Source organism: Oryctolagus cuniculus, chromosome 12, assembly GCF_051225735.1.
Source record: "Oryctolagus cuniculus isolate XC-2025 breed Fujian yellow rabbit chromosome 12, ASM5122573v1, whole genome shotgun sequence".
Classification (NCBI taxonomy): Eukaryota; Metazoa; Chordata; class Mammalia; order Lagomorpha; family Leporidae; genus Oryctolagus; species Oryctolagus cuniculus.
The window spans coordinates 91,976,162-92,108,482 of NC_142878.1; the positions used below are offsets into that span (position 1 = coordinate 91,976,162).

The window sequence follows — 132,321 nt, forward strand, 5'->3', positions numbered from 1 at the left end:
ACTCTGCTTTTGTGGGTACATTATCAGAGAACTGGATCGAAAGTGGAACAGCCAGAACTCTAACCAGTGCTCAGATATGGGATGCCAGGGTCACAGTGGCGGCATATCGCACTGCACCACGGTGTCAGCTCTTCTCGCACCTTCTTTACCATAAGCCCAGGACTCTTCACTTCATCTCTCTGAGTTAACTTATTATGAACCCTGCCATGGCCACGCATGGCCGGCCTAGGAGAACAGTGTCTTTCAGTGGGTAGAACATTTTCTTCTCATCTATTCTCCGAAAATCGGAGTGGAAAATATATATAGATTCCATTACAGCTTAGGTAACAGGCAAGGTGTTCATGCCTCTGTAGTGTCCAGGCTGCCACCAGGAATGTAGTTGATACTTGATAAAGAATTGGAATTTTTTGTTTTCTTTTTATGAATCGTTAGAATTTAAATCTTTTCCAAAGTCAAAGCCGCATAAACAATTCTCTAAGGTTGCTTTGATGCTTTGATGTTTCCTGCTTGGAGTTTCCCTTTCTCCATTTTCACAGCACCAAAATACATTTATTTCTTTAAAAAAAAAAGATTTATTTTATTTATTTGAAAGACAGAGTTACAGAGAAAGGTAGAGACAGAGAGAGAGGTCTTCCATCCTCTGGTTCACTCCCCAGATGGCTGCAACAGCCGGAGCTGCACCGATCTGAAGCCAGGAGCCAGGAGCTTCTTCCAGGTCTCCCACGTGAGTGCAGGGGCCCAAGAACTTGGGCCATCTTTTACTGCCTTCCCAGGCTATCTCAGAGAGCTGGATCAGAAGAGGAGCAGCCAAGACTAGAACTGGCACCCATTATGGGATGCCGGCGCTTCAGGCCAGAACTTTAACCCGCTGCGCCTTGGCGCTGGCCCCCAAAACACATTTATTTCTAATTGACCAATAAGATAAATGAGAGACAAGGACACAGGGTGGAGCCTGAGAAAAGAGCTGGGCTTTGGAGGAAAGTTGTAAAGCAGAAAACTTTTCATTGACCCGGCTACCACCTCTTGGTCAGTGACATGGCCCAGTCCTGTGTTGGACACGGAATCCAGAGACAAGGTGAAGATGGCCCTTCCTGTTGAGGGCCCTGTGGGATGGAGGAGAAGATACACAGCATAACCAGTGCTGGAAGAGAGCCTGCGTCAAGTACTGTGCCAACACAGAGGAAGCCGCGACGGGCACTGCCTGGGAGACCTGGCCACTTCACAGACATGACATTTAGCCTGGAATCGGAGAGAGGACAGGACAAGCTGTGCGGCAGACGGTGGGGTGAAAAACAGTCCTAAGCACGGGCAAGCACAGAGACATGAAAAGGGCGTGACATGTCTTGAGACAGGTGGACACCCGTTTAGCGTCGGGGGTGGGTGTAGGTGTGGGCAGACACACAGAGAAAGAGGCTGGGAAAGCGAGTCGAGGTCAGTTGTAGGGGAGTGTCGGTAGCATCCCTAGTACCTCCTTTCTGAGAGCTTCACTTTATCTTTACTTCCGGGACCCTGCTCTCTGCCTCTCGACAATTAGGACCTACTTGCAAAGTGTCTGAAATCAGTCACTAATGCTGTAGTGTAAATGAGATTATTTTTAGCCTATAAGCCAATATGCTGGTTCATTAGAGGATATGTTTTTGGAAAAAAAATCAGAAATTTTATTTCAACTTAGAAAACAAAAGCTTAGAGGTGAGGGTTTGGCCTAGAAGTTAAGACACCAATAGGACCTGGCACTGTGGCTCACTTGGTTAATCCTCCGCCTGAGGTGCTGGCATCCCATATGGGCGCCGGGTTCTAGTCCCAGTTGCTCCTCTTCCAGTCCAGCTCTCTGCTGTGGCCCGGAAGGCAGTGGAGGATGGCCCAAGTGCTTGGGCCCTGCACCCGCATGGGAGACCAGGAGGAAGCTCCTGGTTCCTGGCTTTGGATCAGCACAGCGCCAGCTGTAGCGGCCATTTCGGGGGGTGAACCAATGGAAGGAAGACCTTTCTCTCTGTCTCTCTCTCTGTCTGTAACTCTACCTGTTAAATAAATAAATAAATAAAAATCTAAAAAAAAAAGACACTAATAAAGAGGTCCACATCGCACATCAGAGTGCCTAAACTCAATTCCTAACTCCACCTGTGGATTCCAGTTTCCTGCGAGTGAAGACCTGGGAAGGCAGCAGGTGATGGCTTAGGTAGTGGGTCCCTGCCACCCACGTGGGAGATCCAGAGTGAGTTTCCAGCTCCTGGCTCTAGCACTGGGCCCATCTCAGGCCAATGTACACATTTGGAAAGTGAACCAGTGAATGGGGCTCTCTGCCTTATAAATAAACTATTAAAAGCAATGACTATATATATATATATATATATGAAAGCCTCTGTCTCTCTTGCTTTGAAGAAAGCTGTCCAAATCCTTCCCATAGCTGATGAAATCCAAGCCCAGAGGGACAGTCTTGTGGGGAAACATCTCCCACTCTGTGGCAGAGACAGAATCCTGGGCTGAGCTAACCATTTGTCCAACTCGGTATGTCTGTGCCATCCCTGGTCATTTTGAGCTCCCGTGGTCTCTGGGTGAGAGTTTAATTATCCCAAAAGCTGCTAACTACTTCTCCCAATAAAATACAGCACATCCCATAATGATCCACTCATTATGATCCACAGCACTCCGATCCTTCACATGCAGCAGGCCAGCGTCCTGGGCCTGGGGAAGAGTGTAAATGTTAACAGCCTCATCACTCATTGCCTATAAAAACCCACATGAGTGTCTAAGTTACAGGCGATGTCCCGTGCCTATGGCCAGAGCAATCATTCCAGCTCCTGCTGGCTGGATGAAAGGAGTGTTGATTCTCTGCGTGAGAACGTGTGAGCCGCAGAGCTGGTTAGAGAAAGGCAGACCTTACTGGCACACGGGCACAGTTCATCTGCAGCGCTGCCCCAGGGAGGAGGCCATTCCCTTGGGACGATCGGCTGCCATCCCCTGTGGATTGGTGGCAGGTGCTGGCTGGCCTTCTGACTCATCAGTGCCTGTTCCCATTTTTCACCCGTTGCCATCCTTGGTGTCTGCCTGAGCTGGTATTCGAAGGCAACTGGCCAATCATCAGATTCTGTTCTTGCTGACTTTTCTAGGTTACTCCTGCCATCTTTCACCACCTGCCCCCAAGGAAGGCTTCCTGGCTCTTGCCTCTACTTCCTGATCTCCCGCTGTGCTGATCGGCTTTGCTCCATGCCTTGCTGTCCTCTGACTGTGGGTTGCCAAGGCCACTTTGTCCTTTTCCTATTATACGGGTACAACTTTGCCCAATCCCATCTCCAGCACTGTCGTCCCAAAGGACTGACATTGAGTCAGCCAGGCTGAGGCAACCACGTCTGCTCCTCTGATGTGGTCCCTGGGCCCCACAATATATAATCTTGTCTTGATCTCCTGTGTCCAAGCCTCTGTCTGTGCCATAGTCCAAGCCTCTGGGTCCACATCGTATCCTTTTTCTTGACTATTTTTCAAATGGTCCAGTTGGTTCCTGTGCTCCCAGTGGCTGGAGTCCAGTGCCAGCCTCAGTCCTTGTATCCCAACACTCCCTAATGCCCTGCTCAGGGACAGTTGGGATGTGGCTGCCAATACCACCTTAAAGACCTTGTCTTCTAGTCTGGGCTCTGACCCCTCCCTGTCCTTCTCATCACTGGACACTGCATTTTGTTACCCTGTGGCCTTCCTGCCATCTGTTGCATGGCCTGACCCCAAACCTGCTGTATTGCATCATACATGCAGGGTAGGTCAACCTCTGACATAAGCAACCCCAGACCTCAGTAGCTTTAACACACAACAAACTTATTTCTCACATCAGTTCAAGTGCTCAACAGCCTACTACAAGGTGATCTGGACACACCCCTTCCATCCAGCGGCCTCTCCTTCTTCCAGCAGATTGAAATCCTTAACTGGCTCCTCTGTACCCAGTGGTTGAAGGAGGCAAGACAGCAAAGGAAAGGACTGGCCAAGAAGTGGTGTTCATCGCTTCTGCTCTCATCACTGGCTACAACGTAGAAAAGGAAACCTTTCTGAGGGCCGGGAGGAGTTGAAAGGCCTGGTGTACAAGCAGCTCATCTCTGCCGCACAGTGGAAGGATCTGTCTCCTCCCGATCCGGGGCATCTCCCTCCCCCCACCTGGGTGACCAGCTGTCCAGTGTCTGCAAAGGCCAGGACTCCTGAGAAGGGGCCTCAGAAGTGACAGGGGATGTAGACCAGGGCTTTTGCCTTCCTGCTCCTCGATTGGAAGGTGGATCCCAGAAGGGAAGGCCCTTAGGGGACAACCTCAAGCCCTACATAATCTTGGCAAATCGGGCTCTTTTTGACAAGCAACAGACTTCCATTCCTTCCAAGAAGTATTCGGTTTTCCCCTCCCGGGGACTTGTTCAGAGAAGAGATACTCAAGTGATAGGCACTTTACAAATATCTAGTTGGAGTGGGATAAAATGGCATGAGGAAAAATTTAGACAAAACAATGTAGATCACCATGGAAACCATCTTTAGAACACACGGGGGAAAAGGAATCATTGTTAGCACGGTTCACATTTTGCAGAGATAGCCAATCACCAGATCCAATTTTAGACCCTTCAATCACTCTGCCTTCAGGGTGCTGTGGTTGGCATGGTCACAGAGCATGGGCTGATGTTCAGGAAGCCCTGCTCTTACCCATCTAATAATCTTTAATGAAGATAATGCTTCAATTAAGGCAACTTACCATTTCCCCACCGGTTAATTTGAAATCAGTGAAAGGTCAAGTTACCATTAACACTGAGTTTACTAAGTTATTCCAGAAGTATGTTTAATTCTGGCAGCACAGGCTCATAAAATCACACAGATTTTGCTGAAATCTGCACAGGAAAACTAGGCATGGAAAGAGAAAGCCATTATTCATTACTCAAAAGCAGTTTTCCTTAGACGTTTCGGTCCTAACACAGGTGACAAAGTCTACAGGTGTGCATGACTACTGGTCAATAGTAATGATTCAGTGCGACTGTTTAAACAGAACCAATGGGGGTTGCTAATGAGCTGTGGGTTCCAGAGGCTTCTAAGACGTTCTCTGCTAGTCTCAGAGGGCTCCATCCCGGCCATTCGTCATGTTCCCAGCCTTCCTGGGGAAAAGCTGGATGTCTTCCATGGTTGGCAAAGCCATAGTCTGATCTTGTAGTTCCCAAATCACAGGTTATGAACTCTGCACCCTAAAGACTTCTGGAAAATCCATTTGCTCACTGTTTTCTATTTTCCCTGCCCATGGTCTTCCTAACACAGTTGTCCCTTTGTATTCACAGGAGATTGGTTCCAGTACTGTTCATATGTAACTAACGCTCATCCTCCTACAGCCTCTAAGTCAGGTCTAGGTTGCTTATAATATCTAATACAACATGAATGTTATGTAAATAGTTGTTATTCTGTATTGCTTAGGGAATAAGAACAACCTTTCTTTCTTTTCTCTTCCTTTCCTCCTTCCTCCCTCCCTCCCTTCCTTTCATTTCCCCCACATGTATTTGTTGAACACATCCTATGGGGGCTAGGCATTCTCTCAGGTCACCCTAGTATTTCTTTCGTGTGTCTCTTTCCCTTCTCTGTCACTTTTCTTCTTTCTACTACAGGGATTAGATTTCCTCCTGCCCTCCTTCTCTCTATGACCTCAAAAAACTGTTCTCAAGAAAGCACAGCTATCAGGTGTTTGCACCTTAGTGGGAATATCAGTTTCGCTGTGTTCCTTTTCCTAGAAAAGTTAGCGTTTGACATTTACTCTTTCGTCATTATATCCAGTGACTCGCCAGTCAAAAAATGTAGACATCAGGTTTGCAAGCAGGGGAGATATTCTCAAAGCCTTGGAGTCACACCATCTGTTGATCCCCTGCTTGGAATACACATGGAATTTGTTCTTTCTTAGGCTGCTTTTTGTGTGTGTGCTTGTTCAAAACAGAATGGAGTTGATCAGTCTCAGAAAAACAATGTTAATGTTGCTGTTAGGATGAGGTCCCAAACCTTTTCCCTAGCACATAAAGAACCTGCGTACTCCTGGCCCCTACCTACCTGTTAGACTCCTTCTGTCTCCTTGGAGGAAATCCACACTGGAATTTTGTCACATCTCTGTTCGGAAATAGCATCTCATCTAAGCATCCTGAGTGTTCTGCTCACCAACCCCTCCACCACGTCAACTCCCAGTCCTGCGTCAGGCCCCATCTTAAATCTTTCTTCCTCTGGAAAGTCTTCCCTGACTCCCTGATACCCAGTGGGACTGGGATTGGGCCCCTGATACATGATCTTATAGCACCCAGTGATTTTTTAAAAAGGTTTATTTATTTACATGAGAGTCAGAGCTACAGAGAGAGAGTGAGAGATCAATATTCCATCTGCTGGTTCACCCGCACCCCCAAATGGCTACAAAAACCAGTACAGGGCCAGGCTGAAGCCAGGATTCAGGAGCTTTAGCTGGATCTCCCACGCAGGGGCAGGGGCAGGGGCCCAGGGACTTGGGCCGACTCCACTGCTTTCCCAGGTGCACCAGCAGGTCGCTGGATGGGAAGTGGAGCAGCCAGGACTCATTGATCCAGTATCCATACCGGATGCTGACGTTGCAGGCAGTGGCTTGACCCGCTAAGCCACAAAGCTGACCCCAGAACCCAGTAATTTCCATAGCAACTATCGGTAGCTTCCTTCAAACAGTCTACCTCACTGACTTTATTCTTCACAGAGCTTGTATCCGTAATATGTAACAAACGTCTATCAGAGCTCTGGGCTCGCAGCAAATACTTGTGGAAAGTATACATGGTTGGTGAGAGACAGAGAGAGGTCTGCCATCCTCTGGTTCACTCCCCAGATGGCTGCAATGGCCAAGGCTGTGCTGGGCTGAAGTCATAAGCCAGGAGCTTTATCCAGATCTCCCACGTGGGTGCAGGGGCCCAGGGACTTGGGCCATCCTCTGCTGCTTTCCCAGGTGTGTTAGCAGGGAACTGGATCAGAAATAGGGCAGCTGGGACTCAAACTGATGCTGATATGGAATGCCAGCTATAGGCTGCAGCTTAACCTGCTGCTCCCCAGAGCCGGCCCCTACATAACCAATCTTAACTGTTATGTCTCTAAGCAAAACTTCATCATGAGTTTCCTTACTATTTGGTAACAGAACACTGCTTAGTTTGCCCTACTGAGTGGTCACCTACCATCTTGGGAAGAATTTGCCCTTGGGTTCTTCCCTCATTGTCTTATATCTGGGATATCCCCCACTTCATTCCAACCTGTGAGATCACACTGCAAACATCGGTCTGACCAGGTCACTCTGCTGTGCAAAAGCCCCTGGAGCCAGTGTTGCTGTGTGGCAGGTAAAGCCGCCGGCTGCTTCTCAGACATCCCATGTAGGTACCAGTTCGAGTCCTGGCTCCACTTCTCATCCAGCTGCTTGCTAATGGCCTGAAAAAACAGTGGAAGATGGTCCAAGTTCTTGGGCCCCTGCACCCACGTGGGAGACCTAGAAGAAGCTCCTGGCTCCTGGCTTCAGCCTTGCTCAGTGCTGGCTGTTGTGGCCATCTAGGGAGTGAATCAGTGGGTGAAAGATTCTTTCTCTCTCTTTGTCTCTTGCTGTCTATTTCTGTAACTCTGACTTTCAAAATAAATATTTTAAAAAAATGTTCAATAAGAAACAATTTTCTGATGGATTGCTCCCAGCAACAAGATGAAGCTCAGACTCTGCCTGGCCTTCAAGGCCTTCTGTAATCTGACCCTCACCAGCATTTCTGCACGAACTTCCTGTCCCAGGTGACTTGCTTGTTCCAACGGCTGTTTTTATGCAGGGCCTTTGAGCTGTGGTTTCCATTAGTTCTTCCATCCAAAAGCAGCCCCCTTGCTTCTGTCGAGCAAACTTCTCCATTCCTGGAGAAGTCTGCTCTTGTTTCACTTTCTCTATCCACCAGGGTTCGGATTGTTTCAGTTGCAACAGATGAGACCAACACCAGACAGAGTTAAGTGAAAAACAGAACTTGCTGCAAGCAAGGAGCTGTCTTTTTCTGCGTTGGATGGCTCCCTCCTGCCACCCCCTAAAGGAAGACAGGGATACCTCTGCTTCCAGCAAGAGTATCTCTGTTTCCCTTGGGGGAACCTACCAACTCATGCTCCATTTGTGCAGTTCTGTGAGGTGCGCTCCACCTATGGTTCCAGGAGAAGCTGTTTTATTTCCCCTGCCCTGGGAAGTCCCCTCGCCACCTGCTCCCTTTCCCTCTCTGCTTCTGGCGAGAACTGTGACGTAAGCTTTGCATGCTTCCAGAGCCTTCCACTGGACAGCTGTACGGTATGTGTTTGTTGGTTAAATCTGATGGAGAAGGGATGAGGGAAGGTGGAGGACTCAGCTCTCTGGATCTTGTGGTCCAAAGACTTCATTTTTGTCCTCGTTGGAAAGGAAAGGCAGGATCAACACATCTGGCTTATGATCACTGGAATCATGGAGGTGCAAACATCTCTGTACTATATTTCCTTAACTGTAACTTATTAGCCAGTCGACTTATAATTATTCGACTCTTTGTATGCATGAGCCATCGAAGTGGTTCTGATCTACGTAAAATGAAGCTAGACAGACAGCGTACATAAATTGGCTAACTGGTCTTCTTTCATGTGAGTTTTCCCCCCTTCTAATTTAATAGAAAAATTGTTCTCTTGCTGAATCTTAATTTACACTGTGAAGACTTCAGTGATACGGCATGGTATTGAGAGAGAATTTCAATCTTCCTGCTGTCAAACACACCTTGTTCTCATATGGATGCTTAAGGTTGACAAGATGTCAATTTGACTTTGACAGGGCCCCTATAGATGGAATTTCCAGCTTTTATTCTTGGCAAATATGGACGGGTAAGAGGGTGTTTGAGTCTCCCCAGTGCTTGCTTTCAGGGAAGCATGCGCTTGCTTTCAAGCTGGATGGAAGTAGGCTGTTTGTGAAGGATTCCCAGTTTCGGGGAAGGAAAGGTTTCCCTACAGCTCAAGACCTTTCTGACCTCCAAATGCTCCCCAGTTGTTCTCTCCAATTCCTGTGATACTCTTTTTTTAAAGATTTATTCATTTACTTGAATATCAGAGTTACACACAGAGAGAGAAGGAGAGGCAGAGAGAGAAAAAGAGAGAGAAAAAGAGAGAGAGAGAGGTCTTCCATCTGCTGGTTCACTCCCCAGATGGCTGCAATGGTTGGAGCTGCACCGATCCAAAGCCAGGAGCCAGGAGCTTCTTCTGGGTCTTCCACACAGGTACAGGGCCTCAAGGACTTGGGCCATCTTCCACTGCTTTCCCAGGCCACAGCAGAGAGCTGGATTGGAAGTGAAGCAGCCAGGACTAGAACCGGCGCCCATATGGGATGCTGGCATTGCAGGCGACAGCTTTATCTGCTACACCACAGCACTGGCCCTATGATGCTTTTAAGAGTCTTAAAGGCACTGAAGTCTTTGTTTCCCCCAAGAAATGGTTTCTTTCTTTTTCTTCCTTCCTTCCTTGCTTCCTTTCTTTTTTGAAAGATTTATTCATTTACATGAGAGACAGAGTCACAGACAGAGAGTGGGAGATACAGAGAGAGAAGTCTTCCATTTGCTGGTTCACTGCTCAAATGGCCACAATGCCTGGACCTGAGCTGATCCCAAGCCAAGAGCTTCCTCCAGGTCTCCCAAGTAGATACAGGGGCCCAAGAACTTGGGCCATCTTCCACTGCTTTCCCAGGCTATCAGCAGAGAGCTGGATTGGAAGAGCAGCAGCCAGGACATGAACAGGCTCCCATATGGGATGCCAGTGCCACAGATGGAGTCTTAACCCACTGCACCACAGCGGCAGCCCCAAGAAATCATTTCTTCTTCCTTATTTTAATGCAGTGCCACTTGAATTTTAGATGTGGCAAGTCATGGCCACAAATCCATTGTTGTTCATTCTTTGGGTAAAGCTAGTGCCCGTGATTAGTAGGCTATGAGTTTTTAGATTATTGTCCGGAAGTAGAGGTGGACAGAACACTCTTATATTATCTATCTAGTGCTGCACAAAAATGATCCCAGAATGTAGTAGCCTCCAGCAGTAGCATTGTATTATCTCAGAGTTTCTGTGTGGAATCTGGGAGAGGCACAGCTGAGTGGTTCGGACACAGAGTTGTCCATGAGATTACATCCAGGGGTTGGCCTGTGGCTGCAGTCATCGGAGGGTAAAGTAGGCTGGGCTGGGGATTCCAGGATGATTCATTCACAGAGGTGCTGGCTGTAGCTGCTTGCCGTGTGGACCTCTGCTTCAAGACTCTTACAGCATGGCTACTGGATGCCTCTGAAAGACAGGACCAAAGAAAGAGATGGAGCGAGAATTTGCAATGACCCATATCACCTGGTCTCGGAAGCCACATACGGTCACTTTTGCCATACCCCGTTTGCCAGGAGCACGTCACGAGCCCATACACGGGGGGGAAGGGAAGTCAGCTCCAGCTCTTGAGAAGAAGAGGTATATCAAACAGTCTTGGACATATCTCAACCCCTACAAGTCTCTATATTTTCCCTCTCCGTGGTTGGCTATTTGCCAACAAAGAAACCAAAGTCAGGGGTTCCATCTGGGGCACACGCGTGGACGGATAAATCCTGGGGTGATTCATACAGAATTTCAGGCAGGTGGTGAAAAGAGGCGCTTCTCTAAAACTCTAAAAGGATGGAGCAGAACCGGATTTCTTCTTCCAGCTTCACCTACAACAGTGTCTCTGTGCCCTTGTGACTATGCGGGACCAGGAGGTAGCTTTTCCCAGAGCGTCATTGGGGCTGCCTTCTGAGCTGGAAGAGAACACTTTGGTTGTCCTCACCTAGACAAATGGGTCAGAACGCAGGCAGCAGATGGTAAGGCCTAAGTAGGAAGCTGGCTGGTTCTGTTCTGCTGCCGGTTGGCAAACACCAGTCACAGATGGTGACAATAAGGCTATGAGTAGACCCCAGTTCTCAGATCAAGCAAGCGCCAAAGTTGCATGCTAAAAATCAGCTGCAGCTCCCTTGAGAGATGTGCGGGGTCCCCCAGGTCTCCAAGGCAGGGACCGTGGTCATTCTGGGCCCCGCGTGGCTCTAAGTGTGTGCCACGTGGAGAGGTGCGCTTGGCACTGGATGGAGAGGTTGTGGGAACAAAGCATGACTGTCAGGCCACGGAGTGACACACTGCGCCATCAAGACAGATGGCGAGAGCAGTGCCCGTCTGTGGTGGCTCACTGCCTTTTCAGCACTCCTGCTGCCCGTGTGCCCTTCCAACGGGCCTCTTCCAGAACATGTTTGCAGAGGATTCTTATTTAGAAGTCAAACCTAAGCGTTCCAAGCTTTCTTCCAGGCTGACAGCATTTCATGGTTTTCTGTTTTCTCGTATTTAGAGAGATCCAGGTTTCCGACACACTCATTACTACAGGAATCATGGAACAGCAGGGTTTGTGAAACTGGTAGTTGGAGAGAGGATTCCACACAAGGGTACAGAGTGAGGAACAGAGTTTTCTTGCCAGCCCATTGCTGCTATTGAAACAGCAGCGTGAAAGCAGAGTGGATAAGACACACGGAAAACACATCTGAGATATAAAGAAATCTACAAGTCATGACTCCACTAAGAGACTCAGGAACTCTACAACAGCTACCATTTTTTTTAAGGATTTTTTAATGTATTTGAAAGGCAGAGTGACAGAGAAAGAAGGAAAGACACACAGAGAAAGAAATCTTCCCTCTCCTGGTTTACTCCCCAAATGGTCACGACGACTGTCATATGGCTTACAGGGGCCCAACCACTTAGGCCATCTTCTGCTGCTTTCCCAGGTACATTTGCAGGGAGTTGGATTGGAAGAGGAGCAGCTATGACTTGAACCGATGCTCAGATATGGGATGCTGGCAGCTTACCCTGCTGCGTCACATGCAGACCCCAGCTACCATCTTTAGATGGAGGCGAGAGAGGCTTCCTGTAAGGGGCTCTGCCCTGGTGCTCCTGCAGCTGCACTCATACCCTGAGTCCATTACGGCAAGGAATGAGCACTCCCAGAGCTGACCACCGCCCTTCAGACCTCATCCTACGCGTGCAGGAGCCATCATTCCCTGCGCAAATGGCTCCGAGCCCCCTTCCAGGACCTATGTGGGCTTGCTTCGGCATCAGATCCTGAGGCATGCACCCCTGGTCCTGTGAAATGGCCAAGAAATGACTGTTTTGGAGGGGAAGTAGGAATGGAGCTTAGACATGTGTCCGTAGGACGCGGGTAGCTTTCAGTGTGGGGCTGACTTGGTTATGGGAAGCAAGGCGGGGAGACTTCTCTGTGTGGGGCCCAGCACAGAGTTCTCTGAGCTGTTCTTGCAGAGAACTCTGAGAAACCCTAGATTCTAAACTCAAAGTTAGGGGCCAGCATTGTGGCATAGCAGCTTAAGCCACTGTCTGCAGGGCCGGCAACCCATAAGGGCGCTGGTTCAAGTCCCGGCTGCTGCACTTCCAATCCAGCTCCCTGCTAATGCACCTGGCAAGGCAGCAGTAGATGGCCCAAGTATTTGGGCCCCTGCATCCATGTGGGAGAACTGGAAAAAGGTCCTGGCTTCTGGCTTCAGCTTGGCCCAGACCCGGCTCTTGCAACCATTTGGGGAGTGAACCAGAGGATGGAAGATCTCTCTCTCTCTCTCTCTGTCTCTCCCTCTCTGTCTCTGTAACTCTGCTTTTCAAATAAATAAAAATAATAAATCTTAAAAAATAAAATAAAATCAAACCTGGTATCCCAAGTGGTCATCAGAGTATATTTGTCAAGGTGAAATGATATACATTTTGCTAGCTTGTTTTGTAACTTACATGCTTAGACACTTGGTATGTGGACCTCATGTGTAACCCTCTCGGGGACCCTATACATGAGACAGTTGGTCCTGACTCCCCATTTAATACAGAATCAAGTCCACTTGACCTGGCTAGTTTGTAAGGTCTTTTCCTTTTTGGTTCCTCTGTAATCTCACCTTCTTCTGTGAGTCTTCTGTCTTCCAGACTGGTCAACCTACAGCTGGCCTCACTCCAAGTCCCCTTCTCTGTGCTCAGATTCCCGTTATTTTTCTCTTCTGGTTTTTTTGTTTGCTTGTTTTGTATTTTCTTAGAGCAGAGAGAGAGAGAGAGAGAGATCTCCCTTCCACCGGCTTACTCCCCAAATGGTCTTCATGGCCAGAGATGGCCTAGGCTTGAGCCAGGAGCCTAGAGTTCCTTTTGGGTTTCCCATGTGGGTGGAAGATACTGGAGATCCAATATGGGGTGCTGGCATCGCGGGTGGCAGTTTAGCCAGCTGTGCCACAACACCAGCCCCTATCTTTCTCCCCTAAAAGCCTCTGTGCCTGCCTTGGATTTATAAGGGCTGGCCTATTGTTTTACTACCAGCTCAAGCCTCACAGCCACAGCCAATGTCTCCTCCCTCTGGATTCTTCTAACAGCTTTTGTCTGAGCCACTTACTGGCACTCAAAGTGTGCAACCATGTGTGGCCATTTTTCTTATTAAGCACAAGGTGTGGCTACAAGATAAGGAGACATCAATATGCAACACTTATCAAACCAGGAAAGCAGGCTGAAAAAAAGTCTGAAGAGTAGCTAGAGAATCCAGATGTCCTTAGGTGGGGTGGGGGTGGGATGGTCAGCATTGCCGATAGGCTGCAGACTGGTCCTTGGGGAAAGTGCCCCCCACACAGACCACCCTTCCATTGGGAAAGAACTCTTTTGTTAGCAGCGAGAGGGCAGATTGGTGGAAAAACAAGACGAGCAAGCGGAGACGACAAATACTCTGTTTCTCGGGGAGTATGTTTTGGGGGGGTCTCAGAGGCAGGCTGGTTTTGCTCTGTTCAGAGGGTGGGGTAGGTTGTGTTTGTGAGACAGAAGAGTTAGAGCCGGCCAGAGAAAGCTGATGAAACAAAGTCTGGGCATGGCCGCCATCCAGTGCACAGGTGCAAGGGTTAACCTTGGCGAGGAGAAAGGGGGCTTTTTGCCATGAACAGGGAGTAAGGAGGTGGGTGAGGGCTGCAGGAGAGGCATAATAATAGACTGCTGTCATTACAGAGAGGGCGGGAAAGCCAGACTTTCTGGGGCAAGTCCAGATTCTGTCTATTTAAATATCACAGTCTTCATTCATTCCTTTCGCCTTTATTCCGTGCCCTGCGCGCGCCAAACGCTCCTGAGCACTGGGTCCTACCAAGATGGGACTTTGCATGGGATCCGGGAATTTGCTATGCCGTGGACTCCAGCGACATTTACTTTTGACTGGAGCCGGACGGCTTTTCGGTATGAGAAATACACGCACGCATCAGAAGAGAGTCCTTTGTCAGACCAGATGTCCTGGGCTGGGGTTGGGAAAACATGGGCTTCTTAACAATGGCGCCCTGTTTGAGGTGGAGAGAGAGAGGCCGAGATGAGGGAGAGGGAGGGGCTGCGCTGAACCCCGGCTTCTCCGACACCGACGCTGGGAGGAGCCCCCGGGCCCCGCAGGACGCGCTGTAACCAGGGGCAACAGCGCCTCAGTCCGCAAAGGTGAGGCCCCCGGCTTCTCCCCGAACCCAGGTGTCCCTACGGCGGCCGAGCAGGAGCCGGCGCGAGCCAAGCCACGTCATCCAAGCTACCTTGCGGCGCTCGCCCACGGCCTTCCACTACTTCAGGTCACTTCTACCTTTGCCCGTAGTTTATTGATGGAGGGCGGGGAAGGGGCGGAACGAATCACCTTTCCTCTTTTGCGATTGGTTACAGTCGGCCTCGAGTCCCGCCCCCCGCGCCGCCGCCAACAGGCCGCCAGGGCCGTCACTCCCGCAGCCGCCGCGGCCGCCCCTCGCGCGGCCCCGCCCCCTCGCCGTGGCTGGGATCTCGCGGGAAGAGCGGCGGGCACGGCGGTGGCTCGGGCTGCCGGCTGCGCGCGCGGAGCGGTAGGGTTCTCCTCACACAGGCGCTTCCTCGCGAAGGGGTTGGAGCTGCGGCGCCGCAGGCCTGGGCCGCCGCTTCTCTGCCTCAGGGCTCCCCGGTCCGCTCGCCCTCCGACGCTGCCCAGGTGAGGAAACCCGCGGCGCGTCTCTGCGGAGAAGCGGTCGGGGAGCAGCCAGCCAGGCGGGCTCCGGACGGGGGCGGCTCCGGGGACTGCGCGGCGCTGTCTGGTGGGCGCGAAGCTTGGCGGAGCTCGGGAGTGCGGGGGGCGAGGAGGCGGTGCGGTGGGAGCCGGGTGCTGGCGCCGAAGGGCAGTGTAGCGGCCACCAGGGCGGTTTACTGGGGCTCTTGAGGTTCTTCCGGCATCGAGTGTGGGTGGGTGGGTGGCGGCAAAGAGGGTCCCGGGTCTTCGGAGTCGAGGAAGATTGATGGGGTTTTGAGGTTCCTTGTGCTGGTGTAGCCGGATTCCGGAACAAGGGGTCCATTTTTCGGGGTCCCGGGCTGTTTGAGGTGGGGGGCAGAAGAGGCAGTTTAGCAAGGTCCCGTGTCCCTGGGGGTGGGGTGGGGGACAGATCAGAGGGGTCCCTGGCGTCCTTTGAGCCGGGGTGGGCGTCCGTTTCGCATTCCTGGGCTGAGGAAGCGGTGTATCCGGGTTCCGGGGACAGACCAGGGGTGAGAGTGCGAGGTGCGGGGTCTGCGCGGGCAGGGGCCGCCTAGGTGGGCTGCTGGTGCTGGGGGTCTTTCCCGGGTGTCTGCTCTGCCCAGAGGGGGGCGTAACTCGGCCCGGTCTCCCGTGTTTGGCGGGGCGAGTTAGCGGGCTCCCGGGCGGCCACTGGAGGTGGGTGACGGCTCAGCGGGGCGCTGGGCGGGCTGGGGCGGGAAGGGGCGCTCGCATCAGGGCATCCTGGAACGGCTTGGGCCGGTCTCGTTCTGTCTGGAAGGGCTTCCTTTAGTGCTCGCTTGGAGGGTCTATCCGTGTTGTTGCCTAGTTGGAGGAACAGTGGGTTTGTTCTGCAGTTTTCTCTGCCCCGGGATCCCTGTGGGGGCGCGCTGGGCTCGCTGGGCTCGCTGGAGCGCCGGGGACTGGAGGGTGGCGGCGCCAGAGGTGGGCACCTGGGTCTGTAGGTTGTTTAGGGAGGCGGTGTCCGCGGGGTGCGCGTGGGTCCAGCTCCTCTGCAGCTGGGGGTGGGGACAGTGCGTGGTTCTGACTTCGCTTCCTGGGTGGTCTGCTTTGCCGATACCGCATTGTGAGCCCTGCCGTGAAGTCTTCTTGTCTGAGTGTTAAACAGACTCAGGTGTGCTCTGGCTTGATCGCTGTCCTTGGAAAAGCACTTGTCCAGAGGAATGGCCCCAAGTTCAGCCTCTTAAAAAGACAGAACGTGCTGGAATTTGGAGTCCCAGCGGCAGAACTCTGCAGAAGCACCGTTTGCGACCTGTAGGGGTGGTTGATAGAGCTCCGTAGGGAATCCTGCTGGACAGAGTCGGTGTGGTGTGTCGGTGGCGAGTCTTAAGAGTTCTTGGGGACTAGCGAAGACGGAGGTGGAATTTCACAAAATGGCCTGTATGTATCTGTGGTTTTGAAACACCGCGTGGACCAGGAAGTGTGTGCTGTGTGTGGCTGACAGTTCTTCGGGTTAGGTAGCTACTGTGTCACAGAGGCCTGTAAGTGAATCTGGGTAAACACCAATCGGAGTATACTAAAGCAGAGAATTTTGCCTGCCTCAGGCTTTTGTGTGTGTGTGAGACGGTTTTTCTTAATCTTTTTTTTAATGACTTTTGTTTTTAGAGGTTAGGGATAATGTACTTTCTGAATGTTGCAGACGTTTTAAGAAGCAAGGGAATAGCGGATCAGTATTTAACTCTGTGACTTGTGTGTAAGTTTTCAGTGTTATTATGCAAACCAAGATACCTGATTGGCTCCCACAGCTTTCAAAATTGATCAGTTGTGCAGGTAATTTGGTCAGGACCTCTAAACCCTAAGTAGATCTCCCCACCCGGGCTATTTTTAAGAGAAAGACGGAAAATAAGCAGATTTCAGAGTTGTGTGGTTTTTTTTTTTTTTTTTTTTTAAGAAAACAGCTTTAAGGGCCGACGCTGTGGCGTAGTAGGCTAAATCTCTGCCTACAGCACTGGGATCCCACATGGGCGCCGTTTCTAGTTCTGGCTGATCCTCTTCCAATCCAGCTCTCTAGTATGGCTTGGGAAAGCAGCGGAAGATGGCTCAAGTGGTTGGGCCCCTGCACCCGCATGGGAGACCTGGAAGAAGCTCCTGGCTCCTGGCTTTGGATCAGCTCAGCTCCGGCTGTTGTGGTCATTTGGAAAGTGAACTCGCAGATGAAAGACCGTTCTGTCTCTCCCTCTCTGTCTATAACTGTGCCTCTCAAATAGATGATTAAATAAAATCTTTAAAAAGAAACAGCTTTCTTGATTTTTAATAAGTGTAAACTGATCAAGCAACAAGTATCTGTCTGTTAGGTGTCTGAACCCTGGAGGGATGGTGATTCCAGCTCATACATCCAGAGGGGCAGGAAGGCAATGATGAAATGGGATAAGTACATAAAAAATTGTGATTCCACTTAGGAAGAAGTACCCAGGGTGCGTGGAGTTTAGCACTCTTGTTGTAGAATCCCTGAATGATAGTATCTTTGAAATTTGTCATGATAGCTAGAAACCAAGTGAGATAGTGCTCTACCTTCCAAATTATTGAGAAAGATTAAATTATGATCGGTAGAGTTTGGGTGTTGAATGTCTTTGGACTCTGAGGATGCTTGTGTTGTATAAGCATAAAACAGTATGTAAGGATCCACATCTACCTTGTTTGTGTTGGTGGATTCTTCAGGCAGGCGTCGCCGAGGAGCAGAAGAGAGCTGTTCATGCTTCCGTGTTCCCTCAGTCTGCTTCTGTGAGCCGAAGTGACGTGGCTGTAAGTTGGAGAAGTCCAGAGCTGACATTTTGGGCACCGTGCAAATTTGTGAAGTGTATAATATTAATAAGGCTTTTTGCCAATGTTGCTGCTTCTACCTGTGTGTACTCATGACGGGAAAAGGATATTTCAAGTATCTAAAAATTATAAGGACATGAGGTGAGGTGGGAAGCACAACAGAATAAGGAAGTAGACATGAGTAAATCTTATAACATGTTAAGGATGGGGGATATTTAATTATGTAGAGATAAATTAACCTTACAAACTTGTTTTTCAAGTTTGTTTCCTGAGTTTGAGAAAAGAAGTTTTCAGACTTTTAAGAGAAATATGAAGTGTGTGTTTTGTGGTGGAGGAGTAGGCATTCTTATTGCGGCACAGACTTCAGGAAAAGATTTTTTTTTGTCAAACATATTCACATCTAATAGATATGTTTTTCTTGTGAGGCATATGAACCATAAAACTGGTTTTATAGTTTCATTATTACACTGCTGAAAATGACAGTACCAAAGTGTCCTTGAATTATTATTCAGAATTCTAGAATCATAAATGTGATATACTAAAGCAATTTCTAGAAAGGAAGTCGTAAGACACAGATTCCAGTCTTCATTGTGCTATTAACAGTGTGACCTTGAATAATCCCTTAGTTGCTCAGAGTCTCAGTTTCCATATATACAGTGAATATAAAACTAAAGCAAGACATGCCCCTGTCAGTAATCAATACAAGCTCCAGTTCCCAGGTTTGTGCTGCACTGATTTTTATGTTGCAGACTGGCAATATCGTATGTAGAAAAGGGAGGGGATAGATACCATGAGAGGGGCTGGTTCTCAGGGTTTACCTGAGTAGTTCTATGTAACTTTTATGTATCATACCTAATTTTAGATACATGGGAAATATTTAATTCCAGAACGTACATTTATGAAGGTAAATGGTGTCCCTTGGACAGGTTAGCTTTGTCTGTTAAAGCATTATTGTTTATTTTTTATCCCTGGTTCTGTCCTAGAGTGTCTGTGTGATAACAGCATGTCCTTGTTGGACTCTGGATTTGATGAGGTTTCTAGTGCTTGTCTCTAGACTGTTTAGTTCATCCTTACGCTACTGCAAAGGTGATTTTTCTGTGTGTGTTTTTTTTTTTTTTTTAAGATTTATTTATTGTACTTGAAAGAGTTACACAGAGAGATGAAAGAGAGGCAGAGAGAGAGAGACAGAAGTCTTCTATCTGCTGGTTCACTCCCCAATTGGCTGAACAGCTAGAACTACGCCATTCTGAACCGAGGAGCCAGGAGCTTGTTCCGGGTCTCGCACGCAGGTGCAGGGGCCCAAGAACTTGGGCCATCTTCCATTGCTTTCCCAGGGCATAGCAGAGAGCTGGATTGGAAATGAAGCAGCCAGTTCTGGAACCGGCGCCCATATGGGATGCCGGTGCCACAGGCAGCAGCTTTACCTGCTGTGCCATAGCGCTGGCCCCTAAAGGTGCTTTTTCTAAAATGGAAACCCATTGGTTTCTTTCTTAAAACTCATTCTTCTTTACCTCACTCTGTGTCATTACAAGGTCTTTCATCATCTGGCTCATGCATTTCCTCACTGTGAATCTCAAGCCCCAGTTGTCCTGATGAAAGCAGTTTACACAGTGAGCCTCGCTGCTCTGAGTGCCTTTCCTTCCCTTGTCTTGCTGGCAGAGTCTACGGGTTCTTCAAGATACATCCTACACCATCTGCTTTTTAGCTGTTCTGTGTCCAGGGTTTTCACTCACCGCGTCCTGTTCATCCGTTTACTCATGTTGATTATGCATGTCTCCCCTCTTGGGCTCAAAGTCAAGTTTGTGTCTTACAACTTTCTGAATCTCGATTGCTTGCTTATGTGTAGTTGGCTCTCATTGCATGTTGGAGCTCTCAGTACCGAGGTTAATGTCTTTTAATGTCCAAGATGAATTAAACTCCTATCTCAGTCCTGTCCTATTTTCCTAAAAATTATGGAGTTGCTAAATTATCTTACTCTTGCCCCTTTGACTGCAAACTGATACTGCAGTTCTTAAGAAATGAGACACCTTACACTCTAGGAGTTAAGGGTTGCTCTGCTAAACATGCAGAAGTCTTACAAAATTTTGAGGCAGCCACTGATCCTCGTCTCTAAAGTTGTCAGGAGAGATAGAAACTAACTTAGGAATTGTAAGTCTTAGGCATCAGTGATTTGGTAGTTATTTTATGTGGATTGCTTTTTACTTGGGAAAGGATACTTGTAATGTGTTCAGGTTTTTATATTGGTTTAATAATTGCTTTATATACATTGCCTTTAATTTTCAAAGCAAATACTGAAGACTTCATACTTTGCTCAAGGTCATTGTTTATTGTGATGCAGCCCGAGTCCACATGTAGGCCTGATGGACTCCAGGTTCCTGGCTGTTTCCTAAAACACTGCTATCTGAATATGGCTGCTTATTCACTGTGAAAATTGTTAACAGACATTTTAATTTATTTTATAAATTGAAGGCATAGATTGTAAGGTTTATCTAACCCTTGCAGTTCTCCTGAAAGAGTGTAGAGTGGAGAATTTGAGACCGATTGGACTGTAGAGACCGTTTAGTCCAGTGCCTTCACGTGGCGTACGAGGAGAATGAAGGCATGAGAGTTGGTGAGACGCTTGCTAGAGATCGCACAACTAGCTGTCTGTGATACTTGCTTTGTTAAGCTGCTTGTGAACATCGGTGTTATAAAACTACTGTTAGAATGGAAAACTAGATGCCTGCTTTTACCCCCTAGGGGGAAAATAAAATACCTAGAGTAGCTTTTTGGAAAAGTGGTGTTGAGGATCCGAGAGTCTTAAGGATGTGGCTTAAAGAGTTTCCTGACAGTGGATGACACATGGAAACACTTGGTGCCTGAGTCACATGGTCCCCTAAGCTTTTTTTTCCCTTTCTGTTTCTTTTTTTCTTTTTATCTGAACAGTTTATTGATCATATGTTTGCTGAGTTACCATTAGCTTTACGTGTAATCATTTAAGTGCCAGCCATGGGTCAACTAATACGAATGGAGAGATTATCTATCTGTTTGTCTATAAAGTGAATGCCATGAGTGAGCCATGTAGTAGCTCAAAAGATTAGATAAGGGTAGAATGGGCTAGTAGTTACAGACGTTTGCATGTGGAACAGGTTCAACTTAAGTTTACCTTTTCTTTCTTTTTTTTTTTTTTTTTGACAGGCAGAGTGGACAGTGAGAGAGAGACAGAGAGAAAGGTCTTCCTTTGCCGTTGGTTCACCCTCCAATGGCCGCCGCAGCCGGCGCACCGCGCTGATCCGATGGCAGGAGCCAGGTACTTATCCTGGTCTCCCATGGGGTGCAGGGACCAAGCACTTGGGCCATCCTCCACTGCACTCCCTGGCCACAGCAGAGAGCTGGCCTGGAAGAGGGGCAACCGGGACAGGATCCGGTGCCCCAACCGGGACTAGAACCTGGTGTGCCGGTGCCGCAAGGCGGAGGATTAGCCTAGTGAGCCGCGGCGCTGGCCTTAAGTTTACCTTTAAATGAAGAATTGGAGTGGTGTGGGAGGTGGAAAAAAACCAGGGAAAAGAACTCTTCCCAACCCCTCCCCCCTTTAATCTCACTCTTGCTCACTTCCTTTCAGCAACAGTGTTTGGCAGGGCCTGGAACATGTTTTTCCAGATATCCAATGTCTCTCTCTCTCACTTCCTTCAGGTCTTAATTCAAGTATCACCTTTCTTTGAAGTCTGCACTGGCCTCCTTGTTTAAATTACCTTTTCCCTTCTGTGTACCCTGCATCCCTCTTGCTTGCTTTGTTTCTTTGTGTTTTTTTTTTGTTGTTGTTGTTTTGTTAATTTTTGTACTTTTCATTATCCAACACACTCTTTATTTTTATTGTCTTTCTACCCCTTCTAAAAAACAAGATCCTGTGAGGCATGGGTTTTACCTATTTTATTTAATGCTATATCCCTAGCACCCGGTACCTTTTATAAAGTAGCTACTCACATTTTTGTTGGATGAATAAAACAATGGACCTTTAAAGCAGGAACTTAAAGACCATCTGATCTACCCTTATCTTTTTTTTCTTTCCTTTCGAGCAGGCACAGAGTCAAAGAAACTCTCCATGGTGTTTGGTTTTTGTTTTGTTTTTTTCTTTTTCTTACTAGACCTTTCAAAACTAGTATACAGTAAAGTGTACCAATTGTAAGTGACTGGCTCAGTGAGTTTTACATGTGGACACAAGGACCATCGGGCAGCTCAGGAGTTGGAGCATGTCCAGTACCTTAGAAGCTGCCCTCATGCACTGTTCAGCCAGCACTTCCCCTAGGGAGCCACTTCCCTGATTCCCATTACTACAGACTACTTGTGCTTATTCCTCAACTACATATCAAGGGAATCAAATGATTTTTTTATGTCTTGTTTTCTTGGTACAGCATGAACTCTCTGAGAGTCACCCATGTGTTTTGATTAGAAGTACCTTATCCTTTTTCATTGCTATATATTATTCCATTGCTTGACTATGCCATTGTCTCCTCCTATTGATGTACATTTGTGTTGTTTCCAGTTCTCAGCTCTTTAAAAACAAAGCTGCATGAACAATTTTATATATTTTTTTGGTGGACATAAAAACTTGTTGACTAAATAACTAGGAGTTAAATTCATTTAAATATCCATTAACCTACCCACCCACTCATCCGTCCACATATACTACACACACATATACTATGACCTGAGCTGCAGGAGCTGTGTCCGCGTCAGTAGGCTGACGCTAAGGTACCTGGAACAAGTGTCCTGGAGTATCATCAACAGGGTCTTCTCCCCACTTGTTCGGATGGTGGTCCACCTAGAGGGACCTAATTTACAGGTTTGAAAGAAGAGGCCAGTTCCCCACTAGAACTTTCTAGAAAGGTTATGCTAATACTGAGTATTAATTTTAAAAACCTTTCTAATTTGATAGGCAAAAGACCTTACTTTGTATTTCTTTGATTATAAATGAAGTTGAGTGTTGTAAGTAGTTATAGAAACAATTAAATGTTAAAGTATTTATAAGAAACAATTACAAAGAGATCAAGAAACTCCACAAAAACAAAACAAACAACCCACTTAAGAGATGGGCCAAGGACCTCAATAGACATTTTTCAAAAGAGGAAATCCAGATGGCCAACAGGCACATGAAAAAATGTTCAAGGTCACTAGCAATCAGGGAAATGCAAATCAAAACCACAATGAGGTTTCACCTCACCCCGGTTAGATTGGCTCACATACAGAAATCTACCAACAATAGATGCTAGTGAGGATGTTGGGAAAAAGGGACACTAACCTACTGTTGGTGGGAATGCAAACTGGTCAAGCCACTATGGAAGTCAGTCTGGAGATTCCTCAGAAGCCTGAATATAACCCTACCGTTCGACCCAGCCATCCCACTCCTTGGAATTTACCCAAAGGAATTTAAATTGGCAAACAAAAAAGCGGTCTGCACCCTAATGTTTATTGCAGCACAATTCACAATAGCCAAGACCTGGAACCAACCTAAATGCCCATCAACGGTAGACTGGATAAAGAAATTATGGGATATGTACTCTTTAGAATACTATACCGCAGTAAGAAACAACGAAATCCAGTCATTTGCAACAAAATGGAAGAATCTGGAACACATCATGCTGAGTGAAATAAGCCAGTCCCAAAGGGACAAATACCATATATTCTCCCTGATCGGTGACAACTGACTGAACACCAAAAAGGAAACCTGTTGAAGTGAAATCCACACTATGAGAAACGGTGACTTGATCAGCATAGCCCTGACTGTTAATGAACAACTTAATACATTATCCCTCTTAGTAGTTTTTTAATCTGTTCTACTTAATATGACTGGTTTAATTCTGTAATTATCACACAGTTATTCTTAAGTGTTGAAATTTAACTGAAATGTGATCCCTGTTAAACATAAGAGTGGGAATAAGAGAGGGAAGAGATGTACAATTTGGGACATGCTCAAGCTGACTTGCCCCAAATGGTAGAGTTAGAAACATACCAGGGGACTCCAATTTAATCCCATCAAGGTGGCATGTACCAATGCCATCTCACTAGTCCAAGTGATCAATTTCAGTACACAATTGATCATAATGAAAGGACTAAGAGTCAAAGGGAGCACATAAACAAGTCTAGTACCTGCTAATACTAACTGATAGAATAAATAAAGGGGAGAGTGATCCAACATAGGAAGCGAGATACTCAGCAGACTCATAGAATGGCGGATGTCCTAAACAGCACTCTGGCCTCAGAGTCAGCCCTAAAGGCATTCCGATCTGGCTGAAAAGCCCATGAGAGTATTTCAGGCATGGAAAGCCAAGACACTCTGGCAAAAAAAAAAAAAAAAAACCTAAATGAAAGATCTCTGTGAGTGAGATCCCAGTGGAAAGAACAGGTCTTCAAAGAAGGAGGTACCTTTCTCTGAAGGGAAGAGAGAACCTCCACTTTGACTATGACCTTGTCTAAACAAGATAAGAGTCGGAGAACTCAAAAGGCTTCCATAGCCTTGGAAACTCATGACTGGTGCATAGGGAGATTACTGATGCCATAAACAGGAGTGTCAATTTGTAAAGTCAACAACAGGAGTCACTGTGCACTTACTCCTCATGTAGGATCTCTGTCCTTAATGTGCTGTACATTGAGGCGTAATGCTATAACGAGTACTCAAACAGTATATTTCACTTTGTGTTTCTATGGGAGTGCAAACTGTTGAAATCTTTACTTAATGTATACTAAACTGATCTTCTGTTAAAAAAAAAAAAAGAAGAAATTAGCAATTCCCAACTTGACTCTCACTGGGATTAAACATGACAATAGGTCTGATCTGATTTCATCATCATTTAAAAAATCATCTATTATTTTTCACTTTATGTTTCTGTGTGGGAGCAAACTGTTGAAATCTTTACTTAATGTATGCTAAACTGATCTTCTGTATATAAAGAGAATCGAAAATGAATCCTCATGTGAATGGAAGGGGAGAGGGAGTGGGAAAGGGGAGGGTTGTGGGTGGGAGGGACGTTATGGGGGGGAAGCCATTGTAATCCATAAGCTGTACTTTGGAAATTTATATTCATTAAATAAAAGTTAAAAAAAAAAGGTGAAAAAAAAAAAAAAGAAACAATTTTTAAAAGAATGTCTCATGGGCCGGCTCTGCGGCTCACTAGGCTAATCCTCCGCCTTGCGGCACCGGCACACCGGGTTCTAGTCCCGGTCGGGGCACCGGATCCTGTCCCGGTTGCCCCTCTTCCAGGCCAGCTCTCTGCTGTGGCCAGGGAGTGCAGTGGAGGATGGCCCAAGTCCTTGGGCCCTGCACCCCATGGGAGACCAGGAGAAGCACCTGGCTCCTGCCTTTGGATCAGCGCAGTGCGCCGGCTGCAGTGCGCCAGCCGCGGCGGCCATTTGAGGGTGAACCAACGGCAAAATGGAAGACCTTTCTTTCTCTCTGTCTCTCTCTCTCTCACTGTCCACTCTGCCTGTTAAAAAAAAAAATGTCTCATGTATTCTTATAAAGTAAAAGATTTTAACAACTTAATGTTATTCTGATCTTTTCTTTGAATAAATTAATTGAAGGTATTACAAAGGCATACAAAATTCAAAGACCCAAACAGTTATCCCAGATACAACCACTACTATCAATTTCTTTTACTTTTTAAAATATTTATTTAATTGTTTGAAAGAATTACAGAGAGAGAGAGGGAGAAATAGAAAGAGAGAGATCTTTCATGCTGGTTCACTCCCCAAATGGCCGCAATGGCCAGGGCTGGACCAGACTGAAGCCTGGAACTTCATCTGGGTCTCCCATGTGGATGCAGGGGCCCAAGTGGTTGGGTCATCTTCCACTGCTTTCCCAGGTGCGTTAGCAGGAAGCTGAATCAGAAGTAGAGCAGCCAGGACTCGAACCTGCACCCGCATGGGGTGCTAGCACTGCAGATGGCGACTTAACTTGCTATGCCACAGCACTGGCCCCAGTAAATTTCTTATATATACTTCTTTTTTTTTTAATTTTATTTATTTATTTATTTTTATTTGACAGGTAGAGTTATAGACAGAGAGAGAGACAGAAAGAAAGGTCTTCCATCCATTGGTTCACTCCCCAAATGGCTGCTATGGCCAGCACTGTGCTGATTCGAAGTCAGGAGCCAGGTGCTTCTCCTGGTCTCCCATGGGGTGCAGGGCCCAAGCACTTGGGCCATTCTCCACTGCCCTCCCGAGCCACAGCAGAGAGCTGGACTGGAAGAGGAGCAACCGGGAATAGAACCCGGCGCCCATAGGGGATGCTGGCACCGCAGGTGGAGGATCAGCCAAGTGAGCCACAGCGCCGGCCCCCTTATATATACTTCTACAGATACTGTAGGTCATGTGTATACAGTCATCCCTTAGAGCCTAGGGAACTGAGTCCAGTACCCCCTGCAGATACTAAACTCTGTCCCTTATATAAAATGGCCTAGTGTTTGCATATAACCTACATACATCTTTTTGTATGCTTTAAATCATCTCATATTACTTATGATATAAAGTAAATGAGTGTAAGTAGTTATACTATATTTTTAAGGGAATAATGACAAGAATAAATGTCCATACTTCCATCAGTACAGGTTTTTTTTCCCCCTGAATATTTTCAGTCTGAGATTCGTTGAATATGTGTGTGCAGCACCAACAGATATGGAGAGCTGACTGTATGTATATGCATGTGTGCAAGCTTGTGCTAGAAGAGAAGAGTTATGGAGAGCATTCACTAAAATACTGTCTGAGTTAGATGTGGCGTTGTGTACTGTGCTGTGTACCAAAAACTAGAAGGAGTCTAAAAATGATTAGTATCTGGCTACTGGCCCAGAAGGAAGAAAAGCAGGGTCTGGTGGCTTTTGGCAGTAATTTTCTATAAGACAAGTGGCCTTAGCTCTTTTTATTATTAGATCAATTCTTTGACAATAGCACTTCTGTTTATAGTACTGATTCTGCAGTAAGGAAAGCCAAGTTTTAAAAAATTAGACAGTTGATACCTGAAAGTTTTTAAAAATGCAAAAACTGTTTGGAAGGTATGTTGGAAAACATTTAGGGAAAAATATTTTAGGATTTCATTGCTTGGCAGTTTCAGTTTTAATAGAATTTTCATGACTTTGTTGCTTAACAGTGAAAGTCTGAATTTGAAAAAATTACAAATAAAATTTATCATTTTCTTAAACTCTTATTTGCCTAACTAAAAATTAACCAGCCTTAGTATAAGTGTATTTTCAAAATATATATTTTAAAAGATTTTATGCTAATAGTATAGCAGTAATTTGTCTCATACATCGGAGGTCTTTTTGAGCTTGACTTGAATAAGTGGTTTAAGTAGTAAGAGTCAGGGGCTTTAATTAGATTCTACAGAGCTCTGATAGTTTAGGGAAAAGATATTTGCTTTTTGGATAGATTCTTTTTAAGGCCATTATTTCCAAAAATGAAATTTTGAGATGATTATTATTTACTGAATAGAAGTCATTGTGTGGCCCAGGATAAATAGGGGTATTATAAGAGATCTTATTTACTGAGTTCATGTCTGCTCTTTGAGATAATTTTTTTTTTAAGGATTTATTTATTTATTTGAAAGGCAGAGTTATAGAGAGGCAGAGGCAGAGAGGGAAGTCTTCCATCCGCTGGTTCACTTCCCAAATAGCTGTAATGGCTGGAGCTGGACGGATCTAAAGCTAGGAGCCAGGAGCTTCTTCTGGGTCTCCCATATGGGCATGCCGGTTCAAAACCAGGCTGCTCTACTTCTATTTTATTTTTTTTTATTTTTATTTTTTTTTTTATTTATTTTTTTTTTTTTTGACAGGCAGAGTGGACAGTGAGAGAGAGAGACAGAGAGAAAGGTCTTCCTTTGCCGTTGGTTCACCCTCCAATGGCCGCCGCGGCCAGCGCGCTGCGGCCGGCACACCGCGCTGATCCGATGGCAGGAGCCAGGAGCCAGGTGCTTTTCCTGGTCTCCCATGGGGTGCAGGGCCCAAGCACCTGGGTCATCCTCCACTGCACTCCCTGGCCACAGCAGAGGGCTGGCCTGGAAGAGGGGCAACCGGGACAGAATCCGGCGCCCCGACCGGGACTAGAACCCGGTGTGCCGGCGCCGCTAGGCGGAGGATTAGCCTAGTGAGCCGCGGCGCCGGCCGCTGCTCTACTTCTGATCCAGCTCCTTGCTAATACTCCTGGGAAAGTAGTGGAGGATGGCCCAAGTGCTTGAGCCCCTGCGCCCATGTGGGAGATTCAGAAGAAGCTCCTGGCTGCTGGCTTTTGCATGACACAGACCTGGCCCTTGCTGCCATTTGGGAAGTGAACCTGTTGATGGAAGATGTCTCTTTCTCTTTCTCTCTCTCTGTTCCTCCTTCCCTCTACTTCTCCCTCTCCCCCTCTCCTTTGCTCTCTATAACTCTACCTTTCAAATAGTAAATAATATTTTAAAAAGATTCTGTCAGTGGAAATAGATCCTAATGATTTTCTTAAGAGAATTCCAGTGTACCATTTATTAATTCCTTCACCTAGCTTCCCTTAAGTGTTAACAGCTTATATAATCATAGTGTATCTGTCAAAACTAAGATATTCATCCTGAGTTTTGTTTTTTAGAAGATTTTATTTATTTATTTATTTGAAAGGCAGAGTTACAGAGAGGGAGAGACAGAAATCTTCAAGCTGCTGGTTTACTCCAGATATGGCTGCAATGGCCGGAGCTGGGCATTCCAAATCCAGGAGCTTCCTCCAGGTCTCCCACATGGGTGCAGGGGCCCAAGCATTTGGCTGTCCTCTGCTGCTTTCCCAGGTACACCAGCAGGGAACTAGATTGAAATTGGAGCATCTGGGACCTGAGCCACGCGCAATATGGGATTCTGGCTCCTGAAGTGGCAGTTTTACGTGGTACACCACAGTGATGGCCTTTCATCCTGATTTTTTTTTTAAAGATATTTATTTGAATGGCAGAGATACAGATAGCAAAGGCAGAGAAAGAGAGATGTCTTCCATCTACTGCTTGACTCCCTAGATGACCGCAATGGCCAGAGCTGCACCGATCGTAAGCCAAGAGCCAGGAGCCTCCTCCAGGAGGTCTCCCACGCAGGTGCAGGGGTCCAAGGACTTGGGCCATCCTCCACTGCTCTCCCAGGCCACAGCAGAGAGCTGGATTGGAAGTGGAGCAGCCGGGACTTAAACCTGAACTGGTGCCCTTATGGGATGCTAGCACTGCAGGCGGTGCTTTACCCACTGCACCACAGTGCCAGCCCCTCATCCTGATTTTTTAAGAAGGGACTTCAACAAACCCTTTTCTGAACACCTACTGTGTACCTTTATACATCATGTATAAGGTGTGTTTTAGCTACTGAAGTATGGTGTTGGATAACAAGTAAAGTTTGGAGATAATAGTAGACTGCTAAACTTGACATCATTCCTTGAGTGAATCCTCAAACAGTATTGAGCACAAGTCTTACTGGTTCTTATTTAAAAAGGCACTGATCCATAGGAGCCAGCAAGGGTTCAGAAGGAACAAGTCATTATACTGGGCTTCACTTCTTTACTTCGAGCGAAAGTAAACGGATAGTATCTCAGATGCGTACTCTGGCCATAATACATATCTAGGATTATAGTTATATTTAGTGGATGTTTGATTATGTGCTAGACCCTAGGTTAAATGCTTTACTTCGGTTGTCTCATTTAGCTCACATTATACAGGGGGAGGAAAAGGAGCCTCAAGGCTATACACATAGCATTTGTCAGCTTCTTATGATATAGGTAGATAGATTTGTAATTGATTCAAAGGCTGTCTCCAAAGCTTGATGATTAATGGAGTGATATTAAACTGCAGTATATTCTTAATGATGTGCCTCAAGATGCTATGTTCCCCTCTGTCCTATTTAGGATTTTTATCAGTGACTGTCAATATAGTCAGGAAGTGCTAAGTGTTTTTACAAAATCAAGATCCTTACCTACCTCTACTTCTTTATTTTTAATAATTAGAACATAGTTATATTTAAGAAAATATGTGTTATAAAAATTTCATATTTGATATGTAGAAAAAAAAGCCCTGTGATGGAATGTTTTTTAAAGTCTACACAAATGCAGGGTGGGAAATTTGGAGAGCTAGCCGCAGTTAGGTGTTGTTAGGTTGTGTGGTTGTTTTTTTCTTTGTTGTTTTAGGCAGAGGTGTGTCCCTGACTGAGGGTATCCCCTTTTTTAGTGTGAAATTGGTCAGTCTGTGGCTTGGTTTATTAAACTGCCCGAAAGGTGAGTGATAACTCACTTAAGCTTCATTTTTTTTTTTTAAAGATTATTTATTGAAAGTCAGAGTTGGAGGGAGGGAGAGGGACAGAGAGAGAGTTCTCTGGTTCACTCCCTAGATAGCTGCAATGGGCAGAGCTGTGCCGATTTCAAGCCAGGAACATGGAGCTTCTTCTGGGTCTCCCACATGGATGCAGGGGCCCAAGCACTTGGGCCATCTTCCATTGCTTTCCCAGGCCACAGCAGAGAGCTGGATCCGAAGTGAAGCAACTAGGACTCAAACCAGCACCCATATGGGATGCTGGCACTGTAGGTGGCGGCTTTACCCACTGTGTCACAGCGCCAGCCCCATCCAGCTCCTAATTCCACTTTCCTTCCAGCAGGTTCCTCTCCAACACTGTTTTTTCCCTTTTAAAGTTTGGCATATTAGCACTATATTATAGCCTGTTGTGAATTATTTATTGTTTTACAATATGTTAGTTTTCTTCTAAATTAACAAGATTGTAAGCCTCTGAGGACTCCTTCACTGGGACTTGAAAAGTATTTAAAATTTAGAGACTCGGTGGTTAAATGTCAGCTAGTTGCATAAAGTAAAGCCTACGTAGAACTTCCATGTGTTTGTTTTTACTTTTATCTCCAGTGTACTTTGTGTTTTGTCATCATCCAATATATTTAAGATTAACATTTAATAGCAGTAATTCCATTTAGATCTAGAGAATAAGAGAAATAATTTTATTCATCCTGGCATTCTTAATACTCCCATCTCTGAATTTCCCTTTCGTTGTGTTTCTCTGCATATGCTGATTGCTTTTTCATTATCCCTCAAAGGTGGCGGATCCTTAAAAATGTTTATTTTGAATGAAATTTCTCATAAGAAATAAAATCAGGAGATAACTTTCCAAGAAATGTACTTGCTGTGCCACTGGTATACTTTTCACTTTGTCACATTATATAAATACAGACAACTTTAGTGAAAAAGTATATTTTAAAATGTTTATTTGAGAAATCTATCTGATGTCTAATGAACCATAGATGAAATTGGTTCACAGACACCAGCTGCATTTTCTGTGTTCTCCATACAAAGTCTTTTTCATTCCCACTGGGTGTTTCAGACTTAGTTTGTCTTCAAGTCAGACTGCTATTAACGTATTTTGTTTTGATTGGCTTTCACACAAGGGAAGTGTGGGCTCCCGTCGGAGATCTGATCGCCTTCAGTGAAACTAATGACTTGTATTATGTTGCCAGGCTTCCGTTGCTTCTTCTCTAGGGGGCCTCTGCTATGTAAATTGCTATTTTCTAGTTATTTTACTTAATTTTTTAAAAAATAATATTTCTGAAGACATTTAGGAACTGTTGAATAGAAAAACCTATGACAACTAGGGAGAAGGATATATGTGGCTGGGAAACCTTACATTGAACTGAGTCATGTAATATGTTTACTTCCTCATTTTTATTATTTTTTAATGTTTGTTTTATTGTTTAAGTGAGAGAGAGAGCTCTCATCTACTAGTTCAGTCCCCAAATGCTTACCTTGTCTGGGGCTGGGCTGAGCCAAAGCCAGGAGCCATGAATCAGTCCAGGTCTCCCATGTGGGTAGTAAGGACCAAACCACCTGAACTATGACCTCCTACCTCCCAGGGTGCACTTTAGCAGGAAACTGGAATTGGGAATGGGAGCCTCTGAAGTTGGATCTGGCTGCTCCAGCGTGGGATACTGAATACCTGTGCAACTTGATCAGGTTTAAAAGCTAAATTTCCATTATATATAAATCTCTCAAATATGTACTAATGAAAAGTGAGTAATTCAAAGTCACTAGTGCTGGGTGTGAGTATTTTTGTATTTGTATCGTCACTTATAGTGTTGTAACCCAAAGGGGCTTACATACTTGTGTGATCTGGTTTCAGTAAAGCCCCCACCCCCGCGCTCCCCCCTCTTCCGCCAACTCCTATATGGTACTTCAACATTTAATGTAAGTATAAACTAATATTTTCTTACAACTTTATGTACAAGTTTATAACTTTAACTTATCAAGTCAATCTGTGACATTGAGGGTGGACTCTTAAATTGTCTTTATCTTTAGCATATTTTATTGCTTACTGTTTTATTTCCAGCATTTAACAGTGTTTGATACATAGCAGATTCCAAATGTATCTTAGTGATGTTAATGAATGAATTAATGAGTGAGAACTGCTGCCTGAAGTGCCAGCATCCCATGTGGGTGCTGGTTCTAGTCCCAGCTACTCCACTTCTTAAATATTTTATTTATTTATTTGAGAGGTAGAGTTACAGATGGTGAGAGGGAGAGACAGAGAGAAAGGTCTTCTGTCCGTTGGTTCACTCCCTAAATGACTGCAGCAGCCGGAGCTGAGCCGATCTGAAGCCAGGAGCCAGGAGTTTCTTCCTGGTCTCCCATGTGGGTGCAGGGGCCCAAGGACTTGGGTCATCCTCCACTGCTTTCCCAGGCCACAGCAGAGAGCTAGATTGGAAGAGGAGCAGCTGGGATTAGAACTGGCACCCATATGGGATGCTGGCGCTGTAGGCAGGAGGATTAACCTACTGTGCCACGGTGCTGGCCCCTGTTCCACTTCTGATCCAGCTCCCTGCAATGGCCTGGGAAAGCAGTGGAAGATGGCCTAAGTCCTTGGGCCTCTGCACCCACGTGGGAGACCTGGAAGAAGGTCCTGGCTCCTGGCTCCTGACTTTGGATCGGCGCAGCTCCGGCCATTGCAGCCATTTGGGGATTGAACAGGTGGGTGGAAGACCTCTCTGTCTGTCTGTAACTCTTTCAAATAAATAAATAAATCTTAACAACAGGAGTCACTGTGCACTTACTCCTCATGTAGGATCTCTGTCCTTAATGTGCTGTACATTGAGACTTAATGCTATAACGAGTACTCAAACAGTATATTTCGCTTTGTGTTTCTATGGGGGTGCAAACTGTTGAAATCTTTACTTAATGTATACTAAACTGATTTCATCATCATTTAAAAAATCATCTATTATTTTTCACTTTATGTTTCTGTGTGGGAGCAAACTGTTGAAATCTTTACTTAATGTATGCTAAACTGATCTTCTGTATATAAAGAGAATCGAAAATGAATCCTCATGTGAATGGAAGGGGAGAGGGAGTGGGAAAGGGGAGGGTTGTGGGTGGGAGGGACGTTATGGGGGGGAAGCCATTGTAATCCATAAGCCATACTTTGGAAATTTATATTCATTAAATAAAAATTAAAAAAAAAAAAGAAAAAAATCTTAAAAAAAAAAATGAATGAATGAGGCCATTGTGATCTACCCAGAAATTTGAAAATGAATATTGGACAATGATTTTAGTCTTTCAGCCTCTTCATTAAACATCTCCATTTTATTTTGATTATACAGTGTTTACCACAACTGGAAATTTTTTTTTTTGCTGGTTCTTGAGCCTAAGTTTTGACAGAATGCTCCTTATCAAATTGAATTAAAACTTTTTAAAAAAAGAAGTATAAAATGTTTTTTTAAAAGTTGAGTCAATAGCATTTCACATTTGCTTTATTCCTTTATGATAAATATGAATGAGTTCAAACAGGAAGCATTACTGTTGGTTGATAATTTCTAAACCAGTAGTGCAATAGGTCACTTGTCAATTGAGGGCACTTGTTTTTTTAAAATAGTCACACTAAGGTATAGTTGATATACAATAAATCATACATATTTCAGGGCCAGCACTGTGGCACAGCGGGTTATACCATCCCATATGGGTGCTGGTTCAAATCCCAGCTGCTCCACTTCCTATCTAGCTCCCTTCTAAGGTACCTGGGAAAGCAGCAGGTGATGGCCCAAATATTTGGGCCCCTGTACCCACTTAGGAGACCCAGAAGAAGCTCCTGACTTCAGGTTGGTCCAGCTCTGGCTGTTGCAGCCATTTGGGGAGTGAACCAGCGGATGGGAGATCTCTGTCTCTGACCCTCCCTTGCTGTCTCTATAGCTCTGCCTTTCAAATAAATAAATCTTTAAAAAAAGTACAAAAAATTGAACATATTTCAAGTGCAATCTAAGTTTTGACATACATATATCCCTTTTTCTTTGCTGAGTACTAATATTTCAGTTTTGGGTATACCAAAATTTGTTAATCATTCACTTGTGGATGAACATTTGGGTTATTTACAGTTGTATTTACAAATGAAGCTGCTGTGAACATTAGTGTGTTCATTACTACGTGTGAACATTAGTATGTCCATTACTGTGGATGTATATTTCATTTCTGTTGGGTAAATACTTAGGATTGGAATAGCTGATCACATGGCTGATCTATTATTTTTTCAGAAAGGCTAATTGTCTTAATACAGAAAGAGAACAGGGCTGGTGTTATAGTGTAGTGAGTAAAGCCGTAGCCTATGATGCTGGCATTCCGTATAGTCTCTGGTTCATGTGCTGGATGCTCCTCTTCTGATGCAGCTCCCTGCTGATGTGCTGGGAAAAGCAGCAGAAGATGGCCTGAGCACTTGGGCCTCTGCACCCACTTGGAAGACCCAGATGAAGCTCCTGGCCGGGGCCTTGGCTCAGCCCTGGCCATTGTGACCATCTTGGGAGTTAACCTGTAGATAGATGGAAGATATCTCTCTCTATGTAACTCTACCTTTCAAATAAATAAAAAATAAATCTTTTAAAAATAAAAACTTTTGTTGAAGAGAAAAGAAGAAAAATGGGTGGTAGCTTGAGGGAGATATTTAAGATTTTTGGTTTCTTGTATTTAAGTTTTAGATAGGAAAATTAATGTTTATGAGAGGCTGAGAAAGATAAAATAGGGAGAATTTGATGGAGCAGAGTTAAGATGTAATGGTAGTTAATAGGGATCTAGTGTATAAGTATAAAGGCAGAGATTTGCATGGAGCAGAAGTAGTTTTAGTAATGAAAGAGAAATCAACATATGGGTACAGATGTAGTTGATAAATAGATATGGTTGTGAGAGCTTGTGGAAATTCTGTTCTTAACTGCTTTCATTTTCTCAGTAAAATGGAAAACAAGATCAGCAGATGAACTGAGGATGTGTGGCGCGGGGGCACAGCTGTTTAGGCCTCCACCTGTGGCACCAGCATCCCATATGGGTGACAGTTCAAGTCCTGGCTGCTTCACTTCTGATCCAGCCCCCTGTTAATGCACCTAGGAAAGCAGAGGATGGCCCAAGTGCTTGGGCCCCTGCACCCATGTGGGAGACCCAGATGAAGCTCTTGGCTTCTGCCTGGACAAGCCCTGTTTGTAGTAGCCATCTGTGGAGTGAACCTGCAGATGGAAGATCCCTCTTTCTCTGCCTCTCCCTTTCTTGCTGTAATTCTGTCTTTCAAATAAATAAATAAATCTTTAAAAAAGAAGAAAATGAGGATTGGAGGAAAAATGATAGAAGTTTGCAATATGGAAAATATGAAGTAGTCATGTAGGAAAGTAGCAGAGTAAATAAACCAGGAAAATAGGGTATAATTGTTAGGCAGTGTTAGGGACTCATTTGAGGTTCTTGATCTTGATCTTTAAAAGAGATATCAGACATCGTGTGTGTATATCTGTCCAGCTGCATTCACCTGTGCATTTACGTGTATTTTGTAGCCAGAAAACTCAGTAGCTACCAATATGAGTCAAGCGAGAAGGAAGACAAGAAGTTTAGGGTGTACGAAATTGAACATGAATTTGGGTAAGGTGGGGATCAGGAGCATGTAAAGGTGAATGAAAATGAGAAGGTGGTACAGTTAACAGACTGCAGATCTGATGGTTGAAGGATTGCTGGAGTTAGGATATTAGAGGGAATGATGCAGAGTGGGATGCTGGAAGTAGTGTTGGGGATGCGTTGATTAAGAAGGTGTGAGGTTTGGTTCTGGGAGCGTGTGTCTCAAATGGGGTTAGGGTAGGATCATTGGAAGAGAGGACACCAAGGGTCTGGGAAGACTGTGTGGATGCTGAGGCTCACAAGATTGTGACAGTAATGGTGGAGATGGTATAAGGAGCAAGCAGTTAAACTTTCCAGAAATAGAGTGCAGAGCTTGCTAACTGTAGTAAGAAGAGGAATAGGGTGATTGTGGGCTGCTGATGAGAGGTTCCCAGCTGAATGTTTTTAGGAAGGGTGACAAATAATGGTGTGGAGTGGGCACAGAGGAGCAAAGAGGATCCCCATCCCACCACCAAGCCTTGACATGTGAGAATTGGAGTGAAGACATGAAACATTTGGGAAAGCCTCAGCGGAAGGCGAGGAGAGAGCCAAGCTGTGGTTAGGGCATGAATTACTTTACTCAGTAGAGCAGATACAAGGAAGGCTGTAAACAAAGGTATAGAAAATAATCATTGGTGTTGGAGAGGAGCAAAAACTATCCTGCAGCTTTGAATGTGAAGTTTATCTCTGTTTGATGTCTTGATAGCTTTATCCCTTTTAGTATCACAGAATTTGAAGGCATTCACTGTATTTCAGCATCTAGAAATTTTTCCTAAAAGCGAATGTCAGCCCCAAAATTGAAATCAGTTGGACATGATAATGTTTTCCAGGAGTGATCCTGAACCATTAATAATGATTTTGTTACAGTTCTCCAGTAACTCCCCTAGTTTATTTGTAGCTCTGAGTTCTCTCTCATGAGCCCTGCCTCCCAGCAAGTTTTTCAGGAATAACCAAATCAGAGAATAATAGTAATTATAAAAAGGAAGCATAGAGTTCCATTTCTTTTCCAAAGTTTCTTCACTACTTTGCTTTAAATTATTTACTAATAACAGTAACAGTGTTCTGAGAAATTTTTAATACCAAGAAGGGCATTTTGATTTATATGTGGGTTTTGTAGTCTATCAGCTAGGTGTATTGTCTCGTTAATACCTAAGTTAGGCCTGTTTCAGCTTTAATAATACAGAATCTCAACCAAGCAGCCTTACATGATGAGGAAATTTATTAGCTTAGGATAACTGGAAGTCAAGAGGAAAAGTAGACTTCAAAATCAGTCAGTACTTGTATGAATATACCCAAGGAGTCAGATTCTTTTCATTGTTCCTCTCTGCTTTCTGTTATGCTGGCTTTCCACCAGGATTCTCTGTAGTTGTAAGATGGTTGCCAGGAGGACACCATATATTACATAAAGATGGAAGTCTAGCTTCCTCCTAACAGAAAGGGCAGCCTTAACCAGAAGCCCCAGCAAGCCTCTCCTCACTTCAGACTTGCATGATTCCTCCTCATTTCTCAGTCTCTGGCGGTGAAGATAGGCTCACTCTTGAGCTAATGTCAGTTCTCCAAGTTGCTGCCACTCTGGGTCATGGAATGTATATTGGAGAAGGCAGTCACACTGTGTACTATAATGGCTGCCTTGGTATGTTCTAGTGTTTTGAGGGATTTTTTTTACCCATTATTTTTCTGTTATATTTTCATAAATATATATCAAATATCCTTAGTCATATTTTATTGATTTAATTGTCCTGTTCTGAGCTTTCTATCATGTAAAGCAATGCAGCAGTTATTGAAAGCATTCCTTTCTGTAAAAATGTTGGCGTAGTGAAAAGATTGCAGCTAGTTGGCAAATTTGAATTTGTATCTCCTTGTAACCAGCAATTCTTAACCTTTCACCCCCAAATAATTGACTTAGCTGCCATTTACAGATAGGCCTCAGGGATTTGATTTCTATCTCCTTTCTCTCTGTCCAAGTTGCCTGAGGCACTGTGGTGAACTGGAAGTGAGCTGGGTTGTGATGAAGTTCTAATTCATCCTTTCTCTGCTGCCTCCTGGTGTTATCTCTGGCAACTCACTTGGCCCTCAGACTTTGCTGATTGCTCTGTGAGCTGGAGAGAGCTCCTCTTCACTGTTGTTTCTATTGGAGTCAAATAAGCTGACAAGAAACAAATTTGCAATACATAGAGTGACAGGTGCTTTTAAATTGCCTTAATTATGATGCTAATGAAAGGATAGGCTGTTAAAGGGAGGGGACCTGTGTAACCTTGGAGACTGGCTCTGAAAAAGAAGTAATGTTGGATTCTAATATGGAAAGTGTATCCCTGGGCTTGTGGGGGCCAGTATCCCATATGGGCGCTGGTTCTAGTCCCAGCTGCCCCTCTTCCAATCCAGCTCTCTGCTTTGGCCTGGGAAAGCAGTAGAAGATGGCCCAAGTCCTTGGACCCCTGCACCCACATGGGAGACATGGAAGAAGCACCTGGCTCCTGGCTTAAGATTGCTGCAGCTCTTGCTGTTGTGGCTATCTGGGGAGTGAACCAATGGAAGGAAGACTTTCTCTCTGTCTCTCCCTCTCACTGCTGTAACTCTACCTCTCAAATAAATACATAAAAAAATCTTACAAAAAAAAAAGTGTATCCCCAGAAGATTAGGATGTGTGCAGCTTTTTTGAACTTAGAAGCTTAATGAATAAAAAAGGAAACTTTATCATATGTCAGCTATTTGAATTTTTAAGTGTTCTGCAGAGTTTTTTTTTTTTTTTTTTAAGATTTATTTATGGGGCCAGCACTGTGGCCTAGTGGGTAAAGCCACTGCCTGCAATGCCAGCATCCCATATGGCCACCAGTTTGAGTCCTGGCTGCTCCATTTCCAATCCAGCTCTCAGCTATGGTGTAGGAAAGCAGTAGAAGATGGCCCAAGTCCTTGGGCCCCTGCACCCATGTGGGAGACTTTGAAGAAGCTCCTGGCTTCGGATCAGCGCAGCTCTAGCCGTTGTGACCAACCAGCAGATGGAAGACCTCTCTCTGTCTCTCTGTCTCTGTCTCTTTCTCTCTCTCTCTCTGCCTCTCCCTCTCTCTGTGTATAACTCAGACTTTCAAATAAATATATAAATCATTTTATAAAATATATAAATCTTTGATAAAAAGATTTATATATTTACTTGAAAGTTAGAGTTGCAGAGAAAGAGAAAAGTTTTCCATCCCCTGGTTCACTCCCCACATGGCTGCAACGGCCAGCGCTGGGCTGATCTGAAGTCAGGAGCCAGAAGTTTCTTCTGGGTCTCCCACGCCAGTACGGGGGCCCAAGGCTTTGGGCCATCATCCACTGCTTTCCCAGGCCACAGCAGAGAGCTGGATCAGAAGTGGAGCAGCCAGAACTCAGATGGAACTGGCACCTATATGGGATGCCAGCTTTGCAGGCAGCGGCTTTATCTGCTTCACCACAGCCCCAGCCCCTGCAAAATTTATTTTTATTTGATTTCTTATTTTTGTTCTTTTTTTATTTTTTGGTTAAAGCTGTTTTGAAAATATTTGTCATGAAACAAATAATAAACTATAGTGATTTATGTGATATGTAGGGTGTGATAGATATATTTGTTCATTCCTTCCAGTTATTGAATGTTTTTTCATATATGCCTTCTGTTTTTCCTTTCTTAGAAACATTATTCTGTTGAGGAACCCTCAGGTTTCAGCAGTAAATGTGGCTGGAGTTTGGTTGTTATTAGCATAGGACAGATCACACTTTGTGACCAACAACTCTAAAGAGCAAAATTTAGCATTTGCAGTTGAGTGAAATTAAGATGACTCTAAGGAATTTGACTTTAGAAACTGTTAATAGGTTTATTCATATCTTAGGTTACTTGCATGTTGAATCTGTATAAACTGTGGAGAGTATTAAATATAATTTCAGTGTCATAATGTTGATGAAACAGATGCTTCTTGAATTAATAACATTTACCTTTTCCTTTTTAGCTGTTGCTGTAACCTGCTATGTTGAATGCGGGGTAATACCTTCTCCAAATGAAAAGATCAGCGTTACCAAATGTCTTACTCTTTCCTATAGGAGATACTATGTACCTTGTATAATATGCATTGACAAGAGAAAGGAGCTAACACATGCTGACTTTGTTACTGTAAGGCGGCCACAAAACATGCCAAACACTGGAGTTAAGGGAAAAGTTTATTGTCGGGTGGGGGAAGCCGGACAGGTTTGCCAGGACTGGGGGGTGGGGAGTGGGGCAAGAGAGTAAGAGCGCATAAGAGCGAGCAGGTGTAGGGGAAGCAGGTCCTGTTAAACCTTTGTGTGGGGGGGTTGGGGGGGCAGGGAAGTAGTAGCAACGAATCCCATTAGAGTGGCAATGGTGCTGACACCTGTGGTTGGGCCATCTGGTCACCTGGCCTCCAGCAATTGTAGCTGCGGCTAGAGCTGAGGACATGAGGACAGTGTCTGGGGCGTAGATTGCGCCACAGATAAGACTGCGCCATTTTACTAACAAGTACCACAAGTGTTTAATGGTTATATCACTTCATTCTCCCTCCAACCCAAAAAGAGAGTGCTAGTGTTCCCATTTTACAAAAGGAAACATTGGAATTTAGAGATTAAGTAAAGCCAAAATTACCCTAGTGCAGTAATTCCACTCTCCCTCTCTCTCTCAGTCGTACCCTTACTGGACATTTGTCAGAACTGCTTTTATTTAAGTAACACAGTTCCTCTTTGAAGATGTTATTCTTATTTTGCAAATGAAGAAAGAGTTGAATGTACAGTTTAAAGAGTCAGAAAATGGACATGTGTACCATTATTAGGGAAGAGAACTTCATATAAAGTATCTTTTTGTTTGTTTTTAAACACTGATTGTGTTGCAAGGAAACTGGTGAGATGAGTCCGGGTTCGTGTCCTGGTGTTGATAACAGCTTACGAGATGAGCACAGCAGTGAGAGTAGAAAAAGTGAGATTTTATTTAAGTCAGAAAAAGAGAAGCTCCAAACAGTGTGATTGGAAGGGCTGGTAGAGAGACCAAGCCGCTGAGGTCTTGCCGTCTAGGGGTACTTGTATGTCCTTACCATGTTACCTTCAAGGAACAAAGGTAGTGGTTATACGTTAGTTACTGAGAAGGGTGGGGGCAGTCTCAGTGGAGCCCTTTCTTGCTGGTTTTTATCTAAACCTAAATCTTGTCATCACTGGTAAGTGTTTATTACAAGGGGCTTCCATCCTGTTTTCAGCATACCTGTGCTGGCACAGCGCTGCAGTTTGTACCTGCTGGCAGGGGATTTTGGGATGGAGTTGGCCTGGCCTGCCTTGCTTTTCTCAGAGAAACCCCATTCATCGTGATGTATTGTACTTTTTTTTTTTTTTTTTTTTTGACAGGCAGAGTAGACAGTGAGAGAGAGAGACAGAGATAAAGGTCTTCCTTTTTGCCGTTGGTTCACCCTCCAATGGCCGCCACGGCTGGCGCGCTGTGGCCGGCGCACCACGCTAATCCGATGGCAGGAGCCAGGTACTTCTCCTGGTCTCCCATGGGGTGCAGGGCCCAAGCACCTGGGCCATCCTCCACTGCCTTCCCGGGCCACAGCAGAGAGCTGGCCTGGAAGAGGAGCAACCAGGACAGAATCCGGTGCCCCGACCGGGACTAGAACCCGGTGTGCTGGCGCTGCAAGGTGGAGAATTAGCCTAGTGAACCGAAGCGCCGGCATATTGTACTTTTTATAGGTTGTTGGATTTGATTTGCAGAACTGTTAAGAACTTTTGCATTCACGTTTTTGGGAGGGTTGGTGTATAATTTTATTAATGTCTTTTTCTAGTTTTGGTATAGGCTAGAGCTGGCCTTGAAGGATGAATGAGTTGGGGCCAGTGCTATGGCACAATGGGTTAAAACCCTGGCCTGCAGTGTTGGCATCCCATATGGGCACTGGTTAGAGTCCCAGCTGCCCCACTTCCGATCTAGCTCTCTGCTATGTCCTGGGAAAGCAGTGGAGGATGGCCCAAGTCCTTGGGCCCCTGCACCTGCGTGGGAGACCCAGAAGAAGCTCTGGCTTCAGATCAGCATAGCTCTGGCCATTGCAGCCATCTGGGGAGTGAACCAGTAGATGGAAGACCTCTTTCTCTCTGCCTTGGCCTCTGCCTCTCTGTAACTCTGTCTTTCAAATAAATAAATAATACATAAATACATAAATAAATAAATAAAAGTTTGTGGAAAATGCATATCATGAAAAAACACAGATTTAAAAAAAGAGTAAGTTGAGAAGTGTTACCTCCTTTTCAATATTCTGGATGAAGTTTTTCGTTTTTTTTTTTTTTTTTTTTAAAGACATGTATTTATTTGAAAGGCTGATAGGCAGATAGGGAGAGAGATCTCCATCCACTAGTTCACTCCTCAAATGGCTGCAGTGGCCAGGAACCAGGAGTTTCATCCAGGTCTTCCACGCAGGTGCAGGGGCCCAAGCACTTGGATGAATGTTTTTGAATTGGTGTTATTGGTGCAATTCACCAAATGAAGCCAGTTGGGCCTGAAGTTTTCTTTTTAGGATGTTTTAAATACAATTTCAGTTCATTTAATAGATGGAGTTATTCATGTTATCGATTTCTTGAGGGAGTTTTAGTAGTTTATCTTTCAAAGAATTTGTTTCCTCTAAGTTGTTAAATACATTGACATAAATTTGTTTGTAACATTCCCTTACTATGCTTTTAATGGCTGTAATTTCTCTCTCATTTGTGATATTGGGAGTAGTTGGTCTTCTCTCTTTTTTCTGGTTAGTCTTGCTAACTATTTATCAGTTTTACTGATATCAAAGAACTAGCTTTTTCTTTCACTGACTTTAAAAATTAATAGCTTCATTTTTTGGAGCAATTTTAGGTTCATAGCAAAATGAAAAGTATGGAGTTTCCATATACCTCCTGTCCTCTCCAAATTCTACTAGTATGAACATTCCACACCAAAGTGAACCTACGTTGAGACATCATTATTATCCAAAGTCTGTGGTTTACATTAAGGGTCATTGTTGATGTTATACATTCTGTCGGTTTTAACAAATCTGTAATGACATGTGTCTACCACTGTAATAGCATGCATGATAGTTCTGCTATCCTACAAACCTTCCTCTCCCCAACCTTTGGCAACCTCTGATAATTTTGCTTTTTTCAATGTACCAGGTAGTTGGAATCATAGCACTTGGTATTTGCAGATTGGTTTCTTTCCCTGAGTAATATATAGTTAAGATTCTTCCATGTCTTTTCATGGCTTGATTGCCCACTTCTCTTCAGCGCTGAATCATATTCCATTGTCTGTATATAGCACAGTTTGTTTATCTGTTACCTACTAATCAACGTTTTGGGTGCTTAAAAGTTTTGACAATTATACATAAAGCTGCTATAAACATAAGGACATATTTTCTAGTCATTTGAGTCCAGACTAAGGAGCAAGATTGCTGGATTATATGGTAAGAGTATAATTTTGTAAGAACAGTTTTGTTAAAATAGTTTTACCAAACTGCTTCCAAAGTTGCTGCATTGTGTGAATTTTACTGATCTCAAAGAACTAGCTTTTGGTTTCATTGACTTTTTCTATTTTTTTCCTTTAAAAAATATCCCTGTTCTTATCTTTCTCCCATCTTGTCATTCCTGTCTTCTGCTTTCTTCTCTTACACAGAGGAAGAAATACTTTACTTATTCCTTGGTTTAACTTGTTCTTTTCCTTTTCTTTTCTTTTCTTTTTTTTTTTTTTTTAAGATTTATTTACTTTAAAGGCAGAATGACTGAGAGAGTGAGACACAGAGGTCTTCCACCCACTGGTTCACTCCCAAAATGCCTGCAACAGCCAGGGCTGGACCAGGCTGAAGCCAGGAACCTGGAACTCTATCCACATCTCTCATGTGGGAGGAGGGGACCCAAGTATTTGGGCCATCATTCACTGTTTTCCCAGACACATTAGCAGAGAACTGGATTGGAAGCTGAGCCGCCGGGACTCAAACTGGCACCCCAGTATGGGATGCTCTTGTCGCAGGTGGTGGCTTACCCCACTGTACAAAAGTATGGCCCTCTGTTTTTAATTTCTTAAGGTAAAATTTAGGTCATTGATTTGAGACTTTTTCCCCCCAAGATTTAGCAGTGTGTGTCATTTAGTTTTACAGATGTTTTGATATTTCTTAAATGTTTTTCTGATTTTAATTATTAATATAATTCCATTTTGTTCAGAGAATATACTTTGTATGATTTAAAATATTTAAAAATTTTTGAGAACAGTTTTATGGCTCAGAATATAATCTATTTTATATAATGGTTCTTAGTCTATTTGAAAAGATGTGTATTTTGTTGTTGGGTGGCATGTTTTATAAATGTTAATTAGGATCAAATTGGTTGTTAATATCCCTGTCTGCTGCATACTTACTAATTTTCTGTCTGCTTGTTATATCAATTGTTGAGAGAGAATCTCAAGTGTTAAAATATCTGCTGTGGAGCCAACATTGTGGCATAGCAGGTTAGGTTGCCAATCTGTGATGCCAGCATGCCATATGAACACCATTTGGGTCTCAAGCTGCTCCACTTCCCATCCAGCTCCCTGCTAATGCATCTGGGAAAGCAGCAGAAGATGGCCCAAATGCTTGGGCCCCTGCCACCCACTTGGGAGACCTGGCCAGAGTTCCAGGCTCCTGGCTTCCTCCTGGCCAACTCTTACAGTCATTTGGGGAGTGAACCAGAAGATGGAGAATCTCTGTCTAACTCTGCCTTTCAAATAAATAATCAATCTTTTTTAAAAAGTAAATTTCTTATAGACAGCATATAGTTGGATTTTGCTTTTGTTTTATATAATCTGACAATATCTCCCATGTAATTGAGTTTTGACCATTTACATTTAATGTAATTACTGATGCGATCAGTTCTGTTATTTGACTTTTTTCTGTTTTTCTATATCTTCAATTTATCACAGTACATCCTTTTTTTTTTTTTTTTTTTTTTTTTTTTTTGACAGGTAGAGTTATAGACAGTGACAGTGAGAGAGAGAAAGGTCTTCCTTCCATTGGTTCACTCCCCTAACGGCCACTACGGCTGGTGCTACGCCAATCTGAAGCCAGGAGCCGGGTGCTTCCTCCTGGTCTCCCGTGTGGGTGCAGGGACCCAAGCACTTGGGCCATCCTCCGCTGCCCTCCCGGGCCACAGCAGAGAGCTGGACTGGAAGAGGAGCAACTGGGACTAGTACCCGGCGCCCCAACCGGGACTAGAACCCCGGGTACCAGAGCCGCAGGCGGAGGATTAGCCAAGTGAGCCACGGCACCAGCCAATCACAGGACATCTTTAGTTTATCACAGTGTTCCTACAAAATGCTATTATACCTTTCTACATATATGAACTTGACCATGGTCTGCTTTCATTTTCCTTATCCTACCCATTGTCCAAATGTTGCCAAATGTTTTATTTGTATTTATGATACAAATCCCTTGATAGATTGTTACAGTTGCTTTGACCAGTTTTCTTTTAAAGGCTTTTCAAAAAAGATAGAAAATATCTTTTATATTGATATTCATATTTACTCATTTTGATGCTTTTCATTCCTTTAAGTAGGTCCATTATTTTCTCTGGTATCATTTTTCTTCCACAAAAAAATTCCTCGTCTTTTTGTGCAAGTCTGCTGTGAAAAATTATCTCAGCTTTTGTCTTAAGAAGTACTTCAACATTTTCAAAAGGTATTTTTACTAGATAGTGAAATTTACGCGTCACAGTCTCCACCACCTCCCTCCAGGTACTTAGGAGGACTCCCAGGACTCAGCATGTAGTAAGCTCATGGCTGGGTTGATTATAGTGAGAGGATAAGCTGAATTAGCAAAGGAGAAAGGTTTCTGCATGAAGTCTAGTGGAACAAAAGCACAAGCTTCCAAGAGTCTGCTCCCAGTGGATTAAATATATCACATAGGGCACATTTAATTCTTCCAGCAGTGAGTTGTAATAGCACGTGTGAAATACTGTCTAACATTTAGAGACTCTGGTACCCAGGGTTTTTTTGTTTGTTTGTTTTTATGTTTTTGTTGTTGTTGTGTGTGTGTGTGTTTTTTTTTTTTTTTTTTTTTTTTTTTAAGATTTATTTATTTGAAAGGCAGAGGTAGAGAGAAAGAAAGAGAGGTCCTCCATCCACTGGTACACTCCCAAGACATGCTGCTCTGAAGCCAGGAGCCAGGAGCTCCTTCTGGTCTACCATGTGGGTACAGGAGCCCAAGCAATTGAGCCACCTTCTACCACTTTCCCAGGCCATAGCAGAGAGCTGGATCAGAAGTGGAGCAGCTGGGACTTGAACCGGCGCCCATATGAGATGCTACACACTGCAGGTGGCGGTTTTACCTGCTACGCCACAGCTCTGGCCTCTATACTCAGGATTTTAAATGGGAGCTGGTCAGGTGAAGATCCTCTGCCTGGTGTTTTCCAAACTTTCCCCAGGGGGTGGAAGTCTCTCTCTCTCTCTCTCTCTGTGTGTGTGTGTGTGTGTGTGTGTAACTGCCTTTCAAATAAATAAATAAATCTTTAAAAAATAAAATAAACACTCAGCCTACTATGCCACAGCGCCAGCCCCAACACAGTTTTGTAATGAATTTAGGATTCAAAAACTCCCAATAATGAAGGAACATATAGACATAGGCAGCGTACCTTTCTTTAATTGGTGAGTAGTGTGCTGCGTTGTAATAGAAAATAGTGTACTTTGATTAAAAAAAAAACAAAACCTCAGTTTTAGTCTAGGTTGAAGCACTTGTAGCTTTGTGTCCTTCAGCAGGCCAGTTAATCTCTTTGAGACTCCATTTTTGCCATCTGGAAAGTGTGTGTGTGTGTGTGTGTGTGTATGGTAGGTTCCAGAGGATGTCTGCCTATTTTACATGCCAGCATTAAGATTATAGTGACGATGTGAAAGCACTTTGGCAAATGTTTAAAGCACCGTACAAATTTAAAATTATATTCATAAAATTATTTCCAGCTTAATCAACTCTTGTTTTTATCTTTGGGAAATTTGTATGGTTTCTCGTGAGTATTTTAGAAGTTTGCAAATGAAAAGTATTTAGATTGAAAGAGAATAAAACACATGATATTTTAGCAGAAGTTATGAATTACCTATGGTAAAAGAGTTTACAGAATGTACTTAGAGTTTTTTTGTGTGTGTGCTTAAATTTGAAACTTTTACTTCTCCTTTCTTTCACTCCTAGACTTTGAAGATCCTGGCAATTATATCTTGTGATATGACACATGTGGACTTCCTGTTTTGGATTAGTTGTGGAAAATTATTTTTAAGAATCAGTCTGGGCCGGCGCCGCGGCTCAATAGGCTAATCCTCTGCCTTGCGGCGCCGGCACACGGGGTTCTAGTCCCGGTCAGGGCGCCGGATTCTGTCCCGGTTGCCCCTCTTCCAGGCCAGCTCTCTGCTGTGGCCAGGGAGTGCAGTGGAGGATGGCCCAAGTGCTTGGGCCCTGCACTCCATGGGAGACTAGGAGAAGCACCTGGCTCCTGCCTTCGGATCAGCGTAGCCGCAGTGGCCATTGGAAGGGTGAACCAACGGCAAAAGGAAGACCTTTCTCTCTGTCTCTCTCTCTCACTGTCCACTCTGCCTGTCAAAAAAAAAAAAAATCTGATTTCTACTTGTTGTCTAAGACAATTTTTAATTATTCTTCCTCTCCTAATTAGTATGTATCCAAGAGAATGCCAACTAACTTAATATAATTTAATATGAGTATAATTAAGGAGTTTAATCTGTCAGAACATAAATCATAATGACTGAAATATGAATGTAATATTTTGGTACCTTCAAAATTACTCAAATTACTCCCTTACATTAGAATAGATCAGAGAATAGAGAGAATACCTTGCTCGGTTCAGTTATTTATTAAATGGTATGAATACAGTGCTTACTACTGCTAGTTGTTTTTTTTTTTTTTTTTTTATTTGACAGGTAGAGTTATAGACACACAGAGAGAGAGAGAGAGAGAAAGGTCTTCCTTCTGTTGGTTCACTCCCCCAGATGGCTGCCATTGCCAGCACTGCGCCGATCAGAAGCCAGTGTGTGTGTGTGTGTATTCTGGTAAGATAGCAATCAGTACTGAAGAGAAAAATAAAGGAGGGAAAGCAGGTGAGAGTTCTGGGAAGCATGGGGGCTGGAGGAGCAAAGGTCTGAGAAAGAAAAGTAACATTGGAGCAAAGACAGGAAGTACAGTCCATGGGGCATCTCAGGGAAGAGCATTCCTGCTCTGAGGTGGAGCCTGTGTAACAGCTGTTAAGGGGAAAGCCAGTGTGACTAATGCAGAGCGAGACTGGCAGAGAGCAGTAGGTGGGGTCAGGGAAATAATCAAACTTTGTGGGGACGTCACCTTTTCATCTGAGAAAAGCTGCCATCTCTAGAGCATGAGCAGAGTGATCAAGTGACCTTTTTTTTTCTTCCTAAATCACAATTGGTGAGGGATTGAAGGGTTCAGTGTAGAAAGATCATTTATGATAGTATTGCAGTAATCCATGTGAACTTGGCTACAGTAGAAATGGTGAACTCTGAGAAACCAACAAGTATCTCCACAAATGCTGAATAACAAATGCATCAAATCAAGAGACAAGAATAAGGAAGACAACATGACACCCCAGAAGAACACAATACTTCAATACTAGATTGTGAAGATGATGAGATTGGAGAAATTCCAGAAATGAAATTCAAAAAAAAATTGATCATAGGATTACTTAGAGTAATCAGAAGCAAATGCACAAACTAATGAAATCTGTACATGACATGATAGAAAATTTCTCCCACAAAGTTGAGATCTTTCTTCAAGAAAAATCAGAATGAAATCTTGGAAATGAAGAATTCAGTAGAACAAATAAAAATGCAATGGAAAGCCTTAACAACAGAATTGGTGAAGCATAAGAAAATATCTGACTTAGAAGACAAAGCTCAGGAAATTATATAGGCAGACCAAACAAGAAGAACTTAAAAAACTAAAAAACACTGTTGGTAATCTACAGGATACTGTCAAACTGTCCAACATACAGGTTCTGGGAGTTCCTGAAGGTATGGAAAGAAAGGATTAGAAGGCCTTTTTAGTGAAATAATGACAGAAAATTTCCCTAATTTGGAGAAAGAAAGGGACATCCAAGTGCAAGAAGCACATAGAACTCCTAATAGACATGACCAGAAAAGATATTCACCATGACACATTGTAATCAAAAATGTAAAGATTCTAAAATGTTCACAAGAGAAATGCCAGATTACTTTGAGAGGATCTCCATTTACACTCACAGTGGACTTCTCATAAGAAACCCTACAGGCTAGGAGAGAGTGGTTAGATAGATTCCAAGTCTCAAGAGAAAAGAATTGTCAACCCAGAATACTATACCCTGCAAAGCTCTCATTTATGAATGAAGGTGAAATAAAGACCTTCATGACAAACAGAAATCAAAAGAATTTGTCACCACCCTTCCTGCCCTGCAGAAGATGCTTAAGGATGTGTTACACACAGAAACACAGAAACATCAGCATCACTTTGAAAGAAGGTAAAGGAAGAAAATCTCCCAATAAAAGTACCAAAAAAAAAAAAAAAACCCAGATTAAAAAATAGGAATATTTATGGAATATTGGATGTAATTGGCCTCAACTCTCCAGTTAAAAGACACAGACTGCTGAATGGATTAAAAAAACAAAACCCATCTATTTGCTGCCTACAGGAAATACATCTCACCAACAAAGATACACACAGACTGAAAGTGAAAGGATGGAAAAAGATATTACATGCTAACAGAAACCAAAAAAGAGCTGGTGTAGCCATCCTGATATCAGACAAAATAGACTTTAACACAAAAACTGTTAAGAGACAAAGAAGGGAAGTATTTAATAATTAAGGGATCAATTCAAAAGGAAGATCTAATTACAAAGCACCTGGCTGTGGGGAGCAAACCGGACTAGACTGAGTTACTGGAATTAAGACTTATTCTATGCATCTGCTCTCCCACTGTGGGGAGCAAACCGGACTAGACTGAGTTACTGGAATTAAGACTTATTCTATGCATCTGCTCTCCCACAATATGGCGCTGGGAGAGAAGTAAACAGCTTCCGCACAGCTGCCTCTCACCAACTTGACAAGCTGCAGGACTTGCTACTGATTGGAGGAGAGCAGCGTACTCGGCGTGTGGGCAGCCGAGTTGGGATTGGCAGAGGAGGACTATAAAGGAGGAGAGAGACGGCATGCACCAGGAACATCTATGGGGAACATCTATGGGGAACATCTAAGGGAACCCGTGCAGCCCCCGAGAGAACCGGCCGGCGGTGTGCCGCTCCCCTGCGGAAGTGGGGAATGCGGCCAGGGGGAACTGCCCTTCCACGGAGGTGGAAGGGACAGTAGCCAACCCGGGAAGAACCAGCAGCAAACCCGGGGAGGGCCGAGCAGACGAAAGAACAGCACAGGGTCCTGTGTCGTTCCTCCACGAAGAGGGGGAGCGACATAATGGTGCCGTGACTCGGATATGAAGCCTAGGCAGGGCTTAGTGTCGTTCCTCCACGAAGAGGGGGAGCGACACCTGGCTATTTAAAAGAAATGTTAGGGTATTTAAAGGGAGATATAGACTCAAATACAATAATAATGGGGGATTCCAGTACTCCACTTTCAGCAATGAACAGGTGATTAATCAGACAGAAATTTAGCAAGGAAACAGCAGAGTTAATTGACACTGTAGTCCAAGTGGACCTAACAGATAACTACAGAACTTTTCATCCTACAGTTGGAGAATACACATTCTTCTCACCAGTGCATGAAACCTTCTCTAGAACTGAGACTTTTGGAATGGGGTGGAAAGAAGTCTGGATTGGGTCAAGTCTTGACTTCATCACAGACTTGTTTTAGATGTTGTGGCAGTTCTTAATTTTTCTGTACTGTCTTTAACATTAATAGAAAAATGTCATTTTCTGGGAAAAAATAAAAAGAAACCATGAACTCCCTGCATAAAGGTATTTTCAAATAATTCATGAAAAGTGTGTATTATAAAAACTATTCATAGATTTCAAAAATGTTTACACCAAAATAAATTTGACTTTTAATTGTTTTACACAACCATTTGAAATATTTGTACATTTGATAGAGGGCTAGGAAGGGTAAGAATTCAGATTGAGACAGTTCTAGTAACTTGGTATTCAGGGATTCTTTCAACCTATGTTTCTGGTGCCCTAATGATAATTTCTTTAATGAAATGAGTTAATATTAAGGAAAAGTTAAAAATTATTTTGTGTCTTTAGGAGCTACATAAAAGCATGAATGTAATTAAAGAAAATCTGAGTACGTGCAGTGTATTTTAATAGAAGTTCAGAAAATAGTCTAATAGCAAGCTATACTTTGAGATAATTCAAGCTTCCAATCATTCCCAGCTTATCATATGCAGTTTTGTGGCTTAGATGGACGTAAACATGTATAAAAAAAATCTCTGCAGTGGCCGGTGTTGTGATGCAGCAAACAAGACTACTGCAGACAATGTAGGCATCCCATATTAGGGTGTTGGCTCAAGTCCTACTGTTCTGCTTCCAGTCCAGCTTCCTGCTAATGCACCTGGGAATGCAGCAGAGGACAGATTAAGTACTTGAGCCCTGCCACCTACATGGGACACCTGGATGGAGCTGTGGACTCCCTGCTTCACGTTGGCAAGCTGCATCCGTTGCAGCCATTTGGGAGTGTACAGTAGATGAAAAGTCTCTCACTCTTTGTCAGTGTTTTATTTCTTTTTTTTTTTTAATAGTTTAAATGTTGAGCAATTTAGTTCTTAGAATAAAGACTACCATCCTAGATCCGTGTTAGATATAAGAAGGAACTTGTCCAACCTTCTCTTTTTACAGATGAGGAAATGTCTGCCCAGAGATGTGCCCAAGCTTGCTGGCGGCAAAGCCAGTGCCAGATCCCAGGCCTCCTGCTTGTTTCAATGTACTGTACCTTGCAGCATTGCTAGTAATTAAGCATACTACTTCATTAATTATATTAATTAATGTGCTTAGGGATCTCTAAAAATGCTCATGCTTGTATTATCCATAGGCATTCTGATTTTATTGCTGTGGGGTGGAATTTGGGCACTGGGACTTTTTTAAAAATATTTTTATTTATTTATTTGACAGGTAGAGTTATAGACAGTGAGAGAGAGAGAGAGAGAGAGAGAAAGGTCTTCCTTCTGTTGGTTCACTCCCCAAATGGCCACTGTGGCTGGAGCTGTGCCGATCTGAAGCCAGGAGCCAGGAGCTTCCTCCTGGCCTCCCATGCGGGTGCAGGGTCCCACATACTTGGGCCATCCTCCACTGCCTTCCCAGGCCACAGCAGAAAGCTGGACTGGAAGAGGAGCAACCGGGACTAGAACCTGGCACCCATATGGGATACCGGCACCGCAGGCGGAGGATTAACCTAGTGCGCCACCATGCTGCCCCTGGGCACTGGGACTTTTAAATGCTCCTCAGGTGATTCTAGTGTGCAGCATAATTTGGGAACCTCTGCTCCACAGGGAATTAGTTTGCTTAGGAAATTGGAACCAGAGTGAAATCAATAGTGCAGTCTTCTGTCCATTTTGATTCCTTAATCGCATATTTGGCTGGGTTTTATTAGGACAGTTAAAAAAAATCTTTGTATTGCGAAATATACCAAGATTTTTGCTAAGCAAGGACTTTCTTAATAAAATTGTTCCTTCACTACTTTGTATCTTGTAAATGAGATACGCTGTGACAAATTCTTCTTAATCATGAAATAGAACTGTTCTTTGACACTGATCAGGCAGGGAGAAAGTCTTCTGCCGTGTGTTTTGGCATGTTCTGCTGTTGTTTTAACTAAATAAAATGCTAATTACTATTAAACTGATTGTTTATGGGGTTTTCAATATTTTAGAGCATATATATATTATATAAATTAAGAGGCAAAGAAGTGATTTCAGGTTTAAAAACAAAAACCCTTTTCTTTGAAAGTGAGTTCATCAGAATCTGACATGCAGGATTGTGTGTATTTGGAACTGCGTGTTGAGGAATGTGAAGTTTGTAGTTTAGTTATAACTATTCTGTGGCACTGTCAGGTACTCTTTGGCATAATGATGACCACACATTCTAACTAGAAAATTCTGCTTCATGATTGGTAAGTGACATTTTATTTCAAGATATCAATTCTTTAGATTTTATATATTTGTGAGGTAGAGAGACAGAGATCCTCCATCTGCTAGTTCACTCCCTAAATGGTTACAACGACCTGGGTTGGGCCAGGCCATAGGCAGGAGCTTCCTCCAGGTCTCCCACATGGGTGCAGGGGCCCAAGCACCTGGGCCATCCTCCACTGCTTTCCCAGGTTGCTGGATTTAGCAGGGAGCTGGATTGGAAGTGGAGTGCCTGTATGGGGTGCTGGCACTGTAGGCAGGGGCTTTAACCCACGGTACCATAGCACTGGCCCTGATATCACTTCTTTTAAACAAGACTTTTCCTTCACTGTGACTGGTGTTGGGAGTGTAAAGTAGAAGAGTTGAGAATAGGAAATAATGAGATCAGAGCATTTCAGGATTTTAGGTCATTTGTTGAAGCAGTGTCAGGGTCCTGACAGGAAGCTCTTGGGTTGCTAGAGAGAGGTGCTGGGGGTGTGTTCTATTGCTGCCATCAGAAATTATAACACATCATGGCTTCAACAACATGAATTTTATTACCTTACAGTTGTGTAGATCAACAGGCTGACACAAGTCTCACTGTTCTTTGCTTTGGCCCTTCCTCTGCACATTGCTATAGCAGTGTTTCATGTAATAGATGTTCCGGAGATACTGTTAATGAAGTCTGACTTTGTGAATCCTTTGCATTGACTTAGGAGCCTGACTTTTCCTTTTTGGCTGTTTTATACTCTGAAAGTATTAAGGAATTTTGAGTTTAACAAGCTGAACTCAGAAGACTAAAATTTAATCAGGGGGCCGGCGCTGGCAGTAGGTTAATCCTACGCCTGTGGTGCCAGCATCCCATGTGGTCCCTGGTTCTAGTCCCAGCTGCTCCTCTTCCAATCCAGCTCTCTGCTATGGCCTGGAGAAGCAGTGGGGGATGACCCAAGTGCTTGGGCCTCTGCACCTATGTGGGAGACCGGAAGAGGTTCCTGGCTCCTGGCTTCAGATCGGCACAGCTCTGGCCGTTGTGGCCATTTGGGGAGTGAACCAACGGGAGGAAGACCTTTCTCTGTTTCTTCCTCTCACTGTCTGTAACTCTACCTCTCAAACAAATAAATAAAATTTAATCAGGTACTCGCTGAAAAATGTTTTAAAAGGAGCACTTGGTAATTCTCAAGTGCTCATAAATTAGCAAACCCGCCTGCCTACCCCTCTCCCCTTACTGAATTCAACAACTAAGAAAGCACTTACACTATGAAAAGAAAGCCAGCAGTTGCTTTAATATTCAAGGGCAGGCTTGGTACAGTGGTTAAGATTCCCACATCACATATAGGAGTACCTGGGTTCAAGTCCTGGTTTTGCTTCTGAGCCCAGCTATGTACAGGAGGTAGCAGGTAGTGGCTCAAGTACCTGGGTCCCTGTTATCCATGTGGGAGACCTGGATTGAGTTGCTGGATCCTGGATTCTGCCTGGCCCAGTGTGGCCATTGCATGCATTTGAGGAGCGAGCTATCAGGTGGATAGAATATTTCTCTCTCTCTCACATTGCCTTTCAAGTAAATGAATAAAAACTAGTACTCATCAATATTGAAGTGTTACCAACTCAGAAGTAAATTAAAATAAACTCAATGTGGCTTTTTCTGTAGAAGGATATACTTTTAAAATAATGGAAGAGACTTGCTATCTATTGTTTACTATCGTTAGAGTGTCAGTCTTCCTCATACACTGTTCCCTGTTGTGCTCCCACCATATGCTGAGTCTATTGTTTATGCAAAACTGCAGAGTTCTTATCAATTGTTTACAGCCTTCTTTTCTCGATGATAGTTCCAGTTCCAGTTCCCTAATAGGTAATTTCCCAAAGCAGCAATAGGGAGCTTTAGCAATGATGGATTGGAGTAAGCATAGATAGGTGAGATTTATGGATAATCTACCAAAGCACTGATTTTAAACTTGGCTGTCAGAACTTTTCATCAGAACTATTGGCAGGTGGCTAGTATACTTGTAACACAAATTTGGATTCCAAAGTATGCGTGTCACCTGGGGCCTTAAGATGCCTTCTTAGTTTCAGTACGTACTGAACTTTCCATCACAAGTCTGTTCTTGATTCTTGGGTGATTTAACATTATGCGTATTTATGGACCTCTTCATTCTTACTCTTTATGACAGATAGTTTGAGTATATTTTATATGAGACTTCACTCCTTATCGAAGAACTTTAGGAATAATGGGTGCATAGTTCGTTTGGTTTGCTTAAATAGAAATGCTTGTCATGGTGAAAGTGTGGATGATATTAACTTTGAAGACAGATGATTGCTACTTTTATAGAAACAGGTGGTTTAATGTAACATAACTTTATTTATTTTGAAAGGCAGAAAGACAGCTTCCATCTGCTGATGTATTCCCCAGATGCCAGTAACTGGGAACTCAATCCAAGCCTCCCACGTGGAGGCAACCCCTGGAGCCATTGCCTGCTGCCTCCCAGGGTTCACACTCAGGATGCTGAGATTGGAACCTAATCAATCAGATGTGGGATGCGGGTATCCAAAACAGTGTCTTAACTGAGCGACAAACTGCTGCCCCTTGTATCAAGATGTTACTAGATAATGTTGATTTCTGTGAACATTTTTTTTAGTATTGTGCATCTAGGAAGATATAGCATCCTGTTGGATTTAGTTCATATGTAAGAATTCTTATTGTACCTTCTGTAGAAAATTATAGCATAACTAATGCAGTAATAATGACTTCCATAATTTTATGAAAAGGAAGCAAAAACCTCTGGTTATGTACATTAAAATATAGGAGTGACTTAAATACTTGTTTATGTAAAGACAGAGACAGATGAAATGTAGTGACTTAGTGAAAGCATTTGGCAGGTGCATTGCATCTTTGGGAGTGAGATTTAGATTATTTGAGCAGCCCTTTTTTAGCAAATTGAACACTAGTGAAATGATTGCATAGAGCAGTAAGCACACAGATTTGCAGTCCATGCCGTTATAATGGATATTGAAACTAAACTGACCTTAGTGAACTATTACAGCTACCACACACAAATGGCTTCAGTTAGAAAGGGTATGGTAGCAGATGTAAGTCATATATCTTACCAAGTGTGTTCCTGGGGGAAATAAACCTAAATTCTTGAAGCAGGCCATTTCACTTCTAATTGAATGTAATATTAGGAGAACAAAAGGCCTTAAGGCAGAAACTGTTTTACAGAGGCTATTTGTTTTCCAATTGAAACTCGTGCAATTGCAGGTTGACTTTTTAATATAATCTGTGACTCCTTTAAAGAAAATATAGCTATGTGAGATTAATTGCTAGATTTACTAGCACAATTGAGAACACCAGTATCCTTTTTTTTTTTTTTTTTTTTTTTTGACAGGCAGAGTGGACAGTGAGAGAGAGAGACAGAGAGAAAGGTCTTCCTTTACCGTTGGTTCACCCTCCAATGGCCACCGCGGCCGGCATGCTGCGCTGATCCGATGGCAGGAGCCAGGTACTTATCCTGGTCTCCCATGGGGTGCAGGGACCAAGCACTTGGGCCATCCTCCACTGCACTCCCTGGCCACAGCAGAGAGCTGGCCTGGAAGAGGGGCAACCGGGACAGAATCCGGCGCCCCGACTGGGACTAGAACCCAGTGTGCTGGCTCCGCAAGGCGGAGGATTACCCAGTGAGCCGCAGCGCCGGCCACCAGTATCCTTAAAAACAAGTAATCATTGAGGTTAGCTTAAATAGAAATAGGCGCTGTTTATGAATTTTAAAAATAATAGCTAGCATACACTTAGGAATCAAATAAAATGATAAAAGGCTCTGGAGAAGTCCTCTCTTTGAACTTAGTTTTTAGGAAAGATCAATTCTTGCAGAAGAGTTAAAATTACTTTTGGGATGCTATTTTTTCTGGTTTACATCTTGGCTTCCCTTCATTGTTCTTATTCAAATAAAGCAATTATCTTTCCCCTAATAATAAAGATGGGAACAAATTATTTTACTTTTCCATCTTGCAAAGGCTCTCTCTATGCAATTGAAATGGAATGAATCACATTCTACTCCTCCTTAGTCTCTACTGACTGTGAATCCATATTCTTCAAACAACAAAACAACAAAAACTGTAATGAAAGTTCTTGGATGAGGTCTCTAAGCAGATCTCAAGATTCACTCTTCCATGAGGTGGGATTGTGATTAGCAGGTGATGTACTGCCTGGGGAAATTGACATTTAGGCTCTGGATCCCCCCATGATTTTACATGGCAAGACTGAGCTGAGAAACTTGTCATTTGTTCTGTCTTTAAAGTAGACAGATTAAATGAGGATTTTTATAGGCTGTAAAATCCAAACCAAATATCCTGGAAAAGCCTTGATAAGTTTTAAAAGTATCGGAAATTTTATTTTTTAAAATGATCATGCAGTAAAACTTACTGTCTGTGTGTAAGTCAGTGAATTCTGACATGAAAATCGATTGGTATAACTGTCATCACAGTAGGAATCTAGAATAGTCCCCATTAACTCAAGAGACTGCCCTGTGCTATCCCTGTGTCGTCTCATCCCAGTTCCTGGCAACTACTCTATCGTGTTACTTTTGTCTTTTCAGAAGTGGTCATTAAATGGAGTGTAGCATGTAGCCATTTGAGATTGCTGCACATGCATTTACTCAGCATAATGGCTGTTAAGAGTCATGTAAGTTGCTCTGTGTGTCAGTATTTTATTCATTTTTATTGCTCAGTAGTATTCATTTGTATGGATGTACCACAGTTTGTTTATCCATTAATGAATGACATTTGAGTTGTTTCCAGTTTTTAGCTATTCTGAATAGAACTGCTATAATCATTTAAGTACAGGTATTGTCTGAAAGTAAGCTTCCTCTTGGGCAAAAATTTGTAGGAGTGGGATTGCTAGGTCATGTGATAAGTTTATATTTTGCCAAACTGTTCTCTAAAATGGCTGTGCTATTTTATATTACCGTTAGCAATATATGGGTGTTTTAGTGGTTCTGCATATTTGACAGTAATCATTCTGTTAGTCTTTTTTAACTTCAGCCATCCCAACAAATTTATAGTGGAATCTAATAATGCTTTTAATTTGCATTTTCCTGATAGCTAACGATGTTGAACATCTTGTGGATTTTTGTCATATATCCTTTTTGATGAAGGATTTGTTCTTTTGCCCATTTTTTAAAATACAAACTTTTTAGTTAGAAATAATTTTACATTTATAGAAGAGTTGCAAAGATAATACTGAAAGTTCCTTTATGTTCTTCATAATTGATAATATCTACAAAACCAACTGAATTTATCAGAATCAAGAAACTGAAACTGATATGTTAATACTTGCCAAACTCCAGATTGCAAACTTTGGTTTTGCCAGATTTTCCAGTAGTCTCCTTGCACTCCAGGATCTAGCCTTGGGTTCCGTGTTGTTTGTTGTTTGTCCTTGGACTCCACAGTCTGTGACAGTTGCTCCATCTATCTGTGTTTTTCATGGCCTTGCCAGTTTCGAGTAGGATACTTGTCACATATTTTGTAAAATGTCACACAGTTTGCATTTGTCTGATGCTTTTTATTGTGATTACGTGGAGGTTATGGGTTTTAGAGAATATCACAGATACTCTCTTATCGTTACATCTTAATAGGGTGATATCATTTGATTTAGGTAGTGTTTGCTAGATTTCTCCACTATAAATCAACATTTTTTAAAATATTTATTTATTTACTTGGGAGGGCAGGGTTAGAGAGAGAGAGAGAGAGAGAGAGAGAGAGAGAGATCTTCTAACCGCTAGTTCACTCAGCAAATGGCTGCACTGGCAGTGGCTGGGTCAGGTTGAAGCCAGGAGCCAGGTCTTCCTCTGGATCTCCCACTTGGGTGGCAGGGGCCCAAGCACCTGGACCACACTCATTTGCTTTTCCAGGTGCATTAGCAGAGAGTTGGATTGGAAATGGAATAACTGGGGCCTGAACCTCCATCTATATGGGGTGGTGGTGTTGCAGATGGCTCCCACGCTAGCCACAGGGCCGCCCCTAAAGTCAGTTTGGAAGCAAGATGCTGATTTCAGTCCACGCTCAGGGCAGTGGAGATTTAAGTTTCTTGTTATCAGTGGAGCGCATCCGCATATGTTATTACGAGTTCTTCAGTAAGGAAGCTTCTCTTCCTCTTACTTAGTCCCTCTGCTTTCACTGGTTTGTGATATAGTTCAGATGGTTCCTAACTTACAAGAGTATAAAAGCATACGCATACATTGCCATTCTAGTTGCATTTTCAGTACAGTAGTTGACAAATTATGTGAGATAGTCAACAGTTTATTATAAAATAAGCTTTGTGGTAGGTGATTTTCCCCCATTTTAAGATATGTAAGTATTCTGAGACCATTGAGGTATGCTAGGTTAAACTATGAAGTTTGTTAAGTTAGGTGTATTAAATGCATTTTCGACTTATGATACAATTTACAATGATAAATATTGTGTAGTTCTACCAGAGTCAAGGACTGATGTGTATTGCACTGTGTTTATTTTTTGCTACAATAGTTTCAGTGTTAGACCTTGTATCCCCTTGAAACGTCTCTATCCTTTCTTTTGCATATTTCCTTGATTTCTAGCTTAGCACTGAACTCTTCTTGTTGGCATTTGATTGCCGTAAATTAAAAATAAAAAAAATTCTTTGTTTTTATTCCCAGCCTTTTTCTCTCTGTTGTTCATTTCTGTTCATGTATAGTAAGTTCATTGATTGTTTTTCTTCTGTCTCTTTCTTTCTGTCATTGAGTTGATTTTATTGAACTTTTAAATTTGGTTATTGGTGTTGAGAAACGCTTCTAAGATTTCCATTTGGTTCTTCTTTATACCTTCTATTTCTTTTCTGAACTTATCTTTCTGTTTGTTTCAAGAATCTTTGCTCCTACATGTGAAGCATTATTCTGTAATAGTTGCTTTAATTTTTTTTTACTTTTTTAAAAGACTTATTTATTTTATTTGAGAGGCAGAGTTACATAGAAAGAGGGAGAGACAGAGACGGAGAGATCTTTTTTTCATTGGTTCACTCCCCAAATGGCCACAATGGCTGGAGCTGGGCCAATTGGAAGCCAGGAGTTTTTTCCAGGTCTCTCACATGGATGCAGGGGCCCAAGCACTTGGGGCATCTTCGACTGCTTTCCCAGGTCATCAGCAGGAAGCTGGATCAGAAGTGTAGCAACCGGACTAGAACCAGCACCCATATGGGATGCCAGTGCCACAAGCGGAGGCTTAACCTGCTACGCCACAGTGCTGACCCTTTTAATGTTTTTAATATCTTGATCAAGTAATTCCAACTTCTGTGTTTTATTAGTGTTGGCATTTCTGCCATGCAAGTTGAGATTTTCCCTGTAAACCTAGTAAACCTTTGTAAACCTGGACATTCGGTTATTTTGAGACTTTGGATCTTGTTTGGCTCCTATACAAAATGTTGAAATATTTGTTTTAGATGGAGATCAACCCAGGTAGACTGCAAGTTCCTGCGGGTGGGGTGGGTTCAAGTCTCAGCTTCCTATTAGTGCACACTCTGGGAGGCAGCAGGGGGTGGCTCAAGGGTTTGAGTCCCTGCCAGTCACATGGGAGACCTGAATTGGGTCCTTGGTTGCCTAACCTGGCCTCAGCCGTTGCAGGCGTTTGGATGGGAGTGTGCTCTCGCTCTCTCTAATAAGCAGTGTTTTTTTTTTCTTCCTTGATTTATGTTTCAGCTGTACTTAAAAGAAGTTAAAGGGAAAATAAGGATTACAGGATAAGTTCACACTTTTTTTTCTTCCATCTAACAATAGGTTAATTAGATTTTTCTAGATCAATATAAAATATTTAAATATTTAACATTTAATTTAATATTTAATAATTAAATTTAAAAAATCAGATACTGAGGAGCAGATGTTTTGCCTAGTGGCTAAAATGCCCACATTCCACGTCAGAGTTCTGGGTTTGAGTCCCCTCTCTGGCTCCTGACTTCAGGTTCCCTAAAGTGCAGACTCTGAGAGGCAGCAGTTACAGCTCAAGTAATTGGGTTCCTGCCACCCATGTGGGAGACTTGGATCAGAAAACTGGATCACATTCCCAGCTCCTGGCTCTGGCCTGGCTCAGCCCTCGTCCTAGTCCTTGTTAGCAATTGGAGAGTTAACCAGCAAGTAACATCTCTTTCTTTGTGTCTGTCTGCCTCTCAAATAAAAGAAGTTTTAAAAATCAGATACTGAAGCACTGCCAGTTTGACAGTATCATTAAATTTTTAAAATATATGTATGTTAAGACACAGGCAGAGTTTTTCTTTAAATCAAATTATCCTGCTTGCCTTTTAGAATATATAAGGGTGGATAAGAATTGGCGGCTCACTAGGCTAATCCTCTGCCTGCGGCGCCGGCACTCTGGGTTCTAGTCTCGGTTGGGGCGCCGGTTCTGTCCCGGTTGCTCCTCTTCCAGTCCAGCTCTCTGCTGTGGCCTGGGAAGGCAGTGGAGGATGGCCCAAGTGCTTGGGCCCTGCACCCCATGGGAGACCAGGAGGAAGCACCTGGCTCCTGGCTTTAGATTGGCGCAGCGCGCCAGCTGTAGCGGCCATTTAGGGGGTGAACCGACAGAAGGAAGACCTTTCTCTCTGTCTCTATCTCACACTGTCCACTCTGCCTGTCAAAAAAAAAAAAAAAAAGCAAAGGGTGTATAAGAATGGACCTGAATGAACTTGTTTTGGAATTTTCTCTGTTCACATCTTGGAAAGTATGCAGACTGAAAGACAATGCCAGCTTTTTAATTTGTCGATTCATTGGTGTCATTATGTAGCTCTTAGGACAGTAAAGAAACAAGTTTCAAAATAGACCTCTGAGGTTTAGCCTCACAGGAGATAACATAAAAACAACTTGCTGTAATTGACCACTATGGGACCTTCTTAAAGGAACTTTAATGTATTCTTCAAAAAATGCACAAAGCCTTCAAAAAATTCTCAGAAATGTGTATCATGAAAAAATCAAGTATCTCAAAAATCTTTTGCACAAAATGAATTTATGTTTTAGTTCTTTTTTGACAAACTTATTGAAGTACCATTGTCCATGAGTCATTCTGTTTTCTACTAAATTTACAGAATTTGTTGTCAAGAAATAACATTTGAAAGAGAAAAGTGCTGTTTTGAGTTTTTTAAAAACAACCTTTTATTTTGAAATAGATTTAAACCTACCAATACATTGTAAATATTGTAAATATATATACATGTATATATATTCTTCACTGAGCATCCTTTATTGTAAACGTCTCACATAATCATGTCACAACAAGCAAGACTTAGGCAACAACAAATTGGCTCACTTTAGACTTTGATAGAAGTTCACCTATTTTTTTTACTAGGGTCTTTTTCCAGGATCTCACATTACATTTGGTTATAGTATTTCCTCAGTTTCTTCCACCTCTGACAGTTGCTCAGTCTTTCATGACCTTCACACTTCGATGTTTCATAGAATGTCACTCAATTAGGATTTCTCTGATGCTTCTCCTGATGGTGTTGAAGTTAGGCTCTTGGGCAAGAAGACTGCCGAGGTTCTGCACACCTCTCTCAGCGTGTGACCAGGGCAATGTTAGCCGTGGTCACTTAATTGTGCAGGAATATGCCAGGTTCCTCTGTTGGAAAGTTAATGTTTCTGTGTTAATTACTGTGGGGGAAGAAATAATTTGGGATTTCATAAATATCCTGTTTCTCCTTGTATTTTTGGCCACTAGTTTTGGCATTTATTGGCGGATCTTGTCTGGCACTGATACTACTGTGGTGTTGTAATGGTGATTTTCTGTTCTCATTTCTTCTACATTTATCAATTTTAGTTCTTCTATAGCACTGAGTAATCCTCCCCCACATTTATTTATATAATTCATATATAATTCATTATAATTATTTATATATTTATATAATTCATTATATTTGTTTTATTCTCTATATTGAATCAATATTATTGTTATTTATTTTACAGCTCAGATTATTCCAAATAATTACTGGGAGTTTGCTTTTAAATTCTTTCAACATATCCTTTTTTTTTTTCTTTAAACCAATTCTGCTTCTATAACATGCCTCATACTTATCTTGTATTTTCTCTGTTCCATTTCTGGAATTACCTGCTTTTCCAAGGAACTCAGGTCTGTCTCGAATCCTGTTGCTGAACTGTATTTACAGACCAGTATCTGGGTGCTAGATATGCTCTGTTACCACTGAGGTGTTACCGCTTTTAGGCTGTTAAGTGGTCAGAACAAAGAACTGTTTGTATGTACAAAGAGATTTTTAAAAGGTCATGGAAAGGGCGCCATGGCCTACTAGGCTAAGCCTCCACCTGCGGTGCCAGCATCCTGTGTGGGTGCCGGCATCCATATGGGCGCCGGTCCATGTCCTGGCTGCTCCACATCTAATCCAGCTCACCGCTATGGCCTGGGAAGGCAGTGGAAGATACCCAGGTGCTTGGGCTCCTGCACCCATGTGGGAGACCTGGATGAAGCTCCTGGCTTTGGACCAGCCCAGCTCCGGCTGTTGCAGCCATTTGGGGAGTGAACTAGTGGATGGAAGATCTTTTTCTGTCTCTCTCTCTGTAACGCTACCTCTCAAATAATAAATAAATAATTTTTTTAAAAAAAGGTCATGGAAAATTAAGTAGAAGATGAAAGTAAAAAGTGTAAACTTCTAAACATAAGGTCCCTCAGGTTCCAGACAGATTTGTAAATGGTGATACTTGCCACTTGGTCTGTTCCTAAAGAACTGAGAGTCCTGGAGATTCAAACATGTCAGTACATCCTTTCCTACATTATTAACTAAAGAAAAACGTGTGCCCTCCAAAGATGAGAAGACAAAAAGAAGTCAGAAGGCACCAGTCCAGAACTGTCTGGTGGGCCTAAGCATTTCCCATGAAAACTCACAGGTTGCCCTTACGTGGTGAGAGGAGTGGGCCCAGAGGGGGACTCGTGAAGCTTTCCCAGACCTTCATCTGCCTAAGCCCTGGGTGACTTTCATATCATGCTCTGTTCCTCAGAAATTCAGTAAGCAAAATGCTCTCAATATCCAGAAACACAGTTGCTGGGACCTTTGCTCTTTCCCAGCCTGCTTTGTTTGACTGCTCCGCTTCCCTGTCTTAGTAGCCATTGCTTTGTGCTTTTCTTCAGGATCATATTGGGGAAGTTACGTTTCATCTCCTGTTACAGATCTTGGAAGAAGTGCTTCTGGATCTTGCTAAGCCACTTGTTTAAAATGTCCATTGAAAGTTATGCTCCTGTCTGCAGTGAATCTGGGGACAGCAGTCGGGGTAGTGGTGAGGCAGAAAATTGGCATAACTAATTTTTCAGGCAGAATTGCGTAAGATGAGCCAGTGGAGATGTCTTCAGTGTTGACAGTTGTTTCTGCGGTTAGTGATTGGTTCTCTTCCATCAGAACATCACGGAGATTAATTTTTTCCTTACAAATTGATGGGTTTGGTCTGCTGCCGACTTATCTCCACATTATCTCATCCCTTCTTCAACAAGCTACCCATTATAAACTGGATTTCTTTGGAACACTGACCCCATAAACTTTTCATTAAGCATCAGTGATTTCACTGTCTTTCCACATCAACTTCACCATAAAGTTGATGTTTGTTCTTGCTTCAGTTTTAGCAGAATTCATGCTGCTTCGATAGGGGCTGTCTTCAAATCTGTGTCTCACCTTTCTCAGTGCCTCAGATCCTCTTTAGACGTGTTTTCAACAAATTAGCATGAGGAAATGTTTTGAAATCTATGTGTAGTTTATTTATAATACATATTTCCCATGAACTTTTTGAAGATCCCTCATATGCTAACCCCCCCCCACACACACACATACACACATACATACATTCTCTCTTCTATATTTATTTCTGTGGCTTCTGTACATTTAAAAAATTAGTTCACACTGATACCTCCAACTCCAGTCTAGCACCACAGGACTTACTTTATCATTCCTCTTTTGCCTTTTCATAAGTGTTTCTCTTATAGTGAGAAACCTGACTCATTAGCTGCAGTGGGTTTATTATTACACATGTACAGAAGTTTCAAAATTGTTAACACATGCCCTTGTGAGAAACATTTATCAAGTAGAATACAGGGTTTATATACACTTCTTTTTATTCTCACAGTTTCCAAACAAAATACTGTTTCCAGAAGTTAGTTAAGTTGGGCACTTTCGTCCATATCCCTTTCATTGTGTTTTGTTTATCGTCTGTTCCACACATAGTCATTTATCACAATTCACAGTCCATTGCAGGGTTCCTGATGTCCATGGTTTGTATATCCATCTCCACCCTTTGTGTTGTACATCTCTGCGGGTTTTGAAACAGTGTGGTCGTGTATCTCAACATGTCCACCTATAACAGTTCCATGACACCCCAGTTCCCCTTGGGCTGCCACTGTATAGTCAGACCCAATCGCTAACCCCAAGCCCTGGCAACCACGGATACATTTTCCTTCTCTTTAGTCTTTTCCGAAGCCTCCTATAAGTAGACTCATACAGTTTGTCGTGTCTTAGGTCTGGATTCTTTAATATGAGTCATTAATTTGTACTTTTCCATTGCTGGATAGTATTCTCTTGTATGAACCACAATTTGTTTATTCTCTTACCTGTTGAGGGACATCTAGGTTGTTTCCAGTTTTGGTCAGTCATGACTAAAGGTTCCACAAACCTTGACATAAAGGGTAAGTGTGGTGTGTTTATGTACAGTAGTTTTCATTTTACAGGTAAATACCTAGAAATGAATTTATGGACCTTATCATAAGTTTATATTTAACTTTCTAAGAAGCTACCAAATGTTTTTCCAAGTAGATACACAAGTCTGGGTTCCTACCACTGTGCACATGAGAGTTCCTGTTATTCTATACCTCTGTCAGCACTTGGTAGTATTAGTTTGCTTTTGCCTTTTAGCTGATCGCATGTATGTGTAGTGGTATCTTATGGTTTTATTTGCATTTCCCTGGTGATTAATGATGTTGGATACCATTGCATAAGTCATGCATACACGTTTGTGAAAAAAGAAATGGATCCCTTTTTATTTCTTTTTATTTTCTATTATGATAAACCAGATGGATAGAATCGTTTCAACATCTTCTTGATTGAATCAGTTGCCATCATTGATGGCTATTTGGTTGTGTTTTATGAAATACACATTTCCATATATGAGTTTTAATTATTTGTGCTTATCACAAGAAATAAGTTTTATATTGCAGAGTGTTTAAGTGAGAATATCCTTTCTAAAGGATATCCTTTATGGATGTCTATTAAAAGACTGTATCTTGTAGTAAGACTTTTTCTTACAAGATATGGAACACAAGGTAAATAGTAAGTAACTTGTAATACCCTGTCTTCTATAATCAGTTCTGCTGTGGGGAAGATTGGCTTAGAGTTGACAGATACCAAAGTCAACTTTAGAAAAATAAATTTGAGGGCCAGGTGAGATCTTTGCCCCTTTGGCTATCAAATGAACAAACAAAGCTAATACTTTCTTGCAGTATTTGTCAGTAAATGCAACCTTTGGTGTGTTCTTGTTAAAAAAAAAAAATTCAATACTGGATGAAAGAGATCAAAAATGAATGTTTTGGGGGCCAGCATTGTGATACAGTGGGCTAAGCTACCACCTGCAGTGCCAGCATCCCATATGGGTGCCGGGTTGAGTCCTAGCTGCTCCACTTCCGATTCAGCTCCCTGCTAATGTGCCTGGAAAAGCAGAGGGATAAACCCACATTGGGAGACCCACAAGAAGCTTCTGGCTGATGGATTTGGTCTGGCCCAGCCCTAGCTGTTGTGGTCACTTGGGGAGTGAGCCAGTGGATGGAAGATCTCTGTCTCTCCCTTTGTAACTGTGCCTTTCAAGTAAATCAAATAAATTTTTAAAAAATGAATTTTTAAACAGTCCACCTTATATATACACATTCAAAATAGCAACTTAAAAAGACTTTAATATATTACTTCATTGCACTGAATTTAAGAAAAATGTGTGGAATACTCATCACCTACTTTGTTGTATTTTAAAGACTACTGCAAAATAATTTATAATTCAATGACTAAATTGTGAATTTACATTTAGTTTTTATAAGAATGAAATGAAGACATAGCAAATTATCGTGGTTTTTGGCCCTATTTGAGTTCATATTTAGTATTTCTTATAAAGATGTATATTTATTAAAACAGGTACACAGATGCCATATTTAAGTAGACCTTTCTGTTTGCTTGCTGTACACAAAATTTATTAGAACTTAATATGTTTGGGTCTGGTGTTGGCGTAGAGAGTAAAGCTGCCACCTATATGCTGGCATTCCTTATGTGTGCTGGTTCGAGTTCTAGCTGCTTCACTTCCGATCCAGCTCCTTGCTTAATGTGCCTGGGAAAGCAGCAGAGGATGGCCCAAGTCTTTGGGCCCCTGAACCCACATGGGAGACCCAGATGAAGCTCCTAGCTTCTGATCAGCCCAGTTGAGGCTGTTTGGGGAGTGAGCCAATGGATGGAAGGTAGCTTGCTCTCTCCTTCTCTCTCTCTTTTTTTTCTCTCTCCCTACTTCCTTCACTCCTTCTCCCCCTCCCCCAGAACTCTGCCTTTCTAATAAATACATAAATTTTTTAAAAGAAATAATATATTTAATCTAATACACTGAGAACCTAAAGTATTACATAAAATAATATTCTTAAATGGGAAACAAATATATAAATTAAAGGATAGTATTCCTGTTTGGGTTAATTATGATTGATTCTTTGATACTTCTGGGTAATTGAGTTATTCTCTATTTCAATAGGAGAAAGTCAACCTAAGCAGTATTTAATTTACATATTCATAAATTCTGAAAATATTAGTAAAGTCATAAAAGATGGGAAACATGACTTTCTTTGCTTTTTTTTTTTTTTTTAAGATTTATTTATTTCCTTGAGAGGCAGAGTTACAGACAGGGAAAGACAGAGAGGGCTTCCATCTGCTGGTTCACTCCCCAAATGGCTGTAACAGCCAGAGTTGGGCTGATCCGAAGCCAGGAGCCGAGAGTGTCTTCCAGATCTCCCACGAGGTGCAGGGGCCCAAGAACTAGGGCCATCTTCTGCTTTCCCAGGCCATCAGCACAAGATAGATTGGAAGTAGAGCAGCCAGGACTCAAACTGGCGCCCAAGGTGAATGCTTAACTTTCTACTCCTCAGCGCTGGTCCCTCTTGTATGCTCTAAAATAAGCATGTCTCTTCAGATGTTCTGTTTGATAGTGTGGTTTCACTGATGATATATCTAGTGGCTACACCCTCTATTGCTATTATGATGATGGTGCCAGTCTGAACCAGCAAGTTTTAATTTAGAATGCCCACTGTAGTCACTGCACGTGACCTATATTGTCCTACCTTCTCAGGTCCTGTTTATAAATGAAATATGTAAGATAAAGTGTTTCCCAGCCTTGCAAAAAGGGGGAAAAATACCACATGTACATATAAATTTATGCATATTTTATTTCTCTCCTCTCTTTTCTTGAAAAGCAGAAGGGGAAAAAGAAAACCATGTGGATTTTTGTTTCTTAAGGTGTTGATTTCAGCCTACTTCCTAGTTTATAGGAGACTACAAAGATGAACTTCATGGTTTCAGTTCAATGTGCTTTCAAGCCTGAGCCTAGTGAAGCAGCAGCTGCAGGCAGTTGTGCACATGTGACAGTTAACAGTGCCCACTTCGCCTTCCAGTGCTGCAGTCAGCATTTCTGAAAATGCTGATTTGAGGAAAAAGTGTGGAGTTTAATTTCTTTTGAGCAGCAGTTCTTTTGTCAACTCTGACTCAGGCACTTTGTTTTTTATATTATTTAGTCCTCATCCTCACTAATTAGCCTACAAGGTAGGTATGATTGTCTACATTTTAGAAAAACGTAGTAGTAATAGTGGTAGAATCAGGTTTTGAAACTTTGTCTTCTGACCTTAAAGATAACTCTTACTTATTTTATATTGCTAAGATTAGAAAAATAATAAAATGTAATAGAAAATCTCTTCAAACTTATAAGCCTCTAGGAAGAAAAACAGTATTTAGAAAAGAATATCTCCTCTTTATGTAGTGTTTTGCTTAACCTTAAGAGAATTCACTTTTGGGAAACATAATTTATACGTATCAATATGCTAGAGGGCTGGCGCTGCGGCTCACTAGGCTAATCCTCCGCCTTGCGGCGCCAGCACACTGGGTTCTAGTCCCAGTCGGGGCGCTGGATTCTGTCCCGGTTGCCCCTCTTCCAGGCCAGCTCTCTGCTGTGGCCAGGGAGTGCAGTGGAGGATGGCCCAAGTCCTTGGGCCCTGCACCCCATGGGAGACCAGGGTAAGTACCTGGCTCCTGCCTTCAGATCAGTGTGGTGCGCCGGCTGCGGCGGCCATTGGAGGGTGAACCAGTGGCAAAGGAGGACCTTTCTCTCTGTCTGTCTCTCTCACTGTCCACTCTGCCTGTCCCCCCAAAAAAAAAATGCTAGAACCCCCAGCATGGTACTCGTTAATGTTAATCATAGGACTAAATCTCCATCTGACACAGAAACAGATCGTTAATGACATTAGTGATAATTAATATTATCTTGAAAACAAGTCATATATGAGCAAGAAACATAATATACATATCTGCATTGCTTTTGGGAAAAATATTCATCCCCAAAATTGAACACATGTTCAGTATCCTTTTGATAGCCTATTAAACTCTTAAGTGATGCTTAGTAAAATATTTGCAACACAAACTTGTATAAATGTAAATAATACTGTAAAGTGTTTTGTCAATAAACTCATTTTGTGGCAGATCAATGAATTCCATTTGCACAATGATTAAAATGTCTTTATCTTAATGATATTTTACCCTTAATAATGCTATATTGTCAAGATTAATGATTTTATGTAGAATTATCAATGGTAAGAGTTTTTCCTAACATTCTTGTAGAATTAGTGGCCTTAGTGTAAACTTAACATCAATTTATCTATAGACCAGTCATTAGTTATTTAGTATATTTATTCCCAGCATATTAACATTCTCAAGTCAATAAATAAAATATTTCCAGTATGATGAAATTATATGGAAAATTGTTGCAGTGCATACAGGCAGTCAAACTATATAACTTTAACAAATGTCAGTTGACATTTACTAAGGAAAAAAAGTCCATTAATTCAGTATTTCTTTTGTATTTTTCCAGAATAAAGTACTCAGATATTACAGTACTAGGAGGGATGTGTGTCTCTGTATTTTGATGTTGCAGGTAGATCTACAGAGGTAGTAAGTTCCAATGTAAGCATAGCTTTAATAATAAGAAGAGTTCTAGTGGAGCCAACACTGTGGCATAGTGGGCTAAAGCCACTGCCTACAGTACCGGCTTCCTGTATGGGCACAGGTTCTAGTCCCGGCTGCTCCACTTCCAATCCAGCTCTCTGCTATGGCCTAGGAAAGCAGTAGGAGATGGCCCAAGTACATGGGCCCCTGCACCCACATGGGAGACCTGGAAGAAGCTCCTGAGGTCAGATCAACTCAGCTCCAGCCGTTGCAGCCATTTGGGGAATGAACCAGCAGATGAAAGACCTTTCTTTCTGTCTCTCCCTCTCTCTGCCTGTAACTTTCAAATAAATAAATAGAAACCTTTAAAAAAAAATGGTCTAGTGATGTTAGAACCAAAATTTTGGGCAATTATATTCCCAAGTCCTAGTATTTTGTGTGTGTGTGTGTGTGTGTGTGTGTGTGTGGTCTGTCTATGTCTGTGTCCAAGAGAGCTTCAAAATTAATGGAAAACATACATTGTGAAAACACCATGGGTAGATTTCAAAAAATTTTTATACCAAATCCATATTTTCATTCCATTTTTATTTTTTTTAAGATTTATTTATTTATTTGAAAGTCAGAGTTACACAGGGAGAGGAGAGAGGAGATTGAGAGAGAGAGAGAGAATCTTCCATCCGCTGAGGAGAGAGGAGAGAAGAGATTGAGAGAGAGAGAGAGATCTTCCATCCGCTGGTTTACTCCCCAGTTGGCCGCAAATGGCAGGAGCTGTGCTGATGCAAAGTCAGGAGCCAGGAGTTTCCCCACGTGGAGACCTGGAAGAATTTTGAAACTCTGTACACATTAAACAGTAACTGCCCCAGAACTCCCCCTGCCAATCACCGTTCTTCAGTCTGTCTCTATGCTTTTTGACTTCCTTATGGAATTCGTTTAAGTGAAATCATATAGTATTTGTCTTTTTATGACTTTTTATTTCTCTTATTATAATGCCCTCAAGGTTCAACCACCTTGTAGCATTTGTCAGACTTTCTTTTAAAAGCTTAATAATATTCCATTGCATGTGTATGTCACATTTTGCTTATGCACTCATCTGTTGAGTGACACTTGGTGTTTTAGCTACCATGAATCATGCTGCTATGAACATAGGTCTGAATATATGTCTTCAGGATTCTGTTTTCAGTTCCTTGGGGTATATATCAAAAAGCAGAATTGTTAGATCATGTAATAATTTAATTTTCATTTTTTAAAGTTTTTTTTTCTTATTTGAAAGAAAGAGAAAGAAAAATATCTTCCATCTACCAGTTCACTCCCCAGATATCTATGGCAGGCTGACCTGGGCCAGACCAAAGGTAGGAGCCAGAAACTCCACGTGGCCTCCCATGTGGGTGTCAGGTCCTAAAACACCTGGGCCATTTTCCAGTGCTTTCCCAGGCACATTAGCAGGAAGCTGGATTGGAAGCTGAGTACCTGTGACTCTAAGCAGCCCTCCAGTATGGGATGCTGGTGTCAAAGCTGGTGGCATAACCCACTGTGCCACAATGCCAGTCCCTATTTTTATTTTTTTGAGGGGCCTCCATATCATTTTTTTTTTTTTAAAGATTTATATATGGGGCCGGCGCCGTGGTGTAGCGGATAAAAGCCGCCACCTGCAGTGCCAGCATCCCATATGGGTGCCAGTTTGAGTTCTGGCTGCTCCACTTCCTATCCAGCTCTCTTCTATGGCCTGGGAGGGCAGTAGAAGATGGCCCAAGTCCTTGGGCCCCTACATTGGCGTGAAAGACCTGGAAGAAGCTCCTGGCTTCTGGCTTCAGATCAGCGCAGCTCTAGCTGTTGCAGCCAAGTGGGGAGTGAACCAGTGGATAGAAGACCTCTCTCTCTCTCTCTCTCTCTCTGCCTCTCTGTGTAACTCTGACTTTCAAATTAATCTTTTAACAAAAAGATTTATTTGAAAGGCAGAATTAAAGAGAGGCAGAGAGAGAGCGAGCGAGCGAGCAAGCGAGAGAAAGGTCTTCCATCCGCTGATTCATTCCTAAGATGGCCACAACAACCAGAGCTGTGCCCATCCAAAGTCAGGAGCCAGAAGCCTCCTCTGAGTCTCCTACGCAGGTGCAGGGGCCCAAGGACTTGGGCCATCCTCTACTGTTTTCACTGGCCATAGTAGAGAGCTGGATTGGAAATATCTCATTGTAGTTTTGATTTGCATTTCCCTAAAGATTGTTGAGATTGAGAATCTTATGCTTCTTGGCCTTTTGTTTATCTTTGGTTGAACTCTTTTGGTTGAACTCTTAACACAAAATTATTCTTAGATGTTTAAATCCTATTGAAAATTGATCCCTTTTATAAAGAAGAGTGGGAAAAAGAGAGGGAGGAGATATACAGTTCAGCACACATTCCCTCGGACTTACCCCTAAGGGTAAAGCTAGAAACATGCCATGGGCTCCAAATCGCATTAAGTTGGCAGGTACCAATGCCATCTTCCTAGTTAAAGTGATCAGTTTAAGTTCACATCTGATCATAAAGATAGGATTAAGTGTCAAAGAGATCACATAAATAAGACCAGTGTCTGCTAATAACAATTGATAGAATTAAAAAGGAGAGAATGATCCAACATAGGGAGCAGGATACACAGTAGATTCATAGAATGGCAAATGCCCTAAACAGCACTCTGGCCTCAGAATCAGCCCTTAATAAGGCATTCCGATCTGGTTAAAAACCCATGAGAGTTTCTCAGGCATGGAAAGCTGAGACGCTATGGCAAAAAATGACCTTAATGAAAGATCTCTGTGAGTGAGATCCCAGTAGAAAGAAGGGACCATCAAAGAAGGAGGTACCTTTCTCTGAAGGGAGGAGAGAGAACTTCCACTTTGATCATGGCCTTGTCTAAATAACGTCAGAGTTTGTGAACTCAAGAGGCTTCCATAGCCTGGGCAGCTCATGACAAGAGCCTCAGGTGATCACTGATGTCATAAATAAGAGTGTCAATTGTTAAATCAACAACAGGAGTCACTGTGCACCTGTTCCCCATGTAGGACCTCTGTCCTTACTGTGCTGTACTATGTGAATTAACAGTAAAACTAGACTTCAAACAGTTGTGTGTCTGTGTGTGTGCAAACTGTTGAAATCTACTTAGTATAGAGTTGATCTTCTGTATATAAAGATAATTAAAAATGAATCTTAATGAAGAATGGGATGGGAGAGGGAGTAGGAGGTGGGATGGTTTGCAGGTGGGAGGTTATGGGGGGAAAAACGCTATAATCCAAAAGTTGTACTTTTGAAATTTATATTTATTAAATAAAAGCTTTTATAAAAAATGCTGTGGGAGTGAGTTCTCTTATTTCTGCTGTCCACTGTGTGAGAATGCAACAAGGTCTCCTCAGATACTGTTAATGTGATCTTGGACTTTCCAGTGTCTAAAACTGAGAAATAAATTCTTGTTCATTAAAAAAAAAAGATCTGGTTATTTATTTTAAAGACAGACTTGCAGAAAGAGAGGGAGAGAAACAAAGAGATACAGAGACAGAGAGATCCTCCATCTGCTGGCTCACTTCCCAAATGGCTACAACACCAGGCCTGGGGCAGGCTGAAGCGAGGAGCCTGAAACAACCCTGTTTTCCCATAGGGGCCCAAGCACGTGGGCTGTCTGCTGCTGCTTTCTCAGACACATTAGCAGGGAGCTGTATCAGAAGTGGAGCAGCTGGGACTTGAACTGGCAACCATATGGTATGCCAGCATTGCAGGCAGTGACTTACTCTATTATGCCACAGTGCTAAAATTCTACATCCTAAACCACTGGGCTATACTGTTTCCCAGTATTACATTTGTGAAGTTTCAGCTTTTTGTTGGGACTTATGGCTGTGTATCCATCAAACCTCATCACCCTAAACACACACAATCATGCATGTATTTAAATCCTGTATTAATCAGTATGGTGATTAGACCATCTTGGCATCCTGTTACTTTTTATCACTAAATGTCGCTCCCCGTCTTCGTGGAGGAACGACACAGGACCCTGCGCTGTTCTTTTGTCTGCTCGGCCCTCCCCGGGTTTGCTGCTGGTCCTTCCCGGGTTGGCTACCGTCCCTTCCACCTCCGTGGAAGGGCGGTTCCCCCTGCCACATTCCCCACTTCCGCGGGGGAGCGGCACACCGCAGGCCGGCTCTCTCGGGGGCTGCACAGGTGTTCCTTCAGATGTTCCCCTTAGATGTTCCTGGTGCATGTTGTCTCTCTCCTCCTTTATAGTCCTCTTCCACCAATCCCAACTCTGCTACCCACACGCCGAGTACGCTGCCCTCCTCCAATCAGGAGCCGGTCCTGCTGTTTATTGGTTGAACTGGAGGCAGCTGTGTAGAAGCTGTTTCCCTTCTCAGCGCCATATTGTGGGAAAGCAGATGCATAGAATAAGTCTTAATTCCAGTAACTTAGTCTAGTCCGAGTTGCTCCTAGTTGCTCCCCACAACTAAACTACTTAGGTGAGTTGTTAACAGGTCTTAGATGTGAATGTCTGGCCGGCGCCGCGGCTCACTAGGCTAATCCTCCACCTAGTGGTGCCGGCACACCGGGTTCTAGTCCTGGTCGGGGCACCGGATTCTTTCCCGGGTGCCCCTCTTCCAGGCCAGCTCTCTGCTGTGGCCAGGGAGTGCAGTAGAGGATGGCCCAAGTGCTTGGGCCTGCACCCCATGGGAGACCAGGAGAAGCACCTGGCTCCTGCCATCGGATCAGCGTGGTGCGCCGGCCACAGCGCGCCAGCCGTGGCGGCCATTGGAGGGTGAACCAACGGCAAAAAGAAGACCTTTCTTTCTCTCTCTCACTGTCCACTCTGCCTGTCAAAAAAAAAAAAAAAAAAAAAGATGTGAATGTCCCTTCTGTTCCAGATTATGAATGTTCTAGAACTTTATTTCAGAGTAACAGACATCATTTTGGCAAAGTTCCAAATACTGCTGTTTTTGGAAATGTTAAAGTAAGTAGAACTCTAAGCATCATGTTAAAGTAGACCCTGCAGATGTTTTTGTTTTTTTTTTTTTTTTTAAATAAGGATCTCATTAAACTCTTGTCTGCTTAAGCCCCATCTGGGGGGCCAGCATTGTGGCATGACCAGTTAAGCAGACACTTGTGATATCCCCATCCCATATTCCAGTTCCAGTCCAGGCTACTCCACTTTGAAATCCAGCTTCCTGCTGATGTGCCTGGGAAGCTAATGGAAGATGGCCCAAGTACTGTCAGTCATGTGAGACAGGGATCAGCTTCTGGCTCCCTGAAGACTTCAGCCTGGCTCTGACCTGACTGTTGTGGGCATTTGGAGAATGATTTCTCTCACTTTCTCCCTCTTCCCCTGTCTTTCACATAAATAAATAAATAAATCTTTTTTTTAAAAGTGTCTATCTTAAAAGAATCCCTGTCTCACAAATGTACAAAAGCAGGAGCTAGAAAAATCTTAGGCAATTATATAATCCAGTCAGTTTTTTTTTTTTTTTTAAAGATTTCCTTTATTTATTTGAAAGGCAGAGCTACAGGAAGAGAGGGAGAGACAGAGAAATCTTCCACCCACTGCTTCATTTCCCCAAATAGCCACAATGATTAGGACTGAACCAGACCAAAGCCAGGAGCCAGGAGCTTCTTCCAGGTCTCTCATGTGGGGGCAAGGGCCCAAGGACTTGGGTCATCCTCTGCTGCTTTCCCAGGTGCATTACAGGGAACTGGATTGGAGGTGGAGCAGCTGGGGCTCTAAACTGTCACCCGTATGGGATGCAGGCAGTTGCAGGTGGCAGCTTTACCCATTGTGCCTCAGCACCAGCCCCAGTCAGTTAGTTTTTAGTGATGGTATTTTTACTTTATCTAAGTATTGTAAAAACAGCAGGATATTTAGAGTAAAGTTGATCTGTTAAACAGCAAAGTTTATATTAAAATAGATCACAACTCCTTAGTGAAAATTAAAAACATGGCTACAGGAAAACATCATAAAGAGTTCTTGGTCATGTATATTGTTCATCTGTAAATTATATGCCTTAAAAGGATCCAGCTGTTTCCAAATAATTTAGCTACACCTGGGACAAAGCTCAAAAAACTTTTCAAGGAATGTGAAAAATCTATACCACATGGTGTGATCTGAATCTTTGCATTGAAATTCATGTGTTGGCACTTAAGCCTTAATATTGACAGTTTTTTAATATGTTGGTTTATTTTCATCTACTTGAAATACACAATGACTGGGGGCCAGTGTGGGGGGAATCTTCCACCCACTGGGTCACTCCCCAAGTGGCCCCTACGGCCAGGGCTGGGTCGGTCTGAAGGCAGAGCCCTTATGGAAAACACATCAGAGATTCCATGTAATCGCCAGAAGTCTTGAAGCTTGACCTTCCTAGTCACTTCCTGTTACTAAGGTAGAAAAATGAGAAATCAAAGTTTCATTGGCTTTATGTTTGTTTTTAGTTAATGAATTAATTCATTTCTGTATTCAAGCTGTGTAAATTTACACGAAGAAACTGACAGTTAAATTTCCAGTCAAGGAGTAGGCATCACTAAGGTACCTGCTGCTGCCTCCCAACACAGACAGTAGTAAGGCTGGGAAACACATTTTCCACTGAAATATATTAGCTTCTTTGTAAATTCATTCTGCTTCCTAGAGGTGCAGTTTTGGCACTGAGGAAAAACCATCTCTGTTGTTGCAAATACACATCATAGGGCATGATTAAAAAGCTTGATTCATAACCCAGGTTCCTATGGATTATTTGGAGGCCATAGCTGCTTTGTGGTTGGTTTACTAGAGAAGGGAAGAATTGTGTATCTTAATTTCGTGCTTCTTTAGTCACTTTTTATCACATTTGAAACCTAAAGGTTATTGAATGAATAATAATTTAAATACTTATTTTAAGGAGCTATTTTTGAAAGCATGAATCATTGTGTAGAGGGTATGGTGGAGTGTGCTATGGGAAGAAAGCACACATACATCCAGATACATGAAATATTTGTGATGCAAACATAAATGTATAAACGGACAAAAGGATTTGATTTGGGGAAAAGACCCTAAAGATGTGATTTTGTCTTTGCCAAAAATTTGTAATTCGATTTCATTTTTGTAAGCAATTCTGTGCTAGACTTTATATAAATATCAGTGAAAACTTAGTTTTAACCCTTAGAAAATGCACAGGCCATGTATTTCTATATATTGAGAAATACTCTTTTGGATAAAATTTCATTTCTGCTTCAGCCACCTTGTTGGGTAAACGGAATTCACCTTAAATTTAAAAGCCAACAGAAGATGCCTCTACTCTCTGCACAGCATGTTGTAAGGTCTTCAGAAGGAGATAAGTGAAAGTTGCTACAGTGCTGGAGTTAATTTAATTTGGTAACCTTCCTATTTGCTTAGGAAATTGTGCTTCTGGGAAATCTTAGCTTAAATATTATTTAATTCACATTTATTGCTGATAAAATTTATGTTCCTTCCTAACATATCCTTCTGTGGAAAGGCAGATTGTATTTGTTGCTTGATTGGTATTCTTATCAACTTTTATGAGATAATAAAAATTACAGAAGCTTAGAGAAAGGTGTTCTTTTCAGGAGAACTTGTACTTCATTTTTTCAAAACTGCTTATTCAGGAATGTCTTCACAGACCTTTTGTAGATACTTAGTAAATATTTGTTGATTAAATGAACAGATATACAGAGATGAAGGTTACTCTTTTTTATGGGCTTAGGAAAAAGCTACAACTTCATCCATAAACAATTTTCTTTGCCCATCATAAGCGTGTACTGTGTTGCAGGCACTAAATTATTCATTTAATCTGGTTAGTATGGCATTTTCCTGAGTGACTTGCTTATAGATTCTTTACTTTTAGATAACCCAGTATAAGAGGCACCTCAGTGAAGGTTCTGAACCCTCTTCAGCAGCTAAGGATGACTGTTCAAATTTGGAGAGTAATAGATGACATCTGGGGCATACTTTTTGAAAAAACATTAGCATGCTGCAGTAGTTGGAAGATAGGTAATACAAAATGGAGTATAGTGAAAATGTAGCACAATGACAAAAACACTGGACTACATTAGAAAACTGGGTTTAGGCCTATAATCTGGTTTCAGTTTTCAGCTGTCTCTCTTACTAGACTTTGAACAAATTGTGACTTTGAACAAACGAGTAAGCTCCCTCAAAGAAAAATGGAACCCACACCATATTGTTTAGGTATATATGAGAATACTTTAAGAAGTTTGTGGTAAGCTCTCTTCTGTGGCCTGGGAAAGCAGTAGAAGATGACCCAAATCCTTGGGCCCCACCTGTGTGGGAGACCCCGAGGAAGCTCCTGGTTCCTGGCTTGGGATTGGCACAGCTCTAGCTGTTGTGGCCAACTGGCGAGTGAACCAAGAGATGGAAGACTTTTCTCTCTGCCTCTCTTTCTCTCTGTGTAACTCTTTCAAGTAAATAAATAAATCTTAAAAAAGTTTGTAGTAAAAGGAATTAAAATACTTTTTTTGGCACATACAAAAAACTAAAATCCATGTATATGAGGTGTTTTCTGAAAGTTCATGAAAAATGCATATTTAAAAAAAAAAAAACATGCATGTGCTTCAAAAGCTTTGCGCCAAAATGAACTTACCTTTTGGTGCTGTTTTCCATGATACTGCTGACATGCCCTCCGTTACCTCACGAGTTATTCCATCTACTCCTGGCGACACGTGTGCAGGCAGACAGTGCGAGCCCTAGTTGACTGAAAGGAAGCTGCAACCGGCAGAGAAGTCACCGGCAGAGAAGCAAAGGTGATTTGGTCAACAGGGGTCCCATATCATTGTCCTTTTCTGGAAGACAGAGATGTATCCCTTTAGAATTAGGAGAATTAAATATGATCACATTAATAAGGAACCCAAACTGCTAGCCTCTTCCTCTCTCCCCCTGTTTATAAAGGTTCCTGATTCCCTGTCTGCTGCTCTGCTAGTCTGTTGTCTTTTTTTAAGTCACAAAAGATTATACAATTCAGAAGGCTGGTATATTAGATGTTAAATTTTATCATAAATACTAGAAAATTGCGAAGTTAAATAACTGATGGAATTCACAGTGTAGTTTAACAACCTGGCTGATTATTCTCATCTGATTCCTGTTTGTATATACTCTCTCATTTAAAAAAGAATTAATTTAAAAGATTTATTTGTGTGAAAAGGAGAGAAAGAAGAGAAGGAAAGAGATCTTCCATCTACTGGTTCATTCCCTAAATGGCCACAACAACCAGGACCCAGGAACTCCATCCAGGTCTCCCATGTGGGTGGTAGGGGCCTAGATACTGGGGCCATCTTCCTCTGTTTTCCCGAGCTCGTTAAGCAGGGAGCTGTATGGGAAGCGGAGCATCCAGAACTCCAACCAGTACTCCTGTGTGGTATGCCAGCGTCACAGGCAGTGGTTTAACCCACTACCATAATGCCGATCTCTGTATATTCTCTATAATTTTTTCTGAATTTTTTCTGATAGGACGCTTTCTCTGAATTGCTTTGTGAAATAGCTCAAAACTTCATTCTTTTATATCTGTATCAAAAGCTGGCCCAATAATTGCTCATATTTAATTAATTTGAACACTGATTTCTTTCACATACAGCTTCTTCTGCGTGACTAGACTGTTTTAGGATTTTAAAAATTACTGTAAGCAAGCTTCTTAACTGTCCCCTTTTGCATTCCTGTTTCACAGGATGGCACCAAACTTGGTAAAAGAGATTCCATAGAATTCACTGTTAACAGCTGTTCTGTGGACTTCTTAGCATAGTTTACCAGTTTGCACTATAAAGTCCCTCCTATGCATGAACTTTGCAGAGTAAACACATTAGGTTTTCTTTTCCTTGGCTTTCCTAATGAGTGGAGAAATATACACAGCTGGAGGAGCCTGGGACTACTTTCTGAGCTGATTTATTTACATAGCCTATGTTTAGTTTGACATATTGCTTAGAAGCCAACAGAGAGCTTTTTTAGTTAAGTACTATACAATACTTCAAAGAACATTGTAGCTACACTGCAATTGTTTAGCTTTTCTGGATACCAAGCAGCTCTTTGCTCTTTAAAAAAGATTCCTGTCCTAGTTCTTTATATTATTGCTTCAGTGCTCGAGAAAATTAAGCTGAATACATTTAAAAGCTCTTTTCAGAAACAGATTTTAGTTTCAGAAACTGATGCATAATGCTAATAGTTTAAGATTGTGTGTGTGGGCCGGCGCCGCGGCTCACTAGGCTAATCCTCCGCCTTGCGGCGCCGGCACACCGGGTTCTAGTCCCGGTTGGGGCGCCGGATTCTGTCCTGGTTGCCCCTCTTCCAGGCCAGCTCTCTGCTGTGGCCAGGGAGTGCAGTGGAGGATGGCCCAAGTGCTTGGTCCCTGCACCCCATGGGAGACCAGGAGAAGCACCTGGCTCCTGCCATCGGATCAGCACGGTGCGCTGGCCGCAGCGCACCGGCCGCGGCGGCCATTGGAGGGTGAACCAACGGCAAAAGGAAGACCTTTCTTTCTCTCTGTCTCTCTCTCTCTCACTGTCCACTCTGCCTGTCAAAAAAAAAAAAAAGAAAAAAAAGAAAAAAAGAGATTGTGTGTGTGTAGGTTAATCCACCACCTATAGAGCTAACATCCCATATGGGTGCTGGTTTGAGTCCTGGCTGCTCCACTTCCAACCCAGCTCCCTGTTAATGCACCTGGGAAAGCAGTAGAAGATGGCCCAAGTGCTTGGGCTGCTGCACCTACATGAGACCCTGATGAAACTCCTGGCCCTTGGCTTGGGCCTGGCTCAGTCCTGGCTGCTGTAGCCATTTGGGGAGTGAACCAATTGATGGTAGGTCTCTATCTCCCTCTACCTCTCCCTCTCTCTAATTTTGCCTTTCAAAAAAAATAAATAAATCTTTAAAAAAAATAATAAAAGATTAGGTGTCCCTAAACCAACAGGAAATTGTTTTTGCTCCTACCTCATTAGGGGAGAGATTATGTATTATGATCCAGTGTAAAGAACTTAAAGCTTACAGTCAGTTAAATCTAGGTTTAAATCCTGTGTGCTTGCTAATAATTTTTCTTCAGCAGAGTTAAAAACTACTCAGGCTCCTCAACTATACAAGTATGCTGGTAATAATACCAAAAGCTTTGATTTTAGTGCCTGAAAGTGTGTGTAGCGCTTGGCAAATAGTTAACTAATTATTAAATATTTCCTTTTTCTGTAACTTTCTCTCCCCTGCCCCAACCCCTGAAAAAGAAGAGTTTCCTTTTTCATTCAAATGAGATTAAAAAAGAAGAAGAAGAACTAAGCGGGTCTCATGGAGTTCTGAGGACAGTTGAGGGTAGCAGGGTTGATTGGCATGTGGAGTCCTGCTGATGACTTTGAGCACGTGCCCTGGATTGTGGGAAGGCTAGTAACACAATCCAGTAATTACTCTGAAAACTTACATAACTGCGGGCACTGTGACTAGACAGTGCCTTCAGTGTGTCTGAATAAAGCCCATTCCACTTTACTGTGCATGGAGTATCTCAGTGGATACACTTGTGATAGACATGGGAAGAGGGAAATATGTAAATGAAATATGCCCTGCACCTTGGAGAAATTCCATCTAGAGAAGGATACCAACAGCTTCATAATTAACTGTAAACCAGACTTGAAGGAGTTGTGCGGGTGAGATGTAAGTAGAGGCCCACATGTGGAGAGAGTGATTAATTTGTGCAGTAAGAAGGGCTTTCTGGGGAGATGCTGCGACAGAGACTGCTGGTCTCCTCACGGTATCCGCTTCTCTCTCTCACTAATAGAGCCCTAGCTCTTGACCTGGCACATGCTACCTGGAACAAAAGGCATCTCCCAGCCTTCCTTTCAACCACAGGGGCCGTGTGACTAGGATTTGGCTGATGCAGTGTCAGAAGTGCTATGAAGCCTCAGAAAGGTCTCATTAAAGCAGAATTCATGGAAAGACGTGTTCTTTGCCCTGCCGCCTTTACTCTTGTTCTGGGCTACTGCACAGACATGGACATGGCTGAGGCTCCAGTCGTGTTCTGGGGTCGTAGGGCGAGGTAGAAAGCTGGGGTATTCTGGGGTCATAGGGCGAGGTAGAAAGCTGGGAAGTGCCTAGGTTCCTGGTAAGTATGTAGCCACGTCCCACTCCAGATTAGGTACTTCTGAGTTTCTTTTATCTGAAGGAAAAATAACAATGGCTGAATATATATTTGTTTATTGATTTAAATTTATTTGATGTCTGTTTCTGGCCGTAACACGTACTCCTCACGGGTACAGATGGCAATGTGGGTATGGGCATCTGACTCCCTGGAGCCCCACCTCTAGTCACCACTGTAGTGACCACAGATATATCTAAAAATAGTAGGCCAGCAGTGGGAACAGGAAAGGAAGTGTTCATCTTCCTGAAATACAAGGCTGGCAGGAAATTTCTATCAAGACACAACGTAGATGTCTCCTTAAGAGGTACTAGAGCTCTGAAGGCTGGCTGTTTCAGGATTTTGGCAGTAATGGTACTTGAGGAACCTGGGGTCGCTTATACAAGATAACAAGAAAGCTATCAACAGCCACTTGGATTATGTCTAAAGGATTTAGGAGCCATCTGAAGAGATTTGCACTGACTAATGATGGGGTAATTAGAACACCAAAAAGTAATAACTGCAGTACATTGAGACACATCTAATGGGTTAAAAACCTGTGAGTTCATGTTACTTTTTAAAAAGGCCACTGTTTATTTTTGGATGTTATTGGGGAGTCAGCTCATTATTCTGAAAAGTGGTAAGTGATTCAACCATCAATTCTGCCTTTCCTATACAAGCTGTATACTTCACAGCAACTAAAAAAGTTGATTAAGGACAAAATTTTATTTATAAAAGTATTCTAAATAATACATTGAGAAGGACTGGTAGAATCAGGATGGTAATCATCACGATTTTTCAACCCTAAAACAATCAGTGGCTACTAAAACTATTAGATGAATTTCTAATGGAGAACTTTCTAGCACCAGGATTGGGTTTACAACACCTGATCATACGGATTAAGCTTAATAGCACAAAAAGAGAGATAGTTAGACATGTTGTATATTTCCTGATGAAAGTGCCCAGCTCTATCATAAAGTATTTGCTGAAAAATCAAACACTACTTTTCATTAAACCTTCAGATCTGGCCTACTGATTTATAGGAAATACTAGAGGGATGGAATCTGAGCTAAGACCTTGCCATTTAAAAAAAATATATTCTAGCATTTAATACAAGGGAAATAATAGACTTTTGATACAAAAGTTTACTTTAGTAACAGGAAATTTCAGAAAATATTTTGTGTGGTTGAAGATTTAAAAAATAGTGGAGTCCTTGGAATAATATGTGCAAAATGAATTTGCACACAGTAGGCTGAGACGAAAGAGGGGTTGAGCTAAGGGGCAGTATTAGGTAAAAGACTGGACAAAATGAGCCGTAGAATGGATGCTAAAAACACAGTAGCCAGATAAAATAGAAGATAAATATATATGTTATCAAATCAAACTGCCCAGAAGCAATAGACAGCAGATTAGAAAATTGGGTTCATGGTATGGAATACAAATGTGAAAAGCTCTTCCAAAATGTAGAAGAAAGGGAAGAGAGATGATGAAAAAGATGCTAGACACAAAGTACGGAGACCCAATATACTTATAGACTGGCATCCTGGAACAGACCGAACAAATTGAATAGGAACAATTATTAAATACACTGTAAGTAAAACTTTATGAGAGGAAGAAAGACCTAAATCTTCAAGCAAATTTGTTGCCAAGCACCAGAAAAATTTAATGAAAACAGACTGAGGGCTAAACCTATCCTGGTGAAACTTTGTAACTTTCCCTTATTAAAATGATCATCACCATGGCATCAGGCATCCAGGCAAGGGGAAAAACAAACATAGATAGTCATGAAGGAAAAAAAGGTGGGCTAGCCTTGTTCTTGCTATTCAACACCAGGGAGCAGTGAGCAGAGTCTACAGAGTTCTGTAGGCAACTTGAACCTCGAAAATTCTTTATCCAGCTAAGAAGCAACACACATTCTCAGTTCTTGAAACTATAGATAAGGAAATCTATTTTCAATTCTGTAAGGCTGCAAAAATATGTACCACCTACCTATCCATCTGAAAGTTATTCCAAAACGTACTCTAGCTTGGCAGAGAGATTATTCAGGAAAAGGCGGATTTTGCAACCTTTTTTCCCCATATATGATTTTATCTTAGGGTTTAGCTAGTTCTTGAATTTACTATTTTAACCTTAGAAAGCAGGAACTTGAAAGTCACCGCAGTATGTAATAATCTGCAAAAACTCGGTGTGCCAATGACCTTAATCTTCAGAATTGCATAAGATGTTTCTGAGCTTGGGCAACATACATAACACCTGTTTCCACTTGCAAATACTCCGGTTCCTACTAGTTAAATAAATGTACTGCATTGGCATACTACAGATTCTCACAGTGTGGTCTCCTGACAAGCATAGATTTCACCTGGAACTTGTTAGAAGGGCAAGGGCTCGGGCTTCTACCCAGATTTAGTCACTCAGAAACCCTGGGAGTGGGATCCATGTGGCCTGTGATTGATGAGGTTGAGCAAGCTTTCCTGGTAACTCCAATAAAATGTTAGAACCACTGGTGTGATACATTGGTTCCCAGCCCAACGCATCATCAGAATCACCTGTAAGGATTTTTAAACTATCTTTTTTCAGGTCAGAAGAGACTTGATCTTTTAGATTGGAAAATCACTGGTTTGCGAAAGCTTGGAATCAAAAGACCTAGGCCTGGCTCTCTTCCTCAATATTGCTGAGCCTCACTATTTTCTGCTGCAAAAGTTTCCTGCCCATTCCATTGTATTGTTGCAGGAATTAAGTGAAATAAACAATTTTGAAAAGTTTCCTGCCCATTCCATTGTATTGTTGCAGGAATTAAGTGAAATAAACAATTTTGAAATTTGTGGCTAAGAAAATCTGTAGTTATAGGGCTAGCACTGTGGCATAGCGGGTAAAGCCACTGCCTTGTACCACTGGCACCCCATATGGGCACCAATTTGATTCCCGGCTGCTCCACTTCTGATCCAGTTCTCTGCTGTGGCCTGGGAAAGCAACAGAAGATGGTCCAAGTTCTTGGGCCCCTACACCCACATGGGAGCCCTGGAAGAAGCTCCTGGCTTCAGATCTGCTCAGCTCTGGCTGGTACAGCCATTTGGGAAGTGAACCAGTGGGTGTAAGACCTCCCTCTCTCTCTGTAACTCAGCCTGTCAAATAAATAAATAAATCTTTAAAAAAAATAATATGATGAACTTGTGTTAAAAGGCTTTAAGCAGTGCAGTACAAATGTTCATTGGTACCATACCAACTACCTTTCCATACTACTAGAAGCAAAGCTTTCTTAGCACCGAAGTAATAAATTCATGAAGTAAAAATGAAAACTCTTTCAATTCAGAAAAATTCATATTCAAAAAGTAAAATGCAATTATTGAATTGGCAAATCAAATAAAAAGTAATGTGGCAATAGTCAGGAAAGGGATAGATTCTAGAAAGAACCACATGAGAAATTCTTATTAAAGCAGAACACAGGTAGCATATATTCATGTCCAAAGAACACTGGCAACCATGAAGAGTCTTCAAACAGGATAGTAAGCGGATACCTCAAAAAGTTAACCAAAAAATTGAATTAAATTTTTTGTTGCAAAAAACTTTTGAAATCCATGCACAGGTTTTTGTAGTACACATTTTTGTAAATTTTTTAAAGACCCTCTCATATGCATGGATTTCAGAGTTCTTTTGGACTGAAATAAACATGTCTTTTTAATGCCATTTCCACAAACTTTCTGAAGTGCCATCACATTCTTAGTTGTAGATCTGCTGGTGTCGTGGGCAGAGCTTAACCTCCTATGCCACAGGACCGGCCTCCAGCATATTACTGTTTCTCCTAGTTTCTAATTGCCATGCTTACGAAAACTGAAATTACACTGATGTGGCACTGAGATCCTTCTATGAAAGCTTGTCCGGCCAAAGCCCCCAGTGGGTTTATCACATGAGCTTCCACATTCTGGGCCAACAGGAGCCACCAGGTGGTCTCAGGTCTTCTTACAGACAGAGCTCAATACCACAAAGGTAACACTCCCAAGTGCTGTTTTGAGTTTTATTTATACAGTTAGCATATTCTTCATTAGATGTTTTTTATAGTGTTGACATTTTTTGCCTTTGTTTTTCCCTTTTGTGTAGTTGATACGTTTATGGAAAGCTAGCAGAGAAAGCACAGGTATTGGTTTTAAGTCACTTCTAAGCAGATTGGGGGTAGGGGGGTGTTGGCTTTTGGCACAGGGGTTTGGATAGCACCTGGGACACCTGCATCTCATCTGAGTGCCTGGTTTCAAGTCCTGATTCAGCTTTTTGCTAATGCACACCCTGAGAGGCAGATGGTGACGGCTGAAATACATGGGTCCCTGCCACCTTCATGGGAGGCCCTTAGTGATCTAGCTTTCTGGCTCCTGCCTGGGCCAGCCTGGGCCGTTGTGAGCATGTAAGGAGTGAATCAGTGGGTCGAAGATCTCTCTGTCTGTCTGTCCCTCTCTTTTTCTGCATCCCTGCCTTTCAAATAAAATGAAAACAAATTTTTAAAAAATTTAAAAACCAAAAGAATATTTGTGTTGAGTACCTGAGCAGAGAAATTTAGCTATCAAGGCTAATTTTTATTTGCAGGTAATTGCATGTACTGTATATTCAAGATTATATGTCTGCCAGAAATTAAACTGGATTTTAAAAAAAGCTTAAGCATTTACAGTCTTCCTCCCCCACTTTTTTTTTTTTTTTTTTTTGCTGTGGTTAGTAAAAAGGCAATCACACAATAAAAATTATAAAAATTTCTTCTTTTTTATACCCTAGCTTTGCATGCTTGTGTTGACTCTCCTGTATATTGCCACTTTGGGGCTTTGAAGGTACCAGTACATTATTTTCAAAGCCTAAATTAACAGGGACTGATGAAATTGTGAGACTCCATTTCTTTCTCAGGGGAAAGTTTTGCTTCAGCAACCTATACCACAACCTCATAGTAATTATTAGGAGAACTGAAGTGCGTCATGCATTTGAAAGCTGTTGCTAGATTTGTAGAAGCAGGAGAGATCCTGTTTTCAAAGGCCTAATTACTGTAGTCCAACTGGAGACTTTATTAGACTGTGAATAAAAACTCATAGTTATGACTCTCATTTCTACTGAAACTGAAGAAAATTCAAAAGTTCTAGTAGCTTCATTTAAAAATGCTAATAAATTTTTAGAACAGCTAGATCTCATTCTAGAATTGTATGTTACCAGTGGCAACTGTTGGCTCATGGTTCAAAATGCAACTTGATCTAAAACGAGATCTGTTCTTATCTGAGATCAGTTTGCAATCTGGTAGCCTCTTATGAATTAGAACGTTTTCTGGGCAAGAGAGCGTACAGCTTCCCAACTATGATATTTTTTTGCCTGCTCATGATGCTATAGGACACCTCGAGGTGCAGGCCAGCAGACTTGACGTCAAGTCCCTTTCTCAATACAAGCTTTATGAACCATCACATAACCATGTGACTGCAAGTAAATTCTTTAACATCACAGAGCCTGTTTGATCATCTTGTAAGATAGGGGACACACAGATTTTTTAAAAATGTTTAAATTTTCATCTTTGCTTTGTCTCCATGCTCCTCCTCCTCCTCCTCCTCTTCTTCTTCTTCTTATTTATTTGAAAGACAGAGCTGGAGAGGAGAGAGAGATTGAAAGAGACAGATCTTTCTTCTGCTGTTTCACTCCCCAGATGACCAAAATGGCCAGGGCTGGGCCAGACCGGAGCCAGGGGCTTCCTCCTGGTCTCCTGAGCTTCCTCCAATGCTTTCCCTGGCACATTAGCAGGGAGCTGGATGGGAAGTGGAGCAGCCCAGACTCAAAGCAGCATCCATATAGGATGTTGGTCCTGCAGACTGCAGCTTAACCCACTACACCACAGTGGCCTCTCTCTGCTCTTCTTCTTTTTTTAAGTTTTATTTTATTTATTTAAAAGGCAGAGTTAGAGAGGTAGAGACATGGAGATCTTCCATCCGCTGGTTCATGATTCACTCCCCAAATCACTGCCACAGCTAGGGCTGGGCCAGGCTAACGCCAGGAGCCAGGAGCTTCTTCTGGGTCTCCCACGTGAGTGGTAGGGGCCCAAGTGCTTGGGCCATCTTCCACTGCTTTCCCAGGCAAGTTAGCAGGGAACTGGATCAGAAGTGGAGCAGTCAGGACTGGAACCGGCGCCCATATGGGATGCCGCACTGCAGGCCAGGGCTTTAACATGCTGTGCCACAGAGCTGGCCCCTGTGCTCTTCTATAGTAAGTCTTTTTTGTGAGCTGTTATTCCTTAGTCTTTTCATTTATATGTCCCCCACTCTGTTTCTCTGGAATATCTGCCTAGAAATATAATCTTATTAAAATGTTGTAAGCTGCTATAATCATAGATGATTTTAAGTTTGTTGCCAAAACAAAACAAAACATAAAAATTACCTTCTCTTTTTTTTCTGTTATTATGTAAGTAGTTGCCAGAGAATTCTACTTGTTTGCATTACATTACTGGAAGGTTCCTGACCACTAAAATGTCAGGCAGTTCTCCTGTGAGATCTACCACTAGATATGTAACCATGTGTATAATTTAAATCTTAGTCTGCCTGGCAGTAAACAGATGGGACATTGCTAATAGCAGCAGTTAAGCTGTAAGTCTGTTTTGAAGAATTGGCCAATATACAGCATCACAGTTCCCATTCCCTCATGGCAGTTGTGTTCAGTGTTACTTGAATTTTGATTTCCAAATACCCAAATACGGGAAGGAAAATAAAACTGCCTAGTTCAAAGGTCAGGTTTTTTTTTTAAGTTGCATACTTTGCAGTGTGTTCGTTCACCCGGCACATCTTTCCCGAAGCCCTGCTGTGAAGCAAACACTTGGCTAGGTAGTGGGGATGCAGCAGTGAGCAAAAGAAGCAGAATCCCAGCCCTGCTTTTTACTGAATGAACTTTAGTAGTTCAAGTCCTCAGCAAGATGAATCTGAAAAGTAAGACTTCACAGAAAAGCTCTTTGGATTGCAGATAATTTTAGAATATAAAAATGTACTCTCCCAAAAGAAAACTGAAAGTTCTGTTTTACTTATTTTCAGCTATTTCTGCAAAGATGTTTTTCCAGTTTCTTTATGATGCCTACTGAATGTTATTTTCTGTTTAGATCCCCAAAGTTACTAAAGCCAATTTTTTTAACCCTGAAAGCTATTTTACATAGTCCATGGGTATGGCTAAACTTTTTAAAATTAGAAGGAAGCAGGCTTATCACCGTTCAGCAGTAAACTTTGCTTTTAACTCTTAAAGTTACCTTCATTTATACCTAGCAGAATGTCAATGCCGTGTACGTTTTGAAACTTGAGAGTAACTTATGAGAGTCACTTTTCTATAGCTTGGCAGCATTGTAGTAATGCTACTGCGTTATTGCCTTTAGATCGGTCTGTTTGGTTTTTTTTTTTTTTTTTAAGATGTCTTTGTTTATTTGAAAGGCAGAGTTACAGAGAGGCAGAGGCAGAGAGAGAAAGAGGGGTGCTGCATCCGCTGGTACACTCCCTAAATGGCTGCAACAGCCGCAACTGGCTGATCTGAAGCCAGGAGCCAGGAGCTTCTTCGAGTCTCCCACATCGGGGCGGGGGCCGAAGGACTTGGGCCATCTTCTACTGCTTTCCCAGGCCATAGCAGAGAGCTGGATCGGAAGTGGAGCAGCTGGGACTGGAACTGTCATCTTTATGGGATGCTGGGCTGCAGGCAGCGGCTTTACCCACTGTGCCACAGCACTGGCCCGGCCTGTTTGGTATTAATACTTAGCACTCAGGGCCGGCGCCGCGGCTCACTAGGCTAATCCTCCGCCTAGCGGCGCCGGCACACCGGGTTCTAGTCCCGGTTGGGGCGCCGGATTCTGTCCCGGTTGCCCCTCTTCCAGGCCAGCTCTCTGCTGTGGCCAGGGAGTGCAGTGGAGGATGGCCCAGGTGCTTGGGCCCTGTACCCCATGGGAGACCAGGAAAAGCACCTGGCTCCTGGCTCCTGCCATCGGATCAGCGCGGTGTGCCGGCCGCAGCGCGCCGGCCGCGGCAGCCATTGGAGGGTGAACCAACGGCAAAGGAAGACCTTTCTCTCTCTCCCTCTCTCTCTCTCTCTCTGTCCACTCTGCCTGTCCAAAAAAAAAAAAAAAAAAAAAAAATACTTAGCACTCAGGGATTTCCTTCCTCCATATTCCTTCCCTTTTCTCTCAGCCCCCTCCCCCACAAAAAGCAAGTACCTGCTTTAAAAACTAAATATTGCTAGACATTTTTAACTTAAGATTTATAATTTGTTCAACATTTTAACAAAAGTGACATTACTCTCATTTTTTTCATATTAGTTAAAAATAGTAAGCATAATTATGGAAAATTTAAAAACTAGTTTCCTAAAGTGAGATCATACTAAATGCCCTGTTTTATAACCTCATTTTTTCAGTTAACAATCTCCATGTCACTATCTTTTCCTTATCAAATCTATCATCAAATTTCTTAGCCTAGGGCCATGTGTTACATCTGGTTGTTGTTATATCACTAAGTCTCTTAAAAAAAAAAAAAAAACTAACACAGTCTTCTTTTTCTTTCCATATCACTAATTTCACTGAGACAGAGCCAGCTACCCTACAGGATGTCTCGCCTTCTAGATGTGCCTGGGTGCTTCCTCATGTAACTTGTTCCTGTTAGCGAGAGGTCTGAATGATCCAAGTGAAGCATTTTTGATGAGAACATATGATAGGCTATATATTCCTTTTTATAATGTTTTAGGAGACTCAGTACTAAGATACTTCAAAAAGTTCAAGGAAAATGCATATTACAAAAAGACTGCCTAGATTTCAAATTTTTTGTGCCAAAATGAACTTATCTTTCAGTTCTACTTTCTATGGACTTTTTAAGGTACTGTCATGTTTGGATGAGTCATCATTAGTAAGAATGAAGCGGATACTGAATTAGGTAATGACCATGTCTGATCCTTTTTATGGCAGCATCATCTCTTTCCTCTCGATTAAGAAATAACTTGTTTGGTGTTACTTTGCACTCTGTGACTCTTCAGGTCCCAGCAGATAGACCTAAATACAACACTCACCTCAGTCAGTAATTTTATGAAGTTGTATAATGCTGATCTTCTAATTTTTCTCTACATTGTTAGCTGGCTTTCTAAAAAGGGTATTTGTTAATTTTCATTTATTTATTTTGAAAGGCACAAATAGAACTCGCCTATCCACTCATTGATTCTCCCAAATGCCTGCAACAGCCACTGGTAGGCCAGCCCAAAACCAGGATCAGAAACTCAGTCTGGGTCTCCCTTGGGTGGCAGGCACCCAAGTACTTCAGCCATCTGCATCCCAGGGTTCACACTGACAGGAAACTAGAATCCAGAGCAGAGTCAGGACACAAACCCAGGCACTCAGATGCGGAACACAGACATCACAAGAAGCATCTTAACCACAACACCAAATCCCCACTGCCCCAAAAGTACTTTATTGACTGGGAGTATTGGTTTGTCCTGAAATGTAGTTTCTCCTGCAGATAAATAAATTATTTGACTTGGTTGCCAATTTTTGCCAGCTCAGAAGATCATATAAGTTTTTTTTTCCCTTTCTCCTTTTTTTTAAGATTTATTTATTTATTTGAAAGGCAGACTTACAGAGAGAGAGAGAGATCTTCCATCCACTAATTCACTCCCTAAATGGCTGCTGCATCTGGGCTGGTCCTGGCCAAAGCCAGGAGCCAGGAGCTTCTTCAAGGTCTTCCACATGGGATGGGTGGCAGGGCCTAGGCACTTAGGCCATCTTCTACTGCTTTTCCAGGTGGATTAGCAGGGAGCTGGATTGGAAGTGGAGCAGCAGGGACTCTAACTGGTGCCCATATGGGATGCTGGCACTGCAGGCAGAGACTTAACCTGCTGTACCACAGCGCCTGCCCTAGCTTTCTCCTTTTTCAATATCATTTTAGGTTTGTGGATTTGGTGTTTTTCTGGCAATGTAAGTCATAATTCTCACAACTTTGACTAATGGAAAAGAGGATTTTTCAGACTGATTCTTGTGTCTTTTTACCAAAACACTGTATTGGTTTTGGTATAGCTTTTTAATATTTTTTATTTATATAAGCTGAACAATTTCATGTATTTTATCTATACAGATTTAGGAACATAGTAATACTTCCCACCCTACCCTTTTTCCCATGCTGCCACCTTCCCTCCTCCTTCCTGTCTGATTCTTTCTTCAAGTTTCACATTGACGTACTTTTAGTTGTTGTTGTTGTTGTTGTTTTAAGATTTATTTGTTTATTTGAAAGTCAGAGTTACACCAGGAGAGGAGAGGCAGAGAGAGAGAGAGGTCTTCCATTCAATGGTTCACTCCCCAAATGGCCACAACAGCCGGAGCCGCGCCGATCTGAAGCCAGGAACCAGGAGTTTCTTCCGGGTCTCCCACATGGGCGCAGGGGTCTAAGGACTTGGGCCATCTTCTACTGCTTTCCCAGGCCATAGCAGAGAGCTGGGTCGGAAGTGGAGCAGCTGGGTCTCGAATCTACGTCCATATGGGATGCTGGTGCCACACAGTGGCAGCCCCCACATTACATTTTTTTGTGCTCTATTCATTACCACAGAACAGGGGAAACATGATACTTGTCTTTCAGGGACTGGCTTATTTCACTAAGTATAGTAGTTTCCAGTTGCATCTATTTTGTTGCAGAAGACAGGTTTTCATTCTTTTTCACGACTGAGTGGTGTGTGTGTGTGTAGGTGTGTGTGTACATTTTCTTTATTTAGTCATCAGTTGATGGACATCTGGGTTGATTCCATATCTTAGCTATTGTGAATTGAGCTGCAATAAGCATGGGGTGCAGATAATTCTTCCACATGCTGATTTCATTTGGTTAAGGTAAATTCCCAGGTTTGGGGTGGCTGGGTCATATGGTAGCTATACTTTCACATTTCTGAGGAATATCCATACTGTCTTCCACAGTGCTGTATTCGTTTACATTGCCACCAGCAGTGGATTAGGGTACCTTTTTCCCCACATCCTCGCCGGTGCTTATTGGCTTTTGATATCTGTGTGAGAGCCATTCTAACTGGGATGAGGTGAAACCTCATTGTGGTTTTTGTTTGCATTTCTCTGAGGATGAGTGGTCCTGAGCATTTTTTTCATGTGTCTGTTGGCTATTTGAATTTCGTCTTTTGCAATATGCCTATTTAAGTTCTTTGCTCATATCTTGACGTGATTGTTTGTCTTGTAACAACAGTTCCTTGGGCTCTTTAAAGATTCTGGATATTAATCCTTTATCAGTTGCATAGTTTGCAGTATTTTCTCCCAGTTTGTCTTCTGTCAGTTGCCTCTTCACTTTGCTGAGTGTTTCCTTTGCAGAAGAGTCTCAGTTTGATGTAATCCCATTTGTTTATTTTTACTTTGATTGCCTGTGCTTCTGGGGTCTTTAACAAGAAGTCTTTGCCTATGCCAATGTCTTGCAGTTTCCTCAGTGTTCTCTTCTAGTAATTTGATGGTATCGGGTAATAGGTTTAGAGTGGATTTTTATGTAAGGTGTGAGGTAAGGGTCTTGGTCCATCCTTCTGCCTGAGGAGATCCAGTTTTCCCAGCACCATTTGTTGAAGAGACTGTTCTTTCTCCAGGTTTTGATTTTAGCTCCTGTGTCAAAGATTAGTTGGTTATAGATGCATGGATTGATTTCTGGGGATTCTGTTCCATTGGTCTACATGTCTGTTTTTGTACTAATACCAGGCTGTTTTGATTCTAACTGCCCTGTAGTATGTCTTGAAATCTGGTATTGTGATGCCTTCAGCTTTTTGTTGTGGAAGATTGCTTTAGCTATCTGAGGTCTCTTGTGTGTCCATGAATTTTAGCATCATTTTTTTTTCTAGCTCTGAGAAGAATATCACTGGTATTTTGATTAGGATCGCATTGAATCTGTAAATTGGGACATCTCCCAATCCACAAGCATGAAAGATTTTGCCATTTTTTTGTCTTCTATTTCTTTCTTTAATGTTTTGTAATTTTTATTGTAGATATCTTTCACATCCTTGATTAAACTTATCCAGGGTAGATGTTTAGCTTTTTGTTGTTGTTGTTGTTGTAGCTGTTGTGAATGGGACTGATCTTACAAGTTCTTTCTCAGCCATGGCATTGTCTGTATATACAAAGGCTGTGGATTTTTGTGTGTTGATTTTAAATCCTGAAACTTTACTAAACTCTCTTATGAGTTCCAGTAGTCTCTTAGTGGCGTCTTTTGGTTTCCCCTATATAGAATCATGTCATCTGCAAACAGGGATAATTTGACTTCCTCCTTTCCAATTTGTATCCATTTGATTTCTTTTTATTTCTTAATAGCTCTGGCTAAAACTTCCAGAATCATATTGAATAGAAGTGGTCAAAGTGAGCATCCTTGTTTGGTTCTGGATCTTAGTGGGAATGCTTCCAACTTTTTTCCCCAATCAATATGATGCTGACTGTGGGTTTGTCATAAATTGCCTTGATTGTGTTGAGGAATGTTCCTTCTTTACCAAATTTGCTTAAGGTTTTTATCATGAAAGGGTATTGTATTTTATCAAATGCTGTCTCTGCATCTATTGAAATAATCATATGGTTTTTATTCTTCAATTTGTTAAAGTGATGTATGACACTGTATTTTTAAATTATGGAAATGTTTAAGCTTGAAAGTATATAAATAGGGGCCGGCGCTGTGGCACAGTGGGTTAATGCCCTGGCCTAAAGCACCGGCATCCCATATGGGTTCCGGTTCTAGTCCCGGCTGCTCCACTTCTGATCCAGCTCTCTGCTATGGCCTGGGAAAGCTGTGGAAGATGGCCCAAGTCCTTGGGCCCCTGCACCCGCATGGGAGATCCAGAAGAAGCTCATATAAATAGTGAACCTCCAATACACCTGTCACCCTCAGCTTTAGCATTTACTTGTATTTTTCCAATCTTGTTTTATCTATTTCCTGCTGCCTTTTTAATTCTCCAGGTTATAATCACGTTTATATCAGAAAAGTTTTTTTGTTTGTTTGTTTGTTTTCTGACATGGCAAGATATCCCAGCACCAAATCTGGAATCAACCATTTCTCCCATAAACCATGATTACTTTCAGTAAGGGATGGTATCAGATAACAAAATTGAAATGTAGGTTTATTGAAATTTTTAATTTTTATTTTTATGTACTGTGCCATTGTGTTTCGTAATGGTAGCCTTGCTCCATAAGCAATATTACATTCCTCTGAAAGGAGAAGACAGACACATCTCAGAGATGAGACTTAAAGGTTCACTGACCAAAATGTTAGGTGTATCTGACAGGTGACTCTAATATTGATGGGTAAATATTTTTAATAAAGGATTTTTAAAAATTAAAATACCATTTAACACTATCAGGTTACCTCTACTACCAAAGAAGGAACTCCTCAACTTATAAATACATGACTTTTGAAGGTTTGCTTTTGCCACCGTTTGGTTTTTTTTTTTGTTTGTTTTTTAGCATTCAACCCACTTTCTCATAGTAATAATACACATCATAAAACATATTATTGACTTCCTATATCATAAAATCTATATATTTACATGAGAGGGAGAGACAAAGATCTTCCATCCACTGGTTCACTCCCCGGATGGCCACAATGGCCAGGCCTGGACCAGGGCATAGCCAGGAGCCAGAGACTTCATCTGGGTCTCCCACGTGGGTACAGGGACCCAAACATCCTCCGCTGCTTTTCCCAAGCCATTAGCTGGATCAGAAGTGGAACAGCCAAGACACAAACCGGCAGCTTAACCTGCTACGCCACAATTCTGGCACCTGTATATTATTTTCAGAATGAACCAAACCCAAGACTTTGCCTCATTTTTCCTCCTGCTGCCCCGCTGCAGTAAAATGTATAGAAGCCAGAGGTGAAGAAGCCCGTAAAGGAGAAAAGGCTATCTTCATTGTAGCATGCAGAAGGGCTCCTGGCAACCACCCGCCCTTCCTTCAGCTTGTGCTCGGCCCTCACAGAGCTCCCTCCCTTCGCCCTCTCAGGAGAGCCGTCTAGCAGATATCCAGATCAGCTTCTTTGTGGGCGGAGTGCTTTGGTCTCAGATACGCCATGGGAGGGAAACTGATGGCAGAAGAGAGACTGAATAACCAGGAAAACGGCCAGTGGAGAAACATAAAACTAATCGGAGAGAACGTCACTGAAAGAAGAACATAGCGTATATAGAGATCCAGAAGCTACTACATCCATTCAATAAGTACAGGAAGACATGAATTTTCAGATTTAAAGCGCATAGCAAGTGCTGAAACAGAGAATCAAGTAACATACTCTACCCCATCCTCACAGAACCGCAGACTCCTAGGATAAACAGAAGATCCAGAGAGAAGTCATGCACAAAATGACAGGTGTCAGGCCAGATCTCTTGTCAGTAATCAGGATTGCTTTAAGACAGTAAAAGATTGCCTACAACACTTTGAAAGGAAATTGTGTACAGTCCAGGATTCTATATCCTGTCCAACTATTAATCAAGGATAAGAGCAGAAGAAAATTCCTTTCAGACATTTAAGAACTCAAAGTGTACCTTCTCTTGGAGTGAAAAGAAATGAGTGAATTACACATTCACTGTCATTTTTCTTGATAAACAGAAGATCAGCATTGAATTTTTCATTAAACATTTTCATTTGGGTTTTTTGTTTTAATTTTTTAAATCTCATTTCTGCAAAAAGGTTTCGCTGTGGGGAAAATAAGGAGGGATTATAAATAGTACAATTAGTAGTCGTGGATTTATACCATATAGTAAGCTTTAAAGCTGTGGCAAACAGCAACAAAATTACTTTCAGCAGGCTGAAATATTCCATATATTGTACATGTACCTAGCTCAAAACGTTCCATGTCTCCCAACAACTCCCAACAACTGGTGGGCAACCCAGGACTGCTCGCATCGCAGGCCCAACTGACTGGTACGCCCATGGCCAGCAGAAGCAACAGCATCCATTCTCCCATCACAGCGGGAATGACATGATCTGGCTTGAATTAGAAAGCATCATTCTGACTGTGGTGTTGAAAATAAACCTGAGGATGGAGCAGTAGGACAAGGGGAGAAGAAGCAGAGACCAGTTTGGACATCAGTGCAGTATTCTGGGCATGGTGCTGACAGTTGAGGTGGTGAAAAGAAGTCAGAGCCCAGGTATAATTTGAAGGAAGAGCTGAGAGAATTTTCCGACTGATTAGAAGGAGGGAGCAAGAGAAGAGTCAGGATTTTTTCGTCTGAGCAGTAGGAAGGGGAGGGATAAGTTGAAGGAAAAGATTAAGTTTTAAATGTTAGATTTCAGACATCTAACCTGCAAGATGTCAGTTACTTGGATTGGCACTTGGACATATGAAGGTATTGCAGAAAATTAATGGAAAATGGGATTAAAAGATAAGTTTATTTTGGTACAAGAAATTTTTAAATCTATGCCTAGTTTTTTCATAATAAACATTTTCCATGAACTTTTTGGAGATGCTTCATATATACCTTCTGTTCTGATGAAAAGTCTGAAATGGAGATACAGTTTGGGAATAGTCAGCATGTAAATTGAATTTAAAGGCTTGAGATTGTGTGAGATCACTTAGGAGTAAATAGAGATGAAGAGGTGTGAGGACTGGGACCTTAAGGCACTTCCATCATCTAAGGATCAGGGAGATAAAAAGGAAGGCAGCCAGTGAGATAGAAGGAGAGCCAAGAACGGGGCCCTAGGTATCATGGGGAGAACATGTGTCAAGGAGTCACTGACTAGTTTATGCTGCTAAGAGCCCAAGTCAGATGAGCCCTGAAATTCACTGTTGGATTTAGCAACATGGTTGTTGGTGTTTTCCTTGAAAAGCTCTGTTATGTTTTCTCATACAGTCACAAAGGTACTAGGATCTGAAAACCAAGTTGTCTGGACCTAAGTACTTAATAAATGGAACTGTTGGGCGTTTCTTGCCCTAGGCGGTGTTGTGAAAAATCCTGAGATCCCAAGAAGGACACAAAATAAGAAAGTTAGGCATCTCTGCTTTGGAGGGTTACGTTAACTGAGAAAATGGAGGTGACTGCCTACCTTTTTCTTTGTGCTAAAAAGCTTGACTTAGTGATCTTAAGTCTGATTAAATTATATGCAGTTACTAAGCTTTTCCTGACAATGTTGTTCAACATAAAATGAAGACAACTTTATCCTACAAAATGTCAGTAATACATCTTGCATGCATTTTTCTTCTTGCCTCCGTAGGTATGGTCTGAATATGCGTTGCCTGGCAGCTCGGGTCAACTATAAGACTTTGATTATCATCTGCGCACTCTTCACTTTGGTCACAGTACTGTTGTGGAACAAGTGTTCCAGTGACAGAGCGATCCAGTTTCCCCGGCACCTGAGTAGTGGCTTCAGAGTGGATGGATTAGAGAAGAGAGCAGCAGCGTCTGAGAGTGACAACTATGTGAAGCACATGGCCAGACAGCAGTCTGAGGAGGCCTTCCCTCAGGAGCAGCAGAAAGCGCCCCCTGTGGTGGGAGGCTTCAATAGCAACGGGGGAAGCAAGGTGTTAGGGCTCAAGTATGAAGAAATTGACTGTCTCATAAATGATGAACACACAATTAAGGGGAGACGAGAGGGGAATGAAGTCTTTCTGCCATTCACTTGGGTCGAGAAATATTTTGACGTTTATGGAAAGGTGGTTCAGTACGATGGCTATGATCGATTTGAGTTCTCTCATAGCTACTCCAAAGTCTATGCACAGAGAGCCCCTTACCACCCTGATGGTGTGTTTATGTCCTTTGAAGGCTACAATGTGGAAGTCCGGGACAGAGTCAAGTGCATAAGTGGGGTTGAAGGTTGGTATCTGCTTCACTTGCATCTTCCTAGCCTGGTCGTGTTGAGGCCAGAGGAACAGTCGGTGTTAGACAGCAGGTACATCACTTACTGTCGAGAGACCTTTCATCGCCCTGACATTGCAGGGAGTAACAGGTTAGGTCTGAACCTGCAGTGACTTTTTAGATTATGTGACTCCCAGGCTGTATTTAAGATCATACCTGAACAAATAGGGTTATTCCATTAACCTGCCTCTGAACTCTCACCAGCAAGGTCAAGGAATGAAATATCTATAACAGACAGGAACAGAACCATCCAGTGGCCCTGGAAGTGTCCGCCTGTGGCCTTGTTACCTGGTTAACCAGATGTCGTCTCTGGAAGCGATGACAGGATGCACAGACCCTGATGTCTTTGAACGTGTGCTGAACTCGTAGTCTGCCACATGCTGTCTTTTACTGTCTTTCAGCCTGGGCAGTTGCACTTCCCTTTGGGTATAATTAGGACATTTTGTAATTTGCTTTTCAAGCCTATGATTGACTAGAAAGATATCAATTTTAAACAGGGGGAACAATGTCATCTGTTTTGAGGGGCTGGCTCTGTGACATAGCGAGTAAAGCTGCTGCCTGCAGTACCAGCATCCCATATGGGCGCTGGTTCAAGTCCTAGTTTCTCTACTTCTTATCCAGCTCCCTGCTAATGCATCAGGAAAGCAGTGGAAGATGGCCCAAGTCCTTGGGCCCCTGCACCCACGTGGGAGACCTGAGTGAAACTCCTGGCTCCTGACTTTGGCCCAGCCCAGCCCTAACCATTGCAGCCATTTGAGAAGTGAACCAGTGGATGGAAGATCTCTCTCTCTCTCTCTGTCTCTCCTCTCTCTGTAACTCTGCCTTTCAAATAAATAAGTATTTTTTTAAATGTTTTGAGATTGCTTCACTTCTTCATTTTGTTATGATTTTAATATCTTAGTATTACTATCTTAAAATCTGTATTGAACAAGCCTTGACTTCATAGATTTTTTGCTTCGGAAAGAGGTTTGTGCTCACCTAGTGATGCTGTGGATGTTATCAGACTGTCAGTTCGACAGCCTGCAGCCCACCCCTGTCTTTGTAACTAATGCTAGCTTTATTCATCGTATTGGGAACTGGAGTCTGCATACTCTGATGCAGTTTCTCCTTTGTCTTCCCTTATATATTGTTTATTTTTTAAGGTTTATTTATTTATTTGAAAGGCAGTTACAGAGCGAGAGAAAGAGAGACACAGCTCTTCCATCCACTGGTTCACTCTCTGAATGGCTGTAATGGCCAGGACTGGGCCAGGCCAAAACCAGGTGCCAGGAGCTTCATCCAGGTCTCCCATGTAGGTGCAAGGACTTGGGCTATTCTCTGCTGCTGGGAGCTAGATCAGAAGTGGAGCAGCCAGGACTTGAACCAGCACCCATAGGGATGCTGGCACTGCGGGCCATGACTTTAACCCTCTACACCACAGCACCGGCTCCTATTTGTGTTTTTAATAATATCTTCACCAAATGTCTAGAAGGGGTTAGATTCACCTGTATTCTTACCATGTCAAGATAATTGTTACCACAACTGTGTATATTTTCTAGAGGTCTTTGTACTTAGACATATGCTTTAACAGAGTTGTGTTGCTGTTATACAGGGATTCAGAAAGATACAGTAGATTTCAAAGCTGTTCTCTATTTCCCCATAACATATTAGGATTAAAACGTTCCCCCTTGTCATTGAGTTTTTATTCTGTAGTGAGAACCTGCCATGATATCTGTGATGAATGAGGCTGTTCTCTTTAGTTGGACACTTAAATTGTTGCCAGGGTTGTTTTTTACTAATATAAATAATGTTGTAGATATTTACTGTTAATCTTCATGTGCTGTTTTAATTATGTTCTCAGAGTACTGCTAGTAGAAATATACTGCTCTGAAAATATAATTAACTACCATGTAAAACAGTATAAACTCTGAATCAATTTTGTCAAATTCCTATCCAAAAAGGTGAGACCTACTGAGACTTCCAGTAGCAGAGTGTGAGAATGCTTTTGTTCCTCAACTCTTGCCACCATGGAAGATTGTTTTTAAATCTCTGATTCACAGAGATTTAATTTGTCATCTTCAACAACTAGTAAGGACAAATATCTTTTGGGGAGGAATTTTTATTTAGTTTCATTTTTTATTTTAAAGACAGAGGTCTTCCATCCATTGGTTCACTCCCCCAAATGGCTGCAACAGCCAGGACTGGGCCAGACTGAAGCCAGGGTTCAGGAACTCCATCCAGGTCTTAGGTGGCAGAGACCCAAGGACCTGAGCCATCATCTGCTGCCTTCCTAGGATGCGCATTAGCAGGAAGCTGGGTCAGAGCGGAGCTGGGAGCTGTCAGGCATTCCAGTAGGGGATGCAGGCTTCCCAGATGTCCTCGCGATCACTGCTGGATGCCTGCTCTTGGAGTATCTTTGGTGTTTTGATATCTTTTTGATATTTAACCTTGTGTTCATGTTCTTTCTTCTCCTGGTGTGATTAATATTTTTCTTCCATGTATTTGTATGAATTCTTATTTATAAAGTAAGATTAGTAGTGCTGTGACATTTGTTAAAAATATTTTCTTCGGTGTGGTTGGTTTTTAGTTTTACTTATGATTTCTTTTATAAAGTTTTAGGTTTTTTTAATAAAAATTTATTTATTTCGAAAGGCAGAGTTACAGAGAGAGGGAGAGACAGCAAGAGACCTTCATCTGCTTGTTCGCTCCCCAAATGTCTACAATGGCCAGGGCTGGGCCAGACCAAAGCCAGGAGCTTCATCCAGGGCTCCCACATAGGTGCAGGTGCCCAAGACCTTGGGGCAATCCTCCACTGCTTTCCCAGGCGCATAAGCAGGGAGCTGGATCAGAAGTAGAGCACCTGGGCTTGAACTGGCGTCCATATGAGATTGCCAGGCGCTACAGGCGGTGGCTTAACCTGCTACACCACAAATCCCGCCCAAATTTTTAGTTTAGTTTATGGATTTTTTTGTTTGTTTCTTTAAAAAAATTATTTAGAAACAGTTACAGAGAAAAAGGAAGATATGGACAGAAAGATCTTCCATCAGCTGGTTTATTCCCCCAAAGCAGCCAATGCTGGGCCAAGCCAAAGCCGGGATCCAGGAGCTTCATCCAGATTACATGGGTGGAAGGGACCCAAGCACATGGGCCATCTTCCACTGCTTTTTCCAGGTACATCAGCAGGGAGCTGGATCAGAAGTGGAGCAGCTGGGACACAAACTGATGCCCATAGAGAATGCTGGCGTCACAGGTGGTGGCTTTACCTGCTGCACAATGACAACCCCTACTTCTTTGTTTTGTGTTTAGAAAGGCATACCAGGCATTGAAAACTTTGCTCAGAATTTTATGAGAAGTAATTCATTAGTGAATTATTTTTAAGAATCTGTAGCTACATAAACAACTGTAATTCAATTATAAAACACTCCTTAAAATCTTAACAATTGCATTTTTGACAGGAAGGGTAGAGAAAAGTATTCCAAGCTCGGATTATTATATTTTAAATTGCTTAGTTAAAACTGTCTTCTTAAGCAAGTAAATACTTTAACTATGAGATGACATACTGAGTCAGCTGAAAAATCACCAAGCCGTGACACTGGAGGGAGAGGTGAGTGTGATTAACATGAGTGTTAAGTAAAAATGTCTACAAGTTCAGGGCTAATATTTAGACTCCAGCTGTGATGATATCATCTTGCATGCCTCTGAACTGTGTGAAATACAACATCTATAGCTGTGAGCAACAGGCAGTAAAAGTCCATCCTTGAAAGGTAATTGATGGTGTTACATTGCTGTCAGCAAATACTGAGAGGGTGAATGAGTATCAAATTTTGTTTTTCATATTTGGTTTAATTGGTACTAGTTTGCAGTAATTATAAAAAGGTATAATAAGGAAGCTCAAAAGTTGCTGATAACTCAGTGACATTCTCCAGAAGTGAACCGGTGAGGAGTGCTCTTTAGAATAGGCTTAACAGTGGTGGATGTGACTATTCGTTGTATTTCTCTTTCTTGTAGGTGTGCCGTTATCTACACAATGGGGACCTCAAGGCTATTTCTACCCAATCCAGATTGCACAGTATGGGTTAAGTCATTACAGCAAGAATCTCACTGAGAAGCCCCCTCACATAGAGGTATATGAAACAGCAGAAGACAGGGACAGAAGCAGCAAGTCTGGCGACTGGACAGTGCCGAAGGGCTGCTTCATGGCGAGCGTGGCTGAGAAGTCCCGGTTCACCAATGTGAAACAGTTCATTGCTCCAGGTAAGTTACACACGCTGTGCCTGCCAGTCTTCTGTTGATTGGTGGCACCTGGTATTCCCTTAAACTTTTATTATGGTTTTGAAAAACACATTAGCAGACACTTTCTGTTGCATACACAAAGAAACAAATGGTATCACCTGAGTGAAATCCTTGACGAAAGAATAGCTGAAAAATCAAGATTATTGAAAGAAATGTTCACTCAATGAAGAGCCAAGCCAGAGATTAAATAAGAAACAGCTCATCCATGTTGTGTACCTTCCCATAACCCATAGGAATGAAGTTCCTTAATTTAATATGTGGTAGATGATAATTTAATTTTTAAAATACTTTTGCATTAGGTAGAAATATTTTATGGAGTGAGCTAGCCTTTCCTTTGCCTATTTTTGGCCAATGTCTTTTTACTTTTTCAAGAAAATATGACACATATTTCAAGAAAATATTCCTAAACAAGCCTGCTTCCGATATTGAATTTTGTTAATGGACAAGATTATCTCAAACTTCATATAAAACCATTTTCATTAATAAAATCATTTATAAAATCAAATTAACTGTATGCAACATTTCCCCTTTTACTAAGGCAGTCTCATTAATTAGGATGTAATGTATTCTTCTACATTAATCAATATCCATGAGAATTAATGAGCCCATTGCTTAGAAAAAGACAATGGAATAGTTTTAGCTAACACCTCAGGCCTAATTCTCTGTGGGGATACATCATCAAGAGCAGAACACCCCCTTTCCCGCTGACCTGGCAGTCGGTAAATAAAGAGGAGCACTGCTGTCCGCCCTCTTCTGTGCTCTCTCTTTGTCCTTTATGGGCGGCTGTGGAAGTCCCCGACCTTGAAAGCCACAATACAGATCTACTCATTCTGGATGGCCGACAGTAATGGGTCTATGAGTGCTGAATGCAGTGTGAATAATGGGTGACCTTTGTTTTTGTTCTGTAACTAGAACTTCTTTTTCCACATGGCATTCTGTGGTTTTCCAGTCTATAGAGCATCTTTGCTTATTGTAAACCAACAGGCGTGGCTGAGTGAGAGGGTTCAAGGAAATGTTTTTAAATATTTAGCTATGATACCTAAGAGGTGACTGGAGCAGGGAATACTAGACGTTTGGTTTTGGGTGCATCCTAAGGAGCCTGTTTTGCACTTAGTGATGTTGTCTGGGTTAGTGTAGAAAGGAGCAGCATTCATCTGGCTCTCAGGCATCTGGGAGGTTTTCTAGAATGATCTTTTGAATGCGATCCTTTTGGAGTAACAGATTTCCTTGTACACTTTTGGGTGATATGAGTAACCACATGCTGAGTGAGAGATGCTCACCCTGGCCGTCTGTCCTGTAGCCAGGAGCTGGAGAGAAAACTGCTTCCTACGCAATTCTGGGCATGTGAAAGAGAGAACTCTGTGACAACCGCTCTGCCAGGGCGACACAGCGACTCAGAGGGGAACTCACTGTTGGTGGGAGTGTGCTAGCTGGGACTGGGACGCGTGTTTTGATATCCTGGATGTGCCTGTTGCATACTATGAGGATATGAGGGGAGGGATGGATTGAGGTTACATGGGAGTTACTGCTCAGAGCAGAGAAAGGAATCAGAAAGGTGAGACAGTTTTATTGAAGCCTAAGTGTGAGAGGTGAGGCTTTTTAGAGGGTGTAGGCCTCATGAGAGACAGAGGTAGAGAATCGTGGTTGAGAAAAGGTCAGCACTTGTCCATAAAAGCTGCAGCCTAAGTGAGGCAGCACTCGGGCCCACAGGCTACGTTCTGTTGGCCTTGTATTTTTTTCCTTTCTTGGCCTTGAATTGTTTTTCCTGAAAGGAAACAAAATCATCTACAATGCAGAATCATAAAATGAATCTGCTGCCTATTTTTATTGTTTCATTGATAAATAATGTTTTGTTCCTAATTTTAAATGAATAGAAACCTTAGGCCTGTCCTATTCTGTTAAATTAAACTAGCTGTCCATTTCCCAAAGCACTCTTTCATTTCATTCCCATGAGCTCACTTTCTTCTGTCTCTGTAGCCACTCTGTCAGATCCTTGTGAACGTCTCTTGTGCCCAGCCCTCATCCCTCCATTGTCTCTCCATCTGAGGGCCTCTTCTCACTCAATGTAGGAAACCTGTTGATTAAATGAATGAAGACAGCTTGTATTGTATTTCAAAATGCTGACTTAAAGAATATTCTTTTTTACAGCTTTATAGAGTTGTAATTGACAAATAAAATTATGTGTATATTTCAGGTATTCAATGTTATGCCTTGATGTATCAAGTACAGGTATATACTTGTACTGAGAAATGAGTACTGTAATCGAGTTAATACATCTGTTGTCTCACATAATCACCCCATGAGAGAGAGAGAGAGAGTGTGTGTATGTGTGTGTGTGTGCTGGTGAGAACATTTAAGATCTACTCTCAAGGCCAGCATTTTTAGGTTCCATATAAAAGTGACATCATATTTTTGTCTGATGCATTTCACTTAGCATTACGCAAAGTTCATCTGTCTTGTCACAAACAACAGGGTTTTGTTCTTTTTTATGACTGAATGAGATTCCATTGTGTGTAGATGCCAGTCACCCGTCACCAGACACATGTTATCTCTGTGTCTAACTGTGGTAAGTAATGGTGCAGTGGACATGGGAGTGCAGGTGTCTCTTTGAGAAACCAATTTCATTTTAGGGGTATATACCCAGAAGTGGCATTGCTGGGTCACATGGTGTTTCTATTTTTAATTTTATGAGAAGCCTCCATACTGTTTATATAATGGCTGATCCAGTTTACATTCCTATCCAAAACATATAAGGGTTCCCTTTTCTCCATGTTCTTGTCAACATTATTTATTTGAAAGGCAGACTTAGAGAGAGAGATCCTCAGTCCTCTGGTTCACTCCCCAAATAGCCATGACAGTCAAAGCCAGGAGCCTGGAATTCCATCCAGGCTTCCCACATGGGTGTAGAGGCCCAAGGACTTGAGCCACCTTTTGCTGCTTTCCCAGGTGCATTAGGGATACTGGATCAGAAGTGGAGATGTCAATGTTGCAGGGAGCGGCTTAACCCTCTGTGCCAGAGTGATGGTGACCCATTCAGTGTTCCAACAGGGATGAGGTGATAGACCACATGGCTTTCATTTGCATCTCCTTGATGATGAGTGGTCCTGAGCACCTTTCTGTGTAGCTTTAAAAAAAAATTATTTTATTTATTTGAAAGACAGAGTTACAGAGAGAGGTAGAGACAGAGAGAGAGGTCTTCCATCTGCTGGTTCACTCCCCCAGATGGCTGCAACGGCCAGAGCTGCGCCAATCTGAAGCCAGGAGCCAGGAGCTTCTTCTGGGTTTCCCACATGGGTGCAGGTGCCCAAGGACTTGGGCAACCTTCTGCTATCCCAGGCCATAGCAGAGAGCTGGATCAGAAGAAGAGTAGCAGGGACTAGAACCAGCACCCATATGGGATGCCAGGGCATTAACCCGCCGTGCCACAGCGCCAGCCATCTGTATATCTTTTGACCAGTGGTGCCATGTAGAAAAATCTATTGAGAGCCTTTGTCCATTTTTTAATTTTATTATTTGATTTTTTTTTTGCTATTATGAATTCTTGATATATTTTGGGTATTAACTCCTTATCAGATACATGGTTTGCAAATATTTTCTCATGTTCTGTAGGTTGCCTTTTCATTTTGTTGATTGTTTCATTAGTGGTGCAGACGCTTTTTAGTGTGGTGTCACCTCTCCCCACCTTTGTTATTCTTTGCTTTTGTTGCCTGTGCTTTTTGGTATCCTATCCAAAAAATCATTGTCAAGACCAGTGTCAATACTGACCTAAAATATTTATCATGCTTTGTTGCCTACAGCACATGGACATGTACCACAGATACCAAAAACAAGCAGTTGTGGTGACTCCTTGGATTAATTGCGCAGAGAGAGTAGTGGTCTTGGATTTAAACAGCAGAAAAGTTGCAACTTTCTACTAGTCAGTTGGAAGCCGAATGCTCAGGCAGCTCACTGCTTGCAGTGGAGCTCAGAACATGGGTAACTTGCTCTCGTTCAGATCTTCCTGAAAGGTGTAAGCAGGCAGGGTGGCCTCTTCCGCCTGTCTGTGAAATTAGAAGACCTGTCTCATAAGACTGCTGGGAGGATTAGGATTGGTAGCTGGCTATCACTTCTCTGACTCGGTAACCCCCTCTGCTGGTGTGAATGTTTTACGAAAACCACCAGTGGATTTTTTTTTAAAGGTTACATCCTATAACATCATTTATTTTTGAGTTATTGGTGCTGATCTATTGTATTAAGACAAAAGTGATTGATTGAACCATATCATTCATTAAATTTGTAGAAAGTAAAAATTAGAATGGAATTATGGGAGGAAATAGGTGTGCCTTCAGCCTTCTCCCAGTTGGACTTCTGAAGATGGGTCATTGTTATCTAGTTTGGCCCGAATAAATGTCATAGTTAATACAGTTGTCCGATGAATGAGACATCGCCCTAGAATGGGGAAATAAGTAACACCAGGGCAGTCTGCTTTGCGCACTGTGACTTCATCTTGAGTGATTCGTGTGCCAGCTCAGAGTCCTTCAGTGTCTCGGGGACGTGGCACTGAGCTGCAGATTCATTGCGCTACAGATGCAGAAAATGCTAGTTCAGAGGAAGGGCATGCTGACATTTTGCCAGATAAAATGGATTTTTGCTGTATCAGAAGTTTACTTCTGATACTCATTTTTTAAAAGTCACTCAAAGCATTAGTTGATGTTCTCATTCTTGATACAACTTCCATAATTGTCTGGTCCATCAAATGAATTGATTAAGAACCTTGTGCCAAATCTGCCTATACTGGTGGAGTCCTGTGTAGCAGAAGTTAAATGATGAACTCAACAAGCTGTTGCTCTCCAGGCTGGTCACATCCTGTAGCCATCGCAAGTTCACATTTCTCATCTTGGCTTCTGGCGACACACAGATTTCCTTAAGTTCTCCATAGCAGATTGAGTTCTGTGCCTGTGCCACTGATGATTCTCACGAGGATGTCATTTCCAGGATCGTCTGTCTTTGTCAGTCTTTGAATTGTGATCCAGGAAACCTGAATTCTGGTTCTCGCTTAGCAATAATTAGCTTTTGGCCTTGGGCAAACCATTTAACCTTGCAAAGCTTGTGTTCCTTCATCTCTAAAAAAGGGCATAATAGTTTCTGCCCCGTGAACCTCAGAAGATTATCATGAGATGGTACATAGGATTTGAGTTAGAAAGTGTTGTATAAAAATTATGCCTTCTTATTAATATGTTCGGTTTCTTTTCTTGGTAGACGATGAACAATATTCAGAAAATCATCTTTCTTGTAATTAGTAATTATTGTATGCAGTAGAAATTTCCTATTACTTTTGTCAGATAAAATAGCTCTTACTGTTTGATTAGTATGTGATCATCAGTGCTATTAACTGCTTTCACTTCCTACTGCGTTCCAAGCCCTTGTCTTCCTTTTCCCCCTTTACGATTACCCTGCGCAGCCGTCTTGTCTCCAGCGTGGAAGGAACTGAGGCTCGACGAGATGCATCTCGCAGACTTCTCAAAGCGAGTGGTGGAGCAGCAGTGCTGGAGTAGGTTTTAACTCCAGCATCTGTGCTCCCCTGCCCTCCCCACCCCTCGTTTTTCATACATGCAATTAATTTCCAAATTTTTTGAAATATCTGAAAGAAAACATCATTTTTAGCATCAAGTTAGAACACGTAGTAATAGCACTTACTGTTCTTAAGAGGGCTGTATGAGTTAATATTGTCAAGTGCATAGAACATAGTAAATATACAATTTAAAGTTCACCTGCAACCGTTTTCCTCCTGCCCCTCTCTGGCAGTACTATGTATTAAGCCAACTTTGGGCTGCTGTTTTCTTTTTGTAGAGTGGGTGTACTAGATTGATCATGGGGATCTGGAAAAGGCAGTATATTCATCTGTACCTTAGCCATTGATTGTTGCTTAAGATTTATTTATTTCAGAGGGAGAGACAGAGAGAGAGAGAGCTTCCACCTGCTGGTTCACTCCCCAAATGGCCACAACGTCTACAGCCAGGCCAGGCTGTAGCCAGCAACCTGGAGCTCCACCCAGGTCTCCCATGTAGGGAACAGAGGCCCAAATGCCTGGGCCATCCTGCAAAACCTTCTCGGATGCATTAGCAGGAGCTGGATCAGAAGAGGAGCAGCTGGGGCTCAAAGTGGCATTCATATGGGATGCCAGCATCGCAGGCAGCAACTCAGCCCAGTGCGCCACAGTACCGGCCCCGCCATTTGTTCTTAATCCCTAGTATAAACCAGAGAGGGGAAAAGGTAAGAGGTTTAGCCTGTTGGTCACAAGTCATCATAAACTCATCATTCATAGTTTTGTACTAGTTGATGGTTAATTTGTTTTAAAAAAAATTTAAATAATGATGCGATTTGCAACATACTGAGATGCAAGTGTCAGCTTGGTATGACGTGGCTGTCAGGGTGAATGGCACCACTCCAAGCACAGAAGCCCTCCTCCTCTAACACTGCGTGTCCTGTCCTGTCGCTGTGTCCCCTGCAGAGACCAGTGAAGGTGTGTCCTTGCAGCTGGGAAACACAAAAGACTTCATTATCTCGTTTGACCTCAAGTTCCTGACCAATGGGAGCGTGTCTGTGGTTCTAGAGACCACGGAAAAGAACCAGCTCTTCACTGTGCACTACGTCTCCAATACCCAGCTGATTGCTTTCAAGGACAGAGACATATACTATGGCATCGGGCCCAGAACTTCGTGGAGCACAGTGACCAGGGACCTGGTCACTGACCTCAGGAAAGGAGTGGGGCTTTCCAACACAAAAGCTGTCAAGCCAACCAAAATCATGCCCAGAAAGGTGGTCAGGTTGATCGCAAAGGGGAAGGGATTCCTGGACAACATCACCATCTCCACGACGGCCCACATGGCCGCGTTCTTCGCTGCCAGCGATTGGCTGGTGAGGAACCAGGACGAGAAAGGTGGCTGGCCAATTATGGTGACCCGCAAGTTAGGGGAAGGGTTCAAGTCTTTAGAGCCGGGGTGGTACTCTGCAATGGCCCAAGGGCAAGCCATGTCTACGTTAGTCAGGGCCTATCTGTTAACAAAAGACCACGTATTCCTCAATTCAGCTTTAAGGGCGACGGCCCCTTACAAGTATCTGTCAGAGCAGCACGGGGTGAAAGCCGTGTTTATGAATAAACACGACTGGTATGAAGAATATCCAACCACGCCCAGCTCCTTTGTTTTAAATGGCTTTATGTACTCCTTAATCGGGCTGTATGACCTCAAGGAAACCGCAGGGGAGAAACTCGGGAAGGAGGCGAGGTCGCTGTATGAGCGGGGCATGGAGTCCCTGAAAGCCATGCTCCCCCTGTACGACACGGGCTCAGGGACCATCTACGACCTCCGCCACTTCATGCTCGGCATGGCGCCCAACCTGGCGCGCTGGGACTACCACACCACCCACATCAACCAGCTGCAGCTGCTCAGCACTGTCGACGAGTCGCCCGTCTTCAAGGACTTCGTCAGGAGGTGGAAAAGCTACCTGAAGGGCAGCCGGGCAAAGCACAACTAGAGCTCACGCCACGGCCACACCGCATGGCAGCCCGTGCCCTGGCTCGGCATGGCCGCAGCGTGCTGCGAAGCTGTGTCCTGGGTGTCTGTGGACTGCATCAGACGGGCAGGTGGTTCCTAACAGCAGTCTTCTGAAACAGTCGCGTTCCAGGAGCTGGTGTGGAGGCGGCTGTTGAGTCAGTGGGCTGATGAGGATGTTCCACTTTGCCTTGCCGGCCGCCCTGTGCAGTCCCCCAGGCAGTCCCGACACTCAGCTAGGTGCAGGCCGACTGGTACAGCTCTCTTTTAAAATGTGGATTATTTATATTTATATCGAAAGCAGACTTCACAGACGAGTAACGTGCTGTAACACAGTAAATATGTACTTGTAGCCTGGATAGTGGATTGTGTTCAGCTTTTCTGTAGATTAATTTCCTGGGAGTGAGTGAGCTCTTGTTGCATTGTTCCATTTGTTGTATATGGCAAATATTTTGAGTTATGATTTTCTTCAAACGTGGGATGTAAAAACACAACCAGTGTTCAGGCTTCAGTTATATAATGTAAGCACAACTAAAATGAAACTTGTTGACTGCACAAGAAATGACACAATGTTTCCTGTTTTCTGAAACTTGCTCTACAATCAGTGAAAGTTTGATAATCAGTCTGTCGTCCTGCTCTCCCTGGTGGTGCTTTCTTTCTGTCCCTGTCTAGAATTTCCTATTTCATTTCAGACTACCCTTGAGAGTCGTGTCCACTTCAGGGGAGGGACATTTCTGGGACATCGTTTGGGATATTTATTATGAACCCAGATTTGGGAAGGAACTCGTAATTTGAAGGCCATCGCCACTCTCTTTCAGGATTTTTCCCCCTTTAAATAAAAACGCTTGGTCACAGATTATATGTAAGAATCATAGCAGAGTTTTTCCAACCTGGATCATTCTTGATCATCACTTTGCAAGCTATTGGTTCTGTGCAGTGTTGTTGAAATTTAATTTTAGATTATCCCCACCGTGAGAAGGGCTGCTACTGCATGTGCTGTCCGTGTGTCGTCGGGGCTGTGTGTCGTGGCTCAGTCCTGCTGTACCTCACGGCAGGAGGCCCCGGGGCCCTCAGCGTGGGCAGAGGACACTGCGGGGCTTCGAGCATCGGGTTAAAATGGAGGGCTGATTTTGCTCTGGTTTTGTCTCAGAGTTTGACAGTGTACTAAATCAATACTCTGGCTCAGCCACGTGCTCAGGGGACTGAGTCTGACACACAGGCAGCTTATCTGGGGATGAGATGCACATGTGGGAGCAGGTGGGTTACTTGCCTGCACGCTGCCTTCATTAGGTTTGGCCTACCAAGCACTATTTAGAAACTGGAAAATATATGCAGGTTCATGTATGTAGTGTACATGTAAAAATACATATCTCAGCGTCACTGTGGGCAGGAGTGAAGATAAGGCTCGACACAGAATGTTAAAGTAGCCACAGAGGAGGGAGCTTAAACTCCCATTTTATGTGGCTGTAACTGAATTCCACCCACAGCCCAAACAGTTGTAGGTTGTTACATCTTCCCCAGTTTTGGCCGTTGTGGTTCTTCTACACCAGATGCTTCAGCCACAGTTAGACTACGTCTCATTGTCTCCCTTGTTTTTGTTTTGAGTGGCGATGTTCAAAATAAACTTTGTGCAATCTGGGAACCCTTCTTCCTGCATCATATTTGTTATTCTTTGGAGAGGTCCAGACTTCCTCGTGTTTGTCTCTGGTCTGCAGTGAAAACAGTACGGTGCTGCCTCTGTGGCAAACGCCGGCGCCTTAACCACGCGACTGTCCCCTCCACAGAGGGCGGCGAGACTTCGGATCTGCCCCCCACCGCCGTGGGCCTTCCACTGCCTTCCACGCTGCAGCAGCCCGGCCTGTGCTGGGCCTCGGGCTGCTCAGAGCGTGCACTGCCCCTGAGCAGCGTTGTCAGCACGGACCGGTGCTGCTGAAACCTGGGGGCTGCCTGTGCTGCGCCGCGGGGGGCCACGGCCCCGGGCCGTCCGCCGCGCTGTTGTCTCCAAACAGATGCAGCTTTCTCGGGGGATTGTAAATCATGCAAAATGTTTACTTACTCTGAGCTTAGAAAGACTAGGGAGCATACTTTGCATGTCGATTTTGTTTATTTTTAAAATTTTCTCTTGAAGGTTGTAGGTGCTGGGTTTTTTTCTTTTTTCTTTATCTTGAGTTAGCTTGCATGTTAAATCTGTTGGCACTTCAGCTGTAAAACCAGCCCCAGGTTTCTGGATGCAGGTCAAGTTGGACCCTTCAGGAGTGACCATACGCAGAGGCGTCAGCCGAGAACTGTCCAGCGTACGTGAGCCAAGGCGGAACCAGCAGACAAGCACAGCTCTGCAGATGTGGCCGTCCTTCCCCTTTGTCTGTGAGCCTCGCCCGGAAGCTGCTGTTCTCATCCTGCGTGTCGTTGTCTCTCGTGTCCTCCCCGGCGTCCGTGTGGGTCTCATGCCACGTGTTAAATATGCAATAAAGTGTTTACCGGATGCCCCCGGAAGGGCGTCCTTTGTACAGCTGTACAGACTGCAGTTGAAGCACAATGTGCACATGCTAGTTTTATATACAGCAAAACTTGATTTTTTGCAGATGGAAAGGTATTTTGTTTCTATACAAAGTAAACGGATTGTTTGTGCTTAATGGAAAGCTGCTTTATAAAATTGTAAAATAAAGTTTTTATCTTAAAAGGAGTATATGTGGGCACTTCTCTTTCCTTCTGCGATTGTTCTAAGATGATTCCGGCCTGGCCAGCAGCTCCCTGGCAGTCACTTCCTGCACAGCCCGTGATGGATGTTCAAGGAGGACATCCTGGGCCCTGTCAGTCCCCGGTGGGGAACAAAGAGGCGACGTGAGCCTGACCCTGAGGAGCTTCCGTCTGCAGGGTGAGCCAAGGGATGCCAGACAGATTGAGAAAAGTAAATGGCTACGTTGCGTATCAGTCAGGTGGATGGGGGGGTGGATATTGGGCACCTAAGCAGGGGCTCCAGGGGTGGGGCCAGGTGGGAGGAAGGGGGCGGTGTTACAGACAGAGCAGGGGTGCCCGTCCTGCTGGAGGGAGGCCCCTTTCTGTGCTAATTCAGGCTGGGTGACTTTCTGTGAGCATTTGTGCGTCCTGCATTTTCTACACGGCCCCTTCCAGACGACACAGAGCAAAGCTGAGGTTCCCAAGTACGTAGAAGGCGGGAGGGCAGTCTGGCTCCACGCTGTTTCACTGCACATTGTCTGGGGATTAGAGACTGCATTCCACTGGTGGCCAGTGCACTTTCCCAGCTGGTGGCTGCGCAGGTTTTGACAAGCCGCTAGTCAGCCTTTTTGGCAGCTCCTCTGCTGTGCTGCATGGGAAACAGCCGTTCGGTTGCAGGCAGTCTCCATCCAGTGAGGTCCCAGGCCACTCTTGCTTTTGGTTTTGCTCTGCATGGCCACACTGTCGGTGCACTGGCCATTCTGCCCTCGCGCCTTGCACAGCTCACGTTGGTTCCCCATTGTCCTCAAAATGCCTCCTTCACGTCCTTGCTGGTCAGCCAGCCACGGGGCCTCCCCTCAGTATCTTCCCCGGAATCCAAACTTGGCATGGACATTGCAAAACAGAGCAAATCCGTGCTGCCAAGCAGGTGGAGAACCGTCTTCACAGTGCTCCGGGCCCTGAGGCCGACTGCCTTCCACTCTGGATGCTCAGGTACCAGTGTGCTCTTGGGGCAGATTCCTTCTGTGTGCTCAGACTGGCTGCATTTGCTTTCAGTTGCTAACAGCAAATAAGCCTTAATTAATAATCCAACGTTTCGGTTAACAGAGGAAGAAGCGTGAATCCCACGTTTTTCTCTGGTTGGGCCACCGCAACCAGATACCACAGATTAGCGTGGCTTTACAACAGGTGAATTTTCTCATGATCCCGGAGGCCGTAAGGTGCCCGCAGGGCTTTCTGTGAACTCTGAAGACGGCTGTGGCCACATGGCTGTTTCACAGCTGAGAATGGAGGAGAAGGAACGGCTGCCAAGGTAGATTAGAAGTTTGTCAGAAATCTGTGCAAGTCCCGGGGACCAGGACCTCAGTGTGTGACAGCCAGTCTGCGTCCTCAGTGCCCAGCCAAGGCTGCTTGCCGTTTAATGTAGTGATAGCGAAGGCCGGAGCTCACTGGGCGGAAGTGTGGGCTTGGGACTCAGCAGATGGGGCTCCTGGCGCCTCACAATGTAGTCCGATAACCAGAGAACTCCGTGGTCTTGAGGTTTTGTTACAGACTTAACAAATAGGCCATGTCCATCATTAGCCCATTCTGAATGTGGGGCTCCGGGAATATAGACACAAAGTGTGTACAGATCACAAAGCGAGAGATTTGGCTTAATGGCACTTTTAAAAATCCCAAGTCTGCATTACTGTACCCATTTCAAAATAGTCAACAATATAGGGATAAAATACTGATTTTCATTAAACCAGCTCGTTAAGGCTGTCACGTTGGAAATGGATGTGAATGTGAATGCAGTGTTGCTGACGGATTTGAATGTTTGCTGCTCAGTTTCTGGTGAGCAGAGATCCGCTCGCCATCTGGCAAGCAGGATTGATAACTTGTGCGTGCGCGCTGCATTTCCTGACTGTTAAGCAGCCTCAGCACTGTAATCTTGTTAATCCTGTTCCGGGAGAGGAGGATTTTGCAGGATGACAGGCCTGCGGAGCCAGCCGTTCAGCACAGCCGCGGAGCTGCACGGGGCTGGTGTTAGACGCAGGACACTACCAAGCAGTCCAGGGCGCCTGGGCCTGAGCTTAGCGTCAGGAAGAGCCAGTGCCTTCTGGGGACTGTGCTCCGTTCTGAGAGGCGCCCGGGGTACTCACCAAGGTCGGAAGGGCTGCTCCATTTCAGTTCCGAGCGCTGGTCTCTGGGAGCCGGAAGAGGAAGCAAATCCCCAGGGCGGGTGAGGATGAGCTCCTGTTTGTAAGGACGGGAGTGCACGGGGGGGGGGGGGGGGGGGGGAGGATGGAGTGTCTGCAGTACCACCGAGGGCAGCGGGGGGCCCCAGTCAGCTCTCATCCCATCAGTAGCGTGGGCAGCTGCTCTGCAGGAGAGAGCGTGTCCCGTCTCCACCTGGAAGCGTACTCCACGAGAAATCAACCTGAGCCGCTTCTGCGAGTGTGACCAAACGCTCTGAGGGTGGGCATTCCACGGCGGTTAGGAAGCTCCTTGGGAGGCCTGCTTCCCACATCAGAGTGCCTGGGTTTGAGTCCCTGCTCCACTTCCGATCCCAGCTTCCTGCTATTGTGCACCCCAAGAGGCAGCAGCTGGTGGCTCGCGTACTCCGGTTCCCTCCACCCGCGTGGGAGACCCAGACTGAGTTCCCAACTTGTGACTTTGTCCTGGCCCTGCTCCTGGCTGTTATAAGGTGTTTGGGGTACAAACTGCAAAACAGATTATTTCCCCTCCTCCCCCCTTTCCAATAAAATGAAAAAATTTAATTTTAAAAATAATAATTTAGGAGCCAGTACTGTGGCATAGTGGGTAAAGCCGCTGCCTGCAGTGCCGGCACCCTATATGGGCACCGGTTCGAGCCCCAGGTGCTCCTCTTCCGATCCAGCTCTCTGCTGTGGCCTGGGAAAACAGTAGAAGATGGCCCAAAGCCTTGGGCCCCTGCACCCATGAGGAAGATCTGGAAGAAGCTCCTGACTCCTGGCTTCGGATCGGCTCAGCTCCGGCCATTGCAGCCATTTGGGGAGTGTACCAGCGGATGGAAGACCTCTCTCTCTGTCTCCACCTCTGCTTCTATAACTCTGCCTTTCAAATAAAATAAATCTTTAGAAAAAGATTTTTTAAAAAGCATAATTTAATTTTTGACCATTTTTTAAAGACTTACTGATTTGAGAGGTAGAGTAACAGAAGGAGTGACAGAGAGGTCTTCCATCCACTGGTTCACTCCCCAAATGGTCTGAACAGCCAGAGCTGAGCCGATCCGAAGCCAGGAGCCAGGAGCTTCTTCCGGGTCTCCCACATGGGTACAGGGGCCCAAGGACTTGGGCCATCTTCTACTGCTTTCCCAGGCCACAGCAGAGAGCTGGATCAGAAGTGGAGCAGCCAGGGCTCGAACGGGCGCTCACGTGGGATGCTGGCACTTCAGGCAGGGACTTTAGCCCACTACACCACACCGTCGGCCGCAGGTATTCTCAGTTCTTGGTGTCTAGATAGAAGAAACTAAGGTTCTGGATTGGTGTTTCTTACCAATCAGGAAGTGAGTGCCAATTACGAGAGCTCCCAAAGCCGAATCCCATTTACAGCCGCTCACCACGCAGGAGGCCGGTTGTGGATGACGGTGTGGGAGACTTGCTCAAGGTCACACGAGAACCACCCCTAAATATTTATCCAACACCTCCCTACCAGTCCTGCGCCTGTCCACCGAGAGCAGAGCTGAGGAGCACCCGCGCCCTGGGGACCCTGCTGACGCCCGGCCTGCCCTTCCCCTTCCCTAACCGCTGACCTGTACGCGGCGCTGGGGGGCGCTCCGACCTGCGCACTCCGCGTGCATTCTCTTCCATTAGGAGGAGACAGCGTGTTGACCCTCACAGATGAACACAGGAGCCTGGGAAGTTCTTCCGCCAGAAGTCTCCACGCTGTGCGCTCCACTCTCAGGTTCCGAACCATTTCCCCCAGGCAACACCACTGACCCCCTCTCTGCCGACTTCAGCCCTGCAGTCTGGCACAGAGGGCCCCACTAAGGATGCAGGCCCAGCCCCAGTCCTCCCCTGCTCTGTGCCAGACCTGCTGGAACAGGTACCCGGGCCACTGGATGCTGGACAGAGCCCAGGCGGAGTGGGACGGTTTCCAGCATGAGGCCTCCTCGGCGGGCTCCCCCGTTTCTTCTGCTGCACAAACGGCAGCCTCTCTCCAGCATCTGCCACCGGCTGCTGGGGGGCTTCCCTGGGGGGCTTTGAAGAAGCTGCCCGAGCTGAGATGGAAGTGGAGGGTGGCTTAGTACGTGCGGACGTGTACACACGCACGCACACACTGTGTAGCACAGCACGCTACAGTCTCCATGGGAGGCGACTCAGGTAGCATAGCCCCTGCCCTCCATGAAGTGACAGACGGGGGAGGGACACACGTGTTCTCGCTGTGACAAAGCAAAGCATGTTTACGATATTACAAATCCCAAGTCAGGAGTCTGAGTCGATGCACTTCCAAAGCATCTTTGTGTATTACACTTCCCAGAGTGCTTGCTTATTTTGTCCTCAGAGTGGATCCTAAGGTTCCCAGGGGGCACCCGCTAATGAATGCAGGGGAGAAGCTCCCAGGTGCTGTGCCTGGGGTCAGTGTACCCGCCACAGGGCCACACCCCAGGGTCTCCCCAGAGTCAGAGGGAGCTGGGGTGGTTGGGGGTGCACCTAGGCAGGGCCACATCTTGTCTGTAGGCCTGGCACTACAGTGACAAGGAAGTGAATGCCAGACCACCTGTTGCCCTGTTGCCTTGTTCCAAGATGGGTCTTTAAAGAAAACATATTTCAAAGAGGGAACAGCACTCGATCCTGAGGTGCCGTAACTTCATAGGCATTAAGAAAGCTTGCCTGTTCCCGAGGAGCACCCAGCGCCTGGCCTTACAGCACTTGCTGTGCACGTTCCAGAAGCCCGGGAAGGGCTGCGCCGGGCTGGAGGTGGACGCTGGCTCGCAGCTCATAGGGCAGTCGCCTCTCCTTCCCCCACTGCGGCAGCCCCCTGGCTGTGTGCGTATGGACGGCAGGGCGCAGGAGTGGACACGGGGGTCTGGGGAGGTGTGGTTGTAGCTGTGCAGGAACCCAGGACAAGCCCCAGGTGTGCACCAGGTCCTCTAAGGCCTGGGTCCCCTCCAGGCGTAAGAGCCGTGCCTGTTCCAAGGGTATTTGATGGCTTGTAGAGGAGAGAGGATTGGGGGGTGGGGGGTTCGCACACGTGGCAGGTGGCCTTATCACTGCGGGTTTCCCTGTGCACGGTCCCTCTGCCCCACTGCCCTGGAGAGTAGGGGCCTTGCTCTTTGGTCTCCTCCCTATCCCGAGCACAGAGCCTAGAGCTGGGCACACATGAGTAGCGTGAGCTCAATGAATACTGGTTGGTTGGCTGGCGGGATGAAGGGGGCCATGGGTGATACGTGGGAGGGGGAGAAAGAAGGAAGCAGGGCTGGGAACCAGCTTGCTCCGGGCACCCCACTGAAGAGAGAGCTTCCCACCCTGTGCCATCAGCATCGCCCTGGCCCCTGCTGCAAGTGAAGCGTCTCGGGCTCCACTGCAAACCGCAGAACAGGAGTGGGCCTTGGGCCAGTGCCCAGGGGGCACTGGGTGCACAGGGCAGGCTCAGAAGCAGTTCCTCAGGCACTGGGTCCCAGACTCGCCTGCACACTCGGGTCACCTGGGAGCTGTCCGAGCCCCGCTGACTGTCCTGGCTGCCGCCCCTCTCCCCCCACCCCCAGCAGCACTTCTGACGTCATCTGTTGCAGCTGGGCCCCAGCTGATGATAAGGCAAGCCCACCTCGAGCCCCAGCTGGTGCCCCCCATTCTTTCCTGCAGGGAAGCAGAGGGCTAAGCTCAGGGAATGGCCGGGGTGAGGGCAGGCAGAGCACCTGTCCCATCTCCTTGATGGATGTGGGTGCCTTCCTCCCACTTCCTCAGGTGCTCTACGCCGGCTTCCCCAGCTTCAAAGAACTCACTGAAGGGTGGCCGGCACCATGGCTCACTTGGCTAATCCTCTGCCTGTGGCACCAGCACCCCGGGTTCTAGTCCTGGTCGGGGCGCTGGATTCTGTCCCGGTTGCTCCTCTTCCAGTCCAGCTCTCTGCTGTGGGCCCTGCACCCACGCGGGAGACCAGGAGGAAGCTCCTGGCTCCTGGCTTAGGATTGGTGCAGCGCGCCGGCTGTAGTGGCCATTTGGGGGGTGAACCAACAGAAGGAAGACCTGTCTCTCTCTAACTCTGCCTTTCAAAAAAAAAAAAGGCTGTGCCTCCCCCATCAGACTAGGGCATGGCTCACAGTAGGAGCACCCATCAGACCGGCAGCGCCCCACAGCCGCTTCTCATTTCCCAACCTCCCCTCAAAATCAGCCTGTTTCCAGGGTTCTCAGCACAGGTGTGTGCTCAGATGAGGAGGTGGGTCAGGATCAGAGGGAGCCCCGCACCCTGGAAATCCACAGCCCCGCCCAGCGGACTCTGGGGTGGGGGAGGTAGGAGGGGCAGGAAACTCCAGAAGTTGGGCCCCCTGCCGCCCTCGCAGGTAGCACCTAGAGCTGGCCTTGGATCCTAAGACTTGCAGGGCCCAGGCGAGAGGGAAGTTTGGGGCTAGAGGCTAAGACTGCTGCCCCACCCACCCGGGGCCCCCAGCGACTGGAACCCAGCCCTGCGTGGAGCGGGGTTCCAGTTACAATGCCTGGGAAGCCGAGGGCGCTGTGGGAGGGGGGAGGGACCGCTCGGCCAGAGGCCAGCGAGGAAGGCCTGTGCGGGACCGCAGCAGCCTGGCCCAGGGCCTCGCAGCCGGCGCCCACCCAGCCGCTGTGCCGGGCTCCCTCTCTGGCTCCTGTCCGCAGAGGGCGGCCCCGCGGAGGAGGAAGTCGCTCCGCCGCGCGGTCACGCCCCTCTCAGGGCAAGGGCGCCCAGCCCGCCGCTGGCGGCCACCTACTCTGTAAGAGGAAAAACTCAGGCCACCCCTGCTGGCTGCGTGGGTCCCCTGGGGCCAGGGGGCTCTCTCTGGGAGGGGGCTCCCTCTGGGAAGGCACTCAGGGAGTCCCAGGGCCACTTCCCGGCCTCTCTGTCCCCGCGCACAGCTGTTGGGCCTCCGCATGCTGGGAATTTCACCGAAAGGTCTGGAAAGGGCCCACAAACCCCAAATGAAAAAAATCAGCTTTTAAAAAATATTTAGGGGCTGGCGCTGTGGAGTAGCGGGTAAAGCTGCCGCCTGCAGTGCCGGCATCCCATATGGGCTCTGGTTCGAGTCCCAGCTGCTCCACTTTCGATCCAGCTCTCTGCTATGGCCTGGGAAAGCAGTAGAAGATGGCCCAAGGCCTTGGGCCCCTGCACCCACGTGGGAGACCCGGAAGAAGCTCCTGGCTCCTGGCTTCAGATAGGCCCAGCTCCGGCCATTGCAGCCATTTGTGGAGTGAACCAGCGGATAAAAGACCCCCCACCCCGACAACTCTGCCTTTCAAATAAATAAATATTTTTTAAAAGATTAAAAAAAAGATTATTTCAAAAATTAAATTCTTCGCAGAGAGACCAAAGCAAATACACGCACCTCAGACTAGACTCAACCCACAGGCAGCCCAGGCCGTGCTCGGAAGGTTCCAGTAGATGCTCCGCCCCAGGCTCCAGCAGGGAGCGAGGCCCACTCCTTTCCGCAGGGGCGGGCGCCCATTTCTCCTCCATCTCTCTGATAAGAATTCTGCAGATTCACCCGGCTTCGTGCTGGTGCTCAGCTCCCTGGTTCAAGTCCACACACATCTGTCTCGTGAGGCATCTCTGACAGCCGCCCGTGGCCGGTTCTGCCCCTCCACCTTCGGGTGTTCCTCCCTAAGTCTCCAACTCAGTTGTCACCGCCATTTCCTGCCCCAGTGGTTCTGCCCAGAGCTGTGCCGTCCCCTGGGGACACACTCCTGGGGCCTGATTGTCACCATTTGGAGAGGGAGTACTGCTGGCATCTAGGGGATAGAGGCCAGAGACGCTGCCAAACCGCCTACCACACACAGGACAGCCCCACAACGGACACCCATCCCACCTCCAAGCCAGCAGTGCCGGGGACGTATCACTCCTTGAGGGCCGAGCTGGGCGCCGGGAGCGCAGGGGCTGGCCTGCAGCAGGTGCGCAGCACCAGCGTGCTGTTGGGGTCTAACGGCAGGGCTTGCCCCTCTCTGCCTGCACATGGCCCACAGCTGAGTCGGAGAGACACGCACAAGGCCAAGGCGACAGCAACCAGGGCGCCACCACCCCAAAGCGAGCCTGCTCCTCCTGGAAGGGCAGGCTGTTTGTACAGCCGGGCTCTGCAGGCTGCAGGAACACAACAGAGCACGCAGGGCTTTGGCGAATGGAGACACAGGCGTGGGACCAGCAGGCGGGGCGCTCGCCCTGGCGCCCACCCATTCCGGCAGAAAAAAAAAGAAAAGAAAGCATGTGCTAATAATACAGGTAACAAAATGAACCTAGCCCCGCCCGAGCTCCCTAGGGTGTACTTACTGACATATTTTATGGGGAGAGGGGGCCGCAAGGGTGTCTCCACATCCAGCCCCCCCCCCCACCAGGCCCCTCTCTGGCACTGTCCCCAGCACGGGCCGGCCCTCCTGGCTCCTTGGTGGAAATGCCGGGGAGCCCACCAGAGCCGCTGGAACACAGCTTGTCACTCAGGAGCGCTCCGACGCTGATGAATTTTCCTTGGGAAAGGCGTTTTCCGGAATGGACTCTATTAAGTCAATTTAATTCCTTGATCAATTTTCTGTGAAACTCAGCTAAGCTATTTCCGATTCTTTTCACTTCTTCATTTCCGATTGACTGAAACTCTTCATTAGGACCAAATTCTTTTTCACTTACGTTTTATACCAGAAGTGTAGCTCATAGATCAAATTTGTGTCGATATCAAATTTTTCTGATGATCACTTCTGCCACGCGGAGGGCTGTTTGGTTTTTTTTGTTTGTTTGTTTGTTTTTCTTGTGGACTTTACCTCTGTCAAGTCCACTTTTACGGTGTCAAATTCTGTGCTAAATATCGTAGCGGACGGTTGACTCTTGGATGAGTTCTGGTACATAACAACCTCTCTAATCAACCATCTGAGTTTTTCTGTGCATTGAATAAAGCGGGTCAGAACCAGCTCCTATTTCCCAGCTTGCACTGCTCTACACCGATGACTGCATTGCCAGTGGACGGAGTGAGAGGGCGATGCCGGAGGGAGGCGAGGCAGAGGCCGGGAAACTCAGCTGCCGTGGGGTGCTGAGAGCGTGCACTGCCGAGTCGAGGGCAGGGACAAGATGTGGTTTTCTGCCCAGCTCATCTTTCTGCGCTGTCTTCTGCTACGGGTCCCTGGAGCGCCCTTGGGTCAACCGTGAGGAAGGCGGAGTGCAGGGCAAGTGAGGCCACGGGACCAGGGGTCTTGGGGCACACACACACACACACACACACAGAGAGAGAGAGAGAGATCTTCTATCTGCGAGTTCACTCCCCAAACAGTTACAACAGCCAGCATTGGTCCAGGCCAAAGCCAGGAGCCTGCTGTCCATCCGGGTCTCCCCTTGGTTGGCAGGGGCTCTAGGACTCAGGCCGTTTTCTGCTGCTTTCCCAGGTGCATCAGTAAGGAGCTGGCTCAGAGGCTAAGCAGCCAGGACTCAACCTGGCCCTCCTTGGGGATGCTGGCGTCGCAGGCAGCGGCTTAACCTGCTGCAGCCCAAGGCCACCCCGCACGATCGCTCTGGGTCGATGGCTGAAGACTCCTCCTGTTTCCCACCCAGTGAGTTTGCTGTGACCCCCGCACAGGCTCTCAAAAGCAGGGCAGTGCGTGTGTGCATATAACACTGTCCTGTTGGGAGAGGTTGCCAGGCTGGCTGCTAACCCCGCTGGGGGACCTGGGGCAGGATGCAAATAAGGACACACACACACACACACACACACACCCCATCTCTAAACACTGGGATCCAGCAACCCTGCTCCTGGGAAATGAAATCGGTAGGTGGTAGGGCCGCCTGCGCCTCCACTGTCCCTGCTGCGTTATTCACAGAAGCTCGGACGAAGCCAGCTAGGTGTCCCTCGGTGGCGGTGGTGGAGTATGTGGTCAGAAACAGCGGAAGCCTGTCCCGCGACAGCCGCGGTGGGGCTGCGAGCAGAGGAAGGCAAACAGCACAGACGCGCGCTCACAGCGCCCCCTGGAGGCGGAGAGCCGCCTGCTGTCACCAGGGGCAGCACCGCCCGCTGGGCCGGAGAGACCTTGGCACAGAGCGTCCGGCCAGAGCTCTCTTGCACAGAGTGCACTTCAAGGGGCTCAGGGGAAAACGGGGTTAAAAGTGTGACTCTGTCTTGTGCAAAGGAAAAAAACATGTGTTTCATAATACCTGGAAAATGAATATTCTAAAACAACTACATACGAAATCTCAGTACCAAGACAAATTCGCTTTCAACTTTATTTCCGGTGAAACCTTTTGAAATACCCTCATAGACTTCAAAACATCAGACTACACAGGATCTTACCTGTCGTTTCACAAAATTAAATTGTTTTAAAAATAAGTAAATAATTAAACACTACTACTCAGAGGCTGCCGTTGTGGTGCGGCTGCTTAAGCCACTGTCTGTGGCGCCGGCATCCCTTATGAGTGAGGGTTCGAGTCCCGGCTGCTCTGCTTCCGATGCAGCTCCCTGCCCGTGTGCCTGGGAAAGCAGTGGAAGATGGCCCAAGTGGGAGGGACAGATGGAGCCTTGGCTCCTTGCTTCAATAGCCATTTGGGGAGTGAACCAGCAGATGAAGATGTCTCTCTCTCTCTCTCTCTCTCTCTCTGTAACTCTGCCTTTCAAATAAATACATCTTTTTTTTTTTTAAAAGCTACCATTCAGTCTCACAAGCTCTTGGGAAAAGTGTTTTCTCCTCCTGCTTTGACAAATATGCCTTCCTAGTGACAATATTGTGTGATTTTTTTTTTTTTTTTGGACAGGCAGAGTGGACAGTGAGAAAGACAGAGAGAAGGGTTTTCTTTTGCCGTTGGTTCACCCTCCAATGGCCGCCGCGGCCGGCGCACCGCGCTGATCCGAAGCCAGGAGCCAGGTGCTTCTCCTGGTCTCCCATGGGGTGCAGGGCCCAAGTACTTGGGCCATCCTCCACTGCACTCCTGGGCCACAGCAGAGAGCTGGCCTGGAAGAGAGGCAACCGGGACAGAATCCGGCGCCCTGACCGGGACTAGAACCCGGTGTGCCGGCGCCGCAAGGCGGAGGATTAGCCTAGTGAGCCGCGGCGCCGGCTCCTAGTGACAATATTGAAAAATATTTTTCATGTGATTGAGAACTGGTTATTATGATTTCAAGTCAGTAAAATATCAATGATGACTGAGTTTAATTATTGCTAAGTTTTCTGTTAAGGGACTAGTGGTATTTGAATAAATAATAAAGATATATAAGTTACACATTATTCATTTGTTTCATAAAATTTGCCTCCCTTCAATAAAATTATGTTGTTTTAATAAAGAGTTTTACAAAAATCATGTTCTATTGACAGAACTACCAAATTAGATTATCTTTAAAAAAAAAAGATTTACTTATTTATTTGAAAGTCAGAGTTACACAGAGAGAGGAGAGGCAGAGAGAGAAAGAGAGAAAGAGAGAGAGAGGGGTCTTCCATCCGACGGTTCACTCTCCAATTGGCCACAACAGCCAGAGCTGTGCCAATCCGAAGCCAGAAGCCAGGAGCTTCTTCTGGGTCTCCCAAATGGGTGCAGGGGCTCAAGGCCTTGGGCCATCTTCTATTGCTTTCCCAGGCCACAGCAGAGAGCTGGATCAGAAGTGGAGCAGCTGGGTCTCAAACCTGCGCTCATATGGGATGCCGGCACTGCAGGCCAGGGCGTTAACCCACTGCACCACAGTGCCGGCCCCAGGTGATCTTTCTTAAGTCATTGTTCTTAAACAGTTTCTCATTAAATTCAATTTTCTGTGACAACAGCAACTGGAATTACCGATACATCCCATAAAGCAGGATTTTTTTTTTTTTTGACAGGCAGAGTGGACAGTGAGAGAGAGAGAGAGACAGAGAGAAAGGTCTTCCTTTGCCGTTGGTTCACCCTCCAATGACCGCCACAGCCGGCGCGCTGCGACCGGCGCAGCGCGCTGATCCAATGGCAGGAGCCAGGTGCTTCTCCTGGTCTCCCATGGGGTGCAGGGCCCAAGCATTTGGGCCATCCTCCACTGCACTCCCTGGCCACAGCAGAGAGCTGGCCTGGAAGAGGGGCAACCGGGACAGAATCCGGCGCCCTGACCAGGACTAGAACCCGGTGTGCTGGTGCTGCAGGCGGAGGATTAGCCTAGTGAGCCACAGCGCCGGCCAAGCAGGATTTAAATTCATTGATGACCCATACATTTTACACATCATGTTCAGACAGTGTAGCAGGCCCACATATCCTAACAGCATTATCACGGAGAAATTACACACTATTCTATATTTTCCACATAAATTTCTACCGATTATAATCCTTAATATCTATTGTTGCACTCAGCTGTGCCTGTCCTTAAAGCTCTCACAGTAGGGAGCGGCGGCTGAATGAGCCCCATGCACACTGCTCGGTTCACCTGCTATTGTTTTTCTTTAATGACGTAGAGACACATAGAGACAGCGCTTCCATCCACCGGTTCACTCCCCAGCTGCTCACAACACCAGGGCTAGCCTGGGCTGGAGCTGGGAGCAGCTCGCCCACGTGGGTGACAAGGACCTAACTATGTGAGCTGTTCCCTGCGGCCTGCCAGGGTGCCCAGTAGGAGGAGCTGGACTCTGGAGCAGAGCTAACACTGGAACCCAGGTGTTCTAACCCCCAGGCAGTACGTCTGCCCACCGCTGCTATTTTTAAAAGTGTGTCGTTATTTTAAAAAGATTTATTATTATTTATTTGAAAGGCAGAGCTACAGAGTGAGATAAAGAGAGAGAGAGAGTCTTCCATCCGCTGGTTCAGTCCCCAGATGGCTTCAACGGCCAGAGCTGGGCCGATCCAAAGCCAGGAGCCAGGAGCTTCTTCTTCCAGGTCTCCCACATGGGTGGGGTGGGGAGGACTAAGTACTTGGTCCATTTTTCTCTGCCACCTTCCCAGGCCATTAGCAGGGGGCTGGATCAGAAGTGGAGCAGCTGGGATTTGAACCTGCACCCATATAGGATGCTGCATCAGTTTTACCCACTACACCACAATGCCAGCTCCAAGCTGCTATTTTTTTAATAGCAAGACTTTCTCCTTGTGGCTGGCACTGTGGTGCAGTGGGTTAAGCCTCCACTTAGAACACCAGCATTCCACATCAGAGCACCTGTTCAAGTCCAGGCTGCTCTGCTTCCAATCCAGCTCCCTGCTGATGTGCCTGGGAAAGCAGAGGGAAAATGGCCCAAGTATCTGGGCCGCTGCACCCACGTGGGAGACCCAGCTGGAGTTCCAAGCTTCTGACTTCAGCTTTGCCCAGTCCCAACCTTTGTGGCCATTTGGAGAACAAGTGGATGGAAGACCTCCCTCCTTCTCTCTCTCTCTCTCTCTCTCTCTCTCTCTGTAACTGCCTTTCAAATAAATACATATTTTGAAAAACGAGACTTTCTGCTTGAAGAAAGCAGTGTGTTGATTTCTATTCCTTACCAGCGTTACGTATCCCTACGGCATTTTTTAAGTCCTAGATTTTTCAGTGCTGGGATATTACACAGAAAACCAAACAACATCAGTATTTTGCTCATGTGTTCAAATCTCTCTGCAGTTGAGAGTCTACCCTGATCTACAATGATCAGGAAACGGTCTATCATGACTGTTTGTGAATGTAAACCTATTTTGTAGTCACATAAGCCTTCTATTTCTTCTTTCTAATTTCCTTACATTTTATTGGCATATCAGTTTTATACGAAGGTTCTTTCCATTTATTAAAAACATCTTCTCTAAACATTTAAAAATATTTTCAATCCTTAAAAAACATGACACGACCAATTGAGATCTATTTGCATCTTAAAATAACCTTTTGTTCACCTTGCTCATGGCAAGCAACAGTGCATAGCAAATAAATATAAGTGTGGATAGCACAGAAGAAAATACTTGCACTTTCTGCCCAAGACCATGATTTGTTCTTTGCCTGCCGACCTTCTGCCATCCCATTGAATGTGGTCCTCATCTTGCATCTGATACAAATGACAGTGATTGCATGCGATTGCATTAAGCCACTCTGCTGGCCCAAAGTCATGTTTGCCGTGTGCTTTTTTTTTTTTTTTTTTTTTTGACAGGCAGAGTGGACAGTGAGAGAGAGAGACAGAGAGAAAGGTCTTCCTTTTGCCGTTGGTTCACCCTCCAATGGCCGCCACAGCTGGCGCGCTGCGGCCGGCGCACCGCGCTGATCCGAAGGCAGGAGCCAGGTGCTTTTCCTGGTCTCCCATGGGGTGCAGGGCCCAAGCACTTGGGCCATCCTCCACTGCACTCCAGGCCACAGCAGAGAGCTGGCCTGGAAGAGGGGCAACCGGGACAGAATCCGGCGCCCTGACCGGACTAGAACCCGGTGTGCCAGCACCGCAAGGCAGAGGATTAGCCTAGTGAGCCACTGCGCCGGCCATGCTGTGTGCTCTTTAAGATGCGCTATCTTGGGACAGATCCACAAGGCATCACATACAACCACTGAACGGTCCTGAGCATGATACTGCTCAGCTGAGACTCCGGCTCCTGGCGTGGATGGAATGAACCCTGCCTGCATTCAGAATGCTTCTGAATCCCCGACCAGAATTCTGGCTCCTGGGGCTGGTGCCACGGCACAGTGGGCTAAGCCTCCGCCTGCAGTGCCGGCATCCCACGTGGGTAGTTGTTTGAGTCCCAGCTGCTCCACTTCCCATCCAGCTTCCTGCTAATGCACCTGGGAAAGTAGCAGAAGATGGCCCAAGTGCTTGGGCCCCTGCATCCATGTGGGAGACCCAGAGGAAGCTCCTGGCTCCTGGCTTCAGCCTGGCCCAGCCCTGGCCATTGTGGCCATTTAGGGAGTGAACCAGCAGACGTCTCTGTCTCTCTCCTTGTCTCTCTCTGTATTTCTGCCTTTCAGCTAAATACACGGCAGGGCTGGGGAGCGGGCGGGGCCAGGCCGGTGCGGGGGTTGCGGGGCCGGGCGATCGCTCGCAGCTCTCCGCAGCTGAAGATGAGCTCCGGCCAACGTCCACCCACAGTCCGTGGACTGCAGAGGGAGTCTTCACGCAGTGGCCAGGGCTCCGCAGCTCCCTGGGCGCGCACCGAAGAGCAGCCCTGTGCATGGTGGACTGGGCAGGTGCACGTGCCCGCACTCCGCAGACAGGAGAGGGCGGGGACGTGTGTGCAGGGCCATCGTCAAAGCAGACAGAATGGACCCCTCACCCCCCATGCCTCTGCATAAACTACTGCAAAAACTGCAAAAACGTGTCAGAGTCCAGAATGTAGAAGGCATACCTGTGAACCTTCTAGAAGCCGCAGAAAAATACCTGGATTGAGCAAAGGAGTCTTAGGTATTGAAAGCATAATCCACAAAAGAAAAGAAACTGACAAATGACATTCAAAGCTTTTGCTGTGCAAAAGGCGCTGAAAATGAGAACACAAAGCACATAGTAGTAAAAAAGAAGAAGAAAAGAAAAAACTGCAAATCACGTGTTAGACCCAGGACGCACATGGAGACCATGTGAGGCGCGATCTAGTGCACAGGAATTGACCTGGTGGTTAAGACAGCCACGCACGGTGCAGTGTCCTGGTTTGAAACCCGGCTCTGGCTCTGGCTCCAGCTTCCCGACAGTGCAGGCCCTGGGGGGCAGTGGTGATGGCTCAGTGATTGGTTTCCCACCACCCACCTGAGAGACCTGGGTTGATAAATGTTCACGGCCCCAGCTTGGGCAGAAACACTTGCCACGAGTGTTTGCCCAAAAGGAGGAGGGATGCAGGAGGGGGAAAGCGGAGCCTAGCAGCATCTCCAGCTGTCCTGCCCTGGAAGAGAGCGAGAGAGAGAGAGAGGGAGAGGGAGAGGGAGAGGGAGGGACCCCTCCCTTGTAGGGTGGGAGGCAGTGCTTCTCCAGGTATGAAGCCACCTGGTCCACATGGCGCTCACTAGCCATGGCCACGTCTTCACGGTGTCTCCCTCCCAGGTCCCACATGGCACAGACGCATCCCCGCAAAGGGGATGTTTTGATTAACAAGTAGAATTACATATGGGGGCGTGTGGCTTCCAGCTCAGTAGACTTTATCCACCTGCCCATCCCACATCAGTGGCAGTGAGTGCTCAAATAATTGGGCTCCTTGAGTTCCTGCCACCATGGGGGAACCCGCCTGGCTCCAGCACCATTCACCATTGCATGCATTGGACAAGTGGACCACACAGCAGACTCATAGAATGATAAATGCCTTAAATAGCACTCTGACCTCAGAATCAGCCCCTAAGGCATTTGGATCTGACTGAAAATCCCATGAGAGCATTTCAGGCATGGAAAGCCAAAACAGTGCCCAAAACAGTTCTGCATGAAGGATCTCTGTGAGTGAGATCCCAGTGGAAAGAAGGGGCCATCAAAGAAGGAGGTACCTTTCTCTAAAGGGAGGAGAGAACTTCCACTTTGACTATGGCTTTGTCTAAATAAGGTCGGAGTTTGTGAACTCAAGAGGCTTCCATAGCCTTGGCAGCTCATGACAAGAGCCTTGGGTGATCACTAACACCATAAATAAGAGTGTCAATTGTTAAATCAACAACGGGAGTCACTGTGCCCCTGCTCCCCATGTAGGACCTCTGTCTTTAATGTATTTTACTATGAGAATTAATGGTAAAACTAATCTTCAAACAGTACTTTATACTTTGTATGTCTCTGTGTGTGCAGACTGTTGAAATCTTTACTTAGTATAGAGTTGGTCTTCTGTATATAAAGATAATGAAAAATGGATCTTAATGAAGAATAGGATGGGAGAGGGAGTAGGAGGTGGGATGGGAGTGGAGGTGGGAGGGTGGTTATGGGGGAGAGAAACAGTATATCCCTAAAAGTTGTACATATGAAATTTGTATTAATTAAATAAAAACCTTCAAAAAAAAGAGGAGTGGACCGGAATGCTCTTGCTCTCTCTCTCTCTCTTTCTCTCTCTCTCTCTCTCCCTCTCTCAAGGCTAGAGAGGGTTCAGCACCAGCTCCCAAAGACCCCCTACTGCCTAGTCAGGGAGTCCCATGCACGCATGCCCAGAGTAGCCCAACAGGCCCGCTAAGCAACCTTTTAGTGTGTGTGTGCCAAAGAGCCGGGTGGCCTGCTTGACCTTGGGGCCAGGTGCGGACGGCAGTGCCGTGTGCAGAGTGGAGCCGCCATGAGTCCCCACGTGATAAAACCGGGGCCCAGCCTCCCAGAGTGCCCCTGGTGCTGGAGTGCAAGCCCGGCCAGGAAGGCTTGTCCACTTCCACTTGCAGGAGAGCTTACGTGTGTGTGTGACAAGGGCCTAAGGGATTGACATGGACAGCGGTCCAGCGTCTGCATTTCAAAGTCGCCCCATAACCTTCCAGGTGCAGCCCAGTATCTGCACTCTAAAGTCCTGCCTGGACCCTGATGACCTTCCAGGGGGTCCTGCCCCTTCTACCTGGCCTGATAAACATCCTTCCTCCTGGGCGGGGGGCTTCCCCTGCCTGACAACTTCAGAGGGAAAACTCAGAAAGGAATGTTTTGTATTTACATCCAACAAGTCCTTTGTTCCGGAGGAGAGGGAGAGGGGGAAAAGAAAAGGCGGGAAGGCAAGACCCATCCCCTTAAAAGCCGCAGCCTAAATGTGCACTGGGCACTCTCTCAGCTTCTGTCTGGAGAGGTGCCCGTCCGTTCTTAGGGACGTCCCTACCCTACCCTAATAAACCTTGCTGTGTTGCTTTCCCCTGCTCTCTGTCTCACGCCTGAATTCTTCCTTGTGCAAAGACAAGGACCCTTTGCTTCTCCAGTAACACTCAGACTTGTCCTAAATTTCTCCCAGTGGACATATAATATTGGTACACATTAAGTCGAGAGTGAGAGCCAGCGAGCGAGCAAGAGAGAGAGAGAAGGGGGTGCCTCCGTGAGCCCCTGCACTTCCTGCTCATGCAGCCCCTCACACAGGGGTGCCCGGCAGTGCTGCCCAGGGAGGGGACCGCTCCCCTCCCCCGGCCTCCTCTTGAGCCCCCTCCGTCTCCCCGTCCTTCCAGGCGCCGTCCTGATGCAGCCATTTGTGCAGAACGTGATTTTGAGCGGGTCCCTGGGGTTCTCTATCCTGGGTGTAGATTCCCTGGGATTCTCTGTCCTCACTGGGCTGTAGTCGGGGACAGAGAGACCCCGGGGCGGGCAGCGAGGGCAGGGTGGAGGGCAAGGCAGGGGCTCTGCCTGGGAGTCCGGGCTGCCTCAGTCCCGACAGGCCTGGGCATGCATCCCAGTCATGGTCCCCCGGTGCTGACTCCGGTTAGTCATTCATGGTGGGGGGCCTGCGCCCCTCCCCGAGAGGGGCAGAGGACGCTCAGCCTGTGAGTGAGGAGAGCTGGGCCCCGGGGCTGCCTGGGTGTCCCCGTGAGTGAGCAGGGGTGCGTGCAGGGGGCAGGAGGGAGCTGCGGCTGGGCTTGGGGCTGCAGCCTGAGGAAGGGCTCTCGTCACTGGCATCATCGGGGACGTCCTGATAAGGCCATTGATGCTCTGTAATTAAGGATAGCCACGTGGGGCCACATTAAATACGCAGCCCTCCATTATCTTCTGCCTCCTCCCGCAACTCCGTCCTCACGCTAACATAGTTAGCAGGGGGTTTTCAGGAGTGCTCGGAAGCCCCGCGATGGTTCTTCAGGCTTCTGGGGAGTGAGGAGGTTTCTTAGTGGCTCCCCGGCGGAGGCGGCTACCATGTTGGAGGCCAGGACAATCTAGGCACGTGGACCCACCATGCTGCGGGGGTGGGCGTGGGGAGACCTTACCTTTGGGTCTTTAAAGGGGTGCAAGGTAAATGGTGCATGAAGAGCCAAAGTGACTCCATTTTACAACAATAAAAAGCAGCCTCCGCTTCCCGTAGCAGAGCCGAGTCCTTGTAAAAGCAGG

General features: G+C 44.6%; 1 protein-coding gene across 3 annotated transcripts; it reads left to right on the top strand.

Annotated features, from left to right (window-relative positions):
• Positions 1-14,775: 14,775 nt before the first annotated feature.
• On the top strand, positions 14,776-113,339 carry GLCE (glucuronic acid epimerase). Of its 3 annotated transcripts, XM_017338286.4 has the most exons (5): positions 14,809-14,995; positions 17,708-17,791; positions 98,212-98,810; positions 102,840-103,085; positions 109,615-113,339. In XM_017338286.4, the coding sequence occupies exons 3-5, from the start codon at positions 98,225-98,227 to the stop codon at positions 110,637-110,639; spliced, it is 1,857 nt and encodes a 618-aa protein (XP_017193775.1). In that variant the 5' UTR covers positions 14,809-14,995; positions 17,708-17,791; positions 98,212-98,224; the 3' UTR covers positions 110,640-113,339. The 3 variants fall into 3 exon arrangements, with proteins under 3 accessions (XP_002722422.1, XP_017193776.1, XP_017193775.1); XM_002722376.6 differs by lacking the exon at positions 17,708-17,791 and having other exon boundaries at positions 14,776-14,995; XM_017338287.4 differs by lacking the exons at positions 17,708-17,791; positions 98,212-98,810 and having other exon boundaries at positions 14,805-14,995.
• The last annotated feature ends 18,982 nt before the right edge of the window (positions 113,340-132,321 follow it).

Bases quoted from the DNA above. Each gene is read 5' to 3' on its own strand.
- GLCE (XM_002722376.6), top strand. From the start codon at position 98,225: ATGCGTTGCCTGGCAGCTCGGGTCAACTATAAGACTTTGATTATCATC. The intron at 98,811-102,839 runs GTTGGTATCTGC...TCTTTCTTGTAG, and splicing joins GTGCATAAGTGGGGTTGAAG to GTGTGCCGTTATCTACACAA. The intron at 103,086-109,614 runs GTAAGTTACACA...TGTCCCCTGCAG, and splicing joins GAAACAGTTCATTGCTCCAG to AGACCAGTGAAGGTGTGTCC.